Below are 144,179 nucleotides of genomic sequence, written 5' to 3'. Positions count from 1 at the left end.
GGGTGTGAGGGTGGAGTGTCAGCCCCCATAAACACACAGTCAGGAGACAGAGGGCTGTGTGTGAGGACTGGAGAGCTGGTCCGTGTAATTTCTGCCCATCCTGGTAAATCTCACATTTTCATATCAATTTATCCTTTCTCCTGGCCTGAGTTGAACTTGGGAGTCTGCTGAATAGCCTTCCTCGCCTCTCAGATCCCCAAAGTCTGCACACTCGGTCCTTGTCTCCTGGCGTCTGTGGAGTCTCAGGAGGTCTCAGGTGGGTTCCCACCAAGGCTGAATCGACATCTTTGCTGCTGTTTAGTCACGTTTGACTCTTTGTGACCCCATTTGGGGTTTTCATGGCAAAGACACTGGAGTGGTTTGCCATTCCCTCTCCAGTTCATTTCACAGATGGGGAAACCGAGGCAAACAGGGTGAAGTGACTTGCCCAGGGTCATGCAGGTAGTCAGGGTCTGAGGACAGATTTGAATTTAGGTCTTGCTGACTCCCAGGCTTGGTGCTCTGTGCACTGTGGCGCCACCTAGCGGCCACATGTGTTTCAAACAGTAGACAGAGGTTACGCACGTTGGTAATGTAGAGCGAATTGCTACGGTGAGTGGGGTAAGCATCCTTGAGGAAATGGAGGCTCACAGAAGCTCCTCCAGGGTCCTCCAGCTTAAATGGGGGCGGGGGGTGGCAAAGGACAGCTCAATCTTTGTCTTGTGGGGTTTCTTCCTTGAGAGAAATCATGACCCTGAGGAAGAGGGCAGGATGTGGAGGTGGGAGACCTGGATTTGGAACCCCTCTCTTCCCCTAATTCTCTGATCACAGGCAAATATCCCTGAGTCTCAGTTTCTTCACCTGCAAAATGGCTCTAAAAACAGCTAGCATTTACATAGCCCCTTAAAGTTCATAAAGCGCTTTACAGTCAGTAAGTGCTGATTAGGCGCCCACTGTGTGCCAGGCCCTGTGCTAAGGGCGTTGTAAATATCATCTCATTTTATTCTCACAGCAACTCTGTGAGGCAGGGTCTTGCTATTGTCTTTGTTTTATAGATGTGGAAACTGGGACTAAGTGACTTGACCAGGGTCACACAACTCTTACATGTCTAGGACTCAGATCTGCCTGACCATTGGTCATTAGAGCTGGTCCATTGCTCTAATGATTGGCTTCAGTTCCCGCCTCTTTCCTTTGATTCCATATCTCAGTGGTCATTTCAGCAGAATGCCTTAGACCTCTCACTCATAGCAATCAATCAGTCATTCAGTAATCACTGATTAAGTGCCTACTATGTGCCAGGTGCCAACAATACAAAAATGAAAGCGTTTGCCCTCAGGGAGCTTACAATCAAAATTAGAAAACAGAACTCAGAGAATCAGGACTTGGGAGGGATGCCATGCTTTGGCACCTCAGGGAACAGCCTTAGCTGCTCAACAGAAGCAGTGAGTCCTCCTTGGATGGGACCCAGAAGCCTCTCGGAGGAGCGAGGGCTGTTTTGACAAACCCCAGATTGATGAGGAGCTGTTTTCAGTAGGGCCAATGTTCTGTTATGGAAATGCCCAGCTCTCCTTTTGGTCTCCTCAGGCTGAGCAGCATAATGAGGAAGGTCCACTTGGTATACTCAGCAAAGAGTCAGATGAAAATAATCCTGTTGATTGGCAATGGCCCTGTTCCAGTATTTCTCTCCTGCTCAGGTACAAGTTATTGGGGGAGGCCTCACAGTCCAGAAATTTCTGGCCTGGGGGGACTTTTGTTTTTTTGTGTCAGAATTTTTCAGGGTGAAGGAATGGACACAGCCTCTTCCATATTCTCTAGCCAGGGGCACCCCACCTCTTGTTCCATTGAAGACACTGTTCTGTCATTGAAGCTCTCCAGCTCAGCCAAGAGGCTAGAGAGCATGGGGAAATATGCAAAATTCCCCAAATAAAGAATTATAGACTTTTAAAGCTGGAAGAGCCCTCAGAACACAGAATGTCAGAGCTGGGAGGGCCCTTGGAACACAGAATGTCAGAGCAGGGAGGGAACCTTAGAACACAGAACTTCAGAGCTGGGAGGGCCCTTCTTAGAATACAGGACAGCAGAGCTGGGAGGGACCTTAGAACACAGAATGTCAGAGCTGGGAAGGACCTTAGAACAGAGAATGTCAGAGCTGGGAGGGCCTTTAGAACAGAGAATGTCAGAGCTGGGGGTGGGGCTTTAGAACAGAGAATGTCAGAGCTGGGGGTGGGGCTTTAGAACAGAGAATGTTAGAGCTGGGGGGGGGGGCCCTTAGAACAGAGAATGTCAGAGCTGGGAGGGCCTTAGAACAGAGAATTCAGAGCCTGGAGGGCCTTTAGAACAGAGAATGTCAGAGCTGGGAGGACTTTTAGGACACTAGCAGAGTGAAGAGGATGCTTGAACATAGATATACAATATCATAAGGCAGATCAGAGAACCTCAAAATATAAAAGCCCTCAAAGGCCATTTAGTTCAATTTCCAGGAAAGCATCTTCTCTTCAGCATCTCTGACAGCTGGTCAGAGCTTCTTCCATTAGACTGGGAGCTCCCTGACGGCAGGGGCTATGGTTTTGCATTTTCTTTGCATCCATAGTGTTTAGCCTAGTGCCTGGCACACAGTAGGTGCTTAATAGATGCTTGCTGACTAAAGGACTGGCTACTCAGACTCAGCTTGAATCTATGGTCTTGGGTGGGTAAGAGGGGTTGAGGCAGCTCATTTTACATCTGGGTGGCTCTAACTGATAGCAAGTATTTCCTTATATTGAGCTAAAACTGGTCTTTCTGCAATTTCCACCCAAGGAGTCTTAGACTATAGAACACCAAACATTGGGATGGGAAGTAGGTCTTAAAATCATCCAACATTCCCAATTTACAAACGAGGAGACTAAGCTCCAAAGAAAGGAGGTGACTTGTCCAAAGCCATGTAATAAGTAAATGACTGAGTCAGTGACTCAAACCCAGGCCCCCTGGTTTCCAGTGCCTTCTATTCACTACATAACCCCTGTCTCTTGTATCTTGGCATGAATTCTGAACCTGTGGGCAGCCAGGATTTTCAGAAAAATCAATAAAAAACATGTATGAAGTTTACAGAGGGGAAAGAACTCTGGAATTGGGTTAAGTCAGGTTAGGGATTTCCTGCCTAGTGTGTGCTGATGCAGGAGGGAGAGCTGGGACCAGGGTTCAAATCCTGCCTCTGGGGATTGCTATCTGGGTGACCTTGAGTGAGCCACTTCATCTCCTTCAGCTTTAGCTCCCTCATCTGTAAAATGAGAGGCTTGGGCTCTGAGGTCCTTCCAGTTCAAGATCTAAGATTCAAGGATCAGCCTCTTCTTCTGCAAAAAGGAGGGGAGGAGATTTGGAAAAGAGGATCTCTAAGGTGCCTTCCAGACCTCGCATTCTATCGTCAGTAATGTATAATAGAATATATTTATAATAGATCATAATATAACATAATTATATGTATAATAGAATGTTAGCTATATGATAGTATTTATGTAGCTCTTTAAGATTTGTAATATATAATTATAAGTTTACATATAATATGATATATAACAATTATATGTATCTGTATGTATATATATGTATATATGTATGTATATATATGTATATATGTATATGTATATATATGTGCACATACACATATTTATCTGTATCTATCCATATTCATCTATCCATCTATTCATTTGTCCATCCATCATCTGTCCATCCATCTACCCATCCATCTATCTATCCATCCATCTATGCTTCTATCTATCTATCTATCTATCTATCTATCTATCTATGTATCTATCTATCTATCTATCTATCTATCTATCTATCTATCTATCTATCTGTCTGTCTGTCTATCTATCTATCTATCTATCTATCTATCTATCTATCTATCTGTCTATCTATCTATCTATCTGTCTATCTATCATCTATCTATCTATCTATCTATCTATCTATCTATCTATCTATCTATCTGTCTATCTATCTATCTATCTATCCAAATTCCCCAAAGGTCTGCAGGCAAAATAAAAGAGGACAGCATTCTTTACTAGTACCCTAAAAGACTTTGTAATTTCATGGAACCATGGATTGTGTGTTTTCAGGGGCCCTGCCTGGTTTGGGAACCTTCTACCCTTGGCTGATCCTTGGCCAGATTGTGAGATTGGCCAAGTTGGTCTTCCCGCTCCTAACTGTCCTTCCTGTGTCCCCCTCCCTCCTTCGGGAACCGATTCTCCTTTTGGCCATTGGTACCACCCCACATCTTAGCATCTTATAAAACATCTCCACTTATCTGGTGTTGGAGCTGGGGATGGGAGTGGGGAGGAGTTTGTATTTTACAAATTTCTCTCTTGCTACTGATTTACAAACTTTGTCTAAGAGACAGCTAGGTAATATGGTAGCCAGAGCTTTGGATTTGGGAGTCAGGAACACTTCTGCCCTGAAAGGTTGTGACCCTAGACAAGTCTCTTAGCCTCAGTTTCCTCATCTGTCAAAAATGGTGATGATCAGAACACTTACCTTCACAGGACTGATGTGACAGAGTGGACAGAGTGCTGGACTTGGAGTCAGGAAGACCCAAGTTCAAATTCTGACTCAGACACGTGTAAGCTGTGTGACCCTGGGCAAGTCACTTAACCTCTTTCTGTCTCATTTCTTCTCATCAGTAGAAATGGGGATAACAATAGATCTAACAATCTCCCAGGGCTGTTGTGAGGACCAAATGAGATAATATTTGTAACATGCTTTTGCAAACCTTTGAGCTCCAGCTCTGTTATTATTATAAGATAATACCTGAAGTGCTTTGACTATGTCGAAGTGCTACACGGATGTTACTTATTATTATGAGATGATATCATGTGCCTTGGAAGCCTGAAAGCACCACACAAAGGCTACCTATTTTTATTACTATTGTTATTAAGGAATAAATGTAAAGTACTTTGCCAACCTTAAAGCACTATTTAAATCATTATTATTAAAAGTTCTAGCTTCTGGTCTGTTTGTTGCTGTTTAGTCATTTTTCAGCGTGCCCGACTCTCTGTGACCCCTTTTGGGGTTTTCTTGGCAAAGATACTGGATTGGTTTGCTATTTCCTTCTCCAGCTCATTTGACAGATGGGGAAACTGAGGCAAATGGGGTGAAATGACTGGCCCAGGGTCACCCAGCTAGGAAAAGTCTGAAGCTAGATTTGAACTCAGGTCTTTCTGTCTCCAGGGTCAGTGTTCTAACCACTGTTCTACCCAGGTGGTCTTTCTGGTCTATAGTTGATTATAATAGACAGCAGACTTCAGTAAATGCTTGAGGAATGAATGGATGGGCAACATGATAAAAAGCAAGCAAACTTATGGCTCATAGGAATATGTGAATTTTAAGAGGGACTTATTTAAGAGGCAAATGATTTTCACACTCTGAAGTTTGAATGGTGGGATTTCAGGCATCTTGAGAGTCCGTGGAGGGGGCGGGCTCTCTGGATGCCTCTCCAGTTGCATCAGATCCACAGTCCTCTACCCTAAAGGCTGACCTTGTCTGTGGCACAACTAATCCTCAGGGTGAGGATGATGAAGAACAGAGCAATAAAACCAGGTGGTGAAGAGAGGGGATAAACTTCCTCCTCACAATCCTGTCTGTGGCTGTTGTGTTTTTTGTCCTTCATTTTCAAAAAGGACCCTGGCATCAGGGAAATGATGACATGACTTGCAGTTGACTTTGATTTGAGGGAGGGAGCCTGTGCAAGGTCACCAGCCTCACTTTCTCCTCCAGAGCCATCTGGGTCCAGTGACCAGATATGCATCAGGATGACTGGAGATGACCCAGGATGCAATGGGGGACCCTGGCCCTTTTAGGATAAGGCCTTTGCATGTACTCAGAGTGAGGTAACTCCTATCCAGTGAATAGGCCTCTTTAAGAAGTGAGTCAAGGAATGGCCCCTTTAGTTAGGAAAAAAATCAAGCTGGGAAGGGAAGACCCTCAGCGGTCTGTGGCTAAAGTCCAACTGAAGACATTCTTGGGGAGCCTTTGGAGGATGAGCATACATCCCCATTTTTTTAATCCAATTACCCAAAGCAGTTATTCCATCCACCTGTGCCGCCCTTCACAGGACATTAAATGTAAAGGTGTAATAGCAGGGTTGTGACATGTCCCAGGTAAGGCAACAAGACCTTTGCCCAGAAAAAGAACAAAATGGAGATCATAACAGGAACCTCAATAAACTGGAAGCTCGGCATTGTCACCGATCAGATCATATAACCCAGAACAACCCATGAAAATTTAAGAACAATACTTTTAATAGAGGTTGTCACGCCAAATACTGGTGACTTCCACCTACATGGAGTGAAAAGCCCTTGAAAACAGACAGGAAGCATGTGGGAACAGGAGGACATCCCCATCCATCCTCCCCATCCTCCTGTCTGCTGCTGGAGTTTTGTCCCCAAGATGCTTTTGATGAGCCTCCAAACTTTTATCTAATTGCAAAAAAATTGTTTTATCCACCATGAACCTCAACCATAAAAGAAGGTATCAGGTCAGCAATTTGTCCCAGGATACATTTCTATTTAAGCTCTGTGGAATGTAAAATGAAAAGAAAAAAATGCGATAATAACAGATTTAGAGTTTAGCATGGTGCCAGACACATGATAGGGACTTAATATATGCTTGTGGACTGGTTGATTGGAAGGGAGGTTATCTCATCCAGGACCCTCATATTTTGGAGAAGGAACCTGCAGCCCCCAAGAGGGGGAGGGATATGCTCAAGATCTGTTAATAAAGAGCAGAGCTGGGTTTGGAGCCCAGGGCCTCTGACTCCAAATTCAGGGCTCTTTCTACCACGCTAGTTCACCTTGCCTGGAAAGGTCACAACCTGTATTTGGAGATCCCTTGTTGGGTTACAGAGCCCATGCAGTAGTTAGAGGCAGCTAGTTGGTGGTGCAGTAGATAGAGAGCCAGGCCTGGAGACAGAAAAATCTGAGTTCAAATCCAGCCTCAGACACTTATTAGCTGTGTGACCCTGGGAAAGTCAAGGACACTGAGGCAGAGACAATATTTGTAAAACGTGCTTAGCACACAACCTAGCATATAGTGGGCACTATATAAATGCTTATTTAGGTGCTATATAAATGCTTCTTTCTTTCTTCTTCTCTATTTACTTATCTGTGTCCTTACTGCATCTCTCTAGTCCTTGAGAGCAGCAACTGGTTGGTTTTTTCTGGGTGTTCCCAGAACCTAGACCGTAGAAATCTCATTAGAGCTTCATTCCAACTGTGTGGCAGTATTATGGTGATTACCAGTGCCTATTTAACAGATGGGGAAACTGAGGCTTGATTAGATAGATTAGATAGATAGGGCTCAATAGATAAGTTAGTCCAAAGTGGAGGTGCCCTGTGGCTGGTATATCTGCCTAGCTCCACTTCTAGACAGTGCCATCGGCCGAAGACCCAAGGAGCCTAACTGGGTCAGATCCTGAGCTGCGGGTGCTTTGGACTCACCTTTGCACAGCCTCCGCCCTCTGTATTCTAAGGCAGACTCCTCTTTTGGGACAAGAATACGAGGGACATAGAGACAACCCAATAGCTGGATTATATTGCCCAAAGAGGAAGAAGCTACAAGTGCCAATCCAAGTAGGTGAAACCTTGTGTAGAGTGCTAGTCTTAGAATCAGGGAGACCTGAACGTGGAACATAGGGTTGAGAGGGACCTTAGAACACAGAATATCAGAATTCACATATCACAGATGCTTCATATAGTCTTATTTCTCCCTCCCTCCCTCCCTCCCTTCCTTCCTTCCTTCCTTCCTTCCTTCCTTCCTTCCTTCCTTCCTTCCTTCCTTCCTTCCTTCCTTCCTCCTTTCCTTCCATCCTTTCTCCCTCCCTCCTTCCTTCCCTCATTTCTTCATTCCCTCCTTCCTCCCTCCTTTGCTCCCTCCCTCTCTCTCTCTCCCTCCCGCCCTCCCTTTCTTTCTTCCTTCCTCTTTTCCTTCCTTCCTTTCTCCCTCCCTCTTTCCTTCCCTCATTTCTTCATTCCCTCCTTCCTCCCTCCCTCCCTCCCTTCCTTCCTTCCTTCCATACTGGGGTATGGGTGGGGGTACCCAGCTTGGACAGCATTTTTGCTTTAGTTAATTTCTTCTGCTACACCTGAGCCAAGCTGCCCTGCCCCCAACACCATGAAGGTATCCCTCTCTTCCCGACTTGGCTGGAGCACATTCCTGGCCTCTGTTCCCAAGAGCTAATGAAACAGAGCAGTGTCTAATTGTGAACTTTGCAAACTTGAAAGATTAAATAATGGATTTTGTGATCCTGGGGCTCTTTCCTGGCTAGAATGATAAGATGTCAATTGGAAAAATTTAAATATTGATGAATTTTAACTTTTGTATTGATTGGGCAGTGACATATTTTGAATAATGATCCGCATTAAAAATACAAGGATTCCTATTGATTATGCAGTATCTGGCTATATTAAAATAATTGAATAATACTTAGGACTTTGCATGCTTTTTCCAAATTTGTCCCACTTTGAATGTTTAAAGCCTCCTGCACATCTCTAGCTTCTATGTCTTCTCTCGGGCCTCAGGGGCTTCCACCACTTAGCCAAGGGTGACAGGAATGTTCCCGGACTTTGGGAGAGAAATAGCCCAATGTTTCCTTTAAAATTGCTGGTGTTCCGGGTAGCCGAATGACATAGGGGGTCTCGGTGGAATTCTTCTGTGTTCAGATTTTCTAGGTAGAATCGTATAAAGAGAGTGCTGGATTTGAAGTTAGAGAATGTGGGTTCAAACCCCAGCTTTGCACTTACCAGTCTGTGTGACCTTGGGCAAATTAAGTGTCTGCATCTAAAAAAAATGAGCGAGTTGACCTGGATGACCCCTGAATTTTTTCTAGCTCCATCTAAATCTTATGATCCTTTGGCCCATGTATAGAGAAGGCGCCCTGCTCTAGGAGGGTTTTAAGGCTTTTTGGGTAGTGGTAGCGTTATGTGGCCTTGGGGGTTTAGGCTAAACCACTATAATTTGTTGTCTAAGTCCCATTAGAATGCAGAATATCTGAGCCAGTAGGTAAGAGAGGGAAAACGATAATCATTTATTAAACACCTACAATATACCAGGCATTGTACTAAGCACTCTACAGATATTATCTTGTTTGATCATCACAACAAACTTGTGAGGTAAGTGCTATTATGATCCCCATTTTACAGTTGAAGAAACTGAAGTAGAAAGAGTGAAGTGTCTTGCCTAGGGTCACACAGCCAGTAAGTGTCTGAGGCTGCATTTGAACTTAAGTCTTCCTGAGCCCAGTGCTCTGTCCACTGGAGTACCTAGCTTCAGGGACTGACCTTAGAACATACAGGGTCATTCTAGCTTTTAAGGTCCCAACAAACCCATAGGTTAAATTCCCATCTTGATGGTTTCTTGAGGTATCTAGGTCTTATCCTCTTTCTACTTCAAAGATCAGGCCATTTCTTCTATCAACCAATATGGGCTGTGAACCCTCCCTATCTCAGTGAATTGTCCTCAAGAGTAGCCAGGACTGAGGATCCGTCACTCTGGGACCAACCCTACAGTGACGAGCTTCTGCAAACTGAACTAAGCTGTTCCTCAGATAATAGACTTCTGCTTAGGGCCCATGTTAGAAGCCATTCCCTCTTGGTAGGGGCTGCCAAGGTTGTGCTCTGCTAACACAGTCAAGAACTTAGTATCACCTTCACGCTATGCTCACTCTCTTTCCTCAGTCCCTATTCTGACTACCATTTCCTGAAAACAAAACAAAACAAAACCCCCCACTCTATTTTAGTTCATTCTTTCATTTATCCAGAAAACATTTATTAAATGCCTTTTGGATACAGAGCACTGTCTTGGTCACTGGGGGATATACAAAGTTTATTTAAAATGCAGTTCTGTGTCCTCATGAAGCTTACAGTTTAGTAGATAAAAATACAGACAGCCATGTTTTAATGAGAAAAAAGGAGCTGATCAGGGCAGAAACTCTGAAAACAAAGGAAGGAACAGAGTCAAGGGTAGCAAAGGTCTCCAATCTAATGCCTCCAATCTGATATATGAGTAATAAAGCCAGGATCCAAACGTAGGTTCTCTCATTGGGTCTATTGGTAAGAGTAGTGGCCAAAAGGTCTCGAGTCAAATTCTGCCTCTGACACTCACTATCCAGTTATCCTTAGGCTACTCAGCCTCAGTTTCTTCATCTGTAAAATGAGAAGTTATATTAGATTGCTGCTGAGGTCCCTTATAGCTCATGTGGCTTCCACCAGCTTTCTATTATGCCATAGTATTTTTTGTTTTTGGTATGTAAATTTTAATTTGTAAGTCCACTTACACCCACCACATGTCTCTCTGTTGCATTTTGGTTAAATTACAATATACCATAATAAAGAAAAGTATTAGGAGCATCAGTGTAGTATGGTGTTCAGGTCTTGGCTTTGCTGCTTATTAGCTGTATGAACATGGGCAAATCATTCATCCTTCAGGAGCCTCAGTTTCTTTATCTATAAAATGGAGGTAATCACACCTGCCCTGCCCACTCCACAGGCTTGTTCTGCAAAATGCAGTTAGTAAACTTCTATCTGCTGTATAAAAGGGGGTCGTTAATTATTTTTTGAACAATACAAAAGAAAGTACTTGGGGAAATCCAAGGGCGGAAAATTGTTACTGACAGAGAAGGTTCTGAAGCTGAGCTTTGTAGGAATAAGAAACAGGTGGTGTCATGGATTGAGAGCCAGTCTTGGAGCCAGGGAGATCTGGGTTCAAATCCTGCCTCTGACACATATGGGCTGTGTAACTCTTTTTCCCCCCACTTAATAGTATTTAATTTTTTTCCAATTACGTGCAAAGATAGTTTCCTGCATTCACTTTTATAAGATTTTGAATTCCAATTTTTTTCCCTCCCTCCTTATGACAGCAAGCAATCTGATATAGGCTATACATGTTAAACATATTTCCACATTAGTCATGTTTTGAAAGAAGAATCAGAACAAAAGGGAAAAGCCATGAGAAAAAACCCAACGAAAGAGTGAAAACAGTATGCTTCAGTCTGTATTTAGACTTCATAGTTCTTTTTCTGGAGGTGGATAGCATTTCCCATCGAGAATTTTGGAATTGTCTCAGCTCATTATATTACTGAGAAGAGCTAAGTCTATCATAGCTGATCATCACACAACGTTGCTGTTACTATGTACAATGTTCTCCTGGTTCTGCTCACTTCACTTTGCATCAGTTCATATGAGTCTTTCCAGGTTTTTCTGAAATTCACTTGCTCTTCATTTCTTATAGAACAATAGTATCTCATCACAATCATATGCCACAACTTGTTCATCCATTTGCCAATTGATGGACATCCCCTTGATTTCCAATTCTTTGCCACCACAAAAAGAGCTGCTATAAATATTCTTGTACATGTGGGTCCTTTTCCATTTTTAAGATCTCTTTGGGATATAGACCTAGTTGTGGTATTGCTGGATCAAAGGGAATGCACAGTTTTATAGCCCTTTGGGGCTATTCTGATCAAGTCACTAAAGCTTCTCACTGATCTAGGCAGCTCTCCTAGATTCTAAGTTGCATGGAATGTGCCAACCTGCATTGGTCATGAGAATTTTTTCACCTGGAGTCCCTTCTATCAAGGAAATCACAGGTTTATCCCCTTTCCTTATCCTTTAAGGCAGGAGTTCTTAGCTTAGGGTACACAAATTTATTTTTTAAAATATTTTGATAATTGTTTTTCTATAGAGGTGATTTCCTTTGGAATTGGATGCATTTGATTTTATGTATTTAAAAACATGATTCTGAGAAGGGGTCCATAGAATCCCCCACAATGCCCAAGACATTTATCACACTCTCAGAAAAAGTGAGTAATCCCTGATTTAAAGGAATAAGGAGGGGAGGGAAGACTTTTTGGGCTAAGAGTGAGTCTCTATATGAGCAAAGGTAGAGAATGTCGAATTGGAGGTAAAAGTGAATTGGGGAGAGTGGCAGGGATTTACATCTTTTCAGTGTCAACAAATGTTTAAAACGATTATTTATTGATTTTTGTTTTTACATCACCTTCATTTCTGAATATTTTCCACCTCCTCTCCTATGCACCAAACCGTCCCTTGTGGTAAAGATAAAAAAGAGACGTTTGGCAGAACTAACAAACACAATTAGTTGAATCTGATGGCATATGCAATGCTCCATACCCCTAGCCACCCATCTTTTCAAAGACAGAAGGCATTGGCCAACCAATCATTTTTTTCTGAGCCTGGGGTCTGCTTTAATGGTGCATGCTGACCATGCTTTTGCCCACTGGACCAATGCTATTTCCAATTAGGACAAAAGAGTTGGAGCTGCTCCATTTTGCTGCAGAGGGAGCCTGATTCCAGGAGCGGCTTGCTTTTTTTTTTCTTTGAGGTTTGACTGCGTACCCTCATTAGCCATTCTTCAAGGTCCTGCCTAACTTTAATATGCTAAAGAGATGTTTTCCAATTTCTGGCTAAAGATCCCAGATAGGGAGAGTCATTAGATGCCCCTAAACTCTTCTGATCTTTTCATCTGCTTTCTCCATACCTAGGATCCAGTACTGAAGTTTTTAGGGGGGTTTCCCAAAGGACGGGGCTCCCTTGGATCCAGGCAAGAGGGCCTGGAGTCTGCACAGTGTTCCCTTGGATGATAACAGGCATCTTTAGATCTGGCCAGAACCCGTGGCTTTAGAAGTCAGTTCAAAGACCATGAGAAGGTTATTGCAGTAACTTGAGGGCATCATGTATTAATGAGTTTCCCTGCACACGTGGGACTCTCAATCACCAGCTTCCAAGTTTATCTTCTCTAACTGGGCCCCCTGCCATTGTGTAAAGAATGAATCTGCTTTTTTGAGTCTGGCTATGATTGGTAGCATGGAGTAGTCCAAGAGCATAGCGGGCTTTAGAGGTATAAGGGGTAGGGGATGGCGGGGAGGGGAAGGGAATCTTACAATTCAACCCTTTTTATAGGTGTGGAAACTGAGGCCCAGAGAAAGAAGCTGGACCAATGGAAAGAATGCTAAATTTGTAGATAGAGAAGCTGGGTTCCAACTTTGGCCCTACCTTTATGACCTTGGCAAGTCATTTAACTCATCTGGGCTTTAGTTTCATCTATTAAATGAGATGTTTAGATTCAACAGCCTCCGAGTTTCCTTCTAGCTTTATATCTGGGTTCCCTTTGACTCTATGAAAATAACTTGAAGTGAGGAAGATCTGGATTCAAATCCTGTTTTAGACACTCATTAGCTGTGTGGCCCTGGGCTTGTCACTTCTCTGCACCTCAGTTTCCTCATCTGTAAAATGAAAAGTTTGTACTCTACAGCCTCTAAGATCTCTTTATTTGCCCGATATCTGATAGGTGAAAAGTAGCAGAGCTGAATTGGGCTTCAGGTCTTCTCGTTCCCAATTCACTGTTGTCTTACTTTGACACTACAGCCCAGTCACCAGGTTGGCCAAGCTGCCATGTGTGTAGGGAGCCAGAGTGGTTCAGCTGGGGGTGTGGTGACTACAGGATCAGAGCACTTGGGTTCATAGCTCACCTCTGATGCTTGCTACTGGTGGGATCCTAGGTACCTCCTTCACTTTTCAGAACCTCAGTTTCCTAATTTGTAAAATGGTGGGTGGGGGAGAGGACGTGAAGACCTCTGAGGTGCTTTCCAGTTCTAAATGTAAGAGCTCATGCTCTAAAATGAATAAGGTAAAAAAGAGGCCCCTATATCATGAGTCACTGCCACGGGGTAGAAGAAAACACAAAGAAATCTGGACAATGAGCTCCTGGAGGACATCCCTACCTTTGTGTCCCCCCACAGTGCCTCGGTTCAAAAAACGGTGCCCAAGAAGTGGTGGGGCCAGCTTCCCTTTCACTTTTGCCTTGGGCAAGAAGCCTCTCTTCTGTCTTTGGGTTAACTAACACAGAATTGCGTATTTTATTTTGTTTCTGTGCTTCACCAGGTTGGGGGCAAGGTTTGCCAGACTGTGTGGTTCTAGGGAATTTCCCCCTCCTGTGAAAAGGAACTGTATTTTCAGTCCTGGCAAATATCCTATTATGGTGACATTTTGGATTTTTTTGGGAAAATGATTCTTTAACTTGTGCATGAAATTCAAAGTGGAAAGACCTTTTCTAGGATCTACCTACCCCTTCCCTTCCCTTCCCTTCCCTCCCCTCCCCTCCCCTCCCCTTCCCTCTGCTCCCCTCCTCCCCTTTCCCCTTTCCTTTTCCCCTTTCTCTATCTACTTTCCTCTTTCCACTTCCTCCTATCCCTTTCTCTATTCCCATATCCCCTTTCCCTTTATACGTGACTCCTTATCCTCTTCCTCTCTTTTTCTTCCTTTCTTCCATCTTACCTTCCCTCCCTTCCTCTTTCCTCTTCCTTTCTCTCTCCCTTTCTTTTTGCCTCTTCTTCTTTCTCTCCCACTCTCCCTCCCCTTTCTCCCTTTTTCCTTAAAAGGCTATCAGAGGACAGGTGCAACACAGAGCTCACCCAGGATTCTCAGGCTAGCTCTTGGGCATGGCTTCTGAGGAAGCAGAGCAGAGCTGGTCCCCCCACTAACAACACCAGGGGGAAGCGAATAAACATTTTTGGTCCCCAGTTGCTTTGTTATGTAAGCAATAAACACATCGGCTGAAGCCGCCAATTGTGTGTCAAACTGATCTCTTGGTTCTATAAAACATAGATTAAAAGAAAAAAAATAAAACCTATCTGAAGAGATTTTGTTAAAGTTCCACTTGGTTAGCGTGCTTGCAATGCACACTGTAACAATGCTTTAATATAATTAAATTTTAAATTCCATGTAGAATCTAGTGGGTAGGCAGATGTACCGCTATGTTAAACTTTATGTCGCTTGAAAATGGTTTTCAAGTACATCAGAGGGAGACCATCCAGCTGTAAAATTATCTGCTTTATGACACCGCATCACAGCTCTGGTCTTTTTCCTTTAATTAAAAATGCACCTTAAAGTTGAACCGTCCCCACTCTGTGCTACCTACCTTTCCATCTCTTTTCTTAAAAATTTACTAACAGAAGAGAGAGTACAGGGTCAGCTCCATGAACCTTCATGGCTCTTTCAAATATGTTTTCTATTAAATGTTAATTGTCATTATGTCGAGCAGGGCCTGGCTTATGGGATGGGGTGGGTCAGAGGGCATCTGCCCGCAAGACCTGGTCTTGCCCAAAGCCATCACAGCAAGAAGGAGAGGACCCTACTAGGCCAGGCTGGGATGGGACACATCCCTCATTGTGGTCATCCCACAGGCCTATGGGATGGGTGGTGGTATTGCTTTCCTCAGACTTTGAGTCTCTGCTTTGTCATATAAGCAATAAACAGCAATGGTATTAGCCATCTGAGGGACTAAGAACAGGGTTGACTTTAGGGAGAACATGGATCTCCATTCCTACCCATATGCCTTTGCCCCCTCATCTCTCCCTCTTGGTATTTTGGCTTCTTTCAAGACCTAGCTCAAAGCCGACCTTCTACAAGAGACCTTTCCCATTCCCTTCTAGCTGCTAGTGCCTTCCCTTCTGAGATAATAATGATGATGGTGATGATAAAGCAGTATTTACACTGGACTTTAAGGTTTGCAAAGTCCTGGTTTACTGTCGTCATCCCCATCATTATCATTATCATCATTATTATTTCATGATTATTTCATTGGAAATTACCGTCCCTCTACTCTGTATAAATCTGATCTGTCCACAGTTGTTTACATGTTGTCTCTTCCATTAGAAAATATGTTCATTGAGGGAAGGGAATTTTTTAACCTTTCTTTGTGAGCCCAGGTCTTGGCAAGGTGGGCGACACATAGAATTTGCTTAATCTATCCTTGTTTGTAGCAAGTTGCCTGAATGTTGTCTCTCCCATTAGAGTATAAGCTCCCTGAAGGCAGGGATTCTTTTCTTTTTGGTCTTTCTGTTCATCTCCAGCATTTGGCGTGGTGCCTAGCATGCTGTAAGCACTTACTAAATGCTGGCTGACTAACTTCCTCCTGTTGAGGAGGTACCTGACCCTGGGAATGTCACAGCTAGAGCTTTGTCCCCTGGGTCTGTGTCTAGGAGGAGTCAGACATATCTCAGTGTGAAGAAGGACATTGCTACCTTGTTTTGCAGCTCTCTGACACTCTTGGGACCTTAGATTTAGAGCTGGAAGGAAATTTAGAATCTGTCAAGTCCAACTCCTTTATTTTACAAGTGAAGAAACTGAGGCCCAGAGAGACTGAGTGATTTGCCCAAGGTCAGGCAGCTCATAAGTGGCAGAGTTGGGATTTGAACTCACATCCACTGATTCTGAGTCATTCACCCTATTCACCCCATTAAATATCTTAGAGCAGAGGTCAGGTAACCACCTGTTGGTGATGTTACGGAGAAAAATTTTAATCTAGCTTGGGTTGGACCCGATGACCCCTTCAATTCTGGACAGTCTGTGCCCTGGGCCCCTGTTCTATCCATCCAACATTTAACTTTTACTAGTCATCAACTAACCAAACCATCAGTAGGGTCATAGCATTCTAGATCTAGAGGGACCTAAGATGTTGTAGAGATGAGAGAAGCAAAGCCCATGACTGACCCAAGGTCATACAGGTGAAGTCTGAGCCCAGGCTTTCTGATTTGAGAGCCAACGTTCATTCCTTTGCACCAGATTGCCTCCTACATTGATGGAGTGCTTAGAAAGCCTTTATGCTCCAGTTAGCTACCATGAGGGCTGTAGAACAAAAATAAAGCCTGGCCCTTTGGAAATGTAGAATCTAATTGGGTAAGACCAACAGCCAATGACAGAAGAGCAGAATAAGACTGAGGCCTAATTGTGTGCAGTAAACTATCAGGATTAAATAAATTCACAGGATCATTGGCTCATAGACTGAGTTCTGGAAGACACCATGGGGGGGGGGAGAGAGAGAGAGAGAGAGAGAGAGAGAGAGAGAGAGAGAGAGAGAGAGAGAGAGAGAGAGAGAGATTCCCACTAGGGCTGGAGTCAGGGAGGGCTTCTTGGAGGCATGGGGCCTTGAAGGACAGCTAAGATTTGGCTTGTCCTGGCACTTCCAGCTGGAAGTACCCAGACCCACCCTGTGCTCTATGCATGAACTGTGGGGCTGCTGACAATGAGTGATCCACACGACAGAAGGACAGTTTATTTACAAGTGAAATTATGTTGTATTTTAAGTCATCCTGTAAATATAAGTGACAGGCCAATGCATCACTTTGAGTTACAGCAGCAAGAGACAGTCAGGATAGAAGTTTGGGATACAGCTGTCTGTCTCTGTCTCCGGCTGCCTCTTTGTTTCTCTTGTCTCTGTCTTTCTGTCTTTCTGTCTCACTGTCTCTCTCTGTGCCTGTCTCTGTGTCTCTGTCTCTGTCTACATCTCTCTCTGTCTCTTTCTCTTTGTGATTCTGTTTCTCCCTGTGTCTCTGTGTCTCTCTGCGTATGTGTCTCTCTGTCTCCTCTTGTTAGAAATGTAGTCTCTCTTCACTCCTGCCAGGCAGTAGGAGCTTCTCTCTGCTTGCCATGGAAGAGAAGGGCCCAGCTGGCAGGGGAAGGGCAGGGGAGCAGACTCTGGGGGCAGATCCCAGTGGGACTGTGGGATCAGGTATGACGAGAGCTCCTGTCTCTGTCTCTTAGCTGGTTGTCTGACCTTGGCTGAGTTCCTCAGCCTCTCTCCATATGTAGAATGAAGAGGTTGAGCCAGATGATCTTTGGGTCTCTCCCAGCTCAGAGATGCTGTGATTTTATCATTGGATGACAGGGGTACCTTCAACGTCTTTCTGTTTCTGTCTATACTTAGAGCACATTCCCTCCTCACTTTCCATCTTATAGAATATTTGGCTTCATTCAAAGCATGATTTGGGGTTCAGCTCCTCCAGGAGATCTTTTCTGATTCCCCTGGGTATTAGCATTTTCTTCTCCATGAAAGTGCATCATATTTCTCTGTATATACTTTATATTTACTGATCTGGGCAGCTATGTGGCTGGCACAATGGTTAGAGTATTGGGCTTGGAGTTAGGGAAGACCTGAGTTCAAAGCCTGCCTCAGATACTTACTAGCTGTGTGACACTAGGCAAGTCACTTAACCACTCTGCGCTTCAGTTTCCCACTCTGTGCTTCAGTTTCCTCCTCTGTAAAAGGGGGATAATAATAGGAAGCACTTTGTTAGTCTTAAAGCGCTATGTAGATAATAAAAGCTAGCATTTCTATAGCACTTTAAGGTTTTTGATATTATTATTTTTATCATGGTGTAACCCCTTAGGGAATTGTAAGCTCCTTAAAGGAAAGGCTTGATTCACTGTTGGAGCTTAATAAATCTCCATTGGATTGAATTGTAGCTTTTGGGTTAAACCTAGCTCCTTCCAAGTCCATTCCATTCAAAAGGAAGCCATGTTGTAGCTGATAGGCTGAAGGAATGAAGGAATAAATGAACGATTATTTATTAAGCACTTGCTAGGTGCTATGATAAGTCCCCAAAGGGAGACAGTCCCTGCTCTCAAGGAGCTTACTCTTTTTTTTTAAATTTTTTAAAAATTTATTTAACATATTTAGTTTTCAGCATTGATTTTCACAAGAGTTTGAATTACAAATTTTCTCCCCATTTCTACCCTCCCCCCTTCAAGATGGCGTATATTCTGGTTGCCCTGTTCCCCAGTCAGCCCTCCCTTCTGTCACCCCACTCCCCTCCCATCCCCCTTTTCACTTCCTTTCTTGTAGGGCAAGATAAATTTCTATGCCCCATTGCCTGTGTATCTTATTTTCTAGTTGCATGAAAAAACTTTTTTTTTGTTTTTGAACATCTGTTTTTAAAACTTTGAGTTCCAAATTCTCTCCCCTCTTCCCTTCCCACCCACCCTCCCTAAGAAGTCAAGCAATTCAACATAGGCCACATGTGTATCATTATGTATAACCCTTCCACAATACTCATGTTGTGAAAGACTAACTATATTTTGCTCCTTCCCAACCCATCCCCCTTTATTGAATTTTCTCCCTTGACCCTGTCCCCTTTTGAAAGTGTTTGTTTTTGATTACCTCCACCCCCATCTGCCCTCCCCTCCATCATCCCCCCCCTTTTTTCTTCTTCCCTCTTCTTTCCTGTGGGGTAAGATACCCAATTGAGCATGTATGGTATTCCCTCCTCAGGCCAAATCTGATGACAGCAAGATTCACTCATTCCCCCCTCATCTGCCCTCTCCCCTCCTCCCACAGAACTGCTTCCTCTTGCCACCTTTATTCGAGATAATCCACCCCATTCTATCTCTCCCTATCTCCCTCTCTCAATATCTTCGTCTCTCATCCCTTAATTTGATTTTATGTCTTGTAGATATCTTCCCTTCATCTTCAACTCACCTTGTGTCCGTTCTCTCTCTCTCTCTCTCTCTCTCTCTCTCTCTCTATATATATATATATATATATATATATATATATACATACATATACATATATACATACATACACATTCACTTATATATATATATACATAAACACATATATATATGCATATTCCCTTCAGCTACCCTAATACTGAGGTCTCATGAATCATACATGTCATCTTTCCATGTAGGAATGTAAACAAAACAGTTCAACTTTACTAAGTCCCTTGCAATTTCTTTTTCTTGTTCTTTTTCTTGATTAACTTTTCATACTTCTCTTGATTCTTGTGTTTGAAAGTCAAATTTTCTATTCGGCTCTGGTCTTTTCACTGAGAAAGCTTGAAAGTCCTCTATTTTATTGAAAATCCATATTTTGCCTTGGAGCATGATACTCAGTTTTGCTGGGTAGGTGATTCTAGGTTTTAATCCTAGCTCCACTGACCTCCAGAATATCGTATTCCAAGCCCTTCAATCTCTTAATGTAGAAGCTGCCAGATCTTGGATTATTCTAATTGTGTTTCCACAATACTCAAATTGTTTCTTTCTGGCTGCTTGCAGTATTTTCTCCTTGATCTAGGAGCTCTGGAATTTGGCGACAATATTCCTGGGAGATTTCTTTTTGGGATCTTTTTGAGGAGGTGATCGATGGATTCTTTCAATTTCTATTTTGCCCTGTGGCTCTAGAATATCAGGGCAATTCTCCTTGATAATTTCTTGAAAGATGATATCTAGGCTCTTTTTTTGATCATGGCTTTCAGGTAGTCCAATAATTTTAAAATTATCTCTCCTGGATCTATTTTCCAGGTCAGTGGTTTTTCCAAGGAGATATTTCACATTGTCTTCCATTTTTTCATTCCTTTGGTTCTGTTTTATAATATCCTGATTTCTCATCAAGTCACTAGCTTCCACTTGCTCCAATCTAATTTTTAAGGTAGTATTTTCTTTGGTGGTCCGTTGGACCTCCTTTTCCATTTGGCTCATTCTGCCTTTCAAGGCATTCTTCTCCTCATTGGCTTTTTGGAGCTCTTTTGCCATTTGAGTTAGTCTATTTTTTAAGGTGTTGTTTTCTTCAGTGTATTTTTCAGTATTTTTTTGGGTCTCCTTTAGCAAGTCATTGACTTGTTTTTCATGGTTTTCTCGCATCCTTCTCATTTCTCTTCCCAGTTTTTCCTCTACTTCTCTAACTTGCTTTTCCAAATCCTTTTTGAGCTCTTCCATGGCCTGGGACCAGTTCATGTTTTTCTTGGAGGCTTCTGTTATAGGCTCTTTGACTTTGTTAACTTCTTCTGTCTGTATGTTTTGGTCTTCTTTGTCACCAAAGAAAGAATCCAAAGTCTGAGACTGAATCTGGGTGCATTTTCGCTGCCTGGCCATATTCCTAACCAACTAACTTGACCCTTGAGTTTTTCAGCGGGGTATGACTGCTTGTAGACTAAAGAGTCCTATGTTCCACGTTTGGGGGGGATGCGCCAGCTCTGCCACACCAGCACTCCTCCTTCCCCAAGACCCCCCAACCTGGCCTGGGCTTAGATCTTCAGTAGGCTGTGCACTCCTGCTCTGATCCACCACTTAATTCCTCCCACCAGGTGGGCCTGGGGCTGGAAGCAACTGCAGCTGTAGCTGCCCCACCTCCGCTGCCCCGGGGGTGGTGGCCGAACCACGAACTCCTTCCACTCCCGCAGCTTTTCCCACTAACCTTCTCCGCTGTCTTTGGTGTTTGTGGGTTGAGAAGTCTGGTACCTGCTGCAGCTCACTGATTCAGGGTGCTAGGGCCCGCTCTGCCCGGCTCCTTGTCTGGTTGGTCCTCGCTGCTCACGCTGGGCTCTGCTGCGCTCCCAGCTTCCAGCTCCCAGCTCCCAGCTCCGTGTGGGACAGACCTCACCCAGAGGCTGTTCTGGGCTGGAGCCCTGCTTCCCTCTGCTGTTTTGTGGGTTCTGCAGTTCTAGAATTGGTTCAGAGCCATTTTTATAGGTTTTTGGAGGGACTTGGCAGGAGCTCACGCTAGTCCCTGCTTTCCAGCCGCCATTTTCAAGGAGCTTACTCTTAATAGAGGAGATAACACTTACAGAAGAGCGGAGGCCGGGGAAGGATCCCAGGCTGGCATCATACACTTTCTTCAAGACTCAGCTCAAATCCTACCTTCCACAAGAAGCTGTCTCTGGCTGCCCTTTGTTTCTCTTTGTCTCTGTCTGTCTCTTTGCCTCTCCAAGGCTAGTGTTTTCCCCACCTCTAATTTACACCAAGGTATACATACCTTGTATGCACAAAGTTTTTTTGCGTGCCTTCTCTCCCATTAGACAGTGCGCTCCTCGAGGGCAGGGGCCATTTTGCCTTCTTTTGTATTCTTCGAACTTGGCACAGTACTTGGTATATAAAGTAGAGGTTTAATATATGCTTGTTGACTTGCCTTGACTTGGTGAGTGGAGCAAGAGGCCAATCAAGGGAGTCCTTTCAGGAACAGCCATGTTTATTTGATTACTATTCCCAGAGCCAGAGGTGGAAAGGAGGGTGGAGGAAGGGGTGGTATGATGTTAAGAAGACTAGAGAATAGTGTACTGGGGTCTGGGTCAGGTAAAGTGTGGGGAGCTCTCACCTATCCAGAGCCCAGGGTCTGAGAGCAGGAGCTGGGGTCTCTTGTTTGTAGTGGGGACTTTGTTGTACTTTGGGGCTAAGGATGGATCCTGAGCACACAGAAGACTCATGGGCTTCTGCAGTAGGGACAGCAGGGAGATGAGGTAGGGCTACACTCAGGGAGCCGTTAGACAGGGCTGACAGACTGGTAGCTATGCCATTGGGCACAAGCCAATGTGAGTGGCTGTAACCTTCCCTGAGAAATGCCCGACTTTCCCAGAGTTGGTGATGTTTGGAGCCACATTCAATGTGTGAAACCAAAATTAATTGCATTTACACACATAATTGAGCTCCTAAGTGTTATAAACACCCAGTTTCCTCCTGGCATTGGTTAGAAGCCATGTGTCTGGATCTGATGCTTCTGGTCAAGATGGTGTTGTTGCTTTTCAGACTGGATGGGACAATTTTGGAGGACCCTTCTGGCTCTAGAATGGTGATCCTAGAACTTGGAGCTTTGAATCTTAGCTGTGATGTTCTCTACTTTCGACCTTGGGGATCATTTCCTTTCTCTGGGCCCTTGTTTCATAATCTGAATGGCCTCTGGGGTCCTTTTCAGTTCTGGATCTAGGATGCTATGATCCCAAAACCAAGACTTCAGTCCCAGCTCTTCCACTCACTACCTTGAACCTTGGGCAACCATTCCCTCCTCTTGGCCCCAATGTCTTTCCCATGTGTAAAATCATGGCATTAGAACAGGTGACTTCTGAGATCTCTTCTAGCTTGAAAGCCTATGTAGGATCCTTTGAAGGGCATGGAAAAAGAACAGGATCCCTTTGGCAGAGATGATAAGGGTGAAGCACCTAGAGATAAAAAGAAAAAAAAACTTGGCTGATTCTTCCCCCTCCTTCTTCTGCCTCCCTCTAAAGCCCTTTTTTGCTACTATAGTTGAGATGATTCTCATGTAGGCTACCTTGGCTCCATCAAGGTAGCACTAGAGGGCCCTGGGACAGAGGGCAAGAGGAAATCTATTCTTTACATTCTTATTGGCATGTGCTGAGCTCCCCAAGTGTCCATCTGGCAGCTTAATCTTGCTTTTAATAAGGGTTTTATTGGGCTGCCATCTTATTCATCTTCTGTATTTATGGAAAATGTTAAAGACTTCCCCAAAAAGGGTTTAATTCACTATGAGGTTCTGTGCTTAAGGAAATTTGTTTAATAGCACAGAGAAAATTGGACTTTTTATTGGGGGCGAATAGTAGAGTCCTTTCATAAAGACTCAAGAAAATTGAGGTGGAAAGGGGAGGTATTGATGATGTCCAGAGGGCCCAGGATGGTGGGGAGGCTAGGCCTTTGGGTTTGGTTTCCTGCCCTGCCCCTATCTCCCCATATGGAGATAGGGACAAAGAAATATGGCTGCCACTGCTTCCTGCTCCTCCTCACTTTTGGGAAGAAGGCAGAATATGGAGCCTGCATTTCCCTGACACATTAGAGAGGTATCATCTCCTTACTGAGTGGGGATGGGGCAGCTAGGAGGAGCAGATCTGTGGGCCAATCATGTATGAGGAAACAGGTCTGGAAGATTGTAGTATCTTGGGGACTAGAGGGACCAGCTAGGGTGGTGACATAGTAGAGAAAGAGTGTAAAGGTTCTCAGAGTCAAGCTTCATAGCTAAATGACCTTGTGATATAGCCCTAATACGATCTCTCTATGATTGGCTCAGCACCCCCTCCAGTTCCAAGGCTATGGTGGTCCCAAGCTGGCCCCTGAACCCATCTCCCTCCTGACTGCTCCTTAGGCACATGGACAATGGGGTGGTGGTGGTTGGGTATTAAAAGTCCATTTTTGCACACATTGGGGAAAAAAAGAAGGTAGTGGCAAGGAGGAGAGAAGTGAAGAGATAAGAAAATGTGGGAAGGTTATCTTTCAATTAAGAAAGGCAGAAATTCTTTCAGTCAAGTGTCTTGTCTCGGAATATCTGTCTCATTTGTTCAATGAGAAGGAGGTCATTTGTATTCTGCTTGGAGCCAGTATTGCAGAGACAGGAATCACGCCCCAAATGGCCTTTCATTTAACAAAGTCAGGCCCCCAATTGGAACAGCTGGAGTGTATTTTGATGGGTCCTTTGAGAGAGGTATGGAGACAGTGACTATGCCCCATTGCTCCAGCCAAGGATCGGAGTCACTTGGCACCAGGCTGGTAGAGGAGGATGGGAATCGATTACTGAGGAGCTGGCCCTGGGGTTCTTTCCCAGAATATTTCATAGGGATGGAAGGAGGTTGGAGATAGAAAGAATGAGGGCTCATTTTTCAGGCAGCATGATAGAATCAACATGATAGAATCAATGGAGGCTTGGACCCAGATTCAGGAAGAAATGGGGTTCAATCCCATTTCTATCACTAGCTATGCAACCATGGGGGAATCAGTTAACTTCTCAGTACCTCAGTTTTCTCATCTGTAAAACAGAAATAATGAAACTTTCAGCATCTATGTCCCAGGGTTGTTTGACACAAATGAGATAAGGTAGGTAAAACATTTTATCAGTGCTTTCTATTATTATTTAATCAATCAATGAGTGAATTATTGTGTATTTCTATGTGCTAGGCACGATGCTAAGTACTAGGGTTACAAAAAGAGGCAAAAGGCAGCCCCTGCCCTCAAGGAGCTCACAATCTAATCAGTCAAGGATATGGGGTGTCTCCTATGCCAAGTGCTGTGTTAGGTGCTGGACAGAGACAAAAATGAACCACTCTTTGCCAGCAAGGATCTTAAATTCTGTTGGGAGGAGACAGGAACCAGGAGGTGGTGTCATTGTAGGCATGTGGTCCCTTCTTTTGGGGTTTAAGGAGGGGCTGCAGAGGCCTCTTTCACCCCCAGACTGAGCCATTTTCCCTTCCCACCTCCTCCCAGCATAGACAATGTAGGATAGAGATTCTCAGAGAGCAAGATTTCTGCCTGACAAAGTAATGATAGCTAGAAAGAGCAACAGACAGGCAGATAGAGCATTTATTAAACACTTCTTATATCTCAGGCATTGTGCCATACCCTAGGGATATAAATAAAAACATTAAAAAGCGTGTGCTGGGAAAAGGAGGATGTCAGACCCAATGGCTAATGCTCTGAAAGGAAGCCAGGGGGCTCAGCTGAACAGTAGGAAGCATGTATGTGAACTCTATGACAATAAAGTGGGTATGGGGGGATTTTAGAGGTGGAGGACCACTAATGTAACTCATCAGGGCAAAAAATACAAGAGAACTGGGAGGGGCAGCATCCCCACCCTCATTCCCCACTCTCCAGCACTGATTCTACTATCTGAAAAGCAAAACACAGCAATCATCCAGGAAAAGGGGCCAGACTTCATTACCAACCACCAGCCAACCATCATGCGCAGGGCAGGTGAGCCATCATGGCTGAAGTATCGACCTACTCTGGGGGAGAGACAAGAGACAAATTCTGGGCAAGTGAAACCACCACCACTGCCTCAACCACATCTTCCCTCAGACCCTGATGGACACCGCTCAAGACCCTGAACCCAAGACCCATGGGCATGGCAAGGCTTCCAGCCCTGTGCCCATGGCCATCATCCTGGGAAGCAGCCCCTATGGGGATGCAGCCTGGACTTGATCCTGCAAGTATAACAACCACATCTATTGGAGACCCAGAAAAGAAAGTTTTTGTTATCAACGTCCTTGGCCCTGTCAAACGGTTCAGTTGTTCAACGGAACAAATTCTCAGCATTAAACGTTCAACATCAAAACTGATATGATTTTAATGAGTGAAAATGACATTAAGCAAGAGGTGTTAACATCTGCTTTGCTGCTGCATCCCAAGGACCAGGGGATCTTTCCATCTGACCTGCAACTGAAACCTTCCATGTGTGCTGTCTTTCTCATCAGAATGTCAGCTCCTTGAGAGGAGGGACGGTCTGACTTTTTTGGTTGCATCCCTAATGTAATTTAGCACAGTGCTTTGCACATAGTAGGCGCTTAATAAATGATTCAGTCATTCATCTGTTCATTCATTCATTCATTTATTCATAGAGTGTGACTTTTATGGAAGAACAATGGACTTCGGAGTAGTAATTATGCCACGAGAAATAAGTTTTCTTTTCCTTATCTTTCTCAAGGGCTTTCACTTCAAAGGCAACTTTTTGCCTATTGTATCTCACTAGATCCTTAAAACAACCCTGTGCAGTGGGGGGTAGGGGACAGGGCACAGGGGAAGTCTAGGTAATAGGAAGTTTGCATTGAGGCAGTCATTACTGTCCTTGCTTTGTTGATTGGGAATTTGAGGATCCTGAGTTGTACAAGGTCACCCAGAAAATTATCCATTTGTCCTGAGACCCCTGACATCTCAGCTGATCCTGCTTCTTCTTGACCAAGATAGCATCTTTTACTGGTGGAAGAAGAGCTTCCCTGGAAACAGGAAGACCCAGGTTTAAATCCTACCTCAGACACTTTTTAGCTGGGTGACTCTGGGTAAGTCATTTAACTTCTATCGATCAGCCTCATTTTTTCTACTATAGGAATAATATATAGGAATACTAATAGGAATAATAATAACACATCTCCCAGGATTGTTTTAAGGATGTACAGAGTCTTGTAAACTTTAAACCTTTATAAAAATGCTAGTGGTGGTGATGATGGTGTTGATGGTGATGATGATGATGATGATGGTGATGATGATGATGGTGATGGTGATGGTGATGATGATGATGATGGTGTTGGTGGTGATGATGATGATGGTGATGGTGATGGTGATGATGATGGTAGAGGCCATGTGGTGGTCATTCCTTCACTTAGAAAAAGGAAACCAAGGTGAAGAGAGGGGATTTGCCTAGGGCTTCTCTTCTAGTGAGAAAGAAGCTTCCAGGACATGGTATGTCTGCCAATCCCTAGGCCTCTGTTTGGTCCTGAGTGGGGCCTTACACTCTACTGGGAGAATGTAGCACATAAACAGAACCCTGGTGTGGCCAAAAAAATTTCAAAAACTGGGAATAAGGAAGGCCTTGTCTGAAGCGATGAGCATCACTTGAGATGATCCTTGGAGAAAGCTGAGAAAAGCCCCTGAGTGGGCCCTTCTCAAAGGGCTTTGTCTGATGGCTCTGGTTTCCCATCGGCTCCATGCCTTGTCTTTTGTCCCTTATTGGGGAGGGGAGTGGTCAGAGGAATGGTCTTTTTTGACTCTGATTCCAAGCCCTGGCTCTGAGTCTTATGCGCTCTTCCTGGGGTATCCCCTTTGCCCCCTTGTCGTTTGCGTCTCTGAGTGTGGATGGGCTTGACTGGCCTTCCAGCCTGGCAGGTGGACATTTCCCCATTGTAATGAGCTCATAGTGGGTTGGTCCTGACTGTGGTTAATGGAGCAGGGAGCTGGAATCCCTCTCCAACTGTCAGATGGGCACAGGGAGGGTCATGAAAATCAGAGGGCTGGGTCAAATCTAAATCCCTTCTCCTCCATTGTGAGCATGAAGCTGCCAAGATCTGGAAGTTATGAGGCATTTCCTAAAAAAAATAGAAAGACATCAATACAACTGAGGGGGAAAACCCCTTTCTAGCCAGGAGAAAAGGTCAAGAATGTAGTGAGGCTGCTGGATTGTGTCAGAGGGCTGGAATCGGGGTTAAGGTCAGAAGGGTGGCTTGGGTCAGTTTTATTTTTCTTCCAAAAGACAGTTGGGTTCCTGGCTCTCAATTTTCCTCTCCACCCCCATCTCTGGCCTTTTTTCTTGGTGACTCCAGTATTTTTCTCTTTGTTCTCTCCTCAAACCCCCTGGTCTCTTAGTTCATCTTCCTCTTCTAGTCTCATGACTTCCACCTCCACCATCACCCCCAAGTATTCCACCCAACACCTTCAAGGTCAGAGTCTCCCTACCTGATCATGATCTTCTGTCCCTTCCACCTGTCATGGTGCCTTACTCATCTTGACCTTCTCTCCATCCTTTCTATAACCCTTAGTCTATAAACCTTTCTCATTCTGCCCATCTCTTCTGACTTCACTTTAATCCCTTTAAAATCTTGACCCTGTGGTTCCTGGAGTCACTTCAGTTGTCCTCCACCTTTGAATCTCTTGCTCCCCTGCCCCGAGGGAGGTAGTATGGTATGAAGGAAGGAAACAAGCATTTATAAAGTGCCTACTATGTGTCCAGACCTTGTGCTGAGCACTTTGCGTTTGGGCTTCACAAATCCTTGGGAGATAGGAGTTATTATCGCCATTTCACAGATGAAGAAACTGAAGCAAACAGAGCTTAAGTGATTTACCCAAAGTCACATAGCTAGTAAGTGTCTGAATTCAGATTTGAACTCAGATCTTCTTGACCCTAGGCCCAGTGCTCTGTTCACTGTGCCACCTGACTGCCATTGGTAGTGCTTGGAAAGTGCTTAACAAATGTTTATTGATTGGAGCCAGAGTACCTACGTTCAAATCCCACAATTGAGCTTTAATGCCTATATGACCTTAGTCAAGTCTCTTAACCTGTCTTGGTCTCAGTCTGCTCGTTTGTAAAAGTGAGAGTTGGATTAGATGACCTTCCTGTTTGAGATCTTCGATCTCTTATCTGTGGCCCTTGTACTGTTCATTCCCTGCACATCCTCAGTCTTGTGTCTCCTGCACCATCCAGCTCCTCTACTCGTCTTCCTGAGCTGCTGGAGGCTTCTGGAACAAATCACGGGACTGTGGACCTCTGCTAAGCCTCCCTTTTATCCGTCTCTGTCTCCCTAGACTCCCCACAAAGTGTCTTTTCTAAGGTTGTCTCCTACTGCCCCTCTCTACCAGCTTGATGCCAAAAGCCCGGAATGCCTTCATTCCCTGTGCAGAGCCTTGCTAGAGTTTCTGCTCTGATCCAGCCTCAGAGGATGAAGCAATCTCCTTCCTTGTCAAAACCCCTGCGTCATCTTAAACATTTCCCTCATCTTTCTGGCTAAATCTTGTTAATTCTCTCTATGTAGCGGCACTCACGTCAGACCCCATCTCTTTACCCACATGACCATCACCTTAGTTTTCAACCAGGCAACAAGCATTTATTAAGCCATAGTTATATGCCAGGCACTAGAGAACAGAAATTAAACGATCCAGGCTCTCAAGGAATTTCTATTCTGTAGGGGGATAAATTTGGGTTCCCATTACCTCTCACCTGGTTACTAGAATAGCTTTTTTTTTCAAAAAAAATTGTCATGACTTATTTTTTAATTAGATTTTTTATTTTTAGTTTACAACACTTAGTTCTACATGTTCTTGAGTTTCAAATTTTCTTCCCTTCCCTTCCCTCCCCCACCCTCCCCCTCCCCCAAAACGGCATGCAGTCTGATATAGATTCTACATGAACCTTCTTATTAAACTTATTTACATAATAGTCAAGTTGCAAAGAAGAATTATGACCAATGGAATGAATCATGAGAGAGAAGAAACAAAACCAGAAAAGAAGAGAAAAAAAGAGAGCAAATAGTTTGCCTCAATCTGCATTCAGACTCCACAGTCCTTTCTCTGGATGTAGCCAGCTCTCTCCATCATGGGTCCTTTGGAGCTGTCTTTGAACCTTGTATTGCTGAGGAGAGCCAAGTCTATCAAAGTTAGTCATCACAGAATCAATATGTCTGTGGTTGTGTACAATGTTCTCCTGGTTCTGCTCCTCTCACTCAGCATCATATCATGTAGGTCTTTCCAGGTTATTATGAAGTCCATATCATCCCCATTTCTTAATGCACAATAGTGTTCCATTACATTCATATACCACAACTTGTTCCTCCATTCCCCAATTAATGGGCATCCCTTTGCTTTCCAATTCTTTACCACCACAAAAAAGAGCTGCTATAAATATTGTTGTACATACAGGTCCCTTTCCCACTTGTGTGATCTCTTTGGGACACAGCCCTAGAAGTGGTATTACTGGGTCAAAGGGTATGTACATTTTTATAGCCCTTTGGGCATAGTTCCAAATTGCTCTCCAGAATGGCTGGGTCTGTTCATAGCTCCACCAACAATGTATTAATGTTTCAATTTTCCCAATCCTCTCCAGCATTTATCATTTTCCTATTTTGTCATGTTAGCCAATCTGACAGGTGAGATGTGGTACCTAAGAGTTGTTTTGATTTGCATTTCTCTAATCAATAGTGATTTAGAGCATTTTTTCATATGCCTATAGATATCTTTAATTTCTTCCTCTGAAAATTGCCTGTTCATATCCTTTGACCATCTCTCAATTGGGGAATGGCTTAGAATAGCTTTCTAATGGCTCTCCTTGCTTGCCTTCCCCCTTCTCTCATCTTCACACAGGCTTACAAAATTTTTTTCCTAAGGCACAACACTCTCTAGCTCTAAAATTTTTAGTAGTCCTTTGTTGACTCTAGCAATTAAAAACCAAACCCCGTTAAATAGGAATTTAAAGCTTCCATAATCTGACTCCAACCTAGTCTTTAACCTCTTTACCTGCTCAACCTTACATAGTCAAAGGCCCAGCAAGACTAGGCTACCAGCTATCCTCTAACCCAAAGTTGTGTCTCTTGTCTCCAGACAGTTGCATAGTTCACCCATGCCTGGCATGCCCCACCTCCTCATTTCTGACTTTCAGAGTTCTTTTCTTCTTCAGACAAGAAAATTGGGCACTGCTGTCTCCATTAATCCTTTCCTGAGTCCTCCAGCTGAATACTTTCTCTCCTTCCCCAAATTTTCTTGGGGCTGTTTGTTTGGTTCTCTCCTGTGACCCCATCCCACAATGCCTTGCATCATACATAACCTTTTACCTGGTGTCTCTCCCCAACCTATAGAATGTAAAATCCTTGAAGACTTCCTGGAATGTCCTCCCCTGTCATCTTTGCTTCTGGAATTCCTAGCTTTCTCCAAGGATCATCTCAAGAGATGCCCATTGCCCCAGACAAGCCCTGCCTCATCTCCAGTTTTTGAATTTGTTTTGGCCACACCAGAGTTCTGTATATATGCTATATTCTCCCGATATACTATAAGCTCCTTGAGGACAGGACTGTTTTTCATTTTTTTCCTTTGTATTCCTGCAACTAGGATAGTGCCTGGTGCATTTAAAAAAAGCAAGAAAAACAAAAAAAAAACCAAGTCTTTTATTTCATAATTCTAGGAAACTCTAGATAAGGAGACTCTGACAATGCAGATTGGACCCTACTCTGCAATTTATTGGCTTAGAGACTTCCAGGAGTCCCTGAAAGGGGGTAACTAGGTGGCATAATGGATAGAGTGGCAGGTTTGGAGTCAGGAAGATTCATCTTCTTGAGTTCAAATCTGGCCTCACTTCCCAGCTGTGTCACCCGGGGCAAGTCACGTTACCCTGTTTGCCTCAGTTTCTTCATCTGCAAAATGGGCTGAGGAAGGAAATGGCAAACTGCTCCAGTATCTTTGCCAAGAAGGCCCCAAATGGGAATAGTCAGATATGAATGAAACAACTCAACAACCGGGTTCCTGAGAAATTAAATGACTTAACCTAGAGTCACACAGCCAGGATGTGGTATCCTTGAGATTTGAATCCAGATCTTCCTGCCTCCCAGACCATCTTACCATCCACCCCACCCCACTGCCTCTGCTTGACACCTAGTAGGCATTTAACAAACGTTTGCTGTCATCACAATTTCATTTTTGCTTTTGTATCTCCAGGGTCTGGCACCTAGAAGGTGTTTAATAAATGTCGACCGACTTGAGTTGGAAATAGCACGGGTCTCCCATGTTGTGGATGATATTAGAAAGCACCCTTCCATTCTGCCTAGAAGAGAAGGACGATTTATAGTGCCGCTGAGATATTGATTGGCTCATCAAGAGATCTGCCTCAGCGGCCTGCTTTTGTTTACGGGGTGAAAGCTGATACCACAGATGTTTACTGGATAATAGGATTTGAAATCTGTGGGGGAAAGAAAAGTTTAAACCACCAGGCCAGGAAGGGGAAGAGCACCTTTTGCATAAAGGAGGATTTGGTTCACTAAGTAACCCACCCCTCTCACCTGCCTCCTCCACCACTCTCCAGGGCTGACTGACAAATGGTAACAAGAAACGTGGGTCTCCTTTAGCTTTTGAGGGACTCCTGGCTTTCATGTCTGTCTCCTTCCTTTTCTCCCCAATGCTCTTTGATGTGACACCTTCCAAAGTGTTTTCATTAATGAAAGAACTTTCTATGAAAGGGAGAGCTAGAGTCTAATTAACTGATGTTATCCATCGTTAGCACTGATTGTGCAGCTTTTCACCTACCTGCTGCCTTCCTTCCCCCTTTCATGCGTGGTGGGGGTAGCCCAGTCGAAGTTTCTTAGCCTTAGCCTGGTGAGTGCCTGGCCAGCTTCTATCATTTTAGAAATCAGTCCGCGAACATTTATTAAGTGCCTACTGTACGTGCCAGATACTGTGGTGCCTATTTATTGCCTCGGATGGCGCTTTTACTCTCTAAGATGCCCCAAGGGTCCTGGCCATCCCCATCAATAACTATCTCTCCAAGACTGCTCCCCATCTCTTTCTCCTTCCCCAGATTTTGGGGAAAATTCAACCCTAGCTCTAAATTCATGCTATTCGTAACTGCTTAGCTAATTCTGGCCATAGCACATTGGAAAAGTGATAATCTTAGCCCAGACAGCTCTATGTATCTTGGCACTAACAGACGCGAGTGATACAGAAAAGAACGATGGATTTGGGATCAGAGAACTAGGTTCAAATCCTACCTCTGCCTCTTTTTATTTGATTTGGCATCGAATCACTTAATTTGGCTTCCGGCTTCTCATCTATAAAATGGTGAGGTGGTCGGTGTGTGTGTGTGTGTGTGTGTGTGTGTGTGTTATGTGACCTCTCAGGTAGATCCCTTTTAGCTCTAAATGTCTGATCTTACAGTGCTTGGAGTGAGCGAGCCCCTAGCATGGCTCTGCATGATCCTTTCTTTCATGACAAAGGAATTGAGATAGGAAGGAGAGCCCCCAGCTACTTTCCTATTGAAACTCCTTAACGTGGAGGACTAAGACAGAAAGCTGATAACATCTCATTGTTCCTTTTCATTATGACACTCCATGCATGGGTAAAACCCCAGGCTGGGCAGTGCCACTGGTAGAAACTAGCGCCTGGCGGTGGAAACTTTTAAGGGAGGTTTTGTCTGAGACCGAGAGGCTCATTACCTTTCTCAGAAAAGTAGCCTCGAGGATGCATTTTCCTGGACCCCAAGGCTCATTTGTGTTCCCACTTTCCCCAGATTTCCCCCTCTCAGCCAGCTCTGATTTGATTCACCACGGATTAACATTTTCCATTATACGTTGTAATGTGTTTTTTTAAACCAAATCTCCCTTCACAGATTGCTGTCTTTATAATATAGGGATTATTTCTCAGTCACTTTAAAAGTCCTGCTTCATTAACTTGGTGACTGTTTGGTAATTTGCAAAGTCACTTTCACAAGTTTTAACGCTGCCCGGTTGAGAATCACAGTAATAAATGTATTAGATCTTAATAGTGTTATGATTCTGTCTGAAGTGAAAAAATTAGAGTCAGTACTTAGCTCTGACCTCGAGATAAGCCAGCGCTAGGGAAGACATGACGCCGATTTGGTATTCGGAGCATCCGTCATTTAAAGAAACTTGGGGCAAAAGCTTTCCAACCCCACCCCACCTTTTTTTCTATTGTTGATCTCATATCCAGGCAATAATATTAATAATTATTATGAAAACATAATAATTAATGCCTTTGATTTCTCCAGCACTTTTTCTCCAAAAGGGTCTTTTATATCTGGGATCTGATCTCTGTGCCTAAAGCTCATTCATAAGTCATAAGTTTTATTAATAAATAATATTAATTATTGTGTAATAAGTACCATTACTCCCATTTGATAGGTGGAAAAATTGAGGCACGGGAGGATAATGACATAGTCATGTGGGTTGTCAGTGAGGCAGTTGGATCTAAGGCTCAAAGCTCCAGTTCCTCTCCTTTACCTGGAATACTTTCCCTCCTCCCCTTTGTGCTTTCACTTCCTTGACTTTCTTCAAGACTTTTCTGCAGGAGGCTGTTCCTGGTGTCTCTCCCCCCACCTCCACACAATATTAGTCCCTTCCCGCTGAGGTTAACTTTTATTTGCACTTGTATGTATCTTACACATACAGTTTTTTGCTTGTTGTCTTTTTCCATTCTACTATAAACTCTTTGAGGGTAGGGACATGTTTTTGGAGGATGGGGGTGAGTGTAGTAAAGATTAGGTTAGTGATAAGAGCAAATTGTAGCCAGTCTCTTCTTATTCAGAAGGCCCTGGAAAAAGCCAAGTCACCCCTAAAGGGCTTGACCAGACCAGCATTGCTAGATTCAGGGAAGTCAGTCCAAATGCAACCACTTGCAAAATCTATGTTCTCGAATAATTTCTTCTGCAGAATCAGAAGGACAAGGAGATGGAACTTAGGTTGCAGCTCCTAGAGGCCTGCATCTATTCTGCCTTTCTGTGTGGGACTGGGCAAGCTGCCTTAACCTCACTGTCCTATGCTTTCATCCGTAAAATGGGCAGAGGTGACCTGAGGGAAGGGTGGGAGAGAAAAGGCCGCCTAAGTGCAGACTTCGGGAAAACGTTGGCAGAAACAGACTCTCTCGTGTCGAATAGGCATCCTTTATACCCCCATCGTCATGGCCACAAAACCAGCTGACGTTCCTGCTAGCAGCAGTCTGTGGCTTTCCAAGCCTACTTGCTTCCTGAAAGTCAGCTTGGTGTAGCCGTTAAAGGGCTGGACTTGGAGTCTGATGACCTCAGTTGAATCTCAGCCCGGCCACTTACTATTTGTACAACCTTGGACGAGTCATTTCACATTCTCCAAGTATAAGCAAAATGGGCTAACTACTTCCCAGCCTACTTCACAGGGTTGACGAGAAGCTTGGACAAGGATGTAGATGGCAAATCACTTTGGAAACTGTGAAGAGCCATAGAGAGTTTAGGGGGCATGGTGATGGTTTACAATGGCGACCAGGAGAGAAATGATGGTGATGAAGACAGCCCTTTGCCTAAAGGGAATTTGGTTTGATGATCTCAGTCAGCCACAAACCCTCTCAATTATTCTTCTTTACAAGGAAGCCCAGTTACTCTTACAGAGGGTGACTTCTGCTGGTTGCAGATTCACTTGTTTCAGTTGTATCTGACTCTTTGTGACCCCATTTGGGGTTTTCTTGGCAAAGATACTGGAGTGATTTGCCATTTCCTTTTCTGTCTCATTTTACAGATGAGGAAACTGAGGCAAACAGGGTTAAGTGACTTGCCCAGGGTCACACAGCTAGTTAAGTATCTGAGGCTGGATTTGAACTCAGGGAGATGTTTTCCTGACTCCAGATCCAGTGCTCTATCCACTGCACCATCTAGCTGCCCTAGCTGGTTGTGGAAGATTGGCTCAAACATGAAGTTCCTAAGCTAGATTCAGGAGAAAGAAACTCCTTCCCAAATGGGGTTATGAGATTCCAGAAAAGGCTTCTGAGGAAGCGTGAATGGTTTGGCCCCCTACACACAAGTTCCCATCAGGGGATAGATGAGACAAAAAGATTGCTCAAAGCCCCTTTAATCTCAGAATGCAGGGAATTCCTCTTACTTGGGAGAAGGAGGACATGCTTAATAAGCATCTTCTTGAGCACATAGTTTTCCTTCTTAACTCTGTAAATTCCCTGGCTTATTTCAAAGCCAGCTCGGATGCCATTTCTTACAAGGGCTTTTCCTGACCCTGCTTCCCTCCCAAGTTACTATTGCCTTCGCTTTCTTGAAATGACCTGATGTTATGTTGTATAAACCTGGTGCTTATATGTGTGCATGTCATACCCTCACCCCTGAGTGTAAGCTCCTTGAGGGCTGGGACCATTTTATTTTTAAAATGTGTATCTCTGGCATCTGTCACAGTGCCTGGTGAAGTTGGATTTGTTGAATCGAATCGCTTAGATTTGCATATAATTTACAGACTGTTTTCACATGTGTCTTCCCACACTGATCTTTATAACAACCCTGTGAGGGAGGCAAGGGGGCTGTTATTATTGTCATGTTACAGAGAAGGAAACTAACGTTCAGGGAAGTTTTCACTTGGCCAAAATCACCCAGTTAGTAAGTAGAGGAACCAAGATTTGAACCCAGATGTCCTAAGATAGAGACATAACTAATGATTTTTACATTTGGGGGAAGGGGCATGAATCCAGTCTGTGGAACCCACTGTGGCAAGGGAGATGGAAGGGAGAGAGATGGAAGGGAGGGAGAAGGGAGGGAGGAAGATGGGAGGGAGGGAGATGGAAGGGAGATGGGAGGGAGGGAGATGAAAGGGAGGGAGATGGAAAGGAGGGAGATGGGAGGGAGATGGGAGGGAGGGAGATGAAAGGGAGGGAGATGGAAAGGAGGGAGATGGGAGGGAGAGAGAAGGAAGGGAGGGAGATGGGAGGGAGCGAGATGGGAGGGAGGGAGATAGGAAGGACGGAGATGGGAGGGAGATGGGAAGGATGTGAGATAGAAGAGAGGGAGATGGAAGGCAAGGAGATAAAAGGGGAAGGGGGGAAGGTGATAAGCATTTGTAGAGTGCCTACTGTGTGCCAGACACTGTATACAAATGTTTTTGAGCCTCACAATAGCCCATCATGGTAAGTGCTGTGATTATCCTCATTTTACAGATGAGGAAACTGAGGCAAAGAGGAATTTGAACTCAAGTCTTTCTGACTCCAGGCCCAGTGCTCTATCCACTGTGCCACCTAGCTGCCTCCATGTGGTTGGGGAGAAGCTAACCTGATGTTCAGAGATAGGGGTGGGAAGAAGCCCCTCTATCTGATAACTTGGGGTGGGAAGAAGCCTCTCTGATAATTTCCTATTCTAATTAATTATCCTATTGCTAGACTCAGTTCATTTCTATGCTGAAAGCAGAGACTCAGTTGGTTCTGTTTTGTCAGTACCCTTTAAATTTTACGACTCTGTGCAAAGCTCTAGATTCCTCACCCTAGTTAAACCTCTGTCCTCATCTCAAGTCCAGTGTTTTTTCCTTTGTCCCACTCTCAGACAGTCAGTCAACAAGCATTTAAGTGCTCACTAGGTGCTGGGCACAGCAATAAACACTGGGGATACAAAGAAAGGCCCAAAACAAAAAAGGCCTTCCTTTAAAGGACTGTATATTCTGCCTGACGATGATGATGGCGGTGATAATAATAGTTGACATTTGTATAGCATGCCAAGGGTAACAAGGTGCTTCCACATACATTATCTCCTTTGGAACTTCCAGACAACCCTCTGAAGGAGAGGTGACGAGTACTATTAGCTCCATTTTAAAAAAAAATTTGAGTTGGAAAACAGGCTTATAGAGGATGTGCTTTGTTCAAGGTCATCCAGCTACTACATGTGTGAGTGTGTGTGTGTTGGTGTGTGAGTGTATGTGTGTGTGTATGAGTGTGTGTGTGACTGTGTGAGTGTATGTGAGTGTGTTTTTGTGTGTGTTTATGTTTGTGTGTGTATATGAGTTTGTGTTTGTGTGTGTGTTTGTGTGTGTGTGAGTGTGTGTGAGAGTGTATATGTGAGTGTGTGTGTGACTGTGTGAGAGTGTATATGTGAGTGTGTGTGTGACTGTGTGAGTGTGAGTATGTTTTTGTGTGTGTTTATGTTTGTGTGTGTGTATATGAGTTTGTGTTTGTGTGTGTGTGAGTGTGTGTGAGAGTGTATATGTGAGTGTATGTGTGACAGTGTGAGTGTATGTGTGTGTATGAGTGTGTGTGACAGTGTGAGTATATGTGAGTGTGTTTTTGTGTGTATTTATGTTTGTGTGTGTGTATATGAGTTTGTGTTTGTGTGTGTGTGAGTGTGTGTGAGAGTGTATATGTGAGTGTGTGTGTGACTGTGTGAGTGTATGTGAGTGTGTTTTTGTGTGTGTTTATGTTTGTGTGTGTGTATATGAGTTGTGTTTGTGTGTGTGTTTGTGTGTGTGTGAGTGTGAGAGTGTATATGTGAGTGTGTGTGTGACTGTGTGAGTGTGAGTGTGTTTTTGTGTGTGTTTATGTTTGTGTGTGTGTGTGTATGAGTTTGTGTTTGTGTGTGTGTGAGTGTGAGTGAGTGTGCGTGTGTGTATTTAGCAGGGAGAAGCTGCAATTACTAGAACTTCAGGTGGCTATATCACGTCTTATTTCCGCCCATCAATTTGGCGGTGCATCTGAACTCCAAGCAACGGGCCCCCTCCCCAAACTCCTCACAGATGTTTCCGGCCGGCATTTAGCAGCAAAATAGATTGTGACATTTTGATAAGAGCTCGCTATTGCGAGTGTTCTCAGCATCCCCACATTTTGAATTTTTGAGTCTAAGCTGCTCTGAAAACCAGCTGTGAGCCGAAATCTGGTTTGTAAAATCTGCATACTGCAACAGTAGAAAAAAAAAACCCGCATGAACTCAACGGTCATTTCATAGACACTTGAAACAAGTCGTGCTGGATGTAGTGATATTGAATCTCAGTAGTTTATCAGACTCCTGCCACGGAAGGCTGTTGTGATAGATTCCTAATGAATTTCTTGAACCCCTCTCTGCTCTGCTGTCGATTTGAGATGCAAAAAAACCCCAAGAAACAAAACAAAATAAAAAATAAACCCAAACAACCCAGGGCCTTTAATGGAAATATTTTATATTCATGAAAAGACAAAGTTCCCACTACTTAGAAAACTTGGTTTAATGGAAAATGGAATAAATCCATTCAGAGCAGCCTGACCTTCCATCACTTATTGTAGGGGGGCAAATTAAAAGTTGTATTAGAAACATTTTGGGATCTCCTTCCCTCTGTGAAATGGATGACCCTTGAGGTCCTAATAGAGTTTCACGTAATGTTTTAGTTTTCCCTTAAATTTTATTTTGCCAGCAGGAAGAGAATGCTCTGCAGCCTTCATTAGCTTCTAAAGGGAGCTCCAGGCTGGCCACGGCAATTGTGATGGCAGCTCCCTTAAGAGCCTCATTGGAGGTGACTCCTCTAAAGAAACAATACAGATCTAGGAAGGACAACCTAAATATTGAAGGAGAAAGGTCTGGGAGAAGAGGAGGTCCCAGGAAGGAAGAGGAGGTGGAGGGGGGTCAGGACTCAGAGTTGGGTTCTTGGGCTATACTTACCCACCCCTCTGGCTCCAGGCTGATATAAGCATCATAGGACCACAGATTCAAAGTGCAGAAGGACTTTAGGAGCTGTTCTCTGTCCTAAGCATCCTCCCAGCTCTGGCATTCCATGTTCTAAGGGCCCTCCTAGCTCTGACATCCTGTGTTCTAAGGGCCCTCCCAGCTCTGGCATTCTGTGTTCTAAGGGCTCTCCCAGCTCTGACATCCTGTATTCTAAGGGTCCTGTCAGCTCTGACATTATATATTTTAAAGGCCTTCCTGATTCTTACTTTCTTTGTTCTAAGGGCTTTCCTAGTTCTAACATTCTTGGATTCTTTAAGGGCCAAAGTCTAGAAATAATTGGGACAAAATGTCAGCAGAGGGACAAGAGGCCAGCCTTCGTTCCATCAAGGTCTCAGCCTGAAGGGTGCCTTTAATTCCTGACCATCCCAGACTCTGGCTGTTGAACCTGAATGGCTCACTCTGAAATATTTTACTAAATATCCCTTGTGTCAGGTGAATTTATCCCAGACTTGAACTAATTACTTCCCCCAGTTTGCATTTCCTTTCTGATTCAGGTCTTTTTCAGCTAGAGTGGGTGAGATGTACAAAGCTAAATGTTAATGCCCAGAAATACCACCTTGTGAGAGACTGAAGAGGCGTGAGAACATCGCGTCGGCAGAAAGGTCACTGGCTGGGGCCCAGGCTGGGCTGGGGCCTGGGGTAGCTGGAGGGGCGGCTGGGTTGGCTGGCATCATTAACACTGCTGTGTACAGATTGGGGGAAGGCAGCCAGCCTGGGGAAGCAGAATGGAAATTAACCTTTAGCAAGTAAATAAAACACTCACAAGTTTAGCAATCTTGGAAGATGCCAAACATTTCCATTGGTACCTTTGTCTAGTACAGAATTTGGGGAGAGTACCTGGGCTGGAGACCAGGGGCTTGAATTTTTTCTTCGCATGGTCCAGGCCATGGGGGGGGAGGTTTGGAATCGGGGGAAGGAGGGGACCCTAATTCTAAACCTCAGAAGGAATTAGTTCATCAAATTGGCTTCAAGCTACGGGAGGGGAGACCTAGCCCCTGAGGGAATGAGTAGAGTTCAAGCCAGTTTGGATGGACACTGTTGGAGAAGGGAGGTAGGAGCATAAACTGGGGTGACTCTGGCCAGCCAGAACTCTGACTCCAGAAGGGAATCACAGGGTCATAGATTTTGAGCTATGAGGGGCTTACTTTTCTCATCTGAATTGATGGTTGGACAACATGCTTTCTGAGCTCTTCTCAATCTGAATCAATGTTTCAGTGGTCCTGGAAGTCAGGAAATCTGGATTAAAACCCCATCTCAGACCCTTACCAGCTATAGGACAGAGGGCAAGGTACCTAAATACTCCAAGCCTTAGTTTCCTCATTCGTAAAATGGGAATAGTGATTCTTGTGCTACGTGCCTCACGGGGGGCTGTCGAGAAAACGCTTTTCAGACCTTAGAGCACAAGAGATATAGTTCTCAATCTGCTTGGTCTTAGGCCCCCTTTTATACTCTTAATTATTAAGTATGCCTCTCCTCCTATCTTTTGTTCATGTGCATTATGTCTATGGATATTTGTCATATCGGAAATTAAAACACAGAATTTAAAAATATTTATTCACCATTTCATTGAAAAATAGCAATAATAAACCCATTGTGTGATAACATAAATGACATGTTTTATGAAAAATAACTGTATTTTCCAAGACCAGAAATAATTAGTGAGAAGTGACATTGTTCTACATCTTTTTCCTTATCTCCTTAATGTCTGGCTTGATAGAAGACAGTTGGATTCTCAGCTCTATGTCTGCATCCAATCTGTTGTGATATGTTGTTTTGGTTGAAGTCTATGAAGAAAATCTGGCCTCACACAATTATGACAAGGAGGGTGGAAAAGAAAGGAGCTAGATGGCACTGTGCCTGGAGTCAGGAGGATCTGAGTTCAAATCTTGATTCAAGCATGGACTAACTGTGGGACTGTGGGCAAGTCACTTAACCTTTATCTACCTCAGCTTTCTGAACTGTAAAATGGGATCAAATGCGATAATATTTGTAAAGGTCCTGACACATAGTAGGCCCTTAATAAATCTGTCCTTCCTTCTTCCTGCCCTCCTTCCTTCCCTCCCTCCCTCCTTCCTTCCTTCCTTCCCTTCTATTTAGTAAACACCTACTATGTGCCAGACTCTGGGGAAACAAAGAGAAACATGAAACAACCTCTTGCCTTCGAGGGATTTACATTATATTGGGGGTAGGGTGGGAAAACAACATGTACTAGAAAATTTAATGCAAAATATATGCAAAGAAGATAGAAAGTAATTTATGGGGGATGGTACTGGCATATGGGGGAGGGGGGCAGGACAGGCTTCAGATATCAATGAGAGACTATTTGTAAAGTGCTTTGCACATCTTACGAAGCTATATAAATGCTAGTTTTGTTTCGTTTCAATTTTTTTCCCAGTAGGAGAGGTGATTGAGATGATCTTTGAAGGAATCTCAACATGATAATGGTGGAGGCTGGAAAGCCATCTAGTTTGGTTACTGCAGATTCGTAGTTTTTGAAATATCTCCTCCCACTTAAATAATCAGAGAATTCTCCACCCTCTGAGCTGATGCCTCCTTTCATTGGGTCATTCGGACCCTCCATATAGTGGTCAAGATGTTCAAATATGGAATGAACTTTCCAGCAATCAATCTATGAGTTTTGGCAATGCCGAGGGCTCTGGATGTTGCCTTAGAGCTGGTGGGGTCTTCCCGGTCCCAGCTGCTTCCATTACCAGCAATTTGGAAGTTGGGGCAGCATATTAGGTTGGGTTATAGAAGGACTTGGCCAGTATGGGGTAGGGAATGAGTTGAATTTATGATCGTTTTGCCAGAGGCCTTTTGCCAGATATTTTTGTCTGATATGGGCATCTGACCAAAGGTGCCAAGGCTTTGATGGGCACCCGACTTGGTGCCAGCAGAGCCTGTGTTTGAGCTGGCATCCCCCATTCTGCCTGGTGCTTTATTAATTCGAAAGCTCTGGAGCTTTTACTGCTCCTGCCCACTCTGGCCCCAGGAACTAGAGAGCTGCATTCCATATCAGCTCCCAAACTGGCCACCCATCTCTGTCTCCCTTCCTACCTGGTGCTGTGTTCTTGGCCCCTAGTCTCCTTCCAATAAGGAGCCTGAACTCAGATTTTCACCTTTGAGGACCAGAAAGAAAGCCCATTTGGTAGTCCATCCATTTTTTTCTTCTGATGGCCAGTACGGAGAAAAGGATGTTTGCCAGCTTGGGTACCATCACCTATGTCAACTCTTTAAATAGCAGCTCTGAATGGTTAGGGGGCAGATCCAGATGTGCACGGGGCATTGGAAATCCTGGTTATTGCCCTCAGAGGCTGCCTTTCCAAGGAAGCCAGAAGACTAAGAAGTATAAATTATTTTTGATACGATCCCTTTCCTTTTCTTTTCTCTTCAATTTGCATAAAAATGTAAAAAGATTTATTAACAATTAATTAGGCTACCCTACTTGCCACCGTAGTGGATATCATGGCAGGAACAGGAGGCAATATTATTCTCTCCGTCCTTACTCCTAAGAGAAGCCTGGTGGTTAGAACCAGGGCAATTAAAAAAAACGCTGCTGTCCTCTGCCATGCTCAGAACATGTCTGGAGTGTTGTGTCTATTTCGTAAGTTGGTAAGGTGGCGGGCATTCAGAGAGGATGGCAAAAAGGGTGGTGAAGGCCCATTCTGATCATTCTGTAGGAGGATTTCTCTTCTATATGAAGAAAGAGCTGGAGGTTTTTAACTTGGAAAAGAGAAGATTTAGGGGAACACGGTAGCTGTCTTCAGCTATTTTGAAGGATTGTCTGCTAGGAAGAAGGATTTGACTCATTCTGCTTGATACAAGAGGACAGAACCAGAAGAAATGAGTAGAAGTTGCAGAGAGGCAGATTTTGACTCCATGGAAGAAAAAAATTCCCTAACAACCAGTACAGTGAAAAGAGCCACTGGAGTCAGAGGAACTGGGTTCCAATCCTACCGCTGATGCTAACTCCCTGGCTGACCTTGGGCAAACCACTTGAACCCCTTGGGCTTCCGTTTCCTCATCTGTAGAATGAGAGAATTGGGCTCTATGAATTCTAAGCCTCTTCCAGGTCTGGATCCATAATCTATTAATTAGAGTTGTCCATAAATGGAGTGGGCAGCTTTAGGGGATAGTAAAAGTCTTCAAACAAACAGGGGGGGTGTATTGTTGAGAGGATTCTTCTTCAGATAGACCTTGGGCTGATGGCCTACAGTAGAATTAAGCTCTCTTAGACCAGGGAGAGTTCTGCTTTTCTAATTTGTATCCCCAGCATGGCCCAGTGGTTAGAGTTGGCTCCAGTCCCGGGAAAACCTGGGTTCAATTTCCACATCTGATGAATGCTGATTTTGTTACCCTGGTTGTATCACTCAGCCTCTTAATTAATGCTGTAGGAAACTCTTTAAAATTATAGGTTGCAGAAAAGATGCCAATTTGCATTGGTAGAGGGAATTTCCTCCCCTGGGAGTTCCATATACTAGTCCTACCCCTAGCCTCTATCCCCTGTACCTACCTTCCCTTACCTGACCTGGGATTTCAGGGATACCATTAGTTTGTGAGCTCCTCTAGGGCAGGGACTGTTTTTTTGTTCCTTCCTTTGTGTCACTGGTGCTTAGCACAGTGCCTGGCACATAGTTAACACTTAACAAGTGCTTATTCACTGACTGACTGGAGGAAGGAACTCCAGATAAGAAAACTCCCTCTATCAATGCAGGTGGTGTGATACAGTCTTGGAGAGTTGTTTGGGGATGGAGGTGGGAGGGTCCGGCAATGGAGAGCAGTGAGTGGTTAAGTGACTTTGCCAGGGCTACACAGTTTCTGTCAGAGGCATGTGGTATACAGAAGATGCTTAATCACTGTTTGTTGAACTGATTTGAGTTGAATGGACTTGGAAGTCAGTAGCACTTATTAAACACTTACTATGTGCCAGGCACTGTGCTACAGAGAAAGGCAAAAGTAGTCCCTGCTCTCAGGGAGCACCTAGTCTCGTGGAGGGAGACAACATGAAATTTTGTGATGTGGCTGGAAGGAGAAAACTCATTCTTTAGTCACAGAAAGATACAGTATTTGTCCTTTTGTTAAAAGGGTAAATTCAGGAAGACTCAGTTTATCTGGGTGAGAGAGTGGACTGCCTTACTCACCTTTAAATGGCTTGCCGGGGTCATTCTGGTGTCTCCCCAGAAGCCTCCTCTCACCCCCAGTCCCGGGGGTAATATCCTTATTATGCTCAGGCCTCGCGCTGGAGATGACAGCCGGCTTGTGTTCTGCAAGGAGGTTAGCTAGTTCTAGCCCAGGACTCCTGGCTCGTGACGGGTGTCCTGGAGCCCCAGGGCGAGGCGCGTCAGAGCCGGCTTCTCTAAGATCCCCCACCTCTCATAGGTTCTCCCTTTTGTGATTCCCTCTGGTCCCAGAATCACCAAGTGTTTAATGATCTCCTTCCGCACCAGCAGTTTTAGGTCCCGGGAGCTAAAATTAGCTTTCCTTCCCCAGCCAGGGGAGAGGACGGGGCCAGCCCTGTTCATCCGTCACCAGGGCACGTCTGGTGGCACCCCAATCATGGATAGAACTGCAGAGCTGTCTTGCTGACTGAGCCTCAGGGGACACAGCTTTCCGGGTGCGTGGTTCTGAATTGTTAGTAGACAATGATGGTGCTAGGTGTAACCCTAGCCCTTCTGTTAAAAACCGGTGAGATCTTTGTCTGGACTTAGAAGAAGCAGAGAGGAGTGTTGTGCAATGAAATCTATGCTGGATGCAGGAGGCAGGAAAGATCTGAGTTCGAATTTCAGTTCTAATGCTGGTGGTCTGGCCCTAGTCAGTCATGAGCAAGGGGTTAATTTGAGCATCACAGGAGATAGGGTATTTTTAAAGTTGCCTTCAACTGACTTTAACTTACTTCTTTAACTGACTTTAACTTAACAAATAGGTCCTAGGGAACTGTCTGAAGCTTAAAGAGATTCATTGAGTTCCCTCGTAGAAATCACAGACAGGATTTGAACCCAAGGTTTTCTGACTTCAAGGCTGACTCTCTATCTCCCTATTATGCCAGGACTGTCTAATTGGGCATTGTTATTAACATCCAGTTACCCTGTTTGGTTCAAGAAAGTTCATCCATTCAATTCAACAAACATTTGTTAAATGCAAATGGTTACAGTCTTAATTATCCATTATATTTTGTGCCTGCAATCAATAAGTATTTATTAAGCCTCTACTAAGTATGATGGAAAGAATGGTGGGTTTCCAGTGAAAGGATATGGTTTTAAATCCCATCTTTGTTGCGTAGTTCCTGTTTGACCTTGGACAAATCCCCTGATCCTTCTGGGACTCAGTTTCCTTCTCTGTAAAATGAAGGGGGATGGATTAGAGTGTCTCTAATCAGCTGTAAGTCTATGATGAGATACCCAAAGAAAAAGCATCTTTCCTGGGATAATCTTTGGCCCATCAATGATCAGGTACAAAGATCAGTAGAAGGTAAACTCCTTGAGAGAAGGGACTGTGTTTCTTTTTGTCATCATAACCCCGATGCCATCCACAGTGCCTTGTGTTTTCTTTGGTCTTTACCTATGCTTTCCAGTGTGGGGGACTCCTGGTGCAGAAACTTCTATCAATGCAGATCAGTAGCTTCTATTGTAACTTACCTAGGGCAATGAGAGATTAAGCAACTTAACCATGTCCTATAGCTAGCAGAGAAAGTGTGGAGTAGTGGGTAGAGTCTAGGACTTGGAACTAGAAAGCCTTGGGTTTGAATCCTATCTTGAGTACCTCACATAACCTCTCTGGTCCTCAATCTCCTCATGTGACAAAATTAGAGGGTCCCTTCTGGCTCCAAATCTCTCTACCTATCAGAGAAAAGACTATTGTCAGAGGCAAGACTCGAACCCAGGTCTCTCCGACTCTTAAGGTCAGCCCTCTAGCCATTATGCCAGGTACATAGTAGGTACTTAATTAAAATCTATTGGGTTGGTTTGGATGCCCTACAAACCTTTGCAGAACAGCTCTTTGGTGCTGGTAAAATACCCATATTTTTCTTCTGCAGGAATTATTAGATTTGAAACTTCACAAAAACAGCCACAGCTGCACCCACTTGCTATACATAGTTCCCCATCAACAAGGAAAATTTATGCCTTTAAAATAAAAAGAAACTCGATGTGAGTTTAGTCAGTGTGAGGAAGTGCTCACGAGAAAGGTTTGTTCTCCAAGTAAACAGCCACAATGGAATTGTAATCAAATTTCTTAATTATTTCCATAAATCTCTGCTACATAAAAATACACCAGGCCCTTTTTCAAACAGTCACTGTTTACAAGTGCCTTGTGTGGGGGAAGAGAAAACGGAGAAAGCCCTGGAATGACTGGGAGCCTCTGAAAAAAGAAAGCACAGAAAGACAGAGCGGAGAGCAGCTTCCCTTTGCCAGATTGGAAGGCACCAGGAACCTGGGCTGCTCATGGGCCTTCCTGGCGGATAATACCCAGGCCCAGGGAACTCTCATTTCCAGCCAAATGGCACCAGCAGCCTTGATTTTGGGGGAAAACCAAGCTATTCCCCCCTTGAGGGGCACTGAGAAAGGGTTCTCTAATCTCTGTGTCTGAGGTTTCCAACTTTTGAAAAGGAAAGAAGGAAAAAATATCATTTTCCCTCAGCTTCTTTTGAAGGGCAGCAGCAGGCTAGAATGGACTGTCTGGAGGCTGGGAGGCTGGAACCTGGAGGCTCAGATCAAGTGGCACCTTTACGGATTCCCTCAGCCACCACTGCTTTGTCCCTAAACTACTTGTCATTCAATTTGTATATTTGTTGGCATAAATTTGTGGATGTATATACTATTTCTGCTGATTGGGATGTATGCTCCTTGAAGGTTGGGACTATTTTATTTTTGCCTTGTGTTGCCAAGTGCCTAGCACAGTGCCTGACACATAGTAGGTGCTTACTAAATGCTTTTTGATTGATTATTTTGTATCTCTCTGGATGGTAGAGTTGGCTAGGGACCTTTTTTCTTCCCTTCTCCCTTCCAGAAAGGGGTGCAGTTGAATTCTTCCAATGCCTTGCCTGTATCCTCCCTGGGGAGATAGTTTAGAGTATGATCTTTTCTTTGGTCAACTGCCCTCTCATTTCTGGAGATTTAATTAGCCATACCTTGTCACAACAATTAGCTGGGTTTTAGATAAGAGGCAACTTAATGGCCTTCCGGTCCATGTGGTCTGATATAAACTCCAAGTGGAGTTTACATCAGATGAAAAGATGCTAGTATAGTCAAAAGATCTCAGAGCCCCCATTTAGGAAACTCTTAACATCCAGACAGAAGTTTGAATCTCTGTCCTAATTTAAATTTTGTGTATTTCCAGTTAATTCCTAGCTTCATTATATTTGAGGCAAAATCAGTATACAGGTAACACTAAGGTAAAAGAAATGAGCGGAGCATATTAAAGTGTCTGTAACTGGACAGGTGTGAGGAGGGAAAATTGGAACAGAAGTGCGCCCTTTGGAATTTCTCTGTCCTTGAAGAGGTTAAAAAACCCCAAACAAACCCGGAGTCTGAATCTTCTTTTTGGAGATGCCCTCACGGGCCCAATGGCTCACCTTGATCTCACCCTTCTTCAAATCTCTTTTCAATTTCTCCTTTTGCCTGTTGCCAATAAAATGACAATTTTTTTCCAGTTTGGCTAATTAATAAATCCCTAGTAGGGCTTGGAATATTGTCTTTCCTTCTGTTTCTGCTGCTCAGCTCATGTAGTCCTTATTTCTTCCCATGCTCTCCTGCACTGTGAGGACAACTTTAAAAGCTCCTAGGTTTGACTCAAGCCTGCTTTCCAGCTCAGAGATCATGATAGTTCAGATCACTCTTAGGGCTGATTGGGAACACTTGTTCCTCTGAACTACAGCTGTTAGGATGCCAGTTAGCTATCAAACCCTATTACACTCCTCCTCGGTATTTGAGAGTTTGCAGTTCCTTGCAAAATCAGCTGTGGTACACTTGATATCTAGAATAATACAGTTTGATATCAAATGATATCAGCATTATCAATGCTTGTTGACTGACTGACATTTAACAGAATAAAGATGATTTACTTAGGCCTTAGTATGTTATTCACACATATATGTATGCATGCACACATATATGTATATATAGTTCTGTTCACACATATATAAAGAGAGCATGTTCTGTATGTGTGTGTGTATATATATATATAAAATGGATCTATGTGTGTATATGTATATGTATGTAACATATGCATACACACATATATTACACACACACACACACTCACACACACACACACAACATGCAATCTGTTTGTTTCCAGGCCCTCTTCCTCCATTCTACCTCAGCTATCTACAGAGATGGTCAAACCTGTGGTCTTGCCATCACTCATGAGAGTTCCATTTCCATGTCCAGGACCTCCAAAATTTCTTTATCTGATCATAGCCTTTTATCATTATTTCTTTCTCATTGCCTTGTATCCGCCTAAGTCTGTTCTTCATCCTTACCATGACCTTCAAATCTTCCATCTCTCAGTCCTTTCCCAAGTTATCACCTACGCATTGGCTACACTTTCCTCCCTTCTCTATCTTTATCTCTTGGTAAATCAGTTAGACTGCACATTATCCTCTACGCTTACCCCTTTGCCTATCACCATTCACTCCTTACCAAACCCAAACCTTGGATCACTCCCATCATCCGCCTTCTTCACTCTTATTCACGTTCTGCTAAATTGAGCTGAAGAAAACAACTGAATAATGCTGATTGGATCACATGCAAATTTATGCTACATAATTTCAACTGCGTCCTTATTGTATTGAGCCAGTCTTTTCTGAAATTCCTTAATTGATCTCCTCTCCCATTCACCATAATGGCTATTCCATACTTTTCCATCTCTTCTCAAATTTCCCATAGCACCCCTTCCCCACCCTCTTAGATGAACTGGCTTCATATTTCACTGAAAAAAATTGTGGCCATTTGAGAATTCCCTCTTTTCCCTTTCCCCTTTTCTCACATTACTCAAATATTTTCCCCTACTGTCTCCTTCTTCCCTCTTGTCTCATGAAGAAGTGTTCCTTCTTGCCAAAGCAAGCCCTTCTACTTGCCCCCTTGACCCCATCCTATCCTTTCATCTCCTGTATATTTTCATCCTCTGTCATCCTCACTCTCTCTAATTTTCAGTTTTCCCATGTGTACTGGCTCCTTCTCTGTTGCCTACAAATATGCCTATGTTTCCCTCATCCTTATTAAAAAAAAACAAACTTCACTTGATCTGCCCATCTATATTTCTTCTCAGCCTCCTTGAGAAAGCTGTCTACACCAGGTACCTTTACTTTTCAGACTGGCACAACCTCACCATTCAACTGAAACTACTCTCTGAATTTACCAATGATCTCTTAATGACCAAATCTAATGGCCTTTTCTCACTCTCATCCTTTTTGACCTCTCCACGGCCTTTGATGCTATTGATCCACTCCCTCCTTGTGGTATTCTCTCTGCTCTTGGTCCTCTTCCTGCTTATCTGATTGCTTCTTCTCATCTCTTTTCCCAGTCTCTTTATCCACATCAGCACCCACCACTACCACCACAGTGTCCTCCAAGGATCTGTTCTAGAGGTCTCTTTTTTCTCTTTGTACTGTCTCATTGGTTGATTTCAGCAGTTCCCATGGGTTCAGTGGTCATTTTTATGTTGATGATTCCCAAATATGTCCATACAGCTCTAGTCTTCCCCTTGAGCTGCAATCCTGCATTGCCAACTCCCTATTGGATGTTTCACACTGAAGGTCCTGTAGGATCTCAAACCCAACATGCCCCATACCCAACTCATTTTCCCCCCTAGACCTGCACCTCTTCAGAATTTCCCTGTTACCATCAAGAGCATCACTATCCTTCTAGTCACTGAATGTCTTTGCTTAGCATCCAGCTCCTGGCACATAGGAGATGCTTGATAAATGCTTCTTCTCTTCCCTCTCTTCCCTTTCTCTATCCCTCAAACTTAGAAGGCTCTCCTCCTTACCTCTGCTTCTTGGCTTCCTTTAAGACTCAGCTCATGTGCCATCTCCTGCAGGAGGCCTTTGCAGTCCCTTCAGCTGCTGGTGCCTTCCCCTTTGATGCAATCTTTATCTGTTCAGGATCTGTCTTGTATATACTGATCTATCTATCTATCTATCTATCTATCTATCTATCTCTCTGTCTGTCTGTCTATCTATCTATATCATATTAATATCTATACATATATAGATATAGATAGATACATAATTTCTCCCATTAGAATGTAAGCTTTCTGAAGTCAGGAACTGTTTTTGTTTTCTTCATCTCCCTATAGTGGCAATCCAAGATTCCTTCCTTCCCTCCCTCCTTCTTTCCTTCCTTCCTTCCTTCCTTCCTTCCTTCCTTCCTTCCTTCCTTCCTTCCTTCCCTCCCTACTTTTCTCGCTCCATCCCCTTTTTCCTTTTTCCCTTCCATAAGTTTCTGTGACTTGGCCAGCATTTTAGTCACTCTGCTAGGTGCTGGGAGTACAAAGACACACCCATGATCATGGGCTTGTAGATTTGGTGCTGGAAGAGACTTTAGAGCTCATCTGCTCTCCCTCTTTCATTTCACTTCTAAGGAAGTTGGAGTCTAGAGATATTAATTTATCCAAGGTCACAGATGATGATGGCGGTGGTGGTGGTGGAATTGAAAGTGGCTGACATTATGGTCCATCATCCCTCACAGCCTGTCTTTGCCCCAATGCTTCAGAGTAACCCAAGGATGCTGACATAAGGCAGCCACCCCCAGGCCATCGTTTCATCTTCTACTCCTCAGTACCCTCCAGCAGAGCAGCCCACTCCCCAAGCCCTTTATGCCACCATTCACCAGTCCTATCCACACCATGCCACACAGCTCCATACCCACCAGCCGCAGCCAGCCACCACCTCTACCAGGAGCCAGCCGCAGTCCCAGCATGAGGCCCCCAGCCCTGTCCAGCATCAGGCAGGGCAGCCACCACACTTGGGTAGCGGGCAGCACTTGTATCATCCAGATGCCTTAACAGGCACACCACCGTCTCTGCCACTGGGACCCTCTGCCCAGTCCCCTCAGAGCAGCTTCCCTCAGCCAGCTGCAGTCTATGCCATCCATGCCCACCAGCAGCTACCCCAGGGGTTCACCAATATGGCCCATGTTACCCAGGCCCATGTCCAGACTGGAATCACAGCAGCCCCACCCCCTCATCCTGGAGCTCCCCACCCACCCCAGGCGATGCTGCTGCACCCACCCCAGAGCCATGGGGGTCCACCTCAGGGGGGGTGTGCCCCAGAGTGGTGTGCCTGCTCTTTCTGCTTCCACACCTTCACCCTACACCTACATCGGACACCACCAAGTTCAATCTCATCCCTCCTAGCAGCTCCCCTTCCACCCCCACCCCCAGGGGGAACTGAAGATGGTTCTGGCCGTCATTTGAGAGACTTCCTTGAGTGGAGAGAGGAGTGGCCTATGTCTCTTCCCCCAGCAGCTCAGATCAGTTCTCTAGCCCTCCACTCCCCTCCCCGCCCACCCCCACAGTGGGGAGTAGGGAACTCCCACCAAGCACCTTGAATGGGGTAGGGGGCAGGATGGGGGGGAGAGACCTCAAGGCGGGGCCAGGGTCCAGAGGCAGTGGAGGGTTTCTGCTTGGCCCATCCTTCCGCCTACCCCTTCCCTCCCATCCCCGCTGGAGACGGAAGATCTTTTATTTTCTATTATTTATAACCTCAGACTTGGGCTCCGCTACCCTTCTTTCCCATTAACCTGAGACAGACACATAGACAGATGCCCCACAAGGATGGTTGACAAGGACTTTTACTTTTTATTACATAAAAATATTTTTAAAAAAACAGAAAAAAATGAAATTTTAAATTGAAAAAAAAATGGCTGACATGCACATAGTACTTTATAGTTTGCCAAGTACTTCATACGCCTTATCTCATTTAATCGATGGATAGATCTAGAGATTCCGGGGACCTCTGAAATCACCTATTGCAACTGCCTCATTTTATAGATGAGAAAAGAAAGGCTCAGAGGTTTAGTGACGTGTCCAAGGTAACACAGATAGACCCAAGGTGATGTAGGTAGGATTCAAACCCAGACCCTCTGACTCTAAATTCAGTGCTCTTTACACCTCACAGTTCCACACTTCTGAACAACCCTATGATTTAGATGCTATTAGGTGCTCTCCTAGAGCATGTAGGTGGTGCAGTAGATAGAGCATCAGTCCTGGAGTCAGAAAGACCTGAGTTCAAATTCAGCTTTAGGCATTTGCTAACCATGTGACCCTGGGAAAGTTACTTAACCCTGATGGCCTCAGTTTCCTCCTCTGTAAAGTGAGCTGAAGAAGGTGATGATAGACCACTCCAGTATCTTTGCCAAGAAAACCCCAAATGGGGCCATGAAGAGTTGGACAGGACCAAACCAGGTACTTTCACTCTCCACCCCAAGCTTACTTTCTGGTCTGCCCTGCTACCACATTGGCGCCCCACCTTCCTCACGAGGGGTTGTATTCCCCTCCTCCACTGCTTTCCCACTGCCCTTTAGGCTTTATGTTTTACTTTTCTTTCCTTCCTTCTCTCTCTCTCTCTCTCTCTCTCTCTCTTTCTTCCTTCTTTCCTTCCTTCCTCCCTCCCTCCATCCCTCTCTTTCTTTCTTCCTTCCTTTCTTCCTCCTCTCTCTCTCTCTCTCTCTCTCTCTCTCTCTCTCTCTCTCCCTTCCTTCCTTCCTTTGTTTCTTTTTCTCTTAGAATATAAGCTCCTTGAGAGTATAGAATGTCTTATTTTCTTGCTTTTGTAGTCCTTATCATTTAGCACGGTGCCTAGCACATAGTAAGTGCTTAATAAATGCCCTCTCTCTTTATCTACCTGTCTATCATTCTCATTTTGCAGTAGAGAAAACTGAGACTGAGAGGTTAATCTTTCTTAGAGAGAAATGAAATTGCTCAGGGTCACAAAGATAGTAAAGTAGTAAGTGGCAGTAAGAAATTTGAACTTAGGGTCTCAGAATCCAAATCCAGTTTTCTTTCCCCATAGGACTTTCTGTCTAACCATATACTGTTACTTGAGCAATATGCATTCTTCATCCACTTTGTTTTTCTTGCATATATGGCTAGGTTGGTTCCTTCTGAGTGATCATGGAGCTCATTACAACATATTGCTTTCAGTGACCCATGAATCAGCTACATATTAATAAGTGGTTGAGAAATACTAATTTTTTTCAAAAGCCTCATAAAAAGCTCACTGTTGGAATTTCTGTTCTAGCATTTCCTGTGCTGCTGCAATTTGCTCAGCTCTTCGAGAAGGCTCTGATAGAGTATCTTGTTTGAACAGTTGGTCACACATTCGCATGATAACACAATTCCATTAAGATGTTCCTACATTCAGCAGAAAGGCACCCCGCCAAATGGGATATGTATTGTATTAAGCTATAATCAGAATTAAAATGTGGAATCCCGAGCTTTCTGAAATGTGGTTTCCTCTGCAACAGCCTAGTGAATGAGGTTGCACGCGGGGCAGCAGCCTGTGGGAGGCTGTAATGGGGAGGCTGAGGCAGTTTCCAAATGTGTCTATTTCAGCTGTGCACGGAGACCATTGCTGTTTATCACTCTTGATGTTAGCGGAGGTGGGGATGCTGAACATGGGCTGGCTGGGACTGCCATAATCAGTGCTCCCTGGCTGCAGTGGGTTGGGAGAGATTCCCCTTTGGGATGGGGTTGCTCAGGACCTTTAAAAATGGGAAAGGACACATGGAAAATGTTCCAGATCCCACAGCATATGCTAAGATACCTGCAGGAGTATTTCATCTGGGTGTGCTAACCATCAGCCTGCTTGGAGAGCCCTCAGTGCTGTTGGGGGGTCACCCCCTACTTCCAGATTTAGGCAGATGGCCCTATCAATGACCTGTGGCTTCCCTGCATTCTAGGAAGGATTTCTATTCTTAGTTTATAAGATTAGGGATGTCAGGGTGGCCTTAGTCGCCATCTAGTCCAGTCCTATCATTTTATTTTATTCATTTTTGAAATAAAAAATTTATTTAAAATAATGATTATTTATAATATTTAAAACAATAATTTGTATAGGGTATGATGTATAATCTCAGTGCCATTTTAAGCTATTTAAAGTTTGTGTTCAGTCATTTCAATCGTGTTTGACTCTTCATGACCCCATGTGGGGTTTTCTTGGCAAAGATGCTGGAGTGTTTGCCATTTCCTTCTCCAGCTCATTCTACAGATGAAGACGTTGAAGCAAATAGTTAAATGACTTGTCCAGGGTCACACAACTAGTAAGTGTCTGAGGCCAGATTTGAACTCAGGAAGATGAGTCTTCCTGACTCCAGGCCAGGTTCTCTATTCATTGTACCACCTACCTCCCGTTAAAGAGATTAGAACCCAATTCTCGACTGACTCACAGTTCCAATACTAGGTTCAAAGCCAAGTTCAATGGTTTTACCACCTCCATGGCTTGCTTTGTATATATTTACTTGCATGTTGTTTCCCCCATTAGATTGTAATCTCCTTGAGGGCAGGGACTGTCTTTTGCTTGTTTTTGTATCCCCAGTGGCATAGTGCCTGGTACACAATAGGCACTTAATTAGTGTTTAATGATTGGCATTAGGCAACTCCCCTCTGCTGTGAGCCTCAGTTTCTACATTTCCAGCCTCTCATTTTACAGATGAGGAAACACAAAGCCCAGAGGGGGTACAGCAGATAGATAGAGTGGTAGACTTGGAGTCATGAAGTTGAGTTCGAATGCTGATTTCAACACCTAATAGCTATGTGACCCTGGTCAAGTCACTTAACCTCTGTTTGCCTCAGTTGGCCCCCCATGTAAGTAGTAAGCAGCAGTGCTAGGATTCAAAGCCTTTAACTTCATTCACATTGGTACTTTTCCTACTGCACCAAGGTTGGAGCCAGGTTGATCCTGGATTTCGGTGCCAAACCAACAGTTTGCATTTTATTTATTCTAGAGGAAATAGAGAGCTGTTCTCCTCCTCACAGCCCTGGGTGGTACATAATAGAAAAGTATTATCCCATTTTAGAGAGGAGGAAACTGAGACTCATACAAGTAAAGGGCCTTGCCCAGGATCACATGGCTAATAAGTGGTAGTGTTGGGACATATCCTTTGAGACAAGTTTGGTGCTCTTCCTTCCGTAGCACACAACTTCCTTCAAGAATCTATCCCTAGATATTGGAAGAGAAATTTCTCAGAGGGAAAGCAGGCACTACTGTATGCATTAGACTAGCTATGATCGTATCTGGAGGTGACTTAGAAGGTTTTTGAGGCTAACACTCCTCACTTTTATGAATGAGGAAACTGAGGACTAAGAAGTGACTTATCTGAGGGAAGATTTGAACCTAGGTCTTCCTGCTTTCAATGAATGGAAAAGCATTTTTTAAGCATTTACTATGTGCTAAGGGCTAAGCCAATAGAAAATTGAGACATTCCCTGGTCTCAAGGAGCTTATATATTATGTGAGAAAGGCAACTCATCAAAGAAAGTTCAGGTTTGGGGAAGATGAAAGGGGCGAGGAGTTATGAGGATGAAACAATGGGGAGGTCAGCAAGGCTCAGGGGTTCTTAGGATTTTGCATTTCTGTTGGTCAGATGACAGTGCTAGGAGGGGGCATTACAAGGCACTTGGTAAGGGCTGCTGGTCCTCCATCTTCTCAGAAAGAACATAATTGTTAACTCCCATCTCTCACCTTATGTTCTCTGAGTAATTAAGCAGCTTGGGCTAAGGGGGAAGAAAAAGGGGAGACGCTGTCCCTGGTGCTGGTGAGCCTTTTCCCATGGAATCTCATGGGTTCTGGGACAGTTTGGCATTGAGGAAAGGGGCAAGGGCAGAAAGCAAAGAGAGAGGAAGGCCACCTCTCTTCACCATCTTTAAGATTTGCTGCTGTTCTTCGGGGTGTTTCTCAGCCAACTTTATGCCCCTTTGGTAACTGACCATCTGCCTGGATTTCTGAGCCATCCTCATGCCTTGCCTTTAGGCATTCATGCCCCATTTCTGTTTATGTATCTCCCTGCTTCTGGATCTATGCTTCCTCCTGGTCACTAATGCTCTGGATCGCACCAGGATCTGCACATGGAGGTGGGGGCGGGGTGGGCAGGCTGGAAAGACAAGCACAGTCTTGGTTGAGCCCAGCATTATCCTGAGCTGAGCAGGTCTGGTCTGACTGGGCAAGAGTGATGCCTCCCCCCACTTAGGGCTCATTTGTATGGTGTGCTGAACCCCTCCTGAGCTCGGATCGGTCCGGATTTATGTTTACGGTGACGATTAATCAGCAATCAAACGTGGGTTCAATGGTAAATCAGCATTTTTAATTAGGTTGATAGATCCTGTAAAATATTTTTGACTGTGTGTTGGGCCGGGGAAGGGAGGAAGTGAATTTTAATGATGTCTAACTCGATCCTTCTCCTCCTCCAGCCGGCTGATTAACACCAGTCTCATTTTCGGCAGCTTTTTGCTTTGCTAATCAGGATAGTCCGACCGGAGCTCTTTCCATTTACATCCCTACACGACTCCGGCCCAGCCTGGAGCTGGGAGTGTTTTATTACACGATGCTTTGGCTTTGGGGCTTTGTTGCTAGAGGAGAAGTAGCTTCTGCTATGACCTACTAGGGATCAGGAGGAGATGGGGATGAACCTGGGCATTCGGGATAATTTTCAATCATATGATAACCCCGCCAGGACCCCTTCCTCCTCCGCCCCCCCCCCACAATGTGGCCAGAGTGACCACAGGATCAAAGGATTGGGAGTACATGGCACGTGACCTTGATGTATTTGGTATCAGTGGTCACAAATGAGCCACTTAGTATCTGTGTGACCTAGGGCAAAGCACTTCATCTCTATTACTCAGTTTCCTAATCTGTAATATGGTTGGGGGGGAGGGGAGGGAGTTAGACTATCTGTGGCTCCTCACTTGCTCCATCTCACTTCCCTTACAAGTCTAGATCAATGACCCTACTATTGTGAACGGGACACATTGTCGGCAAGAAAACTTAACCTCATTCAGTATAATTTTTATTTTAGCCTCTTATTTTCTGTTCTCTCTAGAACTCGGTTGGATTAAATGTCTCCCTCTTTTTCCTGACAGCTGCTGCTTTGCAGGGGCTGCTGGGGTGGTGCATGGAACAGGGAGCTCCTTGGGGGTACTGGCTGGGAGTTGAATGGCAGCACCCCAGCAGGCCCCGATTTCCCCTCTCTCCAGCAGCCTGGCAGCAGGTGTCCTTATTGACAGGAAGGAAAACAAAGCAAACCATTTCCAAGGAGTGAGAATTTGCTTGAGGGAAAGTGGTTTCTGGATGTTGAAGTTGATAGGACAAGGAGGATTCCAATGACTTTTCAGAAATTACAGTTGCCCATTGCATGAATATTCTATCCTGGCAGCTATACCCCATGTTAGTAAGTAATATAAGATGTTCACCTTCAAGGAGCCTTCGATCAAAAAAGGGAGTGGAAGTGTATGAAATTCCAGGTAGCATACAATCACTGCGCTCCAAAAGGTTCCAACAAAGCGCTTACCCGGTCAGAGGAGGGAGGACTTTTGGAGGATGTGGAGTTTGAGCTGAGGCCTAGAATGATGAGATTCAATTTCAGGAGGACAAGATGGGATGGGGAAAGGTATTTCAGGAAGAGGGATTGGCATGAGCAAAGGGTGGGAGTCAAAAGGACAAGGCCTGTTGGGGAAATGACAGGCAGATTGGATGAGCTGGACCCTAGGGGAGAGGGGGAAGTTATCTTGGGAGACAATGGGAAGAGTATTAGAATGGTAGTCAAAAGACTTGGATGCACATCCTGGCTGTATTATCTGTATGACTCTGTACAGCCTCCTTGGTGAATTGAAGGCTTTGGGTTAGGTCCTTTACAGCTCAAAATCTGTGCTCCCATGATTCTATGAGATAAGACTGGAAAAGTACTTTGGAACTAAACTGTGGGCCTTGAATCTCAGGATAAGGAAATTGAGTTGGCCTATTACTTTTATTCTTTATGTTTTACATTTATTATGTGATATATTTATATAAATATATTTATCTATTAAATATTTATATAATGATATGACTATAAAGATATTTGTATATTAACTATTTATATGATAATATAAATGTTTGTATTCTTTCATGCTCAAGTGAGCATATCTTTTGGTCATTCACTAGAGTCAGTGCTATCTTTCATTTTAGTTGAGGTAAGGGATTAGTTCTCCATATTGCTCTTTCAACATGGCATTGTAAAACTTAGGGGATGTTTTGTGAAAATGGTGAGAACCTGGATTCTGATTGTGTAGGTTGGTTGTTTGTAGCTGTTGGTCACATATGTATACAGTGTCTATGTGCATGTATCCTTGGGCATCATGGGACACAGTAACTTCCTTTCACCGTCTGTCCTTTTCCAAACCAGCCATGTCTTGTAGACTAGTTCTCATGGGCCATGTTTTGGGGAAGGATAAGTGATGGGGAAATGAAGAGAAGTCCTGATGAGGATCACACACTCAGTGGTAGGATCCCCTTTGGTCCATCCTCCTGGGGGAGTAGGGCTGGCTGGCTCACTGCTTGGATGGTAACTGGAAGTATCTGGCTGAATGGCGATGTAGACTCTCAAGGCGGCAACTCAACAAACATTTATTACATACCTACTATGCGCCATCTCCATTCACAGTGGTTTTTAGTGCCAGTTCCCACATGATACCTTTTCTGATTCCTGCCCCCTCACCCTTTTTTAGTATTCTCCTCATATTCTTTACATTTACCCATCTATCTACATGTTGCATTCTCCTAGTAGAATGTAAGCTGCCTCAAGGCAAAAACTGTTTTGTTTCTGTCTTTGTATGTAGAACTTAAATAAGTACTTAATACATCTTTACTGAATTTATTAGAACGGGCCAAACTTCACTTTCACATTAGTTCAATGTTTCCTGTGTTCCTTGTTTTCACCAGCGGGTTTCCTTGGTAGTTGTCATACCACGTAATAAATCAACAAGCCTCTATTAAATCCCCATTATATTCCAGGCATTGGAGATACAACTCGAGATTTTTTCCTTTCCTTCAGGATCTTTTCTACATTCATGCTTCAGTTGGATACAATAAAAGTTTTTTAATATAATAACTCAGTAGTTCAATCCAATACAAAATTTAAGTATCTACTTAACTTGGGCGGGCCATCTTTTGTAGTCAGAAGTGAATGAAGACAACCTTGCAAATAAGCATTAAATTTACCAGCCCATATAATTTATGATTTTATTTTTACCTGCCTGCAATCTTTTTGTTAGGTGATATTAAATAAATATAATCTTCATTTTTAACCACTGATCCCTCATTTTAAAAATCACTGTGGGGAAAGGGCTATTTATAAGATTATGTTTTACAGATTATTTTATGTAAAATTCATTATTGTGTGTCTAGCTTTTTGCTTTTTCACTTTGCTTACTTTAAACAGATCGATGTGATTATTATGACATAATTTTTCTTAGTCATTTCTTCCTTCCAATCCCCTTTACTTCCCCTTCCCTTCATCATGGTTTCCCTTATTCCTCTCCACTCCCTCATGCTTCCTTTCCTCCATTCTTTTCCTCTTCTTTCCTCTCCTCTCCTCTCTTTTCCATCTTCTCTTTTCTCTTTTCTCCTTTTCTCTTCTTTTCTCTCCCCTATTCTCCCTCTCCTCTTCTTCTCCTGTCTTCTTTCTTTCCTCTTCCTTCCTTTCTTTTCTTCTTTATTCCATCATAGGAAATAAGCCAGCAGTGATTGAGGAGATTTCCAAAATCTTTAACAAGAGGGTAGAATCTCTTATTGTTTTGAATGACACCTAGCAGCATTGTTTACCATCCTAGATGCAGAAGAATGTTTGACAGATGATGGGGGTGGTTCCAAAGTCACCCCTGAATTCTCTAATGCTGGAGATGGAAGCTTATTATTATTTTATCTTCCGCACAAAGATGCCATCCAAATTATTCCTAATTGGCTAAGTGGTGGGTACGGGGATCCTGCCACAGTATTATCAATAATTGTGTGTCTACAAGAACCATTATTTAGTTACTTTACAATCATCCTTTTCTTTGGCAGAGGCTCCCAGGGTGGCACCGTTGCCCTTAGCAGCCCCCGACAAGCAGCCTCGACAACAAAGATTTCCAAGTGCATCATTTAGTTAAACTCTTAAAACTGTTAAATTAATAAAATCAGCTGAACAGAGCCCTGATTAGTTCAAAATTGCTTTAAATTTGGTCATTAAGTTTCAGGGAACATGTAATTTTCTCCACATCTGCTGCAGCTGCAAGGCATGAGCGATGAGGACAGAAGTGGCGATAACAAATCCGGATGCTGGGGAGGAGACGCTCTGTCATTGACGATTTCCGCACCACTAGTTTACAATCCCTTGGAATGATCTGCCTGGCAAAGTGTCAGGCTTCACAGGGCTTCACCAGTAATATTCCTTTCCCACAGAGAGAGAGGTGCAGGGCATCAGCATCCTTGGGAAGGGAGAGAGAGCCTGCTGGGAGTCAGGACACCCGTCTTCACTTGCTGACTCATAGGATCATAGCTTTTGAGATGGCAGGTTCCTTAGTGCTTTCTAAACCACCCCCTTTTACAGAAGAGGTAACCGAGGGTCAGAGAGCTGAAGTTACTTGCCCAAGGCCATATGGGTAGGAAGTGAGAGTCAGTATTTGAACCTGTGACTCCAAATCCAGTGGTTTTTCCATTGTTACCGTGATGTTGTAGCTGTTGTGGACTTGTGATGTCACCTTAAGCCAGTTTCTTTACCTCTCTGCCTCTGTTTTCATAGGATGTAGATTGGGAAGGACCCTCTACTCAAATATTTCCACAAATCTGTGATCTCATCAGTTTCAATGAAGAGCCCAACCCATTCATGTTCACCTAATCTGTGTAACTCCTGTCCTAAAGGTTTGTCTCAGGGAGTGGGGGATTCATTTAATTAATAATAGCATCATAGCATCATGAATTTAAAGACAGAAGGGAACTCAGAGGTCACCTAGCCTAACCGCTGACATTTTACAGATAAGGAAACTGAGTCCTAGTTAAAGTGACTTGCTCAAGGTCACAAAGGTGGTAAGTAGCAGAGTTAAGATTTGAACTCAGGTCTTCTGGATCCATTCTTTCCACTGCATTACATTCCCATTTTAAACATGAAGAAAAGGAAGCTCAGATAGGGGAATTGTTTTGCCCTAGGACAAATGGTAGGGAAGAGTCAGTTAGTCAATAAACATTTATTAAGCACTTGCTATGTTCTAGCTACGTGTTGGGGATACAAAGAAAGGTAAAAGTCCCTGTTCTCAAGGAGCTCATGATCTAATCAATCAAACATTTGTGGTGTCTCCTATATGCCAGGCACTGTGCTAGAAACAGAGACAAAAAAATGAAATGAAACAGTTCCTGCCCTCAAGGAGCTTATGGTCTTTTGGGAGAAGACTGGACACAGGAGGGAGTGTCATTGTAGGCACATGTCCCCTTCTGTTGGAGTTTAGGGAGGGGCTGCAGAGGCCTCCTTTATTCCCAATCCATTCATTCCCCCTCCCCACCTCCTCCCAGCATACACAAGACATCTGGGGAGACTGATGGGGAAGACAACATGCAAACAGCTCTGTTCAAACAAGATATCTCTAGAATAAACTGGGGGTGACAAACAGCTGGAAGACACTAGAATTAAGAGGGGTTGGAGGGGCAGCTAGGTGATGCAGTGAATAGAGCAATGGCCTTGGAGTCAGGAGGACCTGAGTTCAAATCCGGCCTCAGACACTTGACACTTACTAGCTGTGTGACCTTGGGCAAGTCACTTAACCCCAATTGTCCTGCCTTCCCCCCTCAAAAAAAAGAGGGGTTGGAAAAGTCTTCTTGTAGAAGGTAAAATTTTAGAACTAGAACCCAGGTTGTAATTTTCCCAGTCCCGTGGCTTTTCCATTTTATCATGCTGCATATATGTTTTTTCTATTTTATTGATGTATTTTGCTTTTACGTCACCTCTGTTTATTAATAGATCCCTCCCCCTCCCTTATTCAGTGAAGTGTCTTTTGTAAGAAAGAATATAAAATAAAGAAGGGGAAAAAAGCAGCTCAGCAGGAGTAACTGACACAGCAACTAACTCTGACAGTCTATGCAACATTCCGCACCCACAAACCCCCACCTCTGCAAGGAAGTAAGGGAGATGGGTCATGTTATCTCTTTTAAGAAACTAGTCCCTTTACAAACAATTATGATGGCTTCATGCTTGACTATCATTTTAAATCATCACGTCTGCCAGAATCTATGACCCAGGCAATTCATCAGACAGGTTAGAGCTATTCCCTTTCTGAAAGTGATTTCTCATACGGTGTTCAGATTATCAACAGGTGCTGATTTTTCTTTAAGTTTTTACCTTACCTCAGTATCCTGGGATCTTCCTATTGAAGGACCAACAAAACAGCTCAGGACTATTTTATTGGTGAGGAAACTTGGGCCCAGAAAGGGACAGTATATTGTTCAAGGTTGCATAGCTAGTGTCAGAATGGAGCTCTCAATCTAGGTCCTCTGACTCCAGGTCCATCATTCATCCAATGACATTACACTCCCCATCTGGGGAATGGAGTCACACCCCACCAATGTCATGCTTTCCAAAGGTGCTTGGACAGTGACTGACAGAGTGGTCATGACCTTTTGGAGTGCTTATATGTCCAAGATGAAATGGTGTAGGTTATTCCAAAGATAGGTAACTTGGCACAGAAGAGAGAGAGCTGGTCTCAAAGCCATGAAGACCTGGGTTCAAGGCCCGTCTCTGGCATGTACTGACTCTGTGACCCTGGACAGATCACTTAACCTTTCCATTCCCCCAGAGAACTCTCTGACTATAAGTTGCTGAGAGGGTGCTAACTTTTATTAATAAATGGAATTTCCTCACCTGGGAGATCTCTACATCAAAGAAATCCCAAGTCCTTTCATGCCCTTTTACATGTGGTATTATTCAGTGGTACACATGGTCTTACTGGCCACCCAACTCACTTTTTTTCTTGGGGATACAAGATCATGTTGGAAAGCCACCAAATATGGACATGTTAGAAATTTAAGGGGGTAGTCTTTCCAATTTTCTTAAACTGTACTTAGTTTATTGGGGCTGGGGAGTAGAGTTTATAACTCCCTCTGCCATTTTGAATAGTGTAGACATGGATGAGGGTATAGGGGTCCCATTGTATTATTCTTCATTGGAAGCTCTGAAAGCACCAGATGTGCATCTTAATGAGAAATATTTTAAAAAAAGATATGTGAATTGACCAGAAAGCCAGTTATTGACATGGAAAAGAGGTGAAGGAATTGTTACTCACCTGGTCAAATTCTAGTCAGTTGTTAAGCACCTGAAATGGGCCAGGCACTGTCCTAGGTGCTATAAATACAAATACAAAAATAAGACAGTCTCTGTCCTTGAAGAGCTTACTTTATACTGGATTCTCCCCAGGATTTAAGTGGGGAGAGAGGAGCCAGGACTATAGCTCAGAGATGAGAAAGCTCCCAAACTTTCAAAGTTGAGTATTTTAATAATTTTTAATAATATTTTAAATAATGGAGGAAGAAACAGAGGGCTTGATAGAAATTATTTTTTGTTGGAGGTACTTTACCACCCATTCAGAGTAGAGGGATCAAGGTGGAAGATAAAACTAGAGGCAAATATGCTTCTGCCTCCCAAGGCAGATCCACCCAAGCCCCATCCCAATCTATCCATAGTAAATTAGCCCTACTCCTCCCCAGTCACTGTTCTCTCTCTTCCTTTTACACTTTGTCCAGTTCAGTTGCAGAAAGATCACTGGGTCGAGAGTCAGAAAGCCTGAGTTCAAACTCTGCCTTTGTTCCTTACAAACCATGTGATTTTAGGTAAGTCTTTACTTCCCTGAGTTTCAGATTCTTAATCTATAAAATGAGGAGTTGGATTGGACCATCTCCTTGTTCTAAATCTTGGGTCTTGTGATCTTGGATTCTCTGCTCTTTACATTCCTTCCTTCTTCTGACAGTCATCAAAGCCCAGCCTTCTCAGGATGTCACCTCTCTTGGCCCCCTTTTTGAGGCTGGCCACTACTTTTCCCATACCCACTGACACATAGGGGCCAGGAGGAGCAGGAGGAGTTGGCATATTCTTTCCTTCCCACTTCTATTTTCAGGTGTTCCCTCAGCCACTACTACTTGGCATCTACTTTTCTTTCTTTCTTTAATTGTAGCCATCATCTAAAAGAGCATCAGAACATTTACTAATGTCCTCTTGAGTTGGTTCAGTACCTGGCTCACAGCTCCTTTTCTACTCCCAACCTGGCACATAGTAGGCATTTTTTAAGTGCTCATGAATGAATGAATGGATGGACTAAATTTACACCAGGTGCCAGAATTCCTAGTTATGGTTCTGCCCCCAAGGGGAAAGAATATGCTGCAATTTCCATTTGTCTTGAGCAAGCAAATGGGGGTTGTAGGAACACAGCCAGTCTTTTGCATCATGTGCTGCTAGCCTCTGTCCCAGCAGCCTGGAGATGGCATTCCACACAGCTACTTCCCACTGAGCTGGAGCCAGGGGAAGAAGTCTGCTTTCTAATCATTAGGCCACTAGTGCCCACAAGTGCCCCTAAGACTCCTTGGAGTCACTCCTCTTCTGATTGGACTGGTCCTTTAAAAGTAATCCTCCAACTATGCAGAATGAGACATCATTTTTTTTTGGACATGGCCAATTTGAGAATTTGTTTGGCCTGAATTTGCATATTTGTTACAAGTGTTATGTTTTTTCTTTTCTTTTTCCATTGAGTGGGGGGAGAAAAATAAATTCTTGATAACTGAAAAAATACAATTTAATAAAAAAAAAATTCCATTTGCACTCCAGAGAGATCATCATTCTTCAAACTGGATTCTCTGTCTTCCAGATCCATCCTACCCCCTTCCCCAGTGGCCAGTGCCTTCTGGACTTTATGGTTCTTATGTAGGTTACTTCATTCTGACTGCACTTCCTTTATTAAAGGTTGATGTTTTGATAATGGAGAATAGCTTGCTGGAGGAGGATAGTAAGGTGTGTGTGTGTGGGGGGGTGGAAAATGGTGGAGATGAATTTAAAGGAAACAGAACTGATAGTGAAATTGTCTGGAATCTGGAGGCAGAAAGCTTCACTTTCTCTAGAAACTAATGCGTTTGGGACCCTTTGGTCAAAGCCCTGTGGGACCTTGTCTGGATATGGAAATGTCTGATGGGATGTGGAATTTCTGCTTCTAGAATTCCCTAAAATGAATTAGAAGGCTAAGTGGGGTTATGAAGATGAAAGAGAATAGCCCCCACCCTTAAGAATTTTATATTTTCTGGTGAGCATCGAAAAAGAAATAAGATGCTTTGCCTCCTAGACATTTCCATCATTCTATCCCATTATTATTAGTGTCTCCTATAATCAACATGGAAAAGGATTGAAACATTAATTACTTAGGTATTCAGTGAGGTGAGCAGGAATTATATTGGGGGGGACTGCCAGGACCTCAGACCTGGGAACTTTGAGGGAACATAGATTTAGAGCTGGGGGAGGCAAGACCATAGGATCAAAGGACCTTAGAAGTCATCAAAGTCCTCCCCACCCCCCATTTTACAGGTGGATAAATGAGGTCAAGTGACTTGTCCAAGGTCACACAGGCAGTAAGTAGAAGAGGTAGGATTTAAACCCAGGTCCTTGGACTCCTGCTCCTATAGTCTTTATACTGTCCCATGAGTGGAGTGTAAGAAGCAGGAGAGGATTTGTACTCTCTCTCTCTCTTCACATATAAACACACATACATATATTCACACATATACATTTATATACATACAATGTATATGTGGGTTTGTACATACCTACATACATAAACATAGATGTATGTGTGTGCATATATGTGTATATATAGAGAGAGAGAGAGAAAGAGAGAGAGAAGAGAAGAGAAGAGAAAGGAGAGAAGAGAGAAAGAGAAGAGAGAGAGAAAGAGAGAATACACACACACACACACACACACACATATCCTAAACTTAAAGAGTGAAATATGAAAATGTCAGATGTTCACTTAAATTTGTCAAGCATCTTTATCTAAACCATTGTGGCCTCTCAAAGTAGAGCAGCCTGAAAAAGACTAGTGTAGAGGGAGAGAGTGGGTTGGATCCAGGAGAGCTGGTTTCTAATCCTTTCTCTGCCCCAGAACCAGCTGTAGAATCTTGAGCAAATGACTTCTCTTCTTTGGCTGTCTGTTTCCCCATCTTCTGTGAGTTGACAGCATCCCTTCAGGTGACTCCTAAGGCCCTTCTGGCTCTTGGCAGAGAAGAGGAGACGTTCTAAGTTCTCATAAGCCATGCATTACAGACACCCACAAGCATTTCCCGACTGATGGAAGATTTTTATATCTTGTCTCATTAGGGGCAGTTTGGGGTAGTAGCTGGAGAGCTGACCTCAAAGTGAGGGAGAGCTGGGTTCAAGTCCTGCCTATGATACCTACTGGCTATGTGACCCTGGGCAAGTCCTTTAACCTCTTAATATCCAGATAACTAAGGCTGTTGGAAAAGGTGCCAGCCTGTATTAGCAGAAGGGCTTTCCTCACCAGAAGCTTCTAATACTGATGAAATTATAGGTTGAGTTAAAAAGAGCATACGTACTTTAAGATCACCATCAATTTATTTTTATCTAAATCTTGTTTGCACATAGGTATTTGCATGTTGTCTCTCCCATTAGGTGGTGAGCTCCTTGAGAGCAGAAATTACTTTTTACCTTTTTTCCTGGTTGAATCTCTAGTGCTTAGTGCAGTGCCTGACATGTAGTAGGTGCTTAATAAATGCTTCTTGACCTGATTTGATTTGACTTGACATACTCACACAGCAACAATAGCAGTAAGTGCTCATGTGTAATGTTGATAGGTAAGGCATGATTATTCCCACTTTACAGATGAGGAAACTGAGGCAGAAAGGCACAGTGAAGTGACTTGCCTAAGGTGAGCTAGCAGAACTTGACCTAGAATCCAGGTTTTTTGACTCGGTCTCTTTCTCACTGCACTATACCATTCTACCTCTTGAAACTTAAAGAAAAACCAACAACCAAAAAAACCCCCTATCCAAACCCTTTTGCTAAAGCATTTTCTCTTCACCTCACCAATCCCCAAACTATCTGCTCTGCATTAGGCTGTTTTAAAAATAGTAGCCCTGTCTTCACAAAACACATGGCAAAGTTTTCATAGTTACTGGTTCTGATACTTCCTATCTTGGCAGGCTGTCTCTGAGTGCAGTTGGAAATGATCTATACTGGGGATAAATTTGGACAGGTATTGAATATAATAAACTATATCTAAATATTTATATGTGGAATTATTTTTTACTGTGCTGTTCCTTAAATCATTGAATAATGCCCTATCATTTTTCCAAAAGATTTATGAGCAGTGCCTTTCACCCTGTATATCACTCCTGCCTTTGAAGGATATCTCAACTTAAAAATGATTTCTACATATGATCTTTTATATACATTTATTACTGTAGTGAGTATCATTTCCTGCTGTGATGCGGCAACACTTGGAGGATTTCTTCAGAAAACAGTGCTCTAAAAAGTGGGGTGGTGGAGAGGAGCTGAAAGGAGACACGTCAGGAAGAAACACTTGCTGTATTTCATTTGCCCGGAGTGTATTAAAAAGAGTTAGAGATGCAAAGCAATGCAGAATTTGGCTTTCCAGATTCCAGTCGCTCATACTCAGCAGCTCAGGATTGCTAAGACTCCAGCTCTAGCTGAAGGAAGGCTTGGCTTGTCCCTTGTGTAGGGCATTAGAGCTCTGTGGTTTGTTTTTTCCCAATTATACCACTGAGACATCCCTTCTTCTTTTCCCAAATCCTGAGGGATACTCCTGAGTCCCAGCAATTATTCCCTGGATGACCGTCTTCTAAAGAGTGATTCTAAACATCACGGAGATGTCCACCAAGATGGCAGCTATGAGAGAGGGTAAGGGGAGCCTAATTCATCATTGCCCTTCTTCAGAGATAGAGATTGAAAAACCCTCAGAGAGGCAAAGCTATCATAAATAACACCGGAAAAAGCTAAAAATCACTAAAGGAAACTGGTAAACCAAAGAAGAGCTCTGGCACAGTTTTAAAAAATGCCACTCAAGTATCATAAATTTAGAGATAGAAGGGACCTATTGATTCTAATCCTTCCACTTTACAGATGAAGAAACTGAGGTACAAAGATGTTAAGGGATTCGATCAGATACAAGGGACCTATTGATTCTAATCCTTCCACTTTACAGATGAGGAAACTGAGGTACAAAGAGGTTAAGGGATTCAATCAGGTCTTTCTGGCTCCACATCCAGTGCCCCATTTCTTATACCATTGGTAGCCATCATGTGGGAGACCACATTAGTGTACTATGGCCTCTTGTTGTACTTACCAGCATGATAGGGTGCGTTTTTTGTTTGTTCATTCTTTGTCTTTCCTGAATGGAGGCTTTTGTGTCTTTTTGGCAGGCTCACCTAGTGCAAAGTAAAAAAGAAAAAAGCGCCATACTCTGCTTACAACAAAGAATTAGCAAGACTCTAAACAGTGTTATCATTAGACCAACTTAAGGTGTTCTGAAATAGAGATGAATGGAATGAACATCCAATCTTGCTATTAAATGAAAAAGGTCTATGGATTACTTCCTCTGCACATGTATGCATCTGTGCACCAAAAGTGGCCCTTTTTTTTAATGAGACAACTGGCTTGCCAAGAAAGCCAAGCAATTATCCCTAAAATGAAAGGCCATAGTTAAATTTGAATTTGATTAAGATAAAGGGTTTTGCTGTTGTTGTGGTTTGTTTTTTTGATGGAGGAAAAAAGTTCACTAGAGCCTTAGGTATTGAAAATAATGACCTGTTTCTATGGAGACCTCAATCAATAAATGGCATTGCCTGTTAGCACAAAAGGTGGTCAGGCACCCTCTGGCTTTGTTGAAGATAGAAGCTCCAACTGGAGGCTGTCCCCAGCATACTAACAGATAGCTGAATGATTTATATAAAAACAGTTTAAAGCATTCACTAGCTGTAAGAACTGATTTTCAATAAATCAAACCAGAGCCCCATTGGAACCAGGAATAAATGAGGGCAAAAGAAATTGCTGAACGTTGTTGAGCAATAAAGAGATGGGTTCTAGATATCTTAAAATTATTTTTAAATGGACAAAGTTGATTTAACTGTCTCTTTCCCCCATGTCTAGGACTAAGATTTAGGTCTATGGTATGTCATTAGAGCCAGAAATTATTCTCCAGAAGACATTCAGCATTTCATGCACATTCCACTTAATGGTGATTTTAATATTCCAGCATCAGCCCTCAGTTGTAATGAAAAAGCTTCAATTGCTTGGTTCCCTGGGAAGTGCATTTTTTTTAAAAAGGTTTCTAGAAGAATTCCAGAACTGGCACATAAGGCAGAATTTCAGGACAAACATTTTGAAACCTTTTTCGAATTAAAGATGATAAATGCCTATTTTTTCATTATAAGATTGAACAAACATCTATTGAGCATCTGGTGTGTAGAAGGTACTGGGGTTACAAATACAGAAAATGACACGGCATCTATGTTGGTTAGTGGCACCTTAGTGTTGGTCATTCAATTTGGTCAATCTCAACAAGCCTTTATTATGCACCTACTATAGGGAAGTCCTTTGCAAGGTGCAGGGAATATTAAGACAAAAAACCGTATCTGTAATGGTTGATGGTCTCTGGGTGTTTGCCATTTAATTAAATCTGATTTGATAAGTATTAAAAATAGCTGGGTATGTCATAGTGAATAGAAGGCTGGGCTTGGAACCAGGAGCACCCGAGTTCGAATCCTTCCACAGATATGATCTGGCTGTGTGACCCTGGGCAGGTCACTTAATCTGTCTCAGCCTCATTTTCCACATATGTTATATGAGGATAAGAATAATGCCCATGCTTCTGGGTTGTTGTGAGGATCAAATTAGATCAACCCATGTCAAGAGCTTTGCAAACCTTAAAAGCTCCGTACATACTAGGGGCTGCTATTATTATTATCATTATATTTATTATTGCCACCTACTATGTGCAAGACATTGTGGGAGGAAAAGACAGTCTCTGCCATCCAGAAGTTGACAGTCTATAATGGGGAGTGATTATTTACTCGGATAAGTAAAGACAAAGTATTGGCTAAGCAACCTGAAATTAATTAAGAGCAGCTAAGGAAGGAAAGGGAATAAGCATTTATATAGTGCCTACTATGTGCCATGCACTGCTCTGGGCTTTTTACAAATGTCAGTTCATTTAATATTCATAATAACTCTGTTATTATCTGTGTTTTACAGCAGTGGAAATTGAGGCAGAGGTTAAAGTGACTTGCCCAGGCTCACACAGCAATCCAATCAAGGAGTGTTTCTAGGCAGTTAAGTGGCAAAGGCAAAGAGGACAGAGAGCAAGACTTGGAGTTGAGAAGACCTGAATTCAAATCCTGCCTCACAGAACAGTAGCTAGCATTTGTATATCACTTCAAAATTTTATTTCACTTAATCCTCACACAACAACCCTATTATTATTTCCATTAAATACTTATTCCCCCCCCCTTTCCATTTCACAGATGAGGAAACAGGTCGAGTGACTTACCCAGCGTGACGTAGCTAATAAGTGGTTAAGGCAGGATTTGTTCTCAAATCTTCCTGACTCAAGGTTCAGTGACTCTACTGCTCACCAGCCACCTTAGCTGCAGCAAAGAGGGACACACTGGTAAAACTTAACAGCTAGTTCTTTGAAAGTACAAGGCATTCTTCTTCTTCATTATTAATATTTTCTCTATTATTTTCTTAAGTCTAGACATTCAACAACAAAAAATAAATCAGAGCCTGACTGGCATCATTTTTTTTCCAGTTTCAGAGTTATAAAATGGTCACACAGAAAATTTACTAATTGTCTCTCCAAAGAGCCCCTTGACAGCACTTTGTTCTGCGCCAACAAAGGAGCAAAACAGTCAGGGAGCTTACATTCTACCGTTAGAATGCAACTTGCCAATAAATAAATTAGGAGAGAGAGTATTCCAGTTTCCCCTCAACAGGCGGTCTCTCTACCAGAGAGGCTTAAAATGAAGTTAAACTGAAGACCTCTAGTGAAGAGGGACCCACTATACTTTTGCGGGCTTGTCCCACTTTGAGACAAGTATGATTTTGGGGAACTTTTGAAAATCACCATTTTCCTTATGATCTACGGTAGTCTGTGATTGGAGTTGGAAGGAGATCTGAATTTAGGGTAATGGATATAGATTTTAGTCCTTTATCTGCAGATATGCGACCTTCCTGTCTCCGGACCTCAGTTTCTCCATCTGGAATATGAGTGACTCATTTGGATTAAACGATCTCTAAGTTCTCTCTCAGCTCCAACACACATCCTTTGATGGGACTTGAGAAAGATCTGAACAATGTGCAGAGGCAGGGGGGAGGGACGTTCCAGGTCAGAGGAACCATGTGCGCCGAGCCACAGAGGCAGGAAAGAGCTTGGTGAATTCACGGAGAAGAGAAGAAGCATATCCAGCTTGAAAAGGAGGGCTTGGGGTGTGGGGGGGTATGCCTTGCATTTCTAATGAGTGAGATCATTAGAGTTATCATTTTTTAAAAAAATATTGATATTGTCTTTATCTCACCTTCATTTCTGAGTATATTCCTCTCCTCTCCAGGGAAACATTCTTTGTAGCAAAGGATATAAAAAGAAAGAGGAAAAAAATCATTCGGCAACATTAGCCAGCGCATCAGTGAACCAACGGTATATGTGATATTCCCTTCCCCATAGTCCCCCACCTCTGCAAAGAAGAGAGGAATGTGAATTTTCTCGCTTCTTCTATTGAGTTGGTCACAATAATCACACAGCATCCACTCTAGATGTTTTTGTTCTTTCCACCTACTTTGTTGTAAGAAAGGACAAGGGAGTAAGCATTTATTGAGTACCTACTGTGTGTGGTTGCCATACTAAGCACTTTTTACAACTATTATCTCATTTGACCATCATGAGAACCCTTCAAGGTGGGTGCTATCCTTATTCTCATTTTACAGTTAAAGAAACTAAGGCAATCAAAGGTTAACCTTTTCCCATGGAGATACAGCAGAGGAAGTGTTTGAGGCTGGATTCGATCTTGGGTCTTCTCTACTCCAGGCCCAGAGCTCTATCCACTGCAGCACTAACTGCCTCATTGTGTATATTATTTTCCTAGTTCTGATTTCTTCACTCTGCATCAGCTCATAGAGATGTTCCTATGCTCTTGGGTGTCCTTCATATTTATTTTCTCATACAGCACAGCCCTCCACGCCGTCTCTGGGACATTTCCAAGCCTCCTCTTGAGGCATCACCCCCTCCTGCTTTTTTCTGGCTGCCTTTCATGAGTTGTCTTCCCCCCACTGGAATATAAACTCTTTGAGAGCAGGCACTGTCTCGTTTGTATTTGTTTTCCTAGTGCTTAGTGAGGTACCTGGCACATAGTAGGCACTTATCATTTGTTTGTGTACCTACCGTCTTTTGTTTGGCCATCCCCCAGCTCCTTCTTTCTGCTTATTGGGTGCCACTGAGACACACTTCCTGAGGGGCAGAGGGTCTCAGCTCATCATGGCCCAACACAGAGGTGAAAAATTACTTTAAGGAACTTAAAGACTTCAAAAGACAAGGGGAAGAGGGAGAAGACAGCTTTGGTAGCCAGACAGCTTTCACGTGGCTCATTGTGAACCACTGTGAGCTCCTCGTTTCTTCAGCCTCCCCTCACCCCAGCCCCAGACCACAGGAGTGACTCAGAGCCCAGGAGACATTGAGGAGAATGGATGGCTGAATGTGGGAGTCCTTGAGGGACCATTTTAATAGGACAAAGAGTGAGGATCAGAAGGGGAAGTAGAAACAAATGAGAAGTGATAGATACATTTTCTGAAGTGAGGGAGAAAATGCTATTCCATTTTTTCTCTAATTTTCCTGTCACCTCTTTCAACTTGCTATGGACCCAAATATGGAGCAAATGTCTTCCATATATGCTCAATAATCTTCTGCAAAGCCTGCTAATTCAGCAGGCAGGCTCCCCCAAGAAATGGGAAAGTCAGAGTTGTGCTTGGGGCTCCAAGCCTCACTCATCTCAAGCACAGAAGTGGTTTGCATGTCCCAAGCCCACAGCTCCATAGGTCTTTGATAGGGAATTGAAAGGGTCTTTTGATAGGCACTGGGATTCCTGTGTAGTGGGAAGTTGCTGGAAGGGAGTGGAAGTTTGATTGACTGGGTCACATCGCTGATAAATGGACATTAGGGCAGTGATGTGTGCCTAGCAAGCCGAAACTGGCAAGGAGAGAGATCCTGGGCTTGCCTGTGGGTGTGTTGGTAGGGAGAGCTGCTGACTGGGAGATGTATGTTGAGATTCTGCCAGGCACTGGGCTAAACATTGGAGATGCAAAGCAAAGGGGGAAATAGTCCCTGCTCTCAAGGACTTCACAGTCTAATGGGGAAAACAATTATATACAAACAAAACATAGGTTAAATTGGAAATAATCAATAGAGGGAAGGCAAAAGAATCAAAGGAAGGGGGTGGGAAAGACTTCTTGTGGATGATAGGATTTTAGCTGGGACTTGAAAGAAGCCAGGGAAGCTAGGAAGTGGAGATGAGGAGGGAGAGCATTCCAGGCATTCCTGGCACAGCCAGAGGAAATGCCCAGAGATGGGAGATGCAGTTATCATCTGTGAGGAATAGCAAGGAGATTGGTGTCACTGGGTCACAGAGTACGTGGGGATATGGAAGATGTCAGAAGACTGGAAAGATAGGAGGTTGTGAAAAGCTTTAAAATCCAAAGAGAGGATTTCTTATTCGATCCTGAATGTGAAGGGAGCAACAGCTAAATGAAGGGTGGATTGGAGAGGGGAGGGTCCAGTCCTCCAGTCTATAGTCACCCCTTCATTCAGTAAACATTCATTAATTTTTATTAGAAATTTATTAAATACTGACTAGTGTAGTAACTATTAGAGGCGATGTGATAGGGTAGGTAAAAGTAGATACTTTGGAAAATGTATCTACCATTTCTCATTTGTTTCTACTTCCCCTTCTGATCCTCACTCTTTGTCCTATTAAAATGGTCCCTCAAGGACTCCCACATTCAGCCGTCCATTCTCCTCAATGTCTCCTGGGCTCTGAGTCACTCCAGTGGTCTGGGGCTGGGGTGAGGGGAGGCTGAAGAAGCGAAGAGCTCACAGTGGTTCACAATGAGCTACGAGGCAGCTGCCTGGCTACCAAAGCTGTCTTCTCCCTCTTCCCCTTGTCTTTTGAAGTCTTTATGTTCCTTAAAGTACTCTTCCTTCGGTCTTGAAGTCATGAAGACCTGGGTTCAAATCCTGCCTCTGATACAGTCATTGCCCTGGAAGCTCTCTTAATGCTGTCAATGGGTGAGCTGCATCTCAGGTGGTATTTCCTCCCCAGTGATTCCCTTGTTGTTCAGGCTCATCAGACTCTTCATGACCCCATTTGGGGTTTTCTTAGCAAAGATACTGGAGTAGGTTTGCCATTTCTTTCTCCAGCTCATTTTACAGATGAGGAAACTGAGGCAAGCAGGGTGAAGTGACTTGCCTGAACTCGGGTCTTCCTGACTCCAGGCCTGGCGCTCTCTGTCCACTGCACCACCTAGCAGCTCATTGTTTCCACGATACCATCTGTCCATGTCATCCTCTGCCATCCCCTACTCGTTTTGCCTTCACTCTTTCCCAGCATCAGGGCCTTTTCCAACAAGTCCTGTCTTTTCATCATGTGGCCAGAATATTTAAGCTTCAGCTTCGGTATTTGTCCTTCCAACGTATGACTTGAATTAATGAAATCAGTTTGTAAAGAAAAACAAATCCAGCCAACCATGCTGTTATTGTACCCTCCTAATACGTCTCCCCCCCTCTAGTCCGTGCCCTCAGTGTTCCATCCTTCAGTCAGTCAACAGGCATTTAGTGACCGTTTAGTATGCGCTAGTCACGTGCCCAGTTTACAGTTATTTTCACAGTGCATGGGTCTGATTGCCTATTTCCCTTGCCCAGAACACTTCAGTGACTCCCCATTGCTTACGACCAGAGCGCTCACTTCTTAACCTGGCTTTCCGGGCCCTCCTCCATTTGGTTCCAATCTCCTTTTCCTGCCTCGTTCCATATTATTTGCCTTCATGCTCCGTTCGACTCTTTAGCCAGACCAGACTCTTCACTGTTTCTCAGGCTTTTTTTCTTGCCTTGATGTCTTCAACCCCCAGGTGCACCATCCCTGGAATGGTAACCTCTCATCCCTCCTGTTGAATTCTTTCCTTCAGAGCTCAGAGAAGAAGGCTGAACCATGGTCCCTGCCCACAAAGGGATTATGGTCTTGCTGGGGAGATAATAGTCACATATTTAGCAGATACAATATTAACAACTTCCATTATGTAGTGATACACTCATGGGTTTGAATCTTGCCTCTAATGCTTACTAGCTGTGTGGCTTTAGGCAAGTCACTTCACCTGCATTTGCCTCAGTCTCCTTGTCAGTAAAATGAAGGACTTGGACTAGAGGCCTCTAAATCTATGATCCCATGACTCTCCTAGTGCTCAGCATGAGAGTCAGGGCACGTCTATCCATCTGACAGAGGAAGTGAGAGGTTATTACACACCTGGCTAGTGAGGGAAGGGGATGAGACACGAGAAAATGAGCGATGAGCTCAAAGCAGAAAGTAAGTTCTGGCTTGTGTTTTATAACTAAAAAGTGCTGCAGGATTCCAAGAAGGCAATAAGGAACTCAGTTTTGAGTGGCTTGGTAGTTTGGGGATAACCTGAAGGGAGAAGGGAAGGTGCAATTGGAGGCAGGGGATATAGTGAGGATAAAGACACAGAGATTGCAGACCAGGCTCAGTAGGTCTGCACAGGGCTACAGATGCCCCAGGCCCTTGGCCTCCCAATTGTCTCTAGTTGACAATATGGAGACATCATGTCAGCCCGGAAAGAAGAGCCATCGGTGTGAGACCTGGCATTGCCCCTTTGTTCTGGGCATAGTGGTTGGAATGCCCCCCCCTCCCACCTTAGCCTGGCTTTATTCTCTGCCTCAGACACGGTTGTTGCAATGGCCTGGGTACCCAAGCCGCATTGCCATTTGGTTCCATGGGCCTCTTTTGTTGTTGTTGTTGTGTTAGAGTTGTAGGTAATTACACCCGTACTTAATGAATAGCATTAGTTTTATTGATGAACACTGTGGCTCCACGCTGGAAAGAGGAGGTGAGGATTAAGTTTTACAGCCCACCGCTGCTATGAGAAAGAGCATCTAGACACCAATTAATGCTTCCTTGATGGGATTAGTCACTGTGTTAACTGCTACTCAGAAGAAAAAAATTGCTAAGTCTGTTATTTTAGACTTTGGCTTTTAAAATATTGCAGATGCCGAAAAGATTCCCTTCCATCTCAAATGCAAATTGCGTTTGGTATTGGAGATGACAGCTGATGTATTTACGTTTGGAGCTGATTTTTATCCAGAGTAATGTGAAAAAGAGGGAGTCATACTCTTGGCATATTAATTCCGTTATTGGTGATGACCAAAGCCTGGGTAGAAAAGAGGGAGCAAGGGTTTGAGTTTTTTTGGATCTCATGCTTGAAGACTCAGAGCTATTGTCATAGACTATGCAAGGCACTAGCTTCACCGCCTGCTTCAGACATTTGAAGGCATCTCTCACGTCCCCTAGGGCAGCTAGGTGGCCCAGTGGATAGAGCACTAGGTTTGGAATCAGGAAGACTATCTTCATGACTTCAAATCCAGCTTCAGACACTTATCAACTGTATGACCCTGGGTAGATCACTTCCCCCTATTTACCTCAGTTTCCTCATCTGTAAAATGAGCTGTCTTTGCCAAGAAAACCCCAGATGGGGTCACAGAGACTTGAACACCCCTGAAATGACTCAACAATAATGATCATATTCCCTCCTTTCCAACAGCCCCCCACTCCCACCCCGAGCCTTCTTTTCTCCAGGCTAAACATTCCCAGTTCCTTCACTTGGTCCTCATGTGATGTGGACCTGAGGGAAATTGTAGGATCGTAGGTCTGGAGTTAGAAAGGACGTCAGGGTGACATTTAGTCTTACTGTCTCATTTGACAGATAAAGAAACTGAGGATTGATGATGTAACCTACATAGATTACAACTTTTTGATCACCAAATCCTAGAATTTTAGAGTTGGAAGAGATCTTAGCAGGCTTTGAATCCAACCTGAATTGTAACAAGAATCCTCTCTACAATTTAAATGACAAGTAAATAATCCAGACTGTGTTCAGAGAAAGCTAATGAAGGGGAATCCGCTATGTCTTGAGGCGACCCATTCCTCTTTGGGATAGCTCTAATGGTTTGAACCTTTTTATTCTCCTCAACCTTAAATTTGTCTGTTGTTAATTCCCATCCATTTTTTTCTGGTTCTGTCCTCCGGGGGAAATTCATCTTCCACATGACTATCCTTTAAATACTGGAATACAGGTATCTTAGCTCTCCTGAGTCTTCTGGTGTCTGGGTTGAATATTCCCAGTCCCTTCAACCAATGCTCATAAGACGTGGGATTGGCTTCTTTCACCATCATGATTCCCCTCTTCTGCATACTCGCCAGTTTATCAATGTCCCTCCTGCCAGGATAGGCAGCATAGCCGGACTGGAACCAGGGGACCTGGGATCCAACCAGGGGTCTCAAGATCAAACCAGGGGTCTCAGGATCAAACCTAGTCTCTGTTACATACTACCTTCCATTTCCTTAACTGTGAAGTGAGAGGGTTGAATTAGACCATCTCAGAACTTTTTCCATCAATAAATCTACGGGGCAGGGATCCTATTAATCTAAAGGGATTGTTACTTCCTTATTTCTGGAAGCTATAGGTAAGCATTGGGCAAGCTAGGTGGTACCATAGTGCACAGAGCGCTCGTCCTGGAGTCAGGAAGATACATCTTCCTGAGTTCAAATCTGGCTGCAGACACTGACTAGCTGTGTGATCCTGGGAAAGTCACTTACTTCTGTTTGCCTCAGTTTCCTCATCTGTCAAATGAGCTGGAGAAGGAAATGGCAAACCACTCCAGTATTTCTGCCAAGAAAACCCTAAATGGGGTTACAGAGAGTCAGACATGACTGAAACTACTCAACAAAGACAAATAAGTAAGCAGGGCCTCAGTGCCCTTCTGCCTAAAATCCTCTTCTTGAGTCCTTGGTCACACATGTAATTCTTTAATGGGATCTGAAGAGGAATCAGTAAATTACAAGAATTTATTAAGCAGTAACTACTGGGGATGGAAAGTAAGTGCAAATTAGGGCCTGCCCCCAAGGAACTTACATTCTAATGCAGGAGATTCATTAGCTTGGCATGGCAGATGAAAAATTCATCTCCAGGCCCTTAGCAGGCTGCCATGAAATTCATGCCCTTACAGTCAACTTAGTGATTCACCTCTCCGGGTTTTATAATGCACCTGAGCCATTCTAAATCTGCCAGAACCATTCTTCCTCTGTACCGGGCTGGCTCTGGATTTTCCTGCTGTTTCTCTCCTCATCAGTAAATCTGTTTGAAAAGTTCTCTGTCTCAGTTTCTTTCTCTACTTTGGAGGGGCAGGGGACAGTCCTCAGAGGCTGGTGACACTCAGATGACAGGCTGTTTGACTGCCACCAGCACCCCATGGGAATCCTTTGCAGTTCAGTGGGTGCTGGCCAGAACTTCAGTCAGCCTAGCCTTGGAGAATCCAGGGTCACCTACTCTGTACTGTGCACTGGAAGGGCACTGGAGAAGAGAAATGGGGAGGGGAGAACAGAGAGAGAGAGTGAGAGAGAGAGAGAAAGAGAGAGAGAGAGAGAGAGAGAGAGAGAGAGAGAGAGAGAGAGGCAGAGAGAGACAGAGGGAGACACAGAGAGACACAGAGAGACAGAGACAGACACACATACAAAGACAGGAAGAGAGAGAGATAGACAGAGACAGAGAAACAGACACAGAAACACAGAGACAGAGACAGAGAGACAGAGACGGACACATACATAGACAGGAAGAGAGAGAAAGACAGAAAGAGAGAGATAGAGAGACAGAGACAGAGATAGAGACACACAGAGAGGGAGAGAGACAGAGACACAAAGAGAGACAGAAAGAGAGAGACAGAGAGACAGAGATAGAGATAGAGAGACAGACACACATACAGAGACAGGAAGAGAGAGAGACAGAGAAACAGACACAGAGACAGACAGAGACAGACACACATATAGGGACAGGAAGAGAGAGACACAGAGAAAGGAGAAGAGGGAAAGAGAGAGGAGGGAGAGAGAAGAGGAGGGGAGAAAGGGCATTTATTAAATAGGACGTGCCAGACATCGCTAAACATTACAGATATGTATAAAAGCATACAGTCTCTGCCCCTCAAGGAGCTTACATTTTAAAAGGGGGCTGGAAAGGAGGGCTAGGAGGAAGGGTGTGGAGAGGAGGCTGCAGGAAGTGGGGCCCAGTTGCCGGCTAAATAAGGCAAAAAGCTCACCTATCAGAGCCCGGGGGAGCAATCGAGGGAAGAGCTTGAAAAGAGTGGAAATGAACCCACTTCAGCCCCAGCGCAGAGCCTGCTCCATACCTGACCTGTTGTGGAGAGTCAGTACGTATCAAACAAGCAACGATAATTCTGAGGACTCAGGAGAGGCTTCTCATTAGTGACACCTCTTCATTTGGACTAATTACGGGACAGCTCCTGGGTATCAGTGAAAAGACTGAATTGTGTCATATTTAAAAAGAATATGCAATTTTATTGCTTTCAAGCGCCTCCAGCCTTTGGCACTGACTGCTCACTGAAGGCTGGCCCGCTGTAACAAATGACTTATTTGCACTCAGCCCCTTAATTGTATGCAAATGAATGTTGTTAAAGCACTTGAAAGGGCTGGTTCTCTGAAGGAGGTTAAGCATCCCCCCTGCAATCCTGTTTATACTAGTAATGTACTCAGCAAACCTTTTCTTCCTGTATCATTCAACTGAAACTCCTCTTTCCAAAGTTACCAGGGATCTCTTAATTGATGTGTCTAATGGCCTTTTCTCAGTCCTCATCCTTCTTGACCTCTCTGCTGCCTTCGCCGCTGGTGATACTTGGGCTCCTGCTGCATAGGCTCTCCTTGGGGTTTTCTCTGTCCCGGTTCTCTTTTCAGCCTTCTATCTACTCCACCTCAGTTTCCTTTTCTGGTTCTTTGACCAAGTCACATCTGCCAACTAACCTCGGGTGTCCACTAAGGCTCTGTCCTAGGACACCCATCTTTTTTTGTTCTATACTTTCTCATTTGGTGATCTCATTGGCACCAGTGGATTCAATTATCATCTCAATGAAGATGATCCCCACATCTATGTTTCTAGCCTTAACTTCTTCTCTGACCTCCAGTCTCTAATCTCCAGCTGCCTGTTGGACATCCCAGACTGGATCTTCTGTAGGCATCTCAAACTCGTCATATCCGAAAGAGAACTCATTATTCACCGCCCCCCCCAACCCTCCCCACTTCCCAATGTCCCCTTTACTGTCAAGGGCATTACTTCTGCCCAGACTCCCCAGTCTTGCAATCCTTGACCAGCCATCCTCACTCATCCCACATATCTAATCCATTGTCAAATTTGAGCATTTTTACCTTCCCACATCTCTTGCTTAGGTCCCCTTTTCCCTACCCACATAGCTACCCCCAGCTCAGACCTTCATCACCTTTAGTCCAGATTATTGCAAGAGCCTCCCAACCCTTCCTGCCTCAAGTCTGTGTCACCCATCTTCCTCTTAGCTGCCAAGATGATGTGTTTTACAGTGTAGATGTAGAAGGGCTGATCATGTCATCCTTGCTCCCTACTCAGTAAGATCCTTTGGCTCCCCACTACCTCCAAGCTCTGTTTGGCACTTTCCTGACTTTCTAGCCTTCCTAATTTACTCCTCTCCAAACATTCTAACAATGTGGTAACACTGGCCTACTTACAGTTCCTCAAACACAACACCCTGTCTTCTACTGCCATAACTTTGAATGGCTATCTCTTATCCTGCAATGCCCACCTTCTCTTCTTAGTACGCATGCCTCCCATCAATATTCACCTTAAATCCTACCTGAAGGAGGCCTATTCCAGGTCCCTCAGTTACTAATGCCTCCCCCTTTGAGATTACCTTCCAAGGACTCTAAGCTTTTATCTAGTATGTGCCCAGCTGTTTACATGTTATTTCTCTCATTAGCTTGTAAGCTCCTTGAGGGGAGGGATTTTTTTGTTTTTACTTTTCTTTACATCCCCAGTGCTTAGTAATATGTGCATGGCATCTACTAAACACTTAATAAATGCTTGTTAACTTGTCTATAAAAGTGAACTTTCCCTAGTCCTGAGAGAATTCACCCTGAATTCCCAATGAGTGGGGCCTACTGCTCTTGTGTTTGTGCCAATAGTGAGACCCTTAGATATCATCAGAGAAGTGTAAGGACACAGTCAGCGATAGGGACTGGATTTGGGACTTCAGTAGATGTCACAGGTGATAAGCTCCATCTACTAATGCAGGTTGGCATCTTCTCTGCAATCTATTGTCTTAAACGATTATCTAGGTTGAATGATTCATTCAGGGTCACAAACCAATGTGTGTTATGGATGGGACTTGATCCTGGGGCCTACTGGCTTTGAGCCTGGCTCTCTCTCTACTATGGGTGCTTCCTTTTCAGAGCAATGGAAACTGGAAAAAATAGGAAGTATCCATGGGTAGAGACAGCGGGCTAAGCAATGGATAGTCACCTCAACTGATGTCTCCGAAATGGAAAAAGAATATGAAAAGAGGCTCCTGGAGTGCTGAGATGCAGATTTTGGGGAAGAGATGGACACGATTTTCTTGGGGCTAGGCAGCCATGGAAGGGTGACGGCTGTGTAACAGAAAAGCGCGTCAGATCATGGATCCATTGGATCAGTTGTTGGAGAGCCAAGGGGAGGATCTTGGGTTTAGAGAAGGAAGGGATCTTAGTGGTTATCTAGTGTACTTTCCTTCATTTTACAGATGAGAAAACCGAGGCTGTAGAGGGGAAGTGATTTACCCAAGGTCCCGCAGGTAGCAAGCGGCAGAGCCGGGGTTTAAACCTATGTCAATCAGTCACTAAACATTTTTTAAGCACCTACCATGTGCCAGCCACCATGCTAAGTGTACAAAGAATGGCAAAGAGATGAACAGATCATAGATACAGAGCTCGAATAGGGACCTGAGAAGTCATCTAGTCCATTGTTTTTCATTTCGTGGTTGAGGAAACTGAGGCAAATGGACATTACGAGACTTGCCTAGCTAGTAAGCACCAGAGGCAATGTTTAAGCCTAGGTCTTCTTGACTCCCATAACAACACTTTAACCATCACGCCACACTACTTCTGGGAACCTAGTGAGAAGTAACCATTTGGCCACCTTTCTGTTCTGCCATCAAAGACTCAGCTGTCTGGGTTTTTCTTATATGTGGATCATCTATTCCATGCCCGTAGCTCCCTCATTTCTAAAGAGACCCACTCAATAAAAAACGGCATTGTTTTTGAAGATGAACCACCGACAGGAGACACAACTGGGAAGGAGACCCCCTCCCCCAAAAAGAGAAAGAAACTCAGATGGAGAACTTTCAAACAGATTTACTGACAAGGAAAGAGATAGAGTGGAAAAAAGCCAGAACAAGCCCAGTTCATGGGGAGAAGTGTTCAAATGGTCAGGGAATGGTTCAGATACATTTAGGAAAAAAAACATCCAAAGGAAAGTTAGAATGGAATCCTGGCTAAGAAAGACCAGGCACCTGGAAGGGTACAATTCCCAACCTGAATGCAGCAGATCCTTTCTGACTTTCTTTTTCTACTTGGCCCGATTTCCCCAGGAGGCAGAGCAGTGACCTCTGGATCAATATCATAGCTTCCTGGTACACTGAGTGCACGTACAATAGCATCCTGAAATCATTGAAAGTAATTTTTCTCTCCTCAAAGATGGTTGATTTTTTTTTGCCAGTTGGCATCCTTAGGGTACCGCATGATTTCTGCCTATTTTGTGGCACCAGCCAAGGAAAACCCTATTCTGGGTCAGGGATCAGGTATCTGACCAGGTTCCCTGGTTTAACCCAAGGCCCTGACAAAGGCCAGAAATGACTTTGAAATGAGATTCATTTTTAGAATCTCCCTTCTTTCCTTCCTTCCTTCCTTCCTTCCTTCCTTCCTTCCTTCCTTCCTTCCTTCCTTCCTTCCTTCCTCCCTTCCCTCCCTTCCTTTCTTCCTTCTTCTCTCCATCCCTTCTCTCTTCCTCCATTTAATCTTCCTTCTTCCCTCCCTCACTACTTCATCCTCTATAAATCTAGGGTTAAAGTCTCTCCATGGAGTCTTGCAGAGGCCACAGAGTGCAATGTAATTAACTCATTTCTATGTCATTGAGTCCCAGATCTACATATCCAGCCCCAGTTTCTTTCCTGAACATCAATACCACATCACCCATTTCCTGTTGGCCTTTTCAAACTAGATCTCCTCAAGACATCTCAGACTTAATACAAGGCCAAACTGAACTCATCATCTTTCCATCCAAACCCTCTCCTCTTACAAATTTCCCTGTTTCTGTTGAAGACGCCTCCATTCTTCCAGACTCTCAGATTTATAACTTCCATGTTGCCCTTGGCTGCTCACACAGCCAGAATCTTAACTCAGGCCCCCATCCCCTCTCCTTAATTGTTCTCCCTGATTCAAGTCCCTCCCAACCCTGATCTTCTGCCATGAAGTGGCCCAACCATTCTTCCTGAAGTGCAGATCTGATCATTTTACACTTTAAATTCCTACAGCTGCCAATTGCATCTAGGAACCAATATAAACTCTCCTGTTTGTCTTTGAATGCCTTCTATTACCTGGCTCCAATCTATCTTTCCAGGCTCTCTCCTTACCCCACTTTATAATTTAGTATCCCGGTCTTCTCTTTGTTCATCCCGTGGGGCATTCTTCTCCCACCGCTATGTCTTTGCCTTGGCGGTCCCTTTGCATTGAGCCAGCAGGACTGTGTGCATGCATCATGGGGTGTGATCCTTATAGGACCTTGTAACTTAGACCCTCAATGCCTGCCCCTGGCTTTGTCTAGCAGGGGGCATCCTTGGCTAAGATATTCCATGACCCTCTACTTGCTGGGGCTGCTGCCCTTTCTGGGAGTCTTGTACTGAGTAGTAGCTAAGGTCATTCATTGGAAAGGCCTGAATCTAAGGCTCTCCCAAGGAAACTCGTAGAATAGAGAGGGACAGAGCGCTGACAAACTCCTCCATTCATCAGGGAAAGGCCTTGGGAGGCTGGAGGAAGATCCTAAACCAGGGTGGGGAACCTGAGGGCTCGAGGCCACATGTGGCACTCTAGGTCCTTAAGTGCAGCCCTTTGAATGAATTCAAACTTCACAGAACAGAAAGGATTTGTTCTGTAAAACTTTGACTTGGTTGAAAGGCCTCACCCAAGGACCTAGAAGGCCACACGTGGCCTTGAGGCTGCAAGTTCCCCACCCCTGTACCTAAACTATGACATCTCTTTCAGTTCAGAACCTCTCCCCCCACACACACTGATTATCTCTCCCCACGTCCAAAATTACCTCTCATTCCTCTTCCTTCTTAGCCTCCCCCAATAAAATTAGGAGGGTGGATTCGTGAGGTGGGAGATTAATTCCTCAAGATGTATCTAAACTATACATTATATTGGTAGAATGTAAGCTCCTTGAGGGGAGGAACTATTTCCTTTTTGTCTTTGTGGCCTTAGCACTAGCAGAATACCCCATACCTAGTTAATGCTTAATAAAGGCAAATAGCATCGAATTGGATTGCTATACCCAACCAAGAACTGATGCAACAATCCCAGACTTTTGGACTTTAATCTGGGTAAAGCCTGAGTCATAGCAAGAAAACTGTCAAGAAAATGAAGACTTATGGTTGGGCAGGTGTCTGAGGAGGAATAATTTCTGTTGGTAAGGCTGTCCTCCTTCGCTTCCTCCCCACCCCTCCCGCTTGGAGCCCAGCGAGATGCAATCGCGCTCAAATCTCCTTGTCAGGCAGCATCAGAGTCAGCCTTTGCAGACGCATTTCTGGCCACAGATCTGAAAGCAACTGAGCTTTTAAAGCCTGGATTGTACTAGAAAAAAAAGAATTAATGGGATGGTTTTCTGAGAATCCATCACCTGGAACATTTGATGCCCCTCAGAGAGGGATGAATTCAAAGGGAGAAAGCCATAGATTATGGGCACATAGCAGGACAAAGGCCAGGCAGGAAGGAGAGATTTGGGGGGACGCCATTCCCAGAGCAGCGCCTTGTTCTTTAGCCATGGCTATTATTTACTTCCTGGGATATATTTTTGGGGAAAGGGGTGTTTGCTCTCTTCTAGTGCACAGAAGGTCATTTTAGCCCCGATTCCTTCATCCATTCTGCCAAGAAATTAACATCAAACACAAAGGGTTTACCATTTCCTTGAGAGAGGCTATGTAGCACAGTGGAAGGGGTCTGAACACATTCAGACCCAAGCCACATTCCACTGACTTGACCTGGGTGACCTTGGGCAAATAACATCCTCTCTGGACCTTGGTTTACTCATTTGCCAAACGAACAGATTGGGCTAAGTGATTTCTGAGGTACTTTCTGGTTATAGATCTAAGATACTATGACCTTTGTGACATGGGAGAAATCATTTCACTGCTATGGGCCTCAATTTCCCCATCTGTAAAATGAGAATGTTGGACTAGATGGCCTTCCAACTCTAGAACTAGCATCCTATGATCCATCCATTGCCCAGGGTGGGCAATGACCAAGTGAAGAATCCTCCTTGGATAGTGGCCTAAACAGCCAGCTTTCTGGACAGAGGAAAGATCAGTGGTGGTGGTGGCCGTAGTGGCAGAGAGGGGGCTGGTGGGAATCTGACTCTGGTTACTGGCTTATTGAGCTGCTTCAATGCCAGATCTGTTGTCCAGGGTTCTTATAATGTGAGCTAGATCTGGGAAATAGACCAAGCATGATTTCCAGCTAAATGAAACACTTTGGGGACGTAAACTGAATGGATGGTACTTTTGAGAAAATCCCTTGAGTGCTGTGTCTGATGGAGACCACAGCACCAGACAAGGTTGCCTTTTTCCATTTACCTCTGGTATTATTATGTATCGCTGAAACTTGCTCCTCAGCCCCCTTTGGTGGAGCAGATGTGTGCTTTCTCTTAATGTACCCATAGGGTGAGGCACAGATCACATCCTTATGAGAACTCTCAGTCCTCAGAGAGTTTCCCCTTTCTCATTTGTCTCCACCTCCCTCCCTCATCCCACCCCCTTTCCTTTGCCCAGAACTGCCAACCACTGGATGACATTTTATTTAGAAAAGTACCATTGCTAGAGGTGAATTAGCTGTTTTTCAGATGCCTATTTTTTTTCTTTCTTCCTCTGTCCTTCTGTCAAATGCTGTGGGTGTCTATGGGGAGTGGGAACCTTTGTTGGGGGGGAGCTATAGGCTCCCACAGTCTTCCCTCCCCACCCCAAAGCAGGCATTTTCCAAGCTTCTGGCATATGGGAGTACCACCTCATGGTACCTTGCCAGGCTATGCTCTCCTGCCTTGGCTGCCTCCTCTCTACCCATCCACATCCATCATTTCCGCCAAGACCAACTTCCTCCGAGCTATCTTTGCTAACAAGCTCATCATTCCTGATTTGGTCTTGATGTATTGTTGATAACTAATGCTGAATAATGGAGCTGTTTCATGTGTGACCTTGGGAAAGTCACTTCTTCCTGCTAGGTCTCAGCCTCCTCTTCTGTTAAAATGTCTAGACTGGATAACCCATAAGGTGTCTTCCAGATTTCAAATCAAGCAATGTTTATGGGCCACTATTCATTTCCCACCACATCACAGAATCACAGGATGAATCTGTCAGAAGGGCTCAAGAGAAATCTCTTGCTACAGTATCACTAATAGGTTATTATCTATTTCCCACTTGAAGACTTCCAAAATCCCCACAATCTCCCAATGCAGCCCTTTCAGTCTGGAGATCATTCTCATTGTTATGAAGTTTTTAATCTCTCTTGCACCAAGCCATAATGTATCTCTTCTCCCTCCCAGTTCTGCCCTCTGGGGCTAGGCAGAATGGACATAAACCCTCTTCCCTCACTGAGAGGCATCACCATATAGTAATAATGGAACCCTAGATTTGGAGTTAGAGCACATGGATTCAAATCCCAGCCCTATCCCTTACTCTCCGTGTAATCTTGGGAATCTCTTTAACATCCCTTGGTTTTAGTATCCCTATCTATAAATTCAGGTGGCCCCTGAGGTCCACCTCCTATCATCTTACTTGTATCTAACCACATTGTAAACTTCTTGTGGGCAGGGACCTTCTTTTCCATGTCCCTCCTCACCTAGCCTGGCCCAGCACCCAGTAGGTGCTTCATATGCCAGCATCATGACTATTCGCACTCACAGACCGAGGAAGGCGTTGTCCTAGATGCCCAAGGAAGCTTTAAAATCCAGCGAGTGAGACAGGGCACAGACGGAAGATAAACAACAATGCGGTGATCTTCACACCCATAACTTCTCGTTGGGTGCTGAATGAATGAACAGGCTTTTATGGGGCTTGTATCTGCCATGAAATCTTTCCAGCACATATTAGATCTCTGACTACTGGCTAATAAGAAGCTTAAAGAACTCATCTGTGTTTTCAAGACAAACTCATGAATATGCAATCAGTGGCTTCCTTTCATCTCAATTTTTATTTTATTAAATCCCATTTTTTGATTTGTATGTTTAGGAAACGTAACACAAAGTATCCTAGCCTATTTTTTTTTTTTTTGCACAAAGAGGGAAGGAACAATTGTATCAGGTGACGTCCTTGCTGGAGACTTTCTGGATTATCTATGCAACACAAAGATCAATGATTCTCTGGGATGATCATTTCTGTAAAAATAATGACTTTAAGAAACACCTGGAATCACAGGAACATGAGTGCCCACATGTGTGTGCGCGCACAGACAATACTTTGAATGTCTACTGAGTGCTGTATTTGGGATCAGAGAACCTGGCTTGGAATCCTGACTTTTTCCTTGCTGTTCAGTCATTTTTAAGTCGTGCCTGACTCTTTGTGACCCCATTAAGGGTTTTCTTGGCAGAGATGCTGGAGTGGTTTGCCATTTCCTTTTCTGGCTCCTTTTACAGATAAGGAGGCTGAAGTTAAGTGACTTGCCCAGGGTCATATGACCAGTAAGTATCCGAGGCTGGATTTGAACTCAGGAAGATGAGGTTTCCTGACTCCAGGCCTGGTGCTCTGTGCTCTGTGGTGCCACCTAGCTCTATGTGACCCTTGAGGAAATCCCCTAAGTGTTCTGGGTCTTGGTTTCTTCATCTGTAAAATGAGAGTGTTGGCCTAGGTGACTCCTTAGATCCCTTCCAACTGTAAGTCAATGATTCTAAGATAGTTACCTCCATGAACCTCAGTTTCCCCATAAGTAAATTGAGGCGAGAGATAAACCTAATGGCCCTTAGGGTCACTTCGAGTTCAAAATCTATGATCCTATATGTTACTGAAAATATGGTCCAGGCAAAGTCACCCCAGTCCTTGGCTAATGAGGACAGATGAGGGATCTGTGACAAGTGAAATGAAAACAGTAACAATGATAGTAATCATAATAATGGTGATAGCTAGCATTTATATAGTGCTATAAGGCTTATAAAGGACTTTATCAAATATTATCTCATTTGATCCTCACATCAACCCTGGGAGGTAGTTGCCATAATTATCCCTTTTTTACAGATGAAAAAATAGAGTTTATGTGACTTGGACAGGGTCACACAGCTACTAAATGTCTGAGGCTGGATTTGAACTCAGGTTTTCCTGACTCCAGGTCCATCAGTCTATTCATGGGGCCATCTAGCTATCTTACCTGCATAAGTGCAGCAGCTTCCCATTGCCCTTAGAGGGAGGAAGGGAAATCCAAACCTGACTGAATCCAGAGGATGCTCACACCCATAATTAGATACAAGAGAGGAAACAGCTTTCTAAAATCATTTTTTCACTTGCTAAAATAAATTTTAAAAAGTTAGGCTGCATGCTGGTTTTATTTTTAAACCTCTTCATCGTTTTATATGGCAACTTGAAACCTGTGCTGTTTTCTGTTTCTCCTTCTGCCCCAAGTGTGGGATCCCACAAGCAGATTGGGAGGTTCAGTGGGAATGGTGTACCTTCTGAGGAAGCTTCACTCTGGACGCTCAGTGGAGAGCTAAGCACAGTGCCCTGAGGTGGGTCCCAGAGTGCTCTAGGTATACAACTGGACTCCTTCCACGTCCCTACCTTCCCTTTTGGCAGGACCTTCCTGGACTCTGCTTAGCCTCAGAGCACCACGACTCAGAATTCAAAATACTTTCTGGCTTTAACATACTGGGTGATAGAAACAGGATTAAGAAAAGATCTTGGCAGGCTAGAACATTGAAATAAATCCAGTAAGTTGAACTTTAGTAGAGATAAATGTAAAATTTTACACTTGGGTTCAAGTAGTTTTACAAATATAAAATGGAGGAGATCTAGTTAGACAATAATTGATCTACAAAGGATCTGGGGATTTCAGTGGGCCACATGTTCCTTATGAGTCCATGGTGTGATAAAGTAATCAAGAACAGCAAAATACTTAGGTTTTCTTAATAGAAGAATAGTATCTGGAAGCAGGTAGGTGCTAGTCGCCCTGTACTCTGTCCAGGTCAGAGCAAATCTGGAGCATTGTATTCACTTCTGGTGCCATATTTTAGGAAGGACCTTCTTAAGCTGGAGAGTGTCCAAAGGAAGGGCCACAAGGGTGGTGAAGAACCTCAAGTTTATGCCGTATAAGGCTCAGTGGAATGGAAACTGAAACCTTATAGGGAACTTCTAGAACTGAGGATGAATACTCAATTTTATTAAATCCCATTTTAAAACCGAGGATGCTTAAGCTTGGAAGAGCAGAGCCTTGGGATTGGAGTGGGGCCTCATAGCTGTCTTCAAGTAACTGAATTTGAATCAGACTGTTCAGCTTGGCCCGAGAGAGGAGAACCAGGAGCACCAGGTGCACATTGTGGAGGGGCCAATTTAGGCTTGATGTCAGGACCAACTTCTTAACTAGTAGTGAGCCCCAGTTGGAATGAATGGCCTTGGAGTGTAGTGGGTCCACCCTCATTGGAAGTCTCAAAGGTGAACAAAGGTGTGATCACACGTTCAATATTATGTGGTGTGGGGTTGGGGGGATCTTTTTTTAGGTATGGTCACAGAGGTCCCTTCTAGCTCTGAGATTCTGTGATTTGGAGAGAATAAAAAGGTGGGGACAGTGGTTGGCTCCCCACAAACACTGCTTATCTATTTGTCTCAGCTCTTGAAAAAATGTCATGGGATTTCCCCATACTTAGGGTTCTTTGATTTTAGGACTACCCCAGAGGCTAAATGTTCTGTTAACTGACCTACCTCCTACCCCATTATTCACCTTTCCCCCAGAAAAGCAAGTATTCTACTAGGGCTAGGCAGAAGGAATCCAAAGGGAGCTGCTGGGAGGTACAGACCAACCATCTTGAACTCTCACGATGCACAGGGAACAGTTTCTGGACCAACCAATAAGATTGGTTTCCTCCTGGTAGTTGGAGTTGAGGCACCCAGACTGCTAAAGGAGCAATCTCATTGTGATTGGATGCTGTTCCTAATGCATCAATTTGCAGGTTCTGAGAACATGGCTATAGATGGTAGGCAGGTAAATGATTTCTGAAATTGCAGGAAAATGAAACTTATCACTTCCAATATTTTGGCATTATGAAGTCATTTATTTCTTGGCTAAGTCTCCCTACTGCAGTCTGGGCATGTGGCCTCCCAAGTTTATGTATGCCTGAAGATCTACACTCTATATGTTTTATAGATTTAATATATATTATTTTGAAAGAGTTACAGGCAATTGCATTTTTCCTTCTTTGATTTGCTTAGCACATTTGTTACTTGGAGGTGAGACTTATTTATCCAACCAGATTGTAACCTCCTTGAGGGCAGACACCATGCCTCCTCCTTTTATTTCTCCCACATTGCCTAGCATAGCTGAGCACAGAGTAGGTGCTTGCTATCATCACAATCCCCAAACATGGATTAAGTAGGACACTGTTTTAGTGCCTGATACCCAGAGAAGCTTGCAGTCAAGTTGGACCATGGTAGGAGCTCAGTAAATATCTTTTGAATTGATATGCTGTTGTAATTTGGGTGCAAATTTAGATGTGCCTTGGTCAGAATAGCTGTCTTCTATTCTGCTTCTCCCCGTTAAAGTGGTAGCTCTGGAAAAATGTGGATGGACTTAAGATCATAGGGGTCAGAGAACTTAGAGGTCATCTAGTATACCCTCTTCCCTCCTCCTTTTACAGATGAGGAAACTGAGGCCCATACGCTTCACAAACTTCGTTTGTGACTTGCCTGAGGTTACACAAATTGTGTCAGAGGTGTCCTTCATTTCTAGAGTCACCCCTTTTTCACTATTAAAGAGTCTTTTTTCAAGTACTCTTGTATTTCTTTGTTGTCATACTGCTACACACTGAAAAGACAGTGACAGTAATTATCTTAGGCTGCAGTATGAAAGTGGCATAGTCCCCAGGAATAAAGCTTAGATGATAATTAATAAACATTTCTTAAGCACTTACTGTGTGCCAGGCACTGTGCTAAGCACTGGGGATATGAATACGAGACATTGTACACTGCCATGGGCAGGGCATATGTGGGTTATTGTGTGTCCATTAATAAAGCAGAGAGTATCTTGAGGAAAGCGATCAGGATGTTGAAAAGCCTTAAATTCATGGCATGCGAGGATCAGTTGAAGGAACTAGGGATCCTTAGACAAAATAGAGGACTGAACAGGGACATGATCACTGAATCCAAGTGATTGAAGAGGAATTTGAATAGGGCTACTTAGCCCCCAGAAGACCAAACTAGGAGCAGTGTGTGGGAGATGTAGAGAATCAAAGATAGGCTTGATGTTAGGAAGAAATTGGTAACACTTTGAGTTATTTCCAAATGGAATGCTCCACTTTGGGGATGGTTGCTTCCTTCTCCCTGGAGGTCTTCGAGCAGACTGGAGGGCCACTTGAGAGAGAATTCTTTTTAGAGAATGGGTGGAATTAGAATATAGTTCATGGGTATGTATTAAGCACCTACTATGTGCCAAGCCCTGTGCTCAGTTCTGGGCATACAAAGAAAAACAAAAAACATGGTCCTTGCTCCCAAGGAGCTCACAGTCTAATGGGAGAGACAGCATGCAAACAACTGTGTGCAAACAAAATGCATACAGGATAAATTGGAGATAATCAAAAGAGGGAGGGGACATAAAGTCAGAGTGAGAAGATCATAGATCTGAAGCTGGAAGGGACTTTATGGTCATCTAATCCAATCCATCCCCCACCCCCTGCAGATGAGGAAGTTAAGAGAGGCCAAGTGACTAACTCAAGGTCACCCAAGTAGTGTTGGTCAGAACTGAGCTCGGAAGCCAAGTCCTCTGTCTCCAAATCCAGCATGCATTCCATTGAACCATGCTACCTTGCTAGGTCCCTTGCAGTTCTAGATTTCTGTGACTTCCCATTGATAACAGCACTTTAGGATTTATGAAGTGCTTTTCTAAAGCACTACTTGGTGAGATCTGCAGTGGAAATAGCCCCACTCTGCTGGTGAGGACACTGTTGTTCAGAGTGTTGAGCTGACTTGCCAGAGTTCTAGACTAATAAGTATCAGAACCCACGTCTTCTGCCTCCCAATCTAGGATTCTTTTCGTTGTAGCACTCTTGAAGCAGAATGATTTTCTCTTAGAAACTATGAGCAATTCAACCCAATCCAAGCTACCTAATATATATGCTTATTTTATGTAAGACACTCCCAGTGCCGTGCTAGGTACACAGGCAAAACCCCAAATAGCCCACATTCTGCTGAGAGGTAGGTGGGTGTATATTGCATGTATACATACATACATACATATATATATATATATATATATATATATATATATACATAATAATTTGAGAAGGGACAAATAACCCAAAACCAATAGCACCAAGCCTGGTTTCCTATAGGAGATGACACATGAGCCAAGTTGAGGTGCTGAGAGGCAGAGGGGATGATCGAGTGCATTCTAGGCACAAGGTGCAGCCAGAGGTGTGCTGGTAAATGTTTAACAACCAGAGGCATAATCCACTTTTAAGTTTAATGGGCATTTTTAACATTTTCTCCATCACTTTCTTAAGTCTAGACAATCTCTGATTTGTAGTTTGCTGATTTTGAAGGTGTCAATGCTCACACTGAAAATTTAACAATTGGCTCTCAGTGCCTCTTCCAGCTGATTCCAGCACACCCTTGGGTACAGTTTAGGCAAAGGCATGGGTGCAAGAGGTGGAATACTGACTTCTGGGAACAGCAAGTAAGCCAGTTGTATTGGAATGAAGAGGGCATGATCAGGAGCTGTGGGAAAGAAGCCTGGAAAGGCAGGAGCCAGCTTGCAAAGGGCTGGAAATACCAAACTAAGTGGTTTATGTTTTATAATGAATCAAGAGAGTAGCCATTGAAGGTTTTTAATCCAAGGAGTAACATGGCCAGAATTATGCTTTAGGCAGATTGTTTGAACGTTTATATGAAGGATGGGTTAGAGAAGCAAGAGACTGGAAGCCAAGAGTTCCAAGGAGAAGTTGTTGCAATAGTCCAGGTAAGAGGCAGTGAAGGATCTGAACTAGGGAGGTGGCTATATGAATAGATAAAAGGGCATGGACATGAGAGATATTGTAGAGGTAGCCCAATGACAATTAGTAACTGATTATTGATTCACCTTGACTTGATTAGATATGGGAGAGGGACAGGGAGAGGAGTCAAGAATGACTCTGAGTCATCAAGAGAATGGAAGAGTTGTGCTATAAGATATGATGAAGGAGATAGTTTCAAAGAAACCTGGGAAGACTTGCATGAACTGATGTAGAGTGAAGTGAACAGAACCAGAAGAATAAACTATATAGTAACAATATTGCAAAGTAGGGCAACGTTGAAAGACTTAAGAGCTCTGATTAATTTAATGACCAACATAACCCCAGAGGACCAATAACAAAGAATGCTACCTAGCTCCTGATGGAGGGATGATGGACCAAAGAGGCAGAATGAGACATTGTAACAACAATGCTGCTAGCAGCTGCTGTGGAGGTATAAGGCCAACAACACCAGCACACAGGAGAGCTGCTAGCACAGGTTCTTTGATCTGCTTTTCTAAGGAAAGCAACTTTAAGGGGTTTACAATTTCACTTTAATTAAACATACATATATGATTCACTTAGTTCAGGGAAAAAGGTCAGCATCCTGAACTTTAGAGAAAACACAAACAGAAATTATAAGCGGAAATTATATATACAGAGCAAATAGCACAAATCAGTAGACAGGGCTTCTAACTGTCTGTCCATAGCAATACATACATAGTTACCAGAGAGAGAAACACCAATGTTTTCAAAGGCAGGGGGCTCCTTAATGGTTACCCAGAGTCTTGTCTGGCCAAATCACATGAACGCTCTTCCAATAAGTGAGCTCCAAATCAAAATGCTAACCTCAGAGTATATATACACTTCTTCAGGGTCAGCCCACAGAGGGCGTCACAACCATGTGACTCAAACTCATGTGACTTAGGCTTTCTTGTGACTTAAGCAGGTCATCAAAGACTCTTGATTCAATCAAGATTCTTGATTTGAACAAAGGTAAGGCTCAGTTAAGGGCACTTAATTACCTTAGTGCCGAGAAGCACTCTAAAAGAAAAAACAGTAAAAAGTCCCACTTTGCTTGCTATTACAGACATACATTTTTAGACATGGTCATTTTGTTTTGCCTCACTAGTCACATTTGTTTCAGAGGTTTTGTTCTTTTTTCACTTCAGTTGAGGGGTTGGGTGGAGGGGAAGAGGAAATAAATGTTTGTTAATTGAAATTCTATTTTGATAAAAATAAGAATGTCTCTGAGATTACAAAACTAGGCATGATCGTTATCTCAACAGAAATAGGAAATTTGGAGGAGGAGTGATTTAGAGACCAAGATGTTGGGTTCCATTTTGAATATATTGAGTTTTAGAAGCCTATGGGACATCAACTGGAGATGTCTAATAGGTTTTTGATTATGCCGAACTAGAGATTATGAGAGAAATTAAGTTGGATATATAGATTGGGGAATCATCTACATAGAATCAATAATGAAATCCATAGGAGATGATGAGGTTACCAAGAAAGGTGGTATAGAAGCAGAAAAGAAGAGAGACTATATCAGTGCCTTGGGGGACACCTATGAATAGGAGGCAGGCAATACAGAAGAAACTCTAGCAAAGGACACTTAAAAGGACAACATGTTCATGTACATAGTAGAGATATATGCAAAATACATACAAAAGGTGGAAAGAATCAGAACAGAGAGGTGTCACAAAAACCCATGGTGGTTTGCAAGGTGCTAGTGACAAGAAGATGAATGAAACCTGAGAAAAGGCCTTAGAACCTTGGAGAAGGCCATTCCAAATGAGAGATGAGATTGGAAGTTGTATAGGAAAGGTTTGGAAGTGAGTAGGCCAAGAAGGGGAGGCAGTGAGTAGAGTAGCTCCAGTCTAGCCAGGAGGCAGAGGGACTCATTTTGGATGTCTTGAGCATGAAGTTCATGTGTCCCAACCATTACCTCTGACTTTGGTATGGGAAAAGCTACTTCCATTTCAAGTAAAAGTTACAATTTCTCCAGTCTCAGTTTCCGCATCTGCAGAAATGAGGGGTTTGGCCTAGATGCCCCTCCGGGCCCTTCTCAGTCTGTAAAAATTTATGCCCAATGGGTTGTTGGTTCAGTATTCTCTCCCAGACAGTGAAAGGGCAGCACCAAAGAATGAGTGGGTGGGAGCACTCAGGAGTTACCCTCTAGGATCCAAACCTAGAAATCTTAAGGAATTATTCTAAAAATCCCCAGTTTCTTAGAATGATGTATTATGGATCAGATCCAAGGATTCAGTCAACAAACAATCCGTCAACAAGCATTTATTAAGCACTTAATATGGATCAGGCACTGGGAATACAAATGGAAGCAGAAAGTCAGTTCCTGCCCTCAAGGAGTTTACGTCCTAACAGCTGAAGACAGTTTATAAAAGGGAGCTGAAAGGGGAAGGGAAGAAGGTACTTGTCCTGGAGGCAGGACAGAGAAAGTCCTGTGTAGGGGAGAAAGCAGTGCCACCTAGAGTGAGATAAAGACCAGAATTCTTCTTAAGCCTCTGGAAGGCAGCATAAGGTACTCAAAGATAGAGTAAAGCCTTGGGGTCAGTAAGTGTTGGATTCTAATCCTGCCTCTGAGACCCATTACCTGGGTGACCTTGGGCAAATCTCATCAGTAAAGTGAGGGGGCTGAACTAGCATCCCTTCCAGTTCCAAATCTAGGGTTTTCTTTTTTATCCATATATTGCTTTTCTCTGCGTATTTCTTCAGCATTTCAAGCATCTGTGATTTCTTTGGTGTGGGCATTCCCTCAAGCAGTCAGCAACAACAATAAAAACCATAAGTAGCATTTAATGTAATACTTTAAAGTTTTCAAAAAAGCTTTTCAAATATTTCATTCGATCCTTTCAACAACCTTGGAAAGTAAGTCCTCTTTTTGTCCCCATTTTGAGAGGAGGCAGAGGTTCAGTGATTTGCTCAGGGTCACAAAGCTAAATAAATGTCTGGGGTCCCATGTGAACTCAGGGCTCCATGACTCTAAGTCATACACCACCGAGGTGCCACTGATGCAGATTGCATACCATCATGACATAGATGTTCTTTGAACGTTACCATGTTGGAAGAACTCTTCTTCCAGCATCCACTGGTGATGCACTTCTCTGATGTTAACTCAGTTGGTCCTCAAGTGAGACACCTAACCTGTCCCTAGACCATATTTTCTTGCTGGGAGCATGTGTTCCAATCACCTTGGAGTCACCTCCCTGACCCAATGAGGCATCAAGGAAGGATTTGAATCCTTTGGGCCAAGTAATGGAAATCTAAGTTTGGGAACACAGACGCATAACCTCTAGACCCATACCTCAAAGGATGCCCTCTAAAATGGCTCCAGCAAATGGTCATCCAGCTTGTTCGTGAAGCCTTCCAACAATGAGAAACCCACCACCTCCCAAGAAAGCCCATTCCATTTTGGAACCACTCTAATGATTAGGAAGTTTCCTGTTACCAAACCTCAGTTTACCTCTTCCCAAATTCCACCTACCATTCCTAGTTCTGTCTTCTAAGGACAAGCAACTCATGTCCAGTCCCTTTTTGACTTGTCAGCCCTTCAAATACCTGAGGAGAGTTATTATGTTTCCCTAAAACTTCTTCTCCCAAGCACAGCCATGCTGTGAGGTTGGTTCCAAAAGCACAATTATCCCTCTTCACATAGAGGAAAATTCTATAACTCCGAGGGGTTAAGTGACTTGACCAATGTCACAGAGGTAGTAGTTAGCTGATCCAGGTTTCAAGTCTTCTGGTTCCAAACCCATCATTCTATTCACAATGGTACTATGATGTCCGGAGCAGAATTAGCCTGCCCCCTGAAAGTCTATACTCATAATAACAGATTATTTTTTCTGGATCACCATCGTGCTTCAGGAACAAACTTTCATGATGTTGCTGTTTTGTGCCCCCTCCCTCCCACCTCCCCACTATTCAGTTAACCTTGCACTTTCTTTACTGCATCATCTCGGCCCCCAGTCCCCCAGCAGTAAAACACAGTTTTCCATTAAATGATGTGTCTGACATTTACCAAATTTTTATGTGACAATTTAGAAGGAACTGGTTGCATTAAGCAGCCTTATTAATATTGCAGTAATGTGATTAGGGGAACATCATGGCCGCTAGACCATAGGGCTCTGATTTATGAGCTCTAGAGGGAGGAGGCAATGAAGTCTCTATTGACCAAAATACCTAAAGCACAATTCATGTTGTAATTAATGAAATTCAAAGAGGAACCCCCTGTGATGCTAGAGTGCATGGATAATGAGAACTAGGCTTTGGAGTTCCGGCATTTCCAGCCTGGGAGCTTAAATCTACAAACTTAACTTTGGGGGAGTTAACACCAAGGTGTGTTTAACCACCCAGAAATCCCTTTTCAATTGAAGCATAAAAGTCATCACTGTGGAGGGGCTTATAATCTGCTGGAGAAGGCAGGTAAACAAATATAGCAGGTGGAGCTAGGAAGTCATGGATTTTAGACAAGTGGACCAGAGCTTATGAAAAGGAGTTGCTAACTGGAATAGAGTATTGTTTGATAGGAGGTGGCACAGTGGATGCAGTGACAACCTGGAGTCAGAAAGATCTGAGTTCAAATTTGGCCTCAGACACCTACTAGATGGGTGACTCTGAGCAAGTCACTCTGACTGCTTCAGTATTCTCAACTGTAATATGGGGATAATGATTGCACCTGTCTCCCAGGTTATTGTGAGGATCAAATGAGATAATATTTGTAAAACACTTAGCACAGTGCCTGGCACATAGTAGACACTATATTAAATGCTTATTAAAAAAGTTAAAGCTAAAAACTTTTAAAACTTGGCATTTATTACATCTCCCACCTCTGTGCCTTTACCTAGGCTGTCCCTCCCTCCTGGAATGCATTTTCTTCTTGGCTCTGTCTCTTAGACTCCTTAGCTTTCTTTGAAACTCATCTTAGGTACCACAAACTATGGGAAACCTTTCCTGATCCCCATGGTCATTGTTAGTCTCTCTTCAAATATATATACTCATCTACTTATATGTTGTCCCTCTAGTAGACAGTAAACTATTTGAGGGCAGAGAGTTTTTTCATTATGTCCTTGTATACTGAATACCTAGCATAGTTCCCCCACCCCCATGTTATAGACATTTAATAAATGCTTGTTGTATTGGATTGAACTTGACCTTGGAGATTTTCTAGTTCAGGCTGGGAGAGGCGAAGGTACTTATCCAGGATCATTAAAGTCATTACCAGAGCTGAGATTTGAATCCAAGTCTTCTGCTTCCAAATCCATTACTCTTTCCACTAAAATAATATAATCTAGCCTTGATCGTGAGTCTTGTTAAAACCTCTCCGGTTTGGCTGCGGGGAGCTAGATTGGGCACTTCAGATCCATAGAGGTGGAAAGTTAGATGGTTAATGTCAAAGTCTTGACCCAGGCTCCATGGGTTGCTTCGTTCATTTGGCTGCTAAGTTATGTAGTCATGAAGATGCAGGATGAGTGTTACATGTTCAAGAGAGCCTCAGGGAGTAGGGTTATTGAATTCTGATGGTTACTCTTGGCATCTTGACCTCCATCAGGATGACTTTCTTGACCTTTCCCTCTGTCATAGGTAAAAGTGACCTCTCAGCACTTTGATTAGATCTTTGGAGTCAGAAGAACTAAGTTCAAATCTCAACTTTGATGCACGTGAATCAATCAAACAAGCATTTTTAAAAGTGCTTCTTATAGTCCAGGTACTGAGCTAAGTCCTAGAGATTCAAAGAAAAATCAAAATAGCCCTTGTTCTTAGGGAGCTTATACTCTTTTGGGGAAAGACAACATATATACAGTAGAGGCATATGCAAGATATCTAAAAGGTAGATATGAAGTGGCATCAGAGGGGAAAGCATTAGCAGCAGTGGAGACTGGGAGGGAACAGCCTCCTGTGGAAGGTGGCGTGGGATCCAATTCTTGAAGGAAGCTGAGGATTCTAAGAAGTGGAAGTGAGGAAAGAGAGCTTTCTAGGGATGGAGTACAGCTAATGTAGGGGAGGCAGAGGGTTGGGTATAAGAAATAGTGTGCAGTCCAGTATGTGCTATAGAGTGCGAGGTGGGGAGGAGCGTGTGAAAAGATGGGACAGAGGAAAGGTCTAGATTGGGAAAACTTTCGGTGCTAAAGAGACGAATTGAGCATTGATCATAGAGGTCATAGGGAGCCACTGGATTTTAGTTTCGTTTTGTTTAGTTTAGGGGTGTGTGTGTGTGTGTGTGTGTGTGTGTTTGAGAGAGGGAGACAGAGCGAGACAGAGACAGAGAGAGACACACAGAGGTAGACAGAGACACAGAGAGACACATGGAAGTAGAGAGAGAGAGACAGAGAGACAGACAGAGACACAGAGAGAGAGAGACAGAGACAGAGAGACAGAAACACACACACACACACACACACACACACACAGCGAGAGAGAGTGAGAGAGAGCTATGCGTTAGGTGATTTGCTCTCTGTGTTACCAATAGCAAGCCCCCTCCCTTTCATGGGCTCCAGCTTCCTCATCTGTACACTGAGGGGGATGGACTGGGTGCCATCTAAGGGGCTCTTCGAACCAGAGGTTTGTGATTTTCTTAGCTCTTCTCTTGTTCCTGCTTGTATCATCATTACGTGTGGTCTTGTTCTTCCTCTGAGCAGTCTGTTCCCTGTCTCTGTACCCCTGGTTTCCAGCTCCGTGCAGCCTCTCCTGTAAGAAGGGCCAAGTAGATTCCTGTTGTATTGAATTGCTTTTTGCTGATGCCCCAGGGGTTCTCAGGAAGGCTGCCCCTCCAGAGCATCCATCCCTTCCCGTTCATACTCTAGACACATGCTTGCCTTTCATGATGGCTCTATTATTCAACATTTCAGATTCCTGGTTTTGGCTCTGGGAATCTGCCATATTTAAATGTAATGAAACCCTTGTTGATTAAAGGGAAGGCTTTTCAGTGACAGAAAGGGAAGAATGGGCAAGGGACGATGGGAGAAAGTCAGAAATGAATCACAGCAAGTTCAACTGATACCTTAGTTCATTCAATCAACAAGTATTTATTAGGTCCCTACTATGTGCCTGGCTTTATGTAAAGCACCCAGTTTTATATCATCTGCAAATTTGATAATGTAGCTGGCATTCCTGTTGTACTTTTCAAGCTTACAAAGTACATCACATACATGTACAACAACCTGTTGTGATAGATGTTGTTATTATCCTTATGCTACAGATGGGGAAGCTGAGGCTGAGACAGGTTTAATGATTTGTCAAGGCAGAATTTGAACTCAGGTCTTCCAAACTCCCAAGCCTAGTGCTCCACCCACTGAACTACCTGGCTATTTGTTTCTCCTCCTTGTAAAGGAAGACCTCACCTGGTTGTATTTTTCCTCCTGCATATAGGTCTCAGAATCTCACAAGGCCATTTCCTGGGGCTCTTCACCGTATTCTGTGGTCGCTCGTGGCTCTGCCACCACTTTCCTCAGACCTGGTTTCTCCCTACCCCCTGACACTCCTCCCTTTCCCAGCAGGTTTTTTTTCCTTCTGTCTGACCCCGCTCTCCTTTCTTTGCCTTCTTGGCCTGCCCATTCTTTGTGAGAGAGCTTCTCTCCCCCTATCTCTTGCCATCTGGAACAGTCTTCCTGTATCTCTCTGCCTCATCAACCCTCCATCTGTAGAAAAGGTCATTTCACTGATTCTGTTATTAATCCCTGCGGTATTTTCTGGAGTTGACTGTTTTGTGCTAGAGAATAAAAAAAAAAAAAGACTATCAGTTGTGCAGGTCAGAACTTGGATGAAGGCAGCGGATCTCCATGTTAGAGAAGGTGTCTATGGCTATGTTTTTGGGGATGGTCCCTATGCCAAAGTCTGAGCCAAAACATTACCAGGGCAAGTGGATTTCCTTACACAGATGAGGAATAGACAAAGAGACTTCTTTGCACGTTGCTGAGACGCATTTTCACAAAGCAGAGGGTGCTGGATCTTTCCTCTGAGATGGTTGGGTTCTCTCTTTCCAGGTCAGGCTGGGACCCCCTCCTCTCAGGACCCATCACTGTCCTTTGCACTCAGTACGTGTTCATAGAATTGTTCATAGAATTAGACCCTGTGTCCTACCAGCTTCTGCAATGAGGCTGGGGGTACAAACCACTGCCAGGGCAAAGGGTTTGACGTGTGCTAAATCCACTTTTTAAGATGAATTCCTTTGGGGGGGAGGAGAGACCCTAGTTCACCACTCTACTTTTCTATACCTCAGTTTCTTCATCTGTAAAAATGAAGGGGTTAGACTAGAACTAGACCCATTTTAGAGCTATGATTCCATTAGTTCCTTCATTTCTCTGGGCTTGTTTCCTTATCTGTTAAATGAATAACTAGATGGTCTCTAAGTTACCTTCTTTCTCTAAAGCCATGATCCCATGACCAGGAGAGAAGCTGGTGTACTGCTGAGGCCAGGAGGCTGCTGCAGGGGTTGGGAGAGAGAAGAGTGAGGTTAGCTATAGGTGGGCCCATCTATGATATGGCTGCTGGAAAAAGGCCCTCTCTTAACTAATTATTCTTGATTAACTAGGTGCTAAGCCTAGTTTTTTCAAGCTGCTAAATGACTGCAAGCACTGTGCATGCCGACTAAATTTTTCTGCCCTGGTTTGAAGATCTGTTTGCACCACCCTAGTTATGCCTCTCTCTAGTTATGCAATAGCTGGGGTAGATGAGTTTGACAATCGAGAAAGCCTTATTGCTAGGATGATTCTATTCTGTGTGTTCCTGTCAGAAACTACTTATTTTCCTGCATTGAGGAATTGCTTCCACAGCTCAGTGCTCATCCCAGCATTCATTTTACCTTATGTAACCCTGAGCATAGTGGCTCGTCCATAGGAGGTATTTAATAAATGGTGACTTGCATCGAATCCATCCCTCATCAATATTTTCCTGCCTACTGTGTGCAGCGTAGAACTGCAGAGCAAAGAGAAGTCATTGGTCCTGTCCTGGGTAGAGTTGATAATCCCATTAATTGGGGTACAATGGGGCAAAACATAGACCCTCAGAAGTAGAAGGGACTTGAGAAGTTTAGGTCTACCTATCCCTGAATGGGAAACCCTTCTCTGTTGTTGTTTGTCCTTCATTTTCAAGGAGGACCAATGGCATCACCAGGTGATGTCTTAACTTGCATGTGAATTGGATTTAAATGTGAGTCAGAGTTGCACAAAGTCGTCAGCCTCACTCTCTCTTCCTGAGTTATCAGAGTCCAGTGCCTAGACACCCCTGAGCAGAGGTTATCTGGTTTTTGCTTGAAGATATCTAGTGAGAAGGAATCCCTTATCCCCCAAGATAGCCCACTCTTCTCAGGGATGGTTCTAATTATACAGAAGATCTTCCACTCCTTCAGCCTAAATTTTCTTCTTTGTAACTCCCATCATTGTCCTGGTTCTGCCTTCTGGGGCCAGGCAGAACAAATCTAATCCTTCTTTATTGTGGCAGACCTCCAAACTCCTGGAGATAGCTAAGGCTCTCCCCCTGCTCCTGATTCTTTTCTCCTCCAGGATACATGTCCTCAGTTCTTTCAAAAGACCCTCATAGGACATGATGCCAAGACTCACCATGGCCCTTGTCCTCTCCTGGATGGTCTCCAGTTTATTCATGTCCTCCTTAATATCCAAATCCCAGAACTGAACCCAGTCCTCCGGAGATGAGCTCAGTGGGGCAGAGCCCAGTGCTAGAACCACTTGTCCCTTAGACCTCTATTGATACAGCATATGAGAGCATCACCTTTATTTGCTGCTAAACCATAGGTTGTATGATGAGGCAGTGTGCTATAGACAACCATAAGATCTGGAATCAAATCCTGCCTCTGACCCATCCTGGCTGTGTGATCTCTGGGCAAGTTATCGAGCCTCTCAGAGTTCTAGGCAACTCTCCAAGACTTTAAGTTGCAGAGAAGGGGCTGACCTGCACTGATAGAGGGCATTTCCTCAACTGAGACTTTCCTATACCAGTAAAATCACAGGTCCAATCTCTATCCTAAACAGACCAGAATTTCTCCAGCCGCATGACTCTTATCCCCTTCAATGCAGTCACCTTGGGAGGCTATATGTGTCTTTGCTGCAAGTACTACAATCGCTCAAGGCTTATCAGAAATTCCTCTTCTCAGAGTTGCTTTCAGAGATTGTGTGACTGTCTCTTGAATATCCTCAATGTTGGCAAGTCTCCATCCTTTGAGGGTGGATTTGGTTTGGGGAAGCAGCCAAAAGTTCTTCTTGAGCCAAGTTTGCTGACTCATGGTGGGGATGGAAGGGGGCTGGGTGTGGTAAAAATAAAATTAAATTAAATTGAGCCTAAAATTACTAGGATTGCTTTTCTTAGGTTGCTTGGGAACTGACTCTTAGGGCAGTTTTCCAAGAAGAGGACCAGAATGGTTCGAGCAGTGGCAGAACTGACGGAATAAGCAGATGGCTTCCCATGATGCTTCTGACGAAAGTCAGCACTTGGTTAGCTTGGGAAGATGGTAATCAACTGCTCAATAAGTATTGATTAAGTACTTACTTTGTGTTGGAGACTAGGGAGACCAGGACAAAAAGACACAGCTCCTGGCCTCAAGCAACTTATAGTCATCAAGGGGCACTTAAGAATATGCAAAATAAATACTAATTTCTTCTTTGTGGTGGAGAAGGTACTAGCAATTGGGAAGATCTGGAAAGGCTTCATGTACATTCTGAACCTGGGGTTCACAGATTCCCCAGGAGGGTCCGTGGATAGATATCAGGGATCTATGAACTTGGATGGGGAAAATAACTGTTTTTATTTTCACCAACCTCGAATTGAAATTGAATATTTCCTTCAATTATTCAAAGACACTATCCTGAGGTGGGGATCATAGGTTTCAGTAGTCTTCCAGAGAGGTTCATGCTACAAAAAAAGGTGAAGGATTTTACCCTGATGTAGAATATGGCCCTTAAGTTGAGTCTGGAGAAAGAGGTGAGGAGAGAGAATATTCCAGGCAAAGGCACAGAGACAGATGGGAGAGTGTGGTGGGAGAGGAATAGTAAGAAGGCCAGTTTGACTGGCCGCCAGAATAAGGAATGATAAGGTTGTGAAAGACTTTAGATGCTCGATAGAGGAGTTTATAGTGAACCATTGGTGGTCCAGAAAGGGAGTGACATGGGCAGGAAAATCCCTTTGCCATCTGTGTGGAGGATGAATGGCAGAAATGGGCTCTGGATCCCCCAAAGTTTTGAGGGGTATGATTGGGAAGGTAGAAGTGAGGGTTCCCGGAGAGGGAAGTTGGATAATTCAGAAGATTAGTGCTCAAGTGAGACTTAGGCTTCAGTACTCCAGTCATACGAAGCTTGTGATACCAGGTGTTGTGTTTTAGGAATAATAATCCTCATTTCTATTATACTTTAAGTTTTGGTTTTGTTTTTATTTTTTAAATGAACATACATTTATTTTCTCTCACTTTTGCTCCACACCCAATTTAAGAGAAAAAAGAAAACCGTAGTAACAAATGTGCAGTCAAGCAGAACAAATGTCCACATCCTAAAATGTCTTCATTCTGCGTCTTGAGTCCCACACTTCTTTGTCAGGGTGGGCAAGAGAGCTCATCTGTGGTTCTCTGTGATCCCACTTTAAGGTGGGCAGATTGTACATTATCTCATTTATTTCTTACAACAACCCTGTTGTAATAACCCTATCATCCCTACTTAAAAGATGAGGAACTGAGGCTCACAGAAATGTGACTCACCCTGGGTCACACCGATAGTAAATGCTTGAGGAAGGATTTGAACCCAAAGCTTGCTGACTCTACAATGCTCTAGCCTCCTTACAGGCCACTCCATATTATTGTTTAGTTCTAGGCTCCACATTTTAGTGGGTAACTTCTAGAGTGGGCAGGGAAGGGAGATCAGGAGAACGAAGGGTCTTGGGTCCATCTCCTGTGAGGATCAGTTGGAGGAGCTGGGGGTGTGTCCATTCGGGGCCAGAAGACTCAGGGAGAGTCTCCAGAGTCAACATCAAGTATTTACTGTCAGGTGGAAGTGAGATTAGGTCTATTCTACCTGTAATCTGGCTTCTGACCATTGGTTTCCTTTGCTGAATCATGACCCTTGTCTAATCCAAGTGTTTGCTAGAGCCAGTTCGAACCATGTCCCAGGAACCGCTGGTTAAATGTCCAAGGTGAGCATTCACACCTCAGAAGTAAGCAAATTCCATAAATCAGGACTTGATTTATTTTTCTGTTGATTGTTTAAACTTAAAATGATGGAGAAAATAAGAATGCAGATTAGACTTAAAAGTGTGTCATGCATGCTTTGGTTAGGAGAGCCAGGAGTTAAACATTTTCCAGCACAATGTTGGTCCCATCACTCTTTGTGGGTGTATCCCAGGGCTCCGTCCTGAGCCCTCTTCTCTCCTCTTGCTACATTCTCTCTTGTTTAGTCATGTCCGACTCTTTGTGACCCCTTGTGGGGATTTCTTGGCAGAGATATTGGAGTGGTTTGCCATTTCCTTCCCCAGCTTGTTTTACAGATGAGGAAACTGAGGCAAACAGGGTGAAGTGACTTGCCCAGGGTCACACTGCTAGCAAGTGTCTGAGGTCACATTTGAACTTGTGAAGATGAATCTTCCAGACTCCAGGCCCAGTGTTCCATGCACTACGGTGCCATCTATCCACCATAAGGGACCATAGCAGCCGTCTGGTCTAAACCTCTCATTTTATAGATCCTGAAGCTGGGATCCAGATATTGTGGATGAAGAAAGGAAAGCCAGCAAGTGATTCAGGCCAGGATAACTGATTATTGAGTTATTGAGTTCATTGAAGATTGAAAGTAGGATTTGAACCCCCAAATTTTCTTTCCCTCTATGTAGGAGAGAAGAGCCTCTGAAAAAGGGTCATAGAATTAGAGGGGGAAGGTACTCATTGGTCATCTAGTGTAATTGCCTTATTTCTATAGAGAAAGGGGGACCCAGAGAAATGACTTGTTTAATATCTTATGTATGGGAAGCAGCTGAGCCCAGATTTGAATCTAGATATTCTGATTCTAAATATAGCAAAGGCTCTTCGCACCACACCATGCCACCATCATGGGTCAGCACTTGCTTGTGTTAGGACTGACCTCATGCACAGATATTCACCAGTGTGGTAGGTTTGGGGGGTACTGGATGAGCATTTCTACAAAGTAGTTAAATACAAGTTAGCTAGGGTAGCAGGGCACTGGTAGTTGTGGGGATGATGAATGGTTCATGTAGAAGGTGATGCTTGAGTTAGGGCTTGAAGGAAGAGAGGCAGAGGTAAGGAGGGAGGGCATTGCAGGCATTGGGGACAGCCAGTGCAAAGGTGTAGAGGTGGGAAATGGAGCATATTGTATGTGAAAAACAGAAAAATCCAGTTTGTCTCGACTGAAGTGATGCACAGGAAGATATATTGGGGCCAGGTAGTGAAGGGCTTTAAAGTCTAAACAGAAGAGTGCATATTTTATCCTAGAAGCAACAGAGAAGTAGGATTAGAAAATGGTAATTTGCTTTTGGAGCTTTTTGCATAAGCTTTGCCAGGGAAGTTGGTGGGAAGGAAATGACTATATCCCCTCTGACTCAACCCTCCTCCCTCTACCTAGGAATCTTAAAATCATCTGGGAGACCCTAGGTAAGAGTCACAACTTCTCCAGTCTGGAGTCAATTTTCTAAGACACTAAGTTGCAGGGTATTTGTCCATCTGCCTTGGTGGAGGGAGGATCCTCACTGGGAATTCTCCATATCAGTAAAATAGCAGGACTGGGCCAAATGAACAAGAGCAGCAACAAGAATTCACTTTGCTATGTTTGTGGCTCACAGACCTCTTTGCTCCCAACAGCCCTGTAGGGTATACAATACAAGTGTTGTCATCCTCCTACCTTTCTTGGGTCATGGACTCCTTTGGCAGTCTGATGAAGCTCCTGGGATCTCTTCTCAGAATCATGTTTTTAAATGATTAAAGGGAATTTAAATTTCAGTTAGAGGTTAGTGGGGAAAAAAAGGAACTTATTTCCCATCCGAGTTCTGAAATCTATCAACTTACCCCTCCCTGGATTAAGAACCCTTGGTTTAAATATTTAATAAATATTTGTTGAAATGAATTGAATCAAGTCTTTGCTTTTTCAGGAAATGAGTGTAGAAAGGTTTATAGATTGGAAAAGTGATTAGATAGGGGACCTGCCTTCTTGTCTCACAGCTCATCAGTAGCTAGGCCAGGTGGGCAGCAGCTGGGGATGACCCAGCTCTCCCATCTGAGAATGTAGCCAAGCCCAGATGTGGCCCAGTGGCTGTCTGAAAGAAGATGGCACCCACCTCTTAAACCGCCCCCTCCCCTTGCCTCTTTGGAACCTAGTACCAAAGGGAGGGGTTGCTCCTTCGGGTGCTGGCTCCACAGCTGCTGACCAGGTGGTTTGATCCTTCCAGGTGTGAGAGAGACTCCCAGAGTTTCCTCAGCTGGCTTATATTGGCCCGATTACTTTCACATCTGTGTGAACCTGCTGTTAAGTCGCTGTTTCAACAGACTTGGCTGATTCTTTTTCAGAGGCAGAGGCTAGAGTCAAAAGTACCTTTTATTTTGGGGGCAGATTGGGGAGGAGGTGTGTAAGAATGGTTTCTGAAGTGACCAGTCCCATTTTAATCCACACGAGTGCATATTAAGGGCTTTCAGCCAAAATGTTCAGAAAAGGCGGCTGGAAACACACCCGCCCCTCACTTATGTATCATGGAAAAGCAAAGCAAAATCCATTACAAGGTTCCCCCACATTTGATCTGAGGAAGTTTCCATCAGGACGGCTTCATTTATTGGTCTTTAGCGTATTCCCTTCCCGAGAAATGAATATTACCTTGTCTCCTTGAGAACAAATTGATTTCAAGTGGGAAGGAGAAAAATAGATCCTTTTTTCTTTCCTTTCTTTCCCCCAAGACAAAATTTATCTTACAGGTAAAAAAAATCTGGAATAATTGAACCAAGGAGATAATTCCCCCCATGGCATCGTCTGGAGAACTCCCACCAAAATGTGGGGAGCCTGGCTCACAGTGCCTGTTAATGATGAATGACAGCCAGAACAGACCATCACATTGAGATGTTTAGCCCCCACTGCTAGGAGGTGTCACATTAATTTCTCTTCAGATTTACATTAGATTTTTAATAAACTAGCGGTGTTGGGATGTGATGAGTGAGGACCCACAGAAATGCCCTGCCAGCTGGGCTGCCTTCTGGGCTCTTGGCTGAGTCTGGGGGGTGTTTCAGGACTAGGACCCCTCCTGGCTTTGGGTGAGTTTCTTGAAGATGAAGAGTGACCAGTGATTCTGTCAGCAGTGAGTGTGGTGGAAGTGAAATCCTAGAATTTCCATTTTCTTTCCAATGGGTGTGTGATTCAGTTGGTTTCCTCTTCCTTTCATCCAGGAGGGGAAAAGGCATTTGATCCTCACTCACTTTCCTGGCCTTTTGGGCATTTATTTTCTTCACTGGAAAATGCAATCAGTGTAAACTAGACAGGAAAAAGGGGAAAGGGAGACGAGACAGAGCTAGGGAATGGCAGAGTGAGGAAGAGAAGTGAGACGAGGATTTTTATTTTTGGTAAAACACTCTAAGGCATAGTTTTCTCATCTACAAAAGGGAAAAAATAATACTTGAATAGTGGAGACCAGGCCACAAATTCTACCTGGGGCAGCCTCCACTCTCCCTGCATTAAATTCAACAGCAAAAATGTATTCGATGTAGCCTACTATGGGAAAGGCACCATGTTATATGCTAAATAAAAGACAATAAATAGCCATTCCTGCCCTCAAGTTGCTTATACTCCAGTTGTTTCTGGCACTATGCTAGGGGCTAGGGATTCAAAGGCAGAAATAAAACAAATTCCTCTCCTCAAATAGCTTATGTTGGGGTTAGGAAGGGGTGGTGGCGGTTAGAGATATATTGAATCCAAACTCATTTCTGAGGTGATATAAAGAGCACCAAAGTAGTATGGTGTGTAGTGTACTAAACCTGGAGACAGGAAGACCTGGGTTGAAATCCCACCTATGATACTTACTAGCTGGTCTTCATACCTTAGTTTCTTCATCTGTAACATGAGGGGATTGGGCTTCCTGGCCTCTATGGTCCGTATCTGAGTGGTGTAGTGGATAAAGCACTGTGGCTGGAGTCAGGAAGACTCATTGCCCTGAGTTCTAATCTGGCCTCAGACACTTACTTACTGTGTGACAAGTCGCATCACTCTGCTTGCCTCAGTTTCCTTATCTGTAAAATGAGCTGAAGAAGAAAATGGCAAACCACTCCAGTATCTCTGACGAGAAAACTCCAAATGGAGTCATGGAGAGTCGGACACAACTGAAACAACTGAACAACAACAAAAAGATCCCTACCAGTTCTAAATCTATGATCCTGTAGACTAGTGGAATTAAGAACCTAGGCTTGTGTTTTTATTTGAGCTGAACCCTAAACAACACTAAGGATTCCAAAAGGAGAGAGAGCCTTTCAGGCAGGAGGGAGAGCCAATGCCAGGTCCCTTCCCCCACTAGTTAGTTCCTTCTGGGGCTGCCATTTTGGGGACAGGCCCAAGGTGCCCATGTTTCATTCCCCTCCTGGCTACACTTCTGACTCTCTGGACCTTGTCTCCTCTTGTGTATCCCTCCCCCAATTTCTGCTTCTTTTTTATGTGTTTTCTTCCCCTGATAGAATATAAGCTCTTTGAGGTCAGGTACTGTTTTTCTTTTTGCTTGTATCCTCAGTACTTTGGACAGTTCCTGGCATGCTTAGTAAATGCTTGTTGCCTGCCTTGCCAATGTAAGGGAGATAGAATGTTATTCATGGGGCGTTGCTAGTAGTCTTACGGCCATACTGCTCAAACTAGCAAATTGAGTGAAGAGTTCTTGAAAATGTTTCCCTTTTAGCTACCATCCATTGGCTAGCCAATGGGCCCCTAACAATAATTTTATGTTTAAGACTAAGAAAAGTGATCTGGCACCTGCAATTTGTAATCACCAGTAAGTATAGCCTAGCTTCTGCCTTTTGATACTAGAAGCTTGTTTATAAAGAGGTGCAAATTTCCCATCCCTTTCTATTCATTATATCAACATTTCAAGGAATCTTGTATAATGAAGACATTTATGGGAGACGCCTTGTTGGAGCTGAGCCATTAAAAAGCATTTTGCTCTAACAAAGCAAGACCATTTTTCCCCCTGAGAGTTAGCACCCAGCACCTGCTAGATGCCAGGTGAGGGGATGCAGTTTTTGATGATATGGGCCCTTCCACTGCAGATAGTTCAATTTTTCTTTCAGAACTCAGCTCCTCGGTGTTCTCTAGTTTCCTTCACAAAGTCACATATTTCTAGAGTTAGAAGGGCCCTCAGAGACTAGGCCAACAGATTCAAAACATAGTGTGGACATCTTGTTCAAAAGACCTTTGCCGATTCCCACCTCCCCTTCAGGAATTTCTCCCCTCTACCCTTATGTCTGTCTGTCTCAGTCTGTCTTTCTCTGTCATTGTCTCTCCTTTGTCTCTGTCTATCTCTCTGTCTCCTATTTTTCTTTCTACTTTCCCCTCCCCATCTCCCTTCTCTCTTTCCTTCACCTCCCTCTCTTTGTTTGTTTCCGTCTCTCATATGTGAACTTATTTCTATATGTGTTGTGTCCAATGCAATATAAGTGCCATGAGAATGGGGACCACTTTATTTTTGTCTCAGTATCTCCAGGGCTTAGCAATGTTCCTTTCACACGGGGGTTTAATATATTTTTGTTGAATTGATTTGACTTGGTGATCTCCGAGTGGGGGTGTATAGAAGAGAGTGCATCTATCTTAAAATGAATTCATCTTGTCATATCCACCAGGAAAGCACCTTTTTTGAGGGAATGGTGTGAAACCTCTTGGGGCTGCTACTTCTGTATTCTGGTCACCATCAGGGATGGCTAAAGAAATGGGCAGCCTGCTCTCCCAATTCCCATTCCTGTGCCTCTCTTCTCTATTCCCCCATTCCTATATTCCATCAAATCAAAACTCCCATTCCCTAATACTAAGTTGCTTCCAGCCAGCTGTCACCAGGAAAGTGATCTGATAAACCAATTCACAAAAAGGTGTTAAGTGCAGATAATGGCAAAAGGTGTTATTTCCCCAGGGGTATTAGCATTTGAAGAGGCAGCTGCCTGGGAACCACATTCATTCCTGAACTGACATGGATCTTGAAAGTTGAAATTTCTGGCATGGCAGCCAGTTGAGGGAGAGGGTAGACACAAAGTCCACCTCCAAGGACAGCCCCTACAGGTCACCACCTATGTCACTTACATGTAAGTTTCACAGCCAGAGACTCCAAGAGACAGATTGACCAAAACCAGTTTTCTGCCAATGAAATAAGATGAAACCCAACATGAACCTTCCATGTGTTTGTACCAATGTGAAAAGTAATCAGTTGAACAAGGCAGTCCTTCCTGGTGGTCTTTGGAATTAGAAAGCAGAGACCAGATAAGTGGTTAGATGGTGGTAAAATGAGAAGAGACCACAGATGTGGAAGAAATCCCAAAATCTCAGAGCGTTGTCTTGAGGGTCCTGATTCAATGTGTAGTTAAGAGAGGATTCCCTGTACATTGTACCTTAGGAGTGGTCATCCAGCCTTTGCTCGAAGGGGAAGCTTATGATTTTCAGGACAACCCATTCTCCTTTGAGCCTGGGATCCTAGGATTCCAGATATAGAGCTAAAAGGGACCTCAGAGGCCATCTAGTCTACCCCATAATGTTATAGATGAGGGAACTGAGGCCCAGGGAGTTGACATGACTTGTCTCAGAGCATACAGATAGGAAGTATCAGGAGTAGAATCTGAATGCTGGTCCTATGATTCCAGTATTTTTCACACTGGACCAAAGGTTCTCTTTTTAGAGTTGGAAGAAACCTCAAAGATAACCCAGTCCAACTCACACCTGAAAAAGAATCTTTTCTCTAACATCCCCAGTAAATGCCATCCAACCCTTGCTTGAAAACCTCCAATGAAGGGGAACGCCAAGGCTTCCCATTCCACTTTGAAGGTGCTCTAATTCACAGAACTACAAGGAGTTGGAAGGGACCCCTACCAGGCTATTGGGTCCAATTCACATCCAGACAAGATTCCTCTTTACAACACAACCAGCCTCTGTTTTAGCACCTTCAAGGAGGGAGAATCCATGGTCCCCTTTGGCAGCCTATGTTTGGACAGCTTTCCACGTTAGGAAAGTTTCCCTTCCATCAAGGGAAAAAGAAATGCTGAGTCCCCTAATTGTCACAAGGACTATTTTCTATTTTCCCTCTTTTTTAAAAAAAGAAGACTGGGAATGGCTTTTATTCAGAAAAATGAAACCATTGTCATTATCCCGTTAATGAACCCACAGCCACTGTCTCTCAGGAGCTCCAGGCTTCTTGTTGTATGAGAGTATTTGTAGAGCAAACACATAAAACAGCAAGAAAGCCAGCAACACACTAAATGACTTGCAGATTATTGGGGTCTTTAGACTCACCAATCAGTGCAGATTTTTTTTTCCTTAAAAAAGCTTATTTTATGATGTTCAATTTCCTTATATTTTAATGAAAAGTAGATGAGGGCTAGAATGCCCAAGTTGGAGCTAATCAAATAATGCAAATTGCTGTTACCTTGTTTATCCTCCTTATTACTTCCATGGCTCCAGATGGAAATATATGTTTATATATCAATTGGTTTTCCTATCTGTCAAATTGCAGTTCAGGCTGGGCTTTGCATCTTGTACTGACATACAGTAGGTCGTATGGGGGTGAGTCATATAGGGGTGACTCTGGATGGAGTGGAGTTCTTGGTGCCTGGTCTCAACTCTTTCCCCACTACTGGTCTCCCCCTCCCTTATAATCTCAAGGACTCAGTAAAAGTAAAGATGGAAATGCCAGGAAGAGAGTTTATGAACAAATCCTGTAGCGATGGTTTGGGCTGGTAATTGTGCCTTCTCAGGGTTCCTATCAGCTCTTCATCAGCTCAGCCTTGCTGTAACCATCAGTTTCTTTCTCTAAGCCTCCTTTGTGTGTGAGAGAGATAAGCACTGGACACATTCCTTTGCCAGATTCCCCCATCCCCCACCCCAATTTGCAATGAGGGAAAGAAGTATGGGAACAATTTGTATCAGGTCCAAATTATGCCTCCTTTTTATGAAAATATTTCCCAAATGACTGACTCTTCCTCTGAGTGCTAAAACTACCTGGAGGCTCTGTTAATTGGGACAATCCAATTGAATTTCTCTAATCCAACAAGCATTTATTAAGCACCAATCATATGTCAGGCACTGTGCTAGGTTCTAGTGACAAAAAGACAAGTCAATCATCCAATTGACCAACTGAACAACCAACCAACCAAAAACATTCCAGCTCTCAATGTGGGGCAGTAGAAAAGGATGTTGGATTTTGAATTAGAGGACATAGGTTTCCAATCTGTCTCATTTGGCATTATTGTGAGAATCAAATGAGTTTTTTATGTAAAATGCTTTTTAAAGTGCTGTATAAATGTGAGTTGGTGAATATGGCCATCTTATTCAAGGCAGCATCATTTAAAAGCCCCTTAATTTGATCATTCCATTTTGGAGAGATTAGAAACCCAACGTATAAGGAAAGATAGTAAGGGATGGAAGGTTCTGTGGTGAAAAGGATGCCGGCTTCGGAGGCAGAGAATCCATCTAAGGTCCTTTCCAGAGATAAATCTTTGGATTTATATCCCCAGTGTTTAGGATGGTGCCTTTCACATAGTAGGCATGTAGGATGCTTGCTGAATTTGATTGAATTTTAGTTTCCAAACTTATCAACTTATCATCTGCCGCATCTATCTACCCATCCATCCATCCATCCATCCATCCATCCATCCATCCATCCATCCATCCATCATCTATCCATACACACACACACACACACATATATAGTATATAGTATGTATATATGTATATATATATATATATGTATACAATGGGGGCAGAGAGGATAAATACATATATATGACATATATGCATATGTGTATATATACCTACATACACATACACATATACATTTACACACATGCACACATGTATATCGTGTATGTATGTATGTATGTACATATGTATGCATGTATGTATGCATGTATAAAGGAGATGCTTAGGGGACTCCCCTGATTTACTTGCTTGGGGCATCTCCCATGAAGCTGGAAGTGTGCTCTGGCCTCTTGCTGAAGGATAACGTCCCTTGGTGAGAGAATATAGCAACTCCTGATTGGTCCTGAGGGCTGGGGGTTGTGATAAAGATGACTGGCTACAGAGTCAAAAGAAACAACTGGGGTTTTAAGAGGAACTGAGAAGAATCATTTTCACCTCTTTCCATTGAGATCTTTGCCCTTGGTGACTCTTTCAACAATTTTTCTCCTTTGGACTTGGCAGAGGGGATGGGATTTGCCTTCCTCCCTACCAGCTCCTGCTCCCATAGGAATGGCTGCCTGTGGTTCTAGGACATGGCAATCCACCTCTGCAGGCTGAAGCAAGCCTGACACTGGCCCTCAGGTTCCTTCCTTAACTGCTACTTCTGCCCTTTCTTCCCCAGAAGAGTGAGAATCCTTAATCTAGAATTAGGAGGACACTCCCTCATTTTGCTGCAGTGGAGCCTTGGCTCTGAGGTCTGTGTTCCACCTGAGTGGCAGGTTCCAAGCTTGATCCTCTTCCCAAGAACTAGACCTTGCACCTAGACCCTCTAGCAGATTCCTCTTCTTTTCTTTGAAACTCTCAATATCTCCCAATGGACCACATTACCAGTTCAAGTCTGCTGATTTTGTCCATCCTCAGACTATGTGACCTTTTTCTTGAGAATACATCACTCCAGGTTTCGTGCCCTTTACAAACTCTGAATGGGCTTAATGTTGGAGGGCCCTTTACAATCTTCAAATAAGCTACTCAAAGTATGGATATGACTGTGTATTTATTCACCATCTCCTGCCTTGGATACTCTGTTGAGGATGAGAAATAAAGGATTACTCCCCTGGATTTGGGACTGTGATCAGAGAAGGTGTGGGGTTAATCTTAGTAGAATGAAAACTGGAAACCAATCCTCTCTCTTTCTCTAATGACTAGTGTTACCTCTTTGGGGTGGGTTTGACTGGAAAAGACTCTTAGAAAGTTGGAGTTGCTAGGAACTGGCCACCTTTGCTTAGAATCCAGGCCCTCCGTTTTCTGTTGTTAGGAGGAAGAGGGCAGAGGCGGCCAAAACCCACTGGGGCCATAAATACTGGGGAATGGTGAATTTCCAACACAAGCCTTTCATAGCCATTGATCTTAGCTCAACCGGTGGGCGGGAGGTGCCAAGTTCTGAAGAGTGGAGTTCTGTATGGAGACTTTTCACCCATTTATAGGCCGTCCAAATATTGTTGATTTAATCAGGTCGACAGTTGGGGCATCCATCTTTCCTTTAAAGGGAAGCTGCGAGGTAACAAGACCTATGAATCCAAGGGAGCAACAACCAGTCAACTCTAACAGTTTATTATGGGGAGGCCAGGGCTCAGGGAAATGGATTCGCAAAAGAACACGCCCTGAGGAGGCCCATGAATCTCTGGAATAGGAGACTGGATATTGATTGTCCACAAGGAATTTTATGTGGTTGTAGAATTTCTGGAAATGATCAGTTAAGTGCTGGGGAATGTTGGTGTTCTGGTGGCAGGAGGTGCTGTAAAACAGTCCTATTTGTAGGGACATTGATTTCCTGATGTTGGACCTGGTCATCATGGAGGGAGGGGAAGGGCCTCTCCTTACTCTGTCTTCACCTACTCCTTAATTCAACTTCATTTCGTGCCATAAATCCCAATTTCATATTTACAGAAAAACCTCAAGAATGATATGGCCTCCTGGTCTTTGGCTATTATTCTCAAAATAATTGCCCTCTGTGGTGTGGCTGTGGAAGAAAAAAAAGATTTTCTAAAAACCTCCTTCAATTTGCAGAACACATTTCATCCCCATGTGGGGGAGGAATGAATGCCAGAGTCTATTTAGGATTCTCAATTATTCAGTACCTGATTATCCTATTGATGGAGGCTCTAGCCCCCTATCATTTTTTTCCTCTGCCTTCCCTTCCTACCCTCCCTCACTCCTCCTCCCCACCATGTCAGGGTTTATTAGTCTTTCTGCGTCTGTCTCTACCTGTTAACCCAGGAGAGAAACAATAGTATTGGGACTCAGGTTCACTGGTTTTGTCTTTTGTTAGGGGGATTGGCAAGAGGTTAGCTGGGCTGAGGAGTACTGTGGCCCAATGGAATCCAAACCAATAAGCATTTATTAAGTGCCTAGATGCTGGAGATCTAGTGAAACAAAACAATAACCAGTCCTTCCCTCAAGGAGATTATACTCTACTGGGAGCAAGAGTATACATACATATATACACAATACACATATGTCTGTGTGTGTATATGTATGAAAGTATATGTGTATATATACATATATGTAATGTATATGTATTTATCCTCTCTACCCCCACTGTATACATATATAGCCATACTATATACTATATATGTGTGTGTATAGATAGATGATGGATGGATGGATGGATGGATGGATGGATAGATAGATGCAGCAGAAGAGAAGTTGATAAGTTTGGGAACGAAAGTTCAGTTAAATTCAGCAAATGTTCTAAAGGCCTACTATGTGAAAGGTACCATCCTAATAAGCACTGGGGATATAAAGAGAAAAAAAACAAAATTCAGTCCCTGATCTCAAGGAGCTTATATTCTTAAATTTCTTTTTTAATCATTAATATCCTTTGTTTTCACATGTCTTTCATGTAATTATATGTCTTCCCCTCTCCCCCCACTGAGTCATCCCTTATAATGAGAATATAAAAGAGCAAAGAAGCAGCTGAACACAACTAGCCCACAGCTGGGTGACACAGTGGATGGCACCCTGAGCCTGGAGTCAGGAAGACCTGAATTTATTTATTTTTCTGTCATTTCCTAGCTGTGTGACCCTGGGCAAGTAACTTCACCTCCATTTGCATCAATTTCCTCAACTGGAAAATGGGGATGATAATAGCACCCACCTCTCAGGACTCTTGTGAGGCTCAGATGAGATGATATTTGTAAAAGTGTATTATAAAATTTAAATCACTCCGGAAATACCAGCTATTATTACTGTCTGGTAGTGTATGCTGTATTACACATCCATAGTCCCCCATTTCTGCAAAGAAGTAAGGGCCTCCTTACATCTTGTCTTTGGGATGATTAAAATGTCGAGATGTTCAGCATGATTAGCTCTTCTGTGTCTTCTCTAGAAGTCCATCTCCAGAGATGTGTCCATCTCCAGGAGAGAAACAAAGGTATTGGGACTTAGGTTCATTGGTTTTGCCTTTTATTAGGGGATTGGCAAGAGGTCTTTGTAGTTTTTCCTTCTATTTATGTTGCTATAGTCATCAGGTGCATTGTTTTCCTGATTCTGCTTACTTCACTCTGCATCAATTCACATAAATCTTTCCATGCCTCCCTGTGTTCTTCATGGGCATTGTCATTTCTTATGACACTATAATATTCTGTCACATTTATGTACAACAATATATTTAGCCATTCCCCAATAGATAAGTATCTGCTTGTTTTTCAGTTCTTTGCTACTATAAAAAATGGCTACTATAAATACTTTGGTGTATCTCGGGTCTTTCTTTGACTTTCTTGGGATACATCCCTAGGTCAAAAAGTATGGTAGATGTTTTGGTCATTTTCATGACATGGCATTTCCAAGTAACAGCAACAAAATGAAACAAAACAAGAAACGTTTTATTCAACTGGAAGGGATATTAGGAATGATCTAGTTTAATTCTTTTAGGTTACAAATGAGGGATCTGAGACTCAAAGTGACGAGTTGATTTGTTCAAGAATACATAAACAGTAAGTGACAGATCTGGGATTCAAACCCAGGTTCTAAGAATCCAAATCCAGAGCTTTTCCTCTTATACTATTAGGGGAATAAGCAGGGCCTGGGGTTCAACAAACAATGTTTAGAAGACATTTATGGAGCCACTATGAGCAAGGCCCCATAACAGGTCAAAGAAAGTTGAGGACCTGCCCTCGAGGAGCTTACCATCTGATAGGAGAGCTCATATTCCCAAACAAATAAATAGAAATCAAGTGAAGTGTGGTTATTATACAAGGGAGGAATAGTATAAAGAAAAAAAGTTTTCTTAGTTAATATGGGCTCCCACATTTGGAGTCAGCCATATTCCCTGGTCTCTGGGAGTGCTCAGGCACAGACTCGGTGAGGACACATTGGATAGTCAGGCAGTCAGTCAATAAACATTCAGTAAGCACCTACTGTGTGCCAGGCACTGTGTTAAGCCTTAGGAATAGAAACAAAAGCAAAAGATGTTCCCTCTCCTCAAGGAGCCTACAGTCTAATGGTGCGAGGGCAAACAAATAGGTAGAAACAAGCTATATACAGGATAAAAGGGAAATCAGAGAAGAGAGGCATAAGAATTAAGAGTGGTGGGGATAGGTTTCCTAGAGAACATGGGATTTTAGTTGAGACTTAAAGGAAGCCAGGGAAACCAGTAGACAGAGATAAGGAGGGAGAGCTTTCTAGGCATGAGGGACAGCTTGGAATAAAGTGCTCCACTTAGAGTCTCAGGGAGACCTGAGTTCAAATGCTGCTTGAGACACTACCTGCAAGAGCCTGGGAAAGTGGCTTAATTTTTCTGAGCTTAGTTTTCTTGTCTGTGAAATGGGGGTAATCCTAGGTAGGACCTTCCTCCCAGGATTGTTGTGAGGAACAAATGAAATAATGTATGTAAAGTGTTTTACAAATCTTAAATTTTTGAGTAAATCCTAGCTGTAATGATAGATTGCAGCTAATATTAATAACTTCATCAAGGATATTGAAGATAGGATTCCTGGACTGAGGAAACATCTAAGGTCCAAGGTCATTTCTAACTATGAGATTCTATGACTCTATGAACCTTTCATTCAGTCATTTTTCAGTTGTGTCTGAGTCTTTGTTACCCCATTTGGGATTTTCTTGGCAAAGATACTGGAGTGGTTTGTCATTTCCTTCTCCATTGTACAGATGAGGAAACTGAGGCAAACAGGGTGAAGTGACTTGCCCAGGGTCACACAGCTAGTAAATGTCTGAGGCCAGGTTTGAGCTCAGGTCTTCCTAACTCCAGGCCTCGGTACTCTGCACCACCTGGCTGCCCTTCTATGAACCTGGCTGACTTACCTTAGAATTTGCTCACAAGATGGCCAAGAAGCAGAGACCAGGAAGAGGAAGATAGAGAAAAGACTTTCTCAGGATGAGATAGAGTCTAGTGCAACCTGGCCACCAACTACCTTTCCAGCCTCATTTCATGTGGCTCTTCTCAGACTTCAGCTAACCTCTCCTTTTTGCTCTTCTCCACACATGATCCAACATCTCTCATCTCCATGTCTTTGCACTGGCTGGTGCCTCCAAAGCTTTCTCTCATCACTTCCACCTCTTACAATCCCAAGTTTCCTTCAGATTTCAGCTTAAGTTCCATCTTATGCACAAAACCTTTCCTGTTCCTCCAGACTTCTAGTACATTCCTCTCAAATTAACACACATTTATTTTGTATATAAGTTTCAGAGAAAGTACCAATTCTGCAATGGTAGAAGAAATGTCCTATTAGGAGCTCCTTACACCAATCAAATCCCAAGTCTGGAAAAAAATGAACCAATATTTTGTCAATCCTGACTATAGATGCACTTGCTGTTTCCCCATAGAATGCAAACTCATTGAAGATAGGGATTGTTTCATTTTTAAAAAAAATATGCAGCTTGCTGCCTCTTTTTTGTTTTTTGGCAGGGCAACTGGGGTTAAGTGACTTGCCCAAGGTCACACAGCTAGTACATGTGTCAAGTGTCTGAGGCAAGATTTGAACTCAGGTCCTCCTGACTCCAGGGCTGGTGCTCTACTCACTGCGCACCTATCTGCCCCTTGCTGTCTCTTTTTTGTATAGTCTATGAGATAAGAGTGGTTTAAAAAAATTTTTAATATGATAAAACTTTTAAAAATTCTTAGCTCCCATACAAAAATAGGCACATGCAAGCTGTAGTTTTTCAACTGGCTAACATAGCTAGACAGACTGACAGAAGAAATGACAGATTGATAGACTGCTAGACAGAGTGTGTGTGTGTGTGTGTGTGTGTGTGTGTGTATGTGTGTATACACAGAGATGATAGATTACAGGGACAGATAGATGATAAGAGATAGGTAGATATATAGATAGATATAGATAGATGGATGGATGGATTGATGGATAGATGAAGCATTCGTTAAGCACGAACTATGTCATATTGGAGTATAAACTCTTTGAGAGGAGGGACTGTTTTTGTCTTTCTTTGTGTTACCGGTTTTTAGTACAGTGCTTGGTCTATAGTAGGTCCTTAATATAAGATTGTTGACTTGTTAATTTGAATTGCCAGTCACTGCGCTCTATACAAGTAAGCAAGATGGCCCCTGCCCTCAAGGAGCTTACGTTATTTATGAGATAGATCATAAAGAAGGGGAGCTGGAAGGTGTGGGGAGAGATGAGAAGACTACCTTGTGGCAAGGAGAAGGAAGAAGTGAAGTCTGTACATAGTAGGTATTTACTAAATATTTGTTGATTTATCACTACTATTATCCCCTGGCCAAACCAGAGGATTCCCTTAACCTTAGGGCTGTCCTATTTGTCGCGGTCAAGGAGTCTCTGTCTGGAAGAGTATCCCTTTTTCATCTGTGCTTTAGGCAAAGAAGGCCCAGGAGTCCCAGGAAGGCAGAATATCTGATTGCTTGATCTGCCCCCTTGGCTAGGTGCACAGTAGTTGCTTAATAAATGCTTTTAGACTAGACTTGTCCTCTGTAATTTCTGTTTCTATTTTCCACTTTTATTTTCTTATTTTACAAAATGAAGCCATTGCCTTTCAGGCAGTGATGAAACATTAAACGTCTGCACACAACCATCCCTCTGGGGTCAGCCTTTTATTTCTCTGAAGGCAGCAACTCTCCCATCTATTTTCCCCCTCCTTGTAACCCTAACTTTGCTTTAACTTTGGAAGGATATTGCTGGCAGTGCAAACCATTCTCTCTCCCTTTGCCTCTTGGTGGTGATTTGATTGTCCTACAAAGCAGATGAGTTTCTTTTGCCTTATTCTGCACCGCCAAACTGTGGGAAGGACCTTCCTCTGACATACTGAGGGCCAGAGAAGAAAGAAGTTCTAATAAAATCAGAGAGTCAGATTAAATATTATTAGATTGCTCATTACTGCCATTTAAAGCCACTTAAAATGATGATTGCCTTTATTACAGCTGCTTAAACTTCACTCCTAAATTCCCCCTGGGGTTGTGTCCTGCCAAAGTATTGGGTGATGGGGTCATTCTCGGAATGGCATGGAGTAGGTTACCCAAGGGGAAGTATTTTCTAATCATAGTCATGTAGTTTATAATTCCATCAGTACTTCAGCATTTCACTTTATATCTATGGTGAGATCATGTCACTTAATGATATTAAGAGGCTTGTCTGAAGGGCTAGCCCTTCAATGATTTATTTACTTTATTTTGGAGGCTTCTCCCTGCAAAGGTGTCATTGGATGGTCATTGAATGTGATCATATCCAAAGACTTGAAGTTGGGGATCTCTTAAAGGATAATGGAGAGGTGCAAGGTGGGTATGAGCAGCTAGCATCAGCAATGAAGAGTTCTTTGGTGACCAATGAGGAGTTCTCGTAAAGGAGGTTTTCAAGGAAACGTGTGAACCAGGAGGGGAAAATGGGTCAGGTAAACAGAAAGAGGGATGGACAGATCAGCATCATTCCATTGTTTTCCATGTGATAACAAGAGAATTTGAGAATGTCGGAGGGACCACCTATGGTACATTTCTGGGAGGACATGGGGAGTCACAAAGGGATCTCTGGAAGGAGCGCCTGCTTTGGTGAGATTTTGTTGTTGTTATCAATTTGTTTTTCAGTCATACCTGACTCTTCATGGGTCCGTTGGGGTTTTCTTTGCAAATATACTAGAGTGGTTTACCATTTCCCTCACAAGTGCTCATTTTACTGAAGAGGAAAGTGAAGCAAACAGGGTTAAGTCACTTGCCCAGGGTCACACAGCTAGTAAATGTCCAAGGCCAGATTTAAACTCAGGTCTTCCTGACTCCAGGCCCAGCACTTTACCCACTGTGGCATCTAGCTGGTTACAGATATCCATTATAGTACAAGAGTTTAATCAGTTAACCCCTATAGCATTTACACCAACTATGTGTCAGGCACTTTATTAAGCACTGGATCATACAAAGACAAATGCTACACACACTTGTGTGTATACACACATGGGCACACATGCAGATGCACACACACACACACACACACACACACACATACACACCAGGGCACCACTGAGCCTCCAGCCAGAGGCATAGTCCAAGTACCACTTTCCTGGTAGTGGGCAAAGGGAAGTGGAGCCTATGTCCCAGGGTTAGGAGGGGTTCTAGAGAGGCCTCCAGCCCTCACGCACTCCTCCCCATCCCAATCCTGCTCCCACACATATCCAGATTGTCTGTCTGTCTGCCCAACTTCACTGACACATAGCATTAAAAGGAGCTTCACTTCCTGCTCAAAAAAAAAAATAAAAAAGACAAATGTTAAACAGTTCCTGCCCTCAAGGAACTTCTATGCCAAAAGAGGAGACTCTCTCTCTCTCTCTCTCTCTCTCTCTCTCACTCTCTCTCTCTCTCTCTCTCTCTCTCTCCCTCTCTCCTTCTCTCTCTCTCTCTCTCTCTCTCTCTCTCTCTCTCTCTCTCCCTCTCTCTCTCCCTCCCTCCCTCCCTCTCTCTCTCTCTCTCTCTCTCTCTCTCTCTCTCTCTCTCTCTCCCTCTCCCTCTCTCTCTGTCTCTCTCTCTCTCTCTCTTCTTCTTTTTCTCTTCTCTCTCTCCTTCTGTCTCTCTCCTTCTCTTTCTTCTCTCTCTCTCTCCTCTCTCTTTCTCCTCTCTCTCTCCTTCTCTCTCTCTGTCTCTCCCTCTCTGTCTCTCTCTCTCTCTGTCTCTCTTCTCTCTCCTCTCTCTCTCATGTAGATATATGCATGTATGCTTATAGAATATGTGTGGATAGATAGATAGTAGGAATTTAGATAGGAAATACCACCTTCTAATCCAAATTAAATTTTTGATGATTATTTTAACTGCTAGTGCCCTCCCTCCTTAACTCCTTTGTATCTAATTTGTATTTATATGCACATATGTTTATATGTACATATGTATATACACACATGTTTGTATGTATATATGTTTACATGTACATATGTGTGTATTTGTGTGTGTATGTGTATATATAATTCGAATGTAAGCTCTTTGAGAGTATGGATTGTTTTGTCCTTTGGATTTGTGCCTAGCATCATGCCTGGCACATAGTAGGTGTAGTAGTAGGTGCTTAATTTATCCTTGTTGATTGATTGATGGGGTTTCAGAAAAGGGAAACATAAATCACATCTTATTTTTTAAGGACCTGGATACAAATAAAGTGGCTCTTCTCTCTAGTGAATGGTTTCTTCAGGGTGGTACCATAATAATTAGTACTTGGGCCACTCTAAGATGTCAGCATTATTCAGCTCTGCTCTCTTCAGACCATTGTGTCTTTGGGGTATTCTTTATGGGAACACCTGTAAGTAGTACAGGGACAGTCTACACTGGACAGGCATCTATTTTCTTTATGTCTAAATGGGATGGATTCTAGGCATTGGACTTCCCAATGAATGAGAAGGTTGAGAGGTTCTTTTGTCTCCATAAACATCAGTTTGTGCTCTGTAGGATGATCAGGAGCCATAGCAAAGTATGAACCAAGAAATAGGTAGGCTCTCTGTACATCCCATCCCCAGCTTGCAAGCCTCCAAGGCCCCAGAGAACAAGCATGGCTTTAAAAAATATCAGCTTTCTTGAAGCAAGAGATGAGTGATGTCAGATGACAAAGTTGTGACAGGTGTTCACAGTTGGGTCCCGATTGTTTTTGTCTGTACTCGACTTAGGGGAGGGAGCGCACAAAAGGAGGTGCAATCCTGCAGTGACACAAGCCAATTGCAGGTTGATCAGAGAACAATGAAGTGTTGGGAGTCACTGTAGAGAGACTGTCATTCCCAATGGAATCACTGTTTAGTCTTCCTAGCACTGCTGGTTGACACCATTGAGGGGGGAGGGAGATGTGATTAGCTGCCATCTTACTGGCATATTTTTTCCTTGCTGAAAATGGAAGATTAATAAAAGAAAGCACTTATTTCCTTACTTCTGGGATGGCCCATCATTTAGAGATGAAGGTTAAAAAAAAGAGAGACTGAATTTCCCTGCTCCTACTTTTTCTGAGGGTTAGCTGCCTCCCTCCCCCATCTCCAGAGTTGCTCAGAGGCAACATGATGTGATGGGAAGTATACTGGATTTGAACTCTTAGGACCAGAGTCCAAATCCTGGTTCTGCCACTTATTGTCCATGTGACCTCAATTTCCTTGGTCCGTGTCTTCGGCCGATCTAAGCTAGGACTTAAACCCCTTCTCCTGCCAGTGGTCATTCAATTTCCCTTGCTACCAATCAGTTTCACTTGATGGACTCAGTGCCTTTCCAATTCACAAGGTCACCTTTAAACTGGGACATATCCATCTCAAGAATGATGTTATGTCCCTTATTTGGAAAGAAAACACAAATAGAAAAAAAGCAAACAAGGACCTAGGATCAGGCTCACCTAGACAAGTCATGAGCTGAAACTGTCATGGGCTCGTGGCCACTTGGTGGCCACAGCGGGAGATAGGGTGAGCTATTCTTCCTCTCTACTCCCCTCCCCTTTAATGTCACCTGGAGGGTTGAAGGAAGAAAAAGGTGGAACATTTCTTTCCTTTTAAATGGGTGAAGCACCGTGCTCCCAGTGCTGCATTCAGAAAGCCAGAGGATGACCAAAAGACCATCCAGGGCTTAATACTTCATACCAAAGTGCAGAATCACCCACATGAAGCCCCAAGGTTAATTTTTCACATTCTCTGTTCCAGACCTGAATTATTGTATTCACTTTCAGGTGCCATGTTTCAGACAGGCAGTCAATCACTCAGCCAGTAATAATTTATTAAGTATCTACTGTGTGCCAGGCATTGTGCTAGGCACCAGGGATATAAATACAAACAGATATGCACTGCCCTAGTTGGGTCCCATCTGGAGTCTTGAGTTTGGTTCTGTGGGGCACTGTTTAGGAAGGATGTTACTAAGTTGGGGAATTTCCAGCAAAGGGCAGTCAGGTTGGTGATAGGCCTCAAGGTCATGCCACCTGAGTATCCATGGAAATAACTGAGGATTTTTAACAGGCTAAAGAAAAAGGGTTGGGGATAGGAGGCATGATAGCTGTCTTTGAGTGGTTGAAGCCTTATTCTTCTTGTCTCTAGGGGGCAGAACCAGGGGCAATGGGTAGACCTCAAGAAGAGTCATATTTAGGCTTCAGGAAAGCATTGACAAATACTTCATTACCATGGGAGCTATCCACAAGCAAAATGAACCACCCCAGGAGGTGTAATGCTTTCCACCTTCACTGATAATCTTCAAGCAGAGGCCAGACACAGACCACTTGTCAGGCTTAATAGAGAGGGGATTCGTAGATCCAGGTTTGACTAATAATCACAGCTAATAATGTTTTCAAAGCAATTTGTGTGCATTATGCCATTTGAGTCTTACAACAGCCCTGGGAGGCGGATGCTGTTTTTCGTGCTCATTTTACAGAGGAGATTGAGGCAGAGAGAGGTTAAGTCACTCGCCCAGAGTCACACAGCTGGTAAGCAGGATTTGAATTCAGGTCTTTCTGACTCCAAGTCTAGGGTTCTATTCCCTGTACCACCCAGCTGCCTATGTTAATTTAGTCACTTGAGGTCCCTTCCAGCTCTGAGATTTTATAATTCTATAATCTAGTTACATACAGACAGACTGAGATCATGTAAAGTACATGGAAATCAGTGGCCCAGGTCATATACTCTTTCCTTTCTGACCCTCTCTCCATTCCCCTCCCCCCCTTCTCTTTTACTTATTTGCTTTGGTTATTCAATCTCGGGCCTCAGCTCAGCTGTCACCTGCTAAAATCTGACTGTGGAAATTGTTGATCTTGCCTTTTGTCCCTCATCTGGCTCCATATTTTATCTCCCTCCATCCATGCTGTTCCGGAGCCAAATTACTGTGACTAATGTCTAACTGTAAATTTTTGTAACCATCTACAGTAGCGCTGTCTGTGGGTGATGCATAGTCTCTTTTTAGTAAATTTAGGGATCTTTTTTTTGTTTAAAAAATGCAAAAAGAAAAAAAAGAAACCTAGAACTGAAGTCTTGCTCTTGACCAGGGCCACCAGGAAAATGATTTTCTTGAAATATGGGGTTATAGGGACCAGATGCTAATGATGATCCTGGACAGCCATATTTACCCCCAGATATACCAGGCTTCTGACAGTTGAAGCCTAAATGGGAAAGAATCAGGCACTTTAACTTGCTGGGAAGCAGGACGGGAGATGCTGCTTCTTATCTAGCGGTAATCTAAATGCACACAATGAATCAGGGGGTGTTTGTGCCAGGCGACTACCTCTCCTGTTGGCCTTCCCTTAACACCGTCATCTAGCTTCAGCGTTCAATTTATTTATTTCCTAATACGGGTTGATGGATTAAAAGATGTGTAGAAAATCCTTCTCCAGGAGATAAGATATTACCGGCTGCCAAAAATACCCCTGGCCTCTTTCTCTGTTTTGCTTACTTTTCAGCCCATAGCTCAGACCCAGGCTCATATATCTTGATTAGACGGTGGGTATTACTAAGAGGATGTTTCTTAAGCCCATCATTGACACATTTAATTCATTAGGTACCAAATCCACAAGCAAATTTTTTTTTGCCAGCCATAAAACATGGTTAATCCAGGGAGCTACAATAAAAGGTGAAAAATTATGTCCCAGCAAATGTAGAATATTGCTTTCCTGTAGAGACTTTTACTGGGCTACAGTATCTTTCTTCGTAAATTTCCTCCCCTCCCCCACCAGCATCTCATGCTAACTTAACTGTTTGTTGTTTCCAGACCACAGAATGGCTCCATGATCCTTTACAACAGGAAGAAGGTGAAATATAGGAAAGACGGATATTGCTGGAAAAAGAGGAAAGATGGGAAAACCACCAGAGAGGACCACATGAAGCTGAAGGTCCAAGGGGTGGAGGTAAGGACCTTAGGAGCTTCCTTTACTCTGCAGATGGAAATTTCCTCACCTGAAAATGAGAAAGGAATTTCTTTGAAGGAATTCCATGTCGGTCACCTCTGGTGAAAAAATTCTGGGTTTGCTGTGTTCTTGGGTTTTGTTTCTTTTTTTCTTCTTCTCTCGAATTCTCCATAAACATTTTGGTGAAAATTAATTTTATTGAAACCACTTCTGTTCCCAGAGAATCGCTGGTGTCTGGTTGGGGATTTGCAAGGTTATGGCAGAATTATTTATTGAATTTATCACACAATAGCCTCTGGGTACATTTACAATTTTAAAATGTCATAGAGGAGATGATGTGCTAACAACCTGCGTTCTCTAAGAGAACCAGCATTGGGCAGTTAGGTCTCCTAAGGATAGACTTGCTTCGCCAACTTTATAAGCAAATATCTTGTCTTTAATAGATTTGGTTAGTTTTGAGAACACTTAAGGTCTCTATAGATAATGAGGCAGAGTAGTATTGTGTATACGTGGCTGGCTTTGGAGTTGGCAAGGTCTGGGTTCAAGTTCTATTTCTGACACACATGGATTGTGGGCCTTGGGCAAGTAATTTAAACTGTCAAGGTGAAATCTGTAGTTTAAGTAATTAAATAAGTAATTTAATCTATCAATGTTAGAGAGTTGTCCTAAGCAACTTTCTAAGACTGTACGTTGCAGAGAGGTGGCCAGTCTACATTGGTAAAGGGAGATTCTGTAGCTCCCTACATAAGTGAAGTGATAGGTCAGAGTCCCTGCTCTCTTTTTGCCCCACCCAATATACTATGGCTTAGTGTGCAGTGGGGAATGATAAATCTGGTGCCTGGAACATTTTCTAAGCTTGTCTTTCTGACCCTTGTGTGAAGAATGAACTGCTATAGGGAGCAGGTGACTGGACCCCGACATCCTAACATTATGGACATTCTCTTTGTCCCAGATTTCAGGAAGGATACCCCCTCCTCCACTCTTCCCTGTTGGATGGTGGAAGGCAGACCACGTGTCAAAGCAGGTTTTGCCAACAGGCATAACCTTTTGATTCCTGGCCTAGTACTGTTTAGGGAGTGCCCCCATATGACCTTCCTCCATTCACCTTGGTGAATAGTGGCCTCACCACATGGCAGACAGAGCACAGAAAGGATTCTTAGGCCAGAGACTTGTTAGGAATGTGGACTAATTCCTTGGGATATATTCATTCATTCAAAAGCATATATTCAGTATCTGGGTATAGACATCTGCTGGGGATAGACATCTTCTATTGTAATTAGAGCTGTCTCAAAGTATAATGGACTTATTAAGCTTCTGTTGGCTGCCCAGGCATTGTATAAAGGCAAAAATGAAACCTTCCCTCAAGCAGTTTACAATCCATGGCCTTGAATGGTTGCTCAGCCCTTTAGAGACAAAGGGGTAAGCCAGAATCTTTTTCCTCCCTTGTCATCCCTGGGTGGCAGGATTGATAGTCTTGGCCTCTAAGTCCACTTGAGTCCAAGGAATTGTCCTCATGTGCTGCAGCTTTCCCACGATGTACTCTGTCACGATGGCTCCTTTAACATTCATCATGAGGCTTTATGGTTGTTAAAAATAGCATCCAATGACTCTTATTAGATCACCCCCTAGAGAGGAGGAACTTTTGTTTTATGAGCTTTTTTTTACACCTAATAACAATCTTTATGATGATGAACAAAGAAAAGGAGAAATTCCTGTTTCCCTTCTTTCTCCTCTGCTTTGCATTTGCACAGCATGATTTAATTGACTTCATGGGACATTAAAATGCAGATTACTCCATGACACAGTGATTCGGAGCCCACCTCCAGAACGGTGGCCAATGATTGTGCAGCAAGCTTAGGAGGCTTCTCAGTACTGATAGAATTGAGGGCACCGACCGTCATTGTTACAGTAAGGGTAGGGTAGAGCAGGGGTCTGTCTTTTCAAAGGGACTGCTTTCTTCAATCAACCGTTAAATAATATATCCAGATGTGCCAGCCTGGGCAGATCCATCCAGAGCAGGCCAGGGCACAATTAGGTAATGGAAAACAGCCCAGGCATGGCTCAGGCCATGAGGAAGAAGGTGGCTGGTCCCATGGGGATGGAGTCTCACCTTTCCCAGATTAGTCTCAGGCTTTGGAATCTACAATAAAGCGAACCAGCAAGCAGCCCCTGGCTCGCTAGGTCTGGAGGTATTGGACATATTTCACCTTTAGTAATATGTAAATCAGGTTTTTGGGGGATTGTAAGGAATAGCACAGTGGAATTTTTCTTCTGCAGTATTTCCAAGCCTGGGAAGGGGGAAAAAGCCCCAGAATTCATTTTCTTCCCCTATGTAATAAATTAGAATTGTCACTGAATGGAATCCGAGTGACTTACGGTTATTTTTAGGCAGTATTTATGTTTGGGGTTATTTGTAGCTCCCACACTCACAGACTAATGTGTAGAGACACGGAGTACCAGCAGTCTGGTGCCTGCAGACCATGTGGGAGGGAGAAATGTGCGAGATCCGGAATGATTCCCATGGATATCCATGTTGTACATGATTGTATGCTGGGGATGATCCGGACAGGAAGCCATCTCCCCGGAGTAGGCCAGACAGAGCGTGGAGGCTGGAGACAAAGGTGCTCAGGGGCATTATATTTCCTTTGGCCTGAAGAGGAGGGGAGACAGCCAAGTCATAGATGATATGACCATGGAATCCTAGATTTTTGGAGATGGAATGGACCTTAAAGGAAGAAAGTGAGGCTCAGAGAGAGAAGTTAAATGATTTGCCCAAGGTCACACATTTTCAAGTAAAGAGCAGTGTCTGGATTCAAACCCAGCTCTTCAGATTCCAAACCTAACTCCCTTTCCATTGTAGCAATAGAAGCGAAGTAAGCAGAAGTCACTGAGTGTGACCCTTGGGCTCAGCTCTGAAGCTCCACCCTCAACCTGCCAATGCGGTCACTGCTTAGGGGAGGATTGTGATGTCTCCCCCACCCCGTTTCAGTTAATGACCATGGGATGTAGCTGGATTGGGAGTCTATACCTGTGTTCTAGTCCCGTTTCTATTGCAATTAGAGCTGTCCCAAAGTATAATGGACTTCTCAAGGAGGTAGGGCATCCATTGCCTGTCACTGGAGGTCTACAGATGGCTAGGTCACCTGTAGACTAGTGTAGGGAGACTCTAGACTAACTCTCCCAACTCTAGACAAAGTAGCAGGCTGAGTCCCCAGAGCACAGTTGGCTATGGGTTCCAGGGAACAAGACTAAGGGATTATGGGATTTTTCTCTAATGCTATTGGTTTGGGTCTTCATTTAGTGTGCTCTCCCCAATGTCAATTGCCATTTAAAATCTCAATATCATTGACACTATTGGTATACTCCATTTTTATTTAGTCAGTTAACACCAATTAGCTTTTACAAAGTGAAACAGTCCCTACCCTCAAGTTGCTTTTACTGCTGTAGAACATTGTGGTCTGCAAAGTGATTTACATAGATTCTCTCACTGGATTCTCACCAGAACCCTGTGGGAGAAGTATAACGTACAGGCCACTTCTCTCCTGCAGCAGTTTTCTCATTTTACAGGTGGGGAAGCAGAGCTCAGTTTGGTTCTGATAGGTGAGACAACTTGACCCCTTGTTCTCTTCCCGTGTCTCTCAAAATCTCTACAATTTCATTCCTACTCTGAGATTTGATGACTCTACTTGTGTATCCTTAGATAGATTGTCCCTTCTCAGAATTCCATTTTCCTTCTTTGTAAAACAACTCAAGGATGTCTAAGGTCCCTTTCAGCTGTAACTGGGTCTACAGGAACTACTGAGGATTCCTTAGACCTGACAGAGGTCTTAGAGTTTACAGATGAGCACAGTCACAGAGTTTTCATTTGCGAGGACCCCAAAGGCTACCTCGTCCAGCCCATTCCCTTGCACCCCTACGTTGCAGTCTTGGCATCCTTCTCTAATTCTCCCTTCCACTCCATCTGTTACCAAGTCCTGTTGTTCCTCCCTTCTCAACACCCCTGGTATAGGCTGCCTTTTTTTCTCCATTCAGACAATCCTCACTGTGATGTAGTCCTTCATCCATCACACGTATACCATTACAATACACTTCTAGTCAGCCTTCCTACCTCAAGTCTTTCTCCATTCCAATCCAGCCCTACTCAGTGGCCAAAGTAATTTTCCTAAAGTTACTCTATTCAATAAACTCCAGTGGCTCCCTCTTACCTTCAGGATCAAATAATAGAAAACCCTCCATCATTCAAATCCTTCTGTCCTCTTCCCACCATTCCAGGCTTCTCATAATATGTACCCTATAAATACTCTACAATCCAGCACCGTTGAGCTACTTGTTGTTTCCCTCACATGACACCCCATCTCCCAGCTTGATGCCTTTCATTGGCTGTCCATCATACCCAGAAATCCTCTCTCTCCTGTCTTCTGTGGCAAAGCCTACATGCTCCAAGAAGCCTTTCCTGTGTCTTCCTCCTCTCCCCAATGTTAGTGCCTTCTGTCCCCTCTGTGATGACCTTCCATTTACACTGTGTAGATTCTGAATGAACACAGTCATTCACACATTGTCTCACTTAATAGATCATGAGCTCCTCAAAGGCAGGGATTACTTTTTGCCTTTTTTGGCATCTCCAGTGCCCAGCACAGTGCCTAGCAAACAGTAAGTGCTTAATACATGCTTGTTGATTGAATAACTGACTGAAATGCCCAATCCATAGCCACCCAGCCTCTGCTTGAAGGGATGAAAAGAGGGGGGATTCCCTCCTTCCAGAGGAAGCCCACTCCACTTTTTGACAGCTCTGACTGTGAGAAGTGAGAACCTATCTATAAAGTGCTTTGAAAACCTTGGTGTTATATCAATATCAGTTATTGTTCAGAAACTTTTCTTTCTTTTTTTAAACTTTTTTCTTTTTTATTAGTTAATTTATCTATTTTTCATTTTCAACATTCACTTCCATAAGTTTTAAATTTTCTCCCCCTCCCCCTCTCCAAGACAGCCTGCACTCTGATATAGGTTCTACATATATATTCCTATTAAGCATATTTTTGCATTAGTCATGTTGTATAGAAATTATAATGAATGGGAGAAACCACAAGAAAGAAAAAAACAAAACAAAACAAAATGACACAACAAAAGAAAACAGTCTGCTTCACTCTGCATTTAGACCCCATAGCTCTTTCTCTGGATGTGGATGACACTTTCTATTATGAGTCTTTTGGAGTTGTTTTAGGTCCTTGCATTGCTGAGAAGAGCTAAGTCTATCAAAATCATTGTTACTGTGTGCAACGTTCTCCTGGTTCTGCTCACTTCACTTGGCATCAGTTCATATAAGTTTTTCCAGTCTTTTCAGAAGTTCACCTGTTCATCATTTCTTATAGCACAATAGCAAAAGCTTTTCTTTCTAGAAAACCTATATCAGCCTCTTTGTAACTTCCATTCATGGCTCCTGGGTCTGCCTTCTAAGGTCAAACATATTAATCTGAGTCTTTTCCACCAGAAAGTCCTTGAGATGTCTGAAGATGGCTCTCAAGTTCTCCTCAGGTCTCCTCCAGTTCCTTCAAACCATGGACGTAGAGAGTGGACTCATGGTCCTTCCCTGTCCTAGTTGCCCTCTCTTGGATGTTCTTCCTCTTTTTTCCCCCCACTTAATAATATTTTACTTTTCTCAATTATATGTAAAGATAGTTTTCAACATTCACTTTTAATTCATTGAGTTTAAGATTCACCAAAACCTGGTATCTTTTTTAGACAAATGGCTATGTAACCAGGCCTTCCCCATCTTGTACTTGTGAAGCTGACCTTTTTGAACTTAAATGGAAGACTTTATATTTATACTCAATGAATTTTATCCTATGAAATTGTGCTCTTTGAAGTTATTAATGATCTCATAATTACCTAATTGAATGGCCTTTTCTCAGTCTTCACCCTTCTTGACCTCGCTAGAACCTTTGACACTGTCGATTACCTTCTCTCTGGGTTTTTGAGACCTTGCTTTGTCCTGTCCTTCTCCTATGTGCCTGATCACTCCTTTTTAGTCCTCTTTGCTGAACCTTCAGCCAGTTCATGCCTGCTAACTGTGGGTGTCCCCTAAGGCTCTGTTGTAGACTCTCTCATATAATTTGTTTTATCATCTCATCAGCTTGTACGGATTCAACCATTATCTCTAGGAAAATAATTCTCAGGTGTATTTAACTTCTGACCTCCAATCTTGCATCTCCACCTGCCAATCAGACATCTCAAACTGGATATGCTCAGCATGTCCCAAACTGGATTTATTATCTCCACCCCCAACTTCTCCTTCTTGTAAACTTCTCAATAACTGTCAAGGCAACACCATCCTCTTAATCATCCAGGCTCCCAACCTAGGTGACATGCTCAGCTTCTCCTTCTCTCATCCCTCATATCCAGTTTGTTTCCAAGTCCCGCAATTTCTACCTTCACAATATCTACTCTATATACTCCCTTCTCGCCTCTGACGTGGCCATCATCATTATACAGGTCCTCATCACCTCAGGCTTGGACTATCACCAAAGCCTGCTGGTTGGTCTCCTTGCCTCTTCTGTGCCCATTCCAATCCATCCTCTCCTTGGCTTTCAAGTTGATCTTCCAAAAGTACAGGCGTTACTATGTGTCAGTAAGCTCCAGTGGCTTCCTATCACCTCCAGGATCAAATTTATGTTTGATCAAAGCCTCCATTTGGCTTTTAAAGCCCTTCATAACCTGGCCCCTTCTCCATCTCAAAGCTTCTTGCCCCTACACCTCTCTATATACTCTAAGATACAGTGATATCATCCTACTTTCTGTTCCTTGGACAAGACACATCATCTACTGATCTTCAACAAGTCCCCAACCAACACATCACTTTTTTTGCAAGAAGCCTTTCCTGTGCTCTCATCAGAGAAGGTGCTGTGCTCTGTGAGCAAGGCAGAATTGAAGTAGCTCAAAAGAAACTCGAGATGTACAAATTTAGAGAATCCATTCCAAATGTTCGCATAGACTATTTGTGCCCAACCTGTGGTGGAGAATTCTGAGCTCATACTCCTCTGAACAGCCACAGTCAGACACACTATAACTTGACTACTAGCATAGTGATATCATTTTGGTCCTCTTAGAGCATGAAGGACAACCAACCAACCAACCAACCATCCAATCCCTCTGAGATTATCTCCAATTTATTCTGTGTATATCATGTATCTACAGAGTTGTTTGCATATTGTTTCCTCTATTAAGCTGTGAGCTCCTTGAGAACAGGGATTTTCTAAAAAAATTTATTCCTATCTTTGTATTTCCAACACTTTGCATAGCCTGGTGCATAGTAGATACCTAAAATGCTCATTGATGAATGGTGAGAAGCTGTTGCTCATTCAGTGAATTGTAGATTTGCACTTACTAAACAAGCAACTTGCTTAGGGAAAATCACTGGGGGTGAGATAAAATTTAGATGAGATGGAGAGTCCATGCCCTCTTGAAGCATAAAGCCTAATTGAATTCAGACAATAGAGATACTCAGAAAAAGATAATTAACAATACAAAATAATGAATGTGAAATGTTAAATGAGAAATAGTCTGTGTGCTAAGAGTTGAGAGAAAAATCAGTTCAGGCTTCTGTGGTCAAGGAAGACTTCTTGGAAAAGGGCTGGGGTTTGAAGGAGCAGCCAGAGATGGGATTTGAACCCGTGTTTTGACTCCAGATCCAGGGCTGTTCCCTCTGTGTTATGCTACCTGTTTGTTAAGAAATATAATCAAATGACTGTACATGTATAGCCTGTATCAGATTGCATGCCATCTTGGGGAGGGAGGAGGGATAGGAGGGGTAGAAAATTTAAAATTCAAAATCTTATAAAAGTGAATGTTGAAAACTAAAACTAAATAAATAAATGAAAAATACAAAAAATACAAATACAATCAAGTACATGTGTAACCTATATTGGATTGCTTGCTGTCTTGGGGAGGGAGAAAAATTTGGAACTCAAAATTTTACAAAAATTGTTGTTGAAAACTATCTTTAAGTGTAATTGGAAAAATACTATTAAAGAAAAAAAACCAAATAAATGCCAGAGGGATGGATTTCCAGGGCAGGAATCATTCTTCCCCCCTCTGTAAGAAACCCCAGCTCAATGGAACATCTCCCATATAATGTATGAGCTCCACTCTGAATGGTGGAAGCTTTGTCTCCCACAGTGAGCCTTTCATTTGGCATGCGTACTCTGTGACAGTGGGGAAACATCTGCTTGAGTCTTCCATCCAAAAAACACGCTGGAAATGGGAAAATACCAGTGGGCTGTACGTGAGCACGAGGGCTTCTGGATGTATTTCACCATACGCATCCTCCGTGTAAGCTATGTTCCCTGCCACAGATGGTGAAAACATACTAAAAAAAACACAAAAAAACCCAAACCAACAACTTACTGTTTATCAACAAGCAAAACAGACAAGCAAAAATTCTAGCCAGGTGGGCCATGGGGCCTGCCTTTCTCGGCTGATAAAAGGTTGAGTTATATGGCTTTTCATTGGACTTAGTGGTTTTCCCTGGGTCAAGGGCAGGTTCTGGACCACTCAGGGAAGTGCTTTCTTCTGTGTGAATTCTAGATATCTGAACACCCAGAGCATCTCCAAAGGGCGCTCACTTTTTTCTACTCATGCATGGGGTTGGTGGCAGGGGAGGCCTTCTTTTATTCTGAAGCTGGTGTAATGTCAGCTCAGCATTTGCTTGGCCTTTTTTGTTCTTGAAGAGGACAAGCTCCAGAGAGTCTTCAGTTACCTGTGACTCTTTGGACCAAGAGGTTCAGAGGTGAGGAAAAACTGGCAGATGGGTGCAGAGGGGATAGTTTCTATGTCAAAGTTTTTAAAGATGAAACCTCAGCATGACTCAGGAATTTTCCTCCCGCCTGGGTCTATTCAGCTCAGCCAGGCTGATGACTGGCGCTTGTGGGGGAAGTTTTGGAAGTTTTCCTGAGAACAGGCGGCAGACTATAAAGCATCTCCACTTCCCCTGATATCGCTGGGGCCATATGGTCTAATGAGCTGGGTGAAGTCGGCGAGAGTTGTTGTTTCTCCCTGAGCTGAGCTCGGAAGGGCCTCCTTTTAACTTCATACAGGAATCATCTGTCGCAATGGCGGCTGGGGGAGCCTAGAGGGCTGTTGTGTGTCTGGTGTTCTTGCTTCTTCCCTGAAAGTGACGGAGTTCCATCTTGCCTCCCCACCATGCCCGCTGTGCCACCAGAGCCTGGTTGCTGGCTCTAGATAGACATGCCCTGCAGTGAAAGCTCCAAACTCCGAACAGAACCATTATTCCTCTTGGAAGATGGGCAGTGCTAGAGTCAGTTTAAAAGTAGCCAGTTTGAGTTGAGCTCCAATGGAGATGTGACCTTGAACTGCATTAGGAAGCCCAGCACCTAGGAATAAGAAGCTAATAGTCCCTCTGTACTCTGCTCTAGTTAGATCACATCTGGGGTTATAGTAACCAGTTCCGATATAGTGTAAGCCCCTTGAGGACAGGGTCTGCTTCATTTTCTTTTCTGTTTATATTTCCAACCTCTGTCATGGTACTTGGCACATAGTAGGTGCTTAATAAATACCTGCTAATGGGGTGATATATCTTATTCAAAAATATCTTCTTCATTATTAAGTACTTGAAAAGCACCAACAAACATCATTTCTATGTTCAAAGAACCAAAAAAAGTCAGTTTTGTATAAATCAAAAATCTATTATGTGCAAATTAAAAAAAAAACCCAAAATTCAGTATAGTAGCACTATCCTGCTTTTCTATTGGTGATATATTTTATGAAAGACATTGATGATATGGATAGTTCCTAGAAGAGAACAATCAAGGGTTTTGAGTTCAGGTCACACGAATAGCAATTGAAGAACTGGGCATGTTCCCCCTGGAGAAGACTCAGGGGGAACATTTAATTATTTGAAGGGCTGGAATGCAGAAAATGGATTGGACTTCAATTCGAGAAGCATTTATTATGCAACTATGGTGTGCCAGACACTATGCTTGAAGTTGGAGCTCTAGAGACAAAAATGAAAACAGTCCTTGCCTTCACGGTGCTTACGTTCTATGGTGCGTGATACATGAACATAGATTACTAAATGCAAAGTATTTTCAGGGTGTGTATATGGAGAAACATGAATAAGTGGTAGATGAGGGAAGGGAAGACTCATGACAAACTTGTTTTCCTTGGCTCCAGAGGGCAGAGCTAGGAACAAATGAGGCTCTCTGTCAAGGAAGATTGTCCTAACAATGAGGATTGCTAAAGAAGTACAATGGACTGCCATTGGAGGCTATCAGTTAATCAGTCAGTAAGTGCCTACTGTGTGCTAGGCACTATGAAGCAGTGACCTCAAGGATCTATGCCCAAGGAAGAAAGGGAGCTGGGTTTCCATTCTATCAGCAGTAGGTTTTCTGGAGGGTTGGATGCCCTCTTGTTAGGGATGCCATAGTGAGGATTCTTTTTCAGATGTGGATTTATGTCAGTGACCACTGAGGTTGCTTTCAGTTCTGTGACTATAGCGGATATTCTCATTCATTGCTTGCATCTGTATCCAGATAGGGTATTTGCCTTTTGATCACAACTCCAGGCTCTTCTTCAGGATGTTTCCACGCTTGTTTAGAGGCAAAGGCAATGGATTTCAACTACCCAAGTTCAATTATTATTGGCAGACTCTCTCATGTTGACTGAAACATTCTGATGGATTCATATCCTATTGTTCGTCTAATAAAGACACACACACACACTCACTCTGCTCCCTCCCTTGCCCCCAACCTTGTTCTGACCATTAGAAGAAAGAGATCCCTGAGCCTAGGCTGTCTTAATTTAATATAGCTAAGTCCCCATTAGAGAGAATAATGAGTCCTGTGAGGTGATTGCATGTATTTGAATTTGTACTATTCAAAGTTGCAATGATGTAAAATATGGTCCTTGGTTCTGGAAATGAAAATATGTAGTACAAATTCGAATAATGCAACTACTTCATTGGATTCATTATTTGTACTAACAGGGACCTAGTTGTACTTCAAGAATTGAATGTCTCCAGCGGAGATACTTCTTCCACCAGCACGGATTGAAATGCTCGTCTAACTTGGTAAACAATCATCGAGCGTCGCTCTGGCCAAAAAATTTATCGCCTTGAAGCCAATCTGGGGATGAATCTCTCTAAACTTAGTTTGGCTGGTCCTTGGACCACAGACATGCAATCTGTCACTGGGGCTGTACTTGAAGCGTTTCCAGCTTGCTGCCGGAATTTGGGCTTCACCAGCACGTCCTTTGAGCATAATAAAAATAACAATAATTATAGCTACCATTTTACGGAGCATTTTGAGGTTAACAAAAGACCTTGTATCCCTTCTTTTCTCTCCCCCCCCCCCCGTGTCTAGCACAATGGTTTGCGCGTGGTGGGAAGATAATCAATGTTGGCTATTGAACTGAATAACCATATACTATAGGTGCTACTATCTTTTCAAGATAAATAAACTGAGTTTCAGAGGGGTTAAGTGATTTTGGCACATAATCACAAAGCTATTAAGCAATAGAAGTGAGGTTGGAACTCAAGTCTTCTTGAATTCTAGACCAGCATAATACTGCCATGCCAAGGAGCTAGGGTCACCTCCATGCCTTGGTGAAGCATCAGACAGCGGTGTCCGACCAAGCACAAATCTTAGCTGTAGCTGGATGTTCAACTAAGATGAGAACGTTCATTTGTGTCTTAGTGACCTTTCCATGTGACCTAGAAAAAATAGCTTAAAAAATTGTGATTCACAGCCTTCATTTTTGGTGCCCATCATTACGGTGGCGACAATGCAAAAGGGTTTTGGACTTTGCTTAATTAGAAGTCATGTTCTTTATTTGGACACTTAGGCAACAGATTTTTTTAACCCTCTTTTTAAAGTAGGAATGATATTGTAGTTACCACATTAGGAATTAACAGGGCATGAAATGGCTGTCTGCCTTGTGGCGCAGCCAGATCATTTCAACTGTGCTCGCCTCCGGAAGATAAATAGGTATCATACTTGTAGCTGATGGAAAAATACTTACAAAGTAGCCAGCCAAGAATATTTATAGTGCCCAAGTCAAGTTTTGAAAACAGCAATTAATAGACAAGGAGAAAATAAGTTGGCAAATGGAATTCTGAATCAGCCCAGTTTAGGAAGGGAGGTAAGCAAGACAATTCCTGTGTTGTCACTCTTTTTGGAATCAGTGCTAGATATGAATTTGGATCAATCATGTTAACATTTTAAAACATTATATGGCAACATATCTTTATTCTGTGCATATATTTGGGGTCCTGAGATCAGAGGTTTAGCGCTATGGGGACCTCAAGCACCATCTTGTCCAAATGCTTAATTTTATAGTCAAGTCACAAATCAGCGAGCATTTATTAAACACATTCTCTATGCCAGGCACTGTGGTAAAAGCAGTGGGGATGCTAAGAAAGGCAAAATCAATTCAAAACAAAACAGAATAAAGCAACCTGTTCTCAAAGATCTCAGGGTCTAATGGAGCCAAGGAACAAGGAGGTCATATGATTTCCCCAAGGTAGCAAAGGTTAGTAGTGGGATTTGAACTCAAGCCCCCTATCTTTAGAACCAGTGTCCATTCCATTTAATTCAATGCCTACCTTTCTTGTCTTTAGGGTTTTGGAGACAAATTTTAGATTTAGTTTGTGAGCTCAAGGGCAGCAACTGTCTTTTGCCGTCTTTGGATCCCCAGTGCCTGGCACACAGTAGGTGCTTAATAAATGTTTACTGACGGACAAGTTTAGGATATAAGGGGAGCCTTAAGATTTAGAACTACCCAATTATGAAATGGGCTACTTTGGGAGGTAGTTATCTTGAAATAAAACCTGGATGGTCACTTGTTGGGTGGACTCATGTTTGGGTCCAGATTGGGCTTGGTGGCTTCTTTAGTCCTTCCAATCTTTAAGACTTTGTATTTCCTTTCCTCTTATGCATCCTACAGCACAACTTTGCAACCTCATATGGCAGTGACTTTGTTTCACATCACTAACCTGAGTGTCTCCTTCCTGAATCTTTAATTATCCAAGTTCTACAGAGTTCTTTTGTAAACCAACAAGTTAAAAGTTAATTTCCTGTTACCTCAAAAATTTTTTTTGGTGGAATCAATGCAGAATCTCAGATCTATAGTCCCTTCCTTAATTTCTAATTAGTTAGTATCCCTGGTGACATGTCCCCGCTCAATTCATATAATTAAAATTTTAACTAATAAGTAACAGTAAGCAGGATGTTCAAACAGCAATAACACACTTCTCTGCCAACATTGCACTGAGTTGATGGATGGTTGGCTCAGTTAATGGAGTTCTCTCTCTTTTTTTTTCTAATGTGTCTGTTCCCCCTAGATTGGGTGATGAGGTCAAACACCTGAATTCCTAGAAGGCTTATAAACCAGATGAAGGATGCTAGAGAGTCTACGGTGGCCTGGAGGTTTCAATCATAGGAGGATCATAATTTTAGAGCTGGAAGAGAATCCAACTCATCGTACAGATGAGGAAAATGAAACTCATAGGGATTAAATGACTTGCCCAGGGTCACACAGTCAGTGTCTGAGGCAGGATTTTAGGTCTTGTTGACTCCAAGCTTCCTCACATTGGACATAATGGATGGGAAAGGGTCCTACAAATAAATGTAGTAGCAGCAGTAGCAGCCTCAGCAGTTGAATGAATGTCCACTACTTCCCAAGGCAGGCCTTCTGCATCGGCGTGGTTCTAGTCGTTAGAAGTTTTCTTTTCTTTCAGCCCAAATCTGCCTCACTGCAGCTTCTTCCTTCTGCCCTGGAGGGTCAAGCAGGACAAATGGCATCCCTCTTCCACATGACTGCCTTTGAATGATTAAAAGAAAGCTGGCATGTCCCCCCACTAAGTCATCTTTTCTTCAGGCTCAGTCTCTCCAGTTGTTTTCATTGTTCCCTGGATGTTATGGTCTCCAGAATCCTCGCCTTCCCAATCATGCTTCTTTGGCTACATTCTAGCTTGTCGATGCCTACATGAGACCAACCATGGCTGGACAGAAAAAGCGACAGGGAATATTACACTGTTTCGTGTCTTTTTCTGCCTCTAAAAGGGCCGCCAAGGAAGGGAGAGTTTGTGGGGAGGAGTGGTTGTTGTCCCTGATGCCAAACTCAGAGCGGTTCTGAGCTTCCCTTCCTGTTCTGAAAGCTGAGTCTTGGATCCCTCTTAGAGAAGTGACATCACAATCAGCCTAGGCAGCCAGGTGGACCAATGGATAGAGCACTAGACGTTTGACCACGAAGACCCGAGTTCAAATGTAGCCTCGGATACTTATGAGCTGTGTGACTCTGGGCCAGTCACATAACCTCTGTCTCTCTTAGTTTCCTCAACTGTAAAAAAAGGGATAATAATCGCATCTCCCTTCCAGGGCCGAGGATCTAAAGAGATAATCTGTAAGATAATGTAATATAAGGAAAGGAGATAAAATGAGATAATGAGAACTTCGCAGCCCTTAATATGCCACATAAATGCTGACTATTATAATACATATGTATATCCTCATATACACATAGAATATTTATATATACATATCTACACATGCATTACATATAATGTATATTGTATGTACGTATATATATATATATATACATCCACACTATAGACACACACACATGTGTAAGTGCATATATACGCATACATGCATGCATACATACATAGATATATAAATGCAGTGCAGTGGATAGAGTTCTAGGCTTTGAGTCAGGAAGATTCATCTTTGTGAGCTCAAATCTGGCCTTAGTCACTTACTAGCAGTGTGATCCTGGGCAAGTCACTTAACCTTCTTTGCCTCAGTTTCCTCATCTGTCAAATGAGCTGGAGAAGGAAATGGCAAACCTTCAGTATCTCTGCCACAAAAACCCCCAAATAGACTCATGAAGAGTCAGATGTGACTGAACATAACTGGACAACAACAGTAATGTTATTCTATAGGAGAGGATGCTTCCTGGGATAATGGCAGTGGGGGGGCAGGGCTCTTCCAAAGGTGGGACAGCCCCCTAAGCGCTATACCTGCAGCATTCCGAGTGAATCTGATGAATGGAGGATCTACTCAGGCATTTGCAAGAGAAACATATTTTTACCGGTATCTGAGGCAGATTACAATATGGAAAATATTTTGTGATTTCCTATTTTAAACTTGATTTGAGCCTTATTAAGATAGAAACTCCCTGGTGGAGTTAGAGCTGCAGAGTATCAATTTGGCATGCAGAACTTGTATTTAATTATTATCATAACAGTCCCTTAACATTATTGTAGATTAGCCCACAAGGATATGTATGGAAATTTCAGCATATTCAATTACTACGTAAACCCTCTAACACCACTGTCAAAATTCACTGAGGGCCTTTCTCCATTTGGACCTGGGTAGGTAACAGATGCGCTGAGTTAGATGTCACCCAGTCCACCTAACCTTGACGTGAGGGGCAGAATTTATGATCCCAGCTCAAAACTAGGAATGGATTTTTATTCATTCTTCACCCTTCTCCTCTCCCCATCTTCGCTCTGTAAATGACCAGATGGGCTTGTTTGCATTGGGTAAAGAATATCGCTGGCCTGCACTTGGCCGAATCATCAGATATTGATCGGCTTCACATCCTTCAATTCCTTGATACTGTCGGCAAGACGTACTCAGGTCATCGGCGTTGGTGGGCTGTGACTGTCGGGTACAGCTGCTTTTGGGGGCGGGGCTTGGACTTGGATGGTGCTAATCGTTCTGATTCATCCTAGGGCAGCCATATCCAGTTCTTTTTAATTGATGTGGGTTATACTCAACTATCAGGGGTGAGGTGGGTAGTTAGCAAACAGATGAAGGTTCCTTGTCCAGGCGGCCTCCTTAATGCGATCTAGGCAGAAAATATATGTGAAGATAAGCAGCAACAGCAAAAAAGTTACAAAGTTGTTAAAGAGATTCCATTCAATTAAACAAACGTTCTAAAATGCCTGTTACTTCTAAAGCACAGTGCTGGGCACTAAAAATAAAAAGGCAAAAACCCAAATAGTCTTTGTCCTCATGGAACTTACCCCTCCTACTGGAATGGAGAACAAGGCAAACTGAGCAAATGAATGAAAAGTCTACACAGAACAACAGCAAGAGGGAGAGAGTATTAACAATGGAGAGATCAGGAAGGGCTGTGGCCATGCAGTCCATTGAGAAGCATTTAGAGATGACAATAATAGCTAACATTTATGTAGCACTTATATAGGCCCTGCGCTAAGCGCTTTACAAATATTATCTCATTCGGTCCTTACCATGACCGGGGGAGGTGCTATTATTATCCCCATCTGACAGATGAGGAAACTGAGGCAGACAGGGCAGGGTTACATCGCTAGTAAGTGTTTGAGGCCAGATTTGAACTCAGGAAGTTAACTCAGCACTCTGTGCACTATGGTGCCACCTAGCTGCCCTGCAAGGCCTGCACAGAGTG

The sequence above is a fragment of the Trichosurus vulpecula genome, chromosome 2, assembly GCF_011100635.1.
Source record: "Trichosurus vulpecula isolate mTriVul1 chromosome 2, mTriVul1.pri, whole genome shotgun sequence".
Lineage (NCBI taxonomy): Eukaryota > Metazoa > Chordata > Mammalia > Diprotodontia > Phalangeridae > Trichosurus > Trichosurus vulpecula.
Note: the sequence above shows the minus strand (reverse complement) of the source record.